The 111,886-nt window shown below is 30.7% G+C and overlaps 4 protein-coding genes and 1 long non-coding RNA gene across 8 annotated transcripts; 2 read left to right on the top strand and 3 right to left on the bottom strand.

The window, feature by feature from the left end:
* Positions 1-4,907: 4,907 nt before the first annotated feature.
* Positions 4,908-14,083, bottom strand: LOC128201552 (uncharacterized). Its single transcript, XR_008253284.1, has 3 exons — positions 13,743-14,083; positions 7,088-7,146; positions 4,908-5,241 (listed from the first exon to the last, which is right to left on the bottom strand). It is a non-coding gene; the product is annotated as an uncharacterized LOC128201552 (long non-coding RNA).
* LOC113521203 (ATP-binding cassette sub-family G member 1) lies at positions 7,750-88,191 on the top strand. The gene is made up of 10 exons (XM_026906667.3): positions 7,750-8,131; positions 55,059-55,128; positions 67,634-67,754; positions 72,247-72,504; positions 77,074-77,260; positions 78,868-78,982; positions 80,926-81,318; positions 82,476-82,640; positions 83,839-84,095; positions 84,593-88,191. Exons 2-10 carry the CDS (start codon positions 55,074-55,076, stop codon positions 84,932-84,934), a joined length of 1,893 nt encoding a protein of 630 aa, XP_026762468.1. The 5' UTR covers positions 7,750-8,131; positions 55,059-55,073; the 3' UTR covers positions 84,935-88,191.
* A 233-nt stretch (positions 88,192-88,424) lies between these two features.
* On the bottom strand, positions 88,425-91,731 carry LOC113517768 (serine/threonine-protein kinase RIO1). 2 transcript variants are annotated; one of them, XM_052898918.1, is made up of 4 exons: positions 91,536-91,731; positions 89,781-90,926; positions 89,072-89,273; positions 88,425-88,683 (listed from the first exon to the last, which is right to left on the bottom strand). In XM_052898918.1, the coding sequence occupies exons 1-4, from the start codon at positions 91,605-91,607 to the stop codon at positions 88,526-88,528; spliced, it is 1,578 nt and encodes a 525-aa protein (XP_052754878.1). In that variant the 5' UTR covers positions 91,608-91,731; the 3' UTR covers positions 88,425-88,525. The 2 variants fall into 2 exon arrangements, with proteins under 2 accessions (XP_052754878.1, XP_052754879.1); XM_052898919.1 differs by having other exon boundaries at positions 91,542-91,731.
* Positions 91,732-94,319: 2,588 nt separating this feature from the next.
* On the bottom strand, positions 94,320-98,584 carry LOC128201575 (serine/threonine-protein kinase RIO1-like). Of its 3 annotated transcripts, XM_052898975.1 has the most exons (5): positions 98,388-98,584; positions 96,923-98,068; positions 96,384-96,585; positions 95,696-95,842; positions 94,320-94,345 (listed from the first exon to the last, which is right to left on the bottom strand). In XM_052898975.1, exons 1-5 carry the CDS (start codon positions 98,457-98,459, stop codon positions 94,335-94,337), a joined length of 1,578 nt encoding a protein of 525 aa, XP_052754935.1. In that variant the 5' UTR covers positions 98,460-98,584; the 3' UTR covers positions 94,320-94,334. The 3 variants fall into 3 exon arrangements, with proteins under 3 accessions (XP_052754935.1, XP_052754936.1, XP_052754934.1); XM_052898976.1 differs by lacking the exon at positions 94,320-94,345 and having other exon boundaries at positions 95,584-95,842; positions 98,394-98,584; XM_052898974.1 differs by lacking the exon at positions 94,320-94,345 and having other exon boundaries at positions 95,584-95,842; positions 98,388-98,583.
* A 5,735-nt stretch (positions 98,585-104,319) lies between these two features.
* On the top strand, positions 104,320-111,410 carry LOC113521309 (cysteine sulfinic acid decarboxylase). Its single transcript, XM_026906813.3, has 4 exons — positions 104,320-104,743; positions 105,073-105,366; positions 108,193-108,560; positions 110,227-111,410. The coding sequence occupies exons 1-4, from the start codon at positions 104,474-104,476 to the stop codon at positions 110,828-110,830; spliced, it is 1,536 nt and encodes a 511-aa protein (XP_026762614.1). The 5' UTR covers positions 104,320-104,473; the 3' UTR covers positions 110,831-111,410.
* Positions 111,411-111,886: the final 476 nt, after the last annotated feature.

Raw genomic sequence — 111,886 nt, 5'->3', positions numbered from 1 at the left:
ATAGTACATATTAGTTCTCAGGAAAGAAGATAACAAACGAATGAAGTATGGATATGAATGGTTATAAAGTAGAAGATTCAGAAAGGGATGCATGGACAGATCATATGGCCAGAAATGAAGTGAATAGCGAGACGATTCCAAATATAAATGAATAGAAGAAGAAAATATATGACACCGACTTCAAATAAATATGGAGAAAGGATAGAAAGAAGAAGAAAATACTAGTGTTACCCGCGAAATAAAAGCATATCCTATGTCTATCAGAACATACGAGTATACCTAATATATAAAATTTTATGACGATTGGTTAAGGTGTTGAACCGTTAAGTGGCAACAAACAAACCAACTTATTTTCGCATTTTTAATATTAGTAAGAATTAGTAGAATAAGCTACCGTTTGCTCGACGTGCGACATTAACTGTCGTATACAGTTAGACAACTGCTATCTAGAGCTAATACAGCTGGAACTAATTGTTATAGATAGTCTATTTGCATTATTACGGGAAATGTTAGCCGTGGCTAGTAATTTTAACAGAAAAATATATTACTAAACTGTAAAATAACCAAATATCCCAAATAGAAGGCTTCAGTCAGGTCGACCTGAACGCGATCTCTCTGGAAACGAATTCAAGAGGAAATAATCACAATGGGCCGATTAATTTGATTTCTTCTTTACTGTTTCATATACCGCTGATACCACGTCTTTGTATATCATTAGCCTAGGCCATTCCGTTTTTATTTATTAGAAACATGACAAAGCAACTGTCTGTTGTTCTCATGGATTAATAATTATTCTACCTATTATTGTTTCACAGTTACTATGGGTAATTAACCATATAGTAAGGGGGAAAAGGGATTATTATTTACGGGAAATAACAGCCCCGATGCTAGCAATATTCCCTCCTATCAGGACGAATTCCATGTGGTTCCCTCTGGAAACCATAGTAGTTATTTTATATGGTATTCATCACGATGGGTTAGGATGGGTTAACTGACCTGCTTTCATCCGCACCTATTATCTCTTACTGGTGCACTGCCAGCGTATACTGAATCAGTATTACTGATAGCGCAGGCAAGGTTATTCTTACTTATAAAAAGAAACATACAGTAAATTTTTCAGGTCTTTGGCGTTGATATATCCAGTGACGTCCACTTTTGCGATCATCTGGAAGAAAAGGATAAAATAGCCTCCAAAAAGTAAAGAGTTCTATCCCAACCATTTGGATGAGTGGCGTTTTTCAAGAAACTTTCTTCCACGTACAACCACTTTTTGGAATCAACTTCCACCAGTAGTATTTCTGAACCGATACGATATCATAATCTTCAAGAAAAGAGCATATTCCTTTTTTAAAGGCTATCGGGGGTTTTTTTTATAGGTGATAATGAAATAGTAACCCCACCCGCGCTATCGGTATACACCGGCGAGGCACCAGTGAAGGATGATAGATGAGGATGAAACAGGTCAGTTAGCCTATCGTGACGAATTTAACGAAAATTGTTCACGATGGTTTCCAGGGAGAACCACATGGAGGTTTACCAGCAATAGTGCTGTCAAACTCCATTGTTAACAGTCCCTTCCCCCCATAGCCACCGGGTGATCATGGGCGGCGGTGCTCACCTACCAACAGATGAGCTGTATGCTCGTTTGCCCCATGTGTTATAAAAAAAGATCTATTCGGCTAAAATAAGTATATAATTTTTTTTATACAAATTAGAATGGCAAAGAAGCTGATGGCTCACCTGATGGAAAGTGGTAACCGTCGCCTATAGACATGAGCAGTACTATGGATAGAACAGAGTATACTGTTTCGCCCATGATACTCCCCATGCGTTGCCATTCCTAAGGACTCAGATGTTATTCCTCTGTACGCTGTAAATTCAGGTATTAGTTTTGGATCATGCCGCTAGTGTAAATCTAGTACAAACATCATGCGATGAAAACATTTTTAATAACTTTATCATATTCGTGTTAAGACCTTACTTACCTGCTTTATTGATAATACATACGCAAAAATATGTAATATGCGTAAACTAGAAAGCTTAGATATTATTTATAGGCCATAAATCTCTTTTCCGATTGTGTTGTTTGTTGTGTTTGTTATCGGTTTAGATTTTTATAAAAACCAACAATGTTTATCCATTTTACGGTTATCTAAATCTGTTACGTAAAAAAAGGCATGGGATAAAGATGGATAATTTGATTATGTTACACCTGTTAGTGTGTTTACTTATTTGCTACTCAAAGTTAAAACAAAAATTGAAAATTGCAATCGAGGCATTCAAGCCATCGTTTAAAAACTTGTCACGTAAAGCACCTACAATGAAATGAATGTATTTTTAATGCCCATGCTTTATTCGTCTCGACCATTTGACCCAAACTGATTGCTACTAATAAATTATATTATCCTTGGAATTCGCTCATTAGAAAATAGTCCAATATTTTATACAATAATTACTTTAGGAAACCGCTTGCGTGACGGATCAGCATTTTAAATTACTTATTGACTAATAACACAATTCTAATACAATGTAGTAATAAAATATGAATATACAAAGTATCTTTTAGTATAGTGCATTTATTGCCTCACGTAATTGCACTCTAAATTAAAAAAAAAGCCTTTGTGCCATATTGTTGTGTGATTCCAAATGCATAATGTGGTATATGTAAACATTGTGGCTTAACTAGAAACTCAATTAAATTTTATAGATCTTAAGATCTAAAAAATTTAATTGAGCACAAGCCTGATTTAAACCATCCACTAGTGGAGCCATTCCTAAAGTGAATTCCGCAGAACCTACATAGGTGTTCCGTAGAAAAGTCATCAGGGTTCCGCGAAACTGTTCATTTTGCTTTTCAAATAATAACCACAGTCGGAGTGACTGTGGTTATTATTTAAGTTAAGTACAATATATTATTTTGAAATAGCGCAAAATGAATACTCTAAATTCAATTAATTCTGAATTAATTCTAAATTTTATTTAAGATTTAGAAATCATTACAAATTTATATCTAAATTTATTTATATTTTTATTTAAATTATAGTGTCTTAGATTTATAATCATAAGATGTAGGGTTCTATAAAATGAAAGATGTTTGGTGGGTGTTTCGTTATCTTAAAAGTTTAGGAACCACTGTACTAGTGAATGTAATTCAGTAGTAATGAAAATCTTTGTACAACGCACACTTGAAAGTCTGTTTAGATTTTTAGACTAGGCTAGACTATATTATGTGATCCCACGTGTAGGGGTTCTATAACATTATACATACGCAGAAACAAAGTCGTGAGATACAGTTAGTATACAATAATTTAAGCAATATCTCATGAGAATATAATTTAACTTCAGATTAGGTTTTTTAAAATGAAGACAATAAAAATCCGATGAGTTCATGTTTTGTGAATAGACATAGGTAATTACAGCTAATGAAGTGTGTTATCTAAATATGTATTTAATTAGAAAGAAAGTAACAAAACAGAGTGAAACTGGTTTATAAGAAGTTTTACATTTTTAAGTTTTAATACGATGGTGGTTTTAAAGTTTTTTTTTTTAATATTTAATGGCTCGGGCTATTTATAATTGTACAGAGTAGACTTCTTGAGTAAAGAGTGAGAGAGAGAGAGAGAGAGAGATTTTTAGTTGAAATTATGATATCTTAAATCGATTCTAATGGAAAATTTTCAGTTACTTTCAGCAGAAAATTAATATTTTCGTTAAACACTCGTTATCAATTTTCTATGTGGTCATAGAAAAAAAGAAAAACTACAGTTTTTGTACATAGGTACAGAACAATTTTAGAATTGATTATTGTGACGATTTTAAAGAGATGTATCGTAAAAATCATCCTATTATTCTGTTAACATTACAAATGCGAATATTTGTAACGATGGATGGATGGATGGATTAATGTTTGTTACACTTTCACGCAAAAGCAATTGAATGGATTTTAATACAATTTGGTACACGGGTAGGTTATATCCTAGCGTCAGGGGTGTTCTTCTCTAGAAATCTGTCCGATTCTAGAATAAAAGCATACGGGTATGCGACCCCGGCCACCCGAGCAGCTGCAGTGTCCCAGTCTTTTTTGCAACTGCAGTGCCCCGCCCCCTTTCCTTTCCCACATCAGTCCCTTATTCCTCTCATTTACTGATTTCCTTTACGCATTTCCAACGTTCTCTTCCTTTTTTTCTCAATCCTTTCCTCCAAACCGTAGGTGGCAGAAACCACCAAAAAATGTATTCCCAAAGAGGGTTAACGTCAGGTAGGCAGCCGGTTATATAACTATAAGCCAAATCCTCTAGTAATATGGATAAAACCATATTTTGCCGACCCCAAATAATAATTGGGATAAGGGTTTTTTTTTTATTGATAGAAAATGGAATAGTAACCCCGCCTGCGCTAACGGGATAAGCTGGCGGGGCACCAGTGAAGGGTGATCGATGAGGATGAAAACAGGCCAGTTAGCCCATCATGATGAATTAATCAGGAATTAATCATGATATTTTTCAGGGAGAACCGCGAGGAGGTCAACCTGGTTGGGTATATTGCTAGCAATAGGATTCTCAATCTCCATTACTAACAATCCCTTTCCCCCATTGGGATAATGGTAGGAAGGTGTGTGGGTAGGTTTTATCCTAACTTAACATAACATAGGATACTTTATATACTAATTCACGCTTTTACCTTTTGCTTGATACTGAACCAAAAATGAAAATAGTAAATATCCTTTAATATTATTATTATTCGTTAATATTCCACGTATATAGAGATCGTCTAGATACAATGTTATTAATAATTAAATTAATTAAGCGAGAAATTTGGATACACAACTTCCCGTCATTCAAATAACAATTTAGATAATGTAAACAATTTGTTGGGAAAATAATTATTTTAGAAAATCCCTTTTTCATTTGATCTCATCTGCGTGATTATTTTATAATGAGTCTATGAGTTCATCGAAATTTCCGTCAACCATTCAAAAGACAATGTAATGCTGTACTACTAACCATCATACAATTATGTTTTAAGAAAACAAGGTCATGGTAATTTTCAGCCATCATCATCATCATGTCGGCCGTTAATTGTCCACTGCTGAAAATAGACTCCTCTTATTTAAAGGTTTTGCCAGTAGTTGCCACAATTAGAAGGCGGGTTAGAAAGTAGTTAGGGTTTGGTAATATTTAAAGAAGGATGCTGCTTCTCTTCCCTCGACCAATAAGGTCTCTTATTCTCCTCTTGCGAAACCTACGGGAAAGATAGAATAATAAATATATTAATTATATTTAATAATTAAGTTAATCTATAATTTATTTTGTATATATATTGTTAATCTTTGTAGTCTGTGGTGTTCTTTGAAGGGAACCATCAAGAGTTTAGAATCATTCATTCATTCACCAGTAGCAAGACTACATTGATATCTATAAGCTAGGAATTATCTAAGACTACAAAATTCATATAACTACTTTGCAGATATTTTTAGTTTCTGCGTAATAGAGAGAATTAAGGCGATAGATGTTGTGTAATTAGCAATAGTTATAAATAATCAATATATACATATATAAAGAATCTTTTAATGATAAAAATGGTATGGTGACTCCGCCTGCGCTATCAGTTTACGCTGATGGAGCACCAATGAAAGATGATAGGTGATAGGATAAAAACAAGTGGACGAATTCCACAAGATTTAACTACGATGGTTTTCATGGGGAACCATGAGATGATCGACTTGATATTAATAGCAATCAGATTGTTAGACCCCATTGTCTTATATATAGATCTTAAATTATACCTTGTAAATATGTAATGAGAAAATGTAGTTACTAGAGAGTTCGTCAAATACACAGGCATAGAGGGGAAAGGGATTGTTAGTAATGGAGACTGAGAATCCCATTGCTAGCAATATACCCAACCAGGTCGACCTCCTCGCGGTTCCCCCTGGAAACTATCATGGTTAATTCCTGATGAATTCATCATTATGGGCTAACTGGCCTGTTTTCATTCTCACCTCTCACCCTTCACTGGTGCTCCACCAGCGTATCCCGTTAGCGCAGGCGGGGTTCCATTCCATTTCACCCATCAAACAAAAAAAAATACACAGGCATATTACGAAAGATGGCGAATATATTCCATCTTGTATATTTCGCTCTAGATTTAATTTTGTAATATGAAAAATCACTAAACGCTATCTAATTAAATTTAAACTAGTATAATGGTAAGGAAAATCCTACGGATTTTTATTGGATACTAATTAAAATTTTAAATAATTAATAATATTCTTAGTGTTTTATCATATTAGTTGATTTTTCCAGATTAAGATTAAGTTATTTAATATCTTTTCTGTTTTTGTAAAATCCCTAAAAGTGTAAATTCCCTTCGACATATTTTATTTACTTATTTATATGATTTTCTAGATTCCATCGTAATATAGACATGAGGTTATGACATAAATATACGCAGGCGGACTTATTCCTTAAAGGGATTTCTTCCAGTCAACAAATATATATATACATATACACAAAGATAAATATATAAATAAATATAAAAATAGAATAACTGTTATAAATGTAACTAACTTAAATGCCAATTGTATTGTAAAATCTTTTTCTTTGAGCTTTGAAGCCATAAACGGTCTGTGTCGTTCTCATTCATAATTTGGGAGGTAATTCCAGTCTTTACAAGCAGCTTGCATTGTAAAGGATTCCAATGTACAATGTTTTAAACAATACACAGGGGGATCGGGGATTTTAAAAGCAAATCTTTCTCGCAGGTAATCTGGGGCTGAAGGGTTGAACAAACTCGCAAGGATAAAAGCAAGCATAGAATGTACATATTATTATGTCGGCATGTTATTGGGAGCCAGATAAAATATATATCATTATTAACTAAATTTATAATAATTTAGATTTAAATGAGTTAGAAATTTCGTTTATATTGATCCTAAGTATAAAGACTGGGAGGAAAGAATTGTTAGTAATGCGAACTACCAGTTCCATTGCTAGCAATAAACCCTGTCAGGTCGACCTCCATGTGATCCTCCCTGAAAACCATCGTGCCGAATTTCAGGTGTATTCATCATAATGGGCTAACTGACCTGCCTTTTCATTCTTACTGGAGCTTCGTCAGCGTATACCGTTAGCGAAGGCGGGGTTGCTATAAAAAAACATAAAGATTTTGCTATAATATTAAATTGACATTTTAATTTTGGAGATATTATTAGAAAAATAGTTTTCCAAAATCAATCCTATTTCTATATCTCCTTATTTAGAATTTTGAATGCATATTTTATAAGATTAACCCTAAGGTTAAACCGAAATTAATGAGGACTAGACCGAAACACAAGCACGCAAACGAAGTTAGGTTAGTTTGCCTTTCATAATAATAATCTATGGTTTCTATTATACCATGAGTTTATGCATTTTGTATCATGAGTGAATATCATTGCTATTATTTATTTACATCTTGTAATACGAATAAATTTTTGTACGAATAAATAAATACGTCAAAAGGAGAAGAGTATCTAATTTTTATTAGAATTATTAGTAGACTACTTAGTTAATTATATTAAATGTTTTCCTTATAATTACTCCATTTTCAGATTTCATTGTTTAAGTAGGTATGTCAAATATATATCTTTTTATAGAAATTTGTGCGTATCATGTGTATACACTAGATGCAACTAGGTAAATGCAGTTTATTTTGATCATCGGGAGCGCATGCGCCCTTCATGCGTCGTACTTACGCATGGGCGAAATAATTTAGTCTGGCGTGACAATTGACGGTAGCTGGGGCCGTCGCTCCGAAGCGGACTTGCCACGAACTGCCGGTTCGGTTTATTTAGTATACCAGAACGCGCCAAACAGCGCCGGGTGTGCGCGATATCGTCGGTCAAAATCTCGGCATTCGATATTCGAACGCGGCACCAATAAAAAATTATAAGCGAATGTGCCTATGAAAATTAAAAAATAATATTTATTGTCATTAAACTACGCAATTGATTTAAACAAAATTAGAGTAATAAAATTGTGGTGATTGGTGCTGCTTTTTCTTCTCGTAATTTTATCGAAACGCCGGAATTTCATTTTCTGGACTGTGTTTTGTTTGTTGTGGACAAAATTAGAGGCGGTTGAAAAGGAAGGTATGTAACTTTTTTATTTATAGTAGTTTATTTTTGTTACCTGTGCCTTTTATCGTTATAAAAAGATAATATGGGCATGCTGAGTGTTTTAACCATCGTAACGGTAATATAATTATGACAAATATCTTTAACTACCATACCTTTTTTTATCTAATAAATTGAGATAATATTTTTTTTAAATAAGTTTTTAAGTACAGGATTAGATGTATCTATAGATTTAGTTAGACATTTTTAAGCTAATGTTTTTTATAGGCGTCATGGTCTAGTAGTCATGAATCATAGGACTCGGTGACTTAATGAATACCTAAATTTAATTTCAGACTAATCTATACAGTTCCAATGAGTTGAATCTGTTTGATATAATATATATTTTTTGGAAATAAAATATCTCTTAAACTTTTTATAATTTCACGGTTGTTTTTAGATTTATATAAAGATATTATGTTAGTAATAGTCGGTTAGTCTCTGATCACCCCCATTTATTGCTACAGTCGTGATCAATTTTATTTATGACGTATTCAATTTATGTATATATCTATCTATATATATATATATATATATATATATATATATATATATATTGTTTAAATAATTATTTTATTTGAATTTATTCTAATAATTCAATGTCCGTGAGTATTTGCATGGAGATAGTTATCGTGAGAGGATTAAATAAATCAATCATCGAAATCGAGTTATAATCGAAAATGATTTATTAAATATTGTAAATTATGAATATCATAATTTTAAGCTTTTTGCCCGCTGTTACGTACGCGTTGATTTTAGTAGTAAGAAAACCAATAAATAAATAGTTCTTTTCTAGATGGCGTGTTAAGATAAAATATATACCAGATTTTAAGTTAGACCTTTAAGAATGCTACTGTGAAAACCGCATCTAATATGGTGTACTTAGTAAGTTTTGCATAATGTCGAAACAAATATATACACAGATAGACAGACGGATAAACAAAAATTCTAAAAATTATTGTTTTGGTATTTATTTGTCTTATTAAACTCCAAATATTAAATTTTATTAAATGCCTCCCATTTACAAACATCGTTTATTTACAATTTTATTATATTAGTAAAATAGTACAATATAAAAATGGCGATTTTGTATAAATTTGCTTAAATAAAGTTTATTTTGAATTTACCTATGTAAATGTTGCTAATAAAATTATTTGTTTTTCTTTTTAATATTTATTTACAAAATGGCAGTTATCAAAAGAACTAAAATTAGTTTTTTTTTTAATAAATTGTAATTAAGCAAAAATATCACTATTACTTTATTTTTGCCATTTTTTTCGCAAATACTTACACAATAAATACTTTTATTTTTTTATAATACAATTAGTGTTTATTCATCTTAATTATAAACCGTTTTATTTACAGCAATGATTATCGTTGAAACAGGTTCTAATTTGACAAAGAAATCGCAAAACATACATACAAAAAATACAGTGGAATTATTGACATTATATTTTATTAGGTACTTACAAATAACTGTTTTTATGTATGTAATGTACCTCTTGGGCATTTTGATAATGCATATTAATCATTTGTGTAATGTATATTATATTACAACAGTAATTACGATTCTCTAAAAATATATAATTAGGCATTTTTTTTTATTTATGAGTACTTTTGAAATTTATCGTCACACGGCACAGCATAGTAAGATTTTATCGTAGTGATATAAAAGTAAAGCAAAATATCTAAAATTGTATGAAGGCAATTTTAATTTTCTGTACACGTTCACGATATGTTGTCATGTTATGCACGTGTATAACTTCGCGGAAATATAAAAGCATCTCGATAATCCACAATTGCGAATATCTTGATTCCTATTATATCGTGTCGATAAAATCGAGTCGTGTCGTGCTATGCTACGGGTTCATATACATTAAATTTGACATGTTACGATTTTAGAGATAATAAAAATTATTCTATTAATAAGTTTGTAACGATGGATGAATAGATGGATGGATGTTTATTACTCTTTCACGTAAAAACTACTGAACGGATATGAATGAAATTTGAAACGCGGAATCTATGTATTTTGTCCATAGTTGCTACGTTCGACAAGCGCATTGGGTACTGTAATTAGCCTTTGTAGATGTTTTAAGAGGGACGCTGTTTCCCATCCCTCGCCATCCCTCTTACGACACCTATGAGAAAGAAAGGGGTGCCTATTCTATACCGGGACCACACAAAAAGTTATAGTAAATAAACAACATACTTTATATTTATTGATTGTATAATTTATATATTAGCTATTATCGTATCAATGGAACAGGAAAAATAGAAGTACTTATGGATTGTTGCAAAATAGAATAGAAATAACGTTAATTTAAATACATTTCATCACGGACAAGCATTTTTTAAACAGTTAATTTTTCATTATTCTATAAATTTTTTAAACTTATGTTCATTTTTTACATTACAAAACAATCGTTAAAAACGACAAAACACAGTTTCGTTAATTCCCCGTGATTTATGTATTTAGAAATTATTCTATCACTTGCATTTAAATTCTGTCATCTATTAAGAAGAACCGATTTTAATACCGAAAATATTTTAATGAAACCAATATTTGAATGACCTTGTTTGTTTTAAAAAAATAATATTATAATTAATTAAATATGTACGTATAATTAGGCAATATACAAAGGAACGTTACAGTTTAATTTTAATAAAATAATACATTACTAAATAAAAAAAAATTACATACACAAAATTGCAATAAAATAAAAAGGAATTGTGAAAATCAGTTCAGAAATGGCGATGTAAAGTAGCCATAAAAACATTCAAATGGATTAAGAATCTTTAGAAAATTTGAAAACGTTAGGCGAATAATAAATTATATATATATTACAATTATAGAAAATGTAGATAATCTATGGAACCATAACAAAGCGCGTCTAACGTGTGTCATGTTCTTGGCCGGTTTATTGTTCTACTTTTATCTTGGAATCAGTATGAGCGGACGTGTTCGGCAAATAAAAAGTTGACGCCAATCTTGATAAAATTAGTACGAAATTAATATTGCGCCTTTTCATAAAAAAGGGAATCATCAAAATTGGTTTTAAATTGACTGTCTTTCAATCTAAAACTCATTTTCATTATTATTTTATATATTACTTCTTATCACGATTATCACATAATATCATAAAAATAAATGAATTAATAACGAAGTTGACATTTCGATTTTATTTCTTCTTTTTTGAAATCAGTCGGAAATTAGTAATTATAGTTAGTAATTACACTATGGATTACCTATTGTCATGTTATATTTAGCATCTTTATAGTCTGTACTACATAGTGTTTTTTCAACCGACTTCAAAAAAGAGAAGGTTCTGTATGGGGTTAATGTTTTTAAGGTTTAAATGCTTTCTATTGAAATGTTGTCATTCGGTTTCAGTCACTTTAATTTATTTTACAAGTGCGATAGAGTGTGTTTTCATGCTCATATCTTAGATCTGAATAAAGATATCTAAATTTAGACCGTAGTCTTTAATAAAATTGGCAAGCAAGCAAATAAAAAGGCACTAGACTGGCTGATAACAATAACAGATATTACAGATACTGACAACAGATAGAAAAAAATGGCGACCTTAACTGAACTTCCAAACAGAAGCACTTTAAATGCAATTAATTTGCCAAAAAAAAATGCCAAAGTTGTAACGGATGGATGGATATTTATTACTCCTTCAAGCACAAGTTACTGAACGAATTTGAATGTAATTTTGTTCATGGATAGGTTACATCCTAACTTAGCACACAAGACATGCTATATACTGAATCTCGCTGGTGAAGCCGTGTGATACAGCTAGTAAAATATACCAGACAATTACAATCGCTTGGTTCACATGCTAGGATATTCCGTGTTATGGAAAACTGGCTAAGTAATTATCTGATGACGACTGGGAAGACCCAGACCCGAGTTAATTTATAAAGTTCATTTCCTAAATAGCACGGAGAATCAAATTCAAGAACTAAATGAGTTCTTGCATTTGATTCTCCATATAGTATAGTAACAGTATAATATGTATTACGATAAATTATAATAAAACAAAAAAATCATTGGGTGTTTATTATTATTGAGTACATAAAGGATGTTATAGGTTAGATAGCTACTATCTATTTTTAAACAATATTTAATCCAACTTAGGTATACAATACACGGAATAGTGTTTTTTACAGATACGAGATGTCAAAGCATTATCACACTATTATAGCATGTATTTATATAATTTTACAATTAATAAGATATGTATAAACATAATTTGTATAAATCGTAAATTTTTAGTGTTTTAATATAGCACGTGTCATGATAAAAATATAATTATTATATTATATAATTTCAGTATCAATCGCATACAAAAATTGTTTTCTCTGAGGTTAATTACTTACTACATAGATGAGTTAGTTACCTAAATATTAAAAATAATAATTAAAAGCCTTCTCTGGGCTACTTATTTATTTTAGCCAGATATCTGTGGGCATAAAGGTGGGAATGTAATTAGATCTATTGATCCACTACGATGAATTCACCATAAATTAACCATGATATTGTTTAGAGGGGCTGCGTGGAGGTTTTTTTGTTGGAGGTTTCCACGAACCCCCCATACTTTCAGGGGTACTCAATACTACTTACTTTTGTGGTAAAGCTCAATTACTAGCATTTTTACCCCGAGGTATAGCATTTTTATGAGGCCCCAGATTAATGATTCTTATGGTAAAGATGAGTCTATTACCGTTTTGTCTTAACAGAGGATAGTTATAGAAGATATTTAAATTGATGTACGATTTTCTTTATTACGGATCAGATAACAAATATTTCTCGTTTTGCCAGTAGTTGCCATGCTAGGCAGGTGAGTTGGCAACCGCAGTTAGGCTTTGGTAATGACTTACCTTATTTGCGGGAATCAAGTAAAAAGTTTGCAATCAGCAGACTGTAAAAATCAATCGTGTCCGGTAAGCTAGTTTCATTTAGATGGATATATTTTTATCCGTAGATATACTATACCAATCTATTAATAATATATTTCCATGTTTACAATATCTACTATTAGAGAAATCGCGTTTGAATTAAAGCTTTGCCGTGTTTCCAATAACGTCACGGTTTTTTTCAAAGTCAACAAAGTAATCAGAATGTAATTTTATCCAAATGTATATATAATACTAGGTAGAATTGACTTTAAAAATTGATGATATTTTAATGATAACGAAATGTTCTTACTTCTAATCAAGAGAAGTGAATAAGATCTTTTGATTCGATCTGATCGATTCTGATCGATTGATGATTATGTCTATGATTGGTGTCAACAAGGGTGACTTATCATATATAAAGTATATACGTCCGTAATTTTTCGATGTTAAGAACAATATTAAAGGATGTCTTAAAATTATTGTAATTTTGGTTACTGCATTTTGCAAAGAAAAGGTTTTATGTTTATGAATTTAATAATAAATCTACGAATTTTTTAAAATTTTAGAGCGATGATACCTTGATTGATTGATGAAAAAGATTTGTTGAACACGAAAAAGCTACATTGTAAAATTTTGTAGAATAAATCTATTAGTTTATTTATTTAATGGCATATAATCATACCTTCACTTGGAATTCTTCTCTTCACTTGGATCTTCAAATTAGAATACCGATACAGGTGTTATGGAAAACCAGCCAGAGAACACCTGGGGGCACAACACAATATACAGAATATTCCGACTCGATCTAATTCCGAAAAATTTGTTTTTAAATAGACCCGATTGGGAATCGAATCTGGGACCTCTTGTATGCAAAGCTACGCACCAGTAAGGTCGCCAAATTGAAAATACTAATTTCAGATGTGTGGCAAGGATCTACTAGACTATATGAAGGTTAAAGGCAAAGAACAGTGAATGTCACAATCTTCGTTTTTTCCTTCTCAATTAATTTTATTTCACAAACTAAAAATTCTAATAACTCATTATTAGTTTTAAGTAAAAGCCATAGAATACCAATACTGGATATTGGGAACTTAATTAATAACGTAATTTCATTAAATTTTCAATATTGCATAATAAAAATGGACATGAATTTTAAAAATATTATGTTTATAAGAGACTGGAATTAGTGTGATCATTTAGGTAAATTATAATTTTTTCACATCACAAAGTGTGGGTAGAAGAAATAACTTTTGCCTCGGAAGCATAAACATGTCAGCGCTACATCAGTCTGCTCGTGACCACGGCTTAATACAGATAAATTATCTTACTTACCTAAACGATCGCGTTAATTCTCGTCTTTTATAAATTATAAACCATTCACCGCATAATATTGTAAACTATAACTTTTGTGTATTTTTCTTATATTATTTAATAAATTTATTAGAACATTGTCTGTTCTTTGCTTATACCCTTCATATGGTATGTAAATTATCAAGTAGGTATTATTCTATCAAGTGCGGTCACCATTTGTTTAGTGATATGAGGTCGCTACTCGATTAACCTTTGTTTACGTTAACTATTATTAAGTCGCCATTTTAATTATCTATGCTTTGGATTACAATAGTTAATTTCTTATCAGCTAATTTTTTTATGTTTCATAGTTATAATAAACTATTTATAATAGCATATATATATATATATATATATATATATATATATATATATATATATATATATATATATATATATATATATATATATATATATATATATATATATATATATATATATATAGTAGTACGTAGAGTATAATAATATCTATTTTAATTTGTATAATTCATTGTACTTGTGACCTAACATATAATTTTTCTGTTTACCATTGATTATTTGAAGTAGGTACGTTTTATTTTTTAAGCTGGCACTTCTGATCGTTTGTACCACTTATTCTCTCACACTTCTTCGTACGTCGACATGTCTTGAAGTATGTTATTTCGTATTGTGAGTAGGTACTGTTACGTGGTTTACTTTATCTATGCTAATATTCGAAATATTAGAAAGATTTAATTGTTTGTTTGGAATGGAATTCAAAACTACTTAACGGGTTTTAAAAATCCATTCTTAATCTTTTAGAATGCTACATTATCAGCGAATAACATAGGCTAAATATTATTTTCCATCTACACGTGCAAAGCTAGTGGATAATAACACAAAAAAGTGCAATAACATGCATTTTTAATTATATATACCATATTACACATTATAACAAATATTAAATAAGAATTTTGGTAAATTTGATATCGCTTTAATTTTTCAAAAACATTAATTTACAACTACCGCTGAACCTATTACATAGTACCAACTAGTTCCAAACTAAGCAGTAAGGCAACTTAATGGTTATTTCTATAAATATTTTATTTATAAATACATACGTATTATATATAAAATACTCTAACATTGTACTATCTAATATTTATGTATACAATGATTTTTATTGTCCGGGTATGAACTTAGGACCAACGGAACTGTATGGGTTATTTTTCTGTACACTATAATAAAATTAGCAATATTCTTAATTTAATTATTGAAGGCTAGATAAGTGAATGAATTGGTTTTCAAATTTTCTTCTTTATTGTCACTAAAATTGTGAAATTTTAACAACCAATGTACTCTTTATAGTTAGACACCACTGCTCGACTTATCTGTTCGTATTATATTTATTTGTACCTAAATTCTGTTCTGAGTCATGCTATGATATTAGCTATTAGTAACACACAGTTGTTTTTATGGAAGTTTTTTATAACATTGTTCATTGTATTTTGCCTATAATGATAAGTGAGCTTGTGCGTGATAAAAATTTATTCGGCAATTTTGGAAATTTATATATAATTACCGTAATTGTATAGATCAAAGACACTAAACTGAGAGTAGGTACATTAGCGTAAAGTTAGGTAATAACATCGTCTAATGTTATTATAAAAATGTACAAGCAGATTTCGCTCCATCAATGACATAATTTAAGATGGTGGTCCACAAATCATCATTTTACCAGAGGAAGACTTCGTACAAAAGTCGATTGCTTGGGTACCTCTGTCCCATTTATGTTTCAACCGTGGAGCAGTTGTGTTTGCATGGCTGTGTTTCGGTTTGAAGGGTGGGATATGGCGTGAATTTACAGGATACAGAGGAATAACACCTGAGGCCTCAGGAATGGCAACGCATGGGGGGTATCATGGGCGAAACAGTATACTCTGTTATGTCCATGGTACTGCTTATGTCTATAGGCGACGGTTACCACATTCCATCAGGTAGGCCGTCAGCTTGTTTGCCATTCTAAGTTGTATAAAAAAAAAGAAACCCTGATTTCAGTTATTTTGATTTAAAAACTAATCTATTGATCCTATTCTATTAATACTTTTATGGGACCAATCTGTTAGTATGTTACAACCCTACTGTTGCAGGCGTCCATAAGCTACAGTAACTGTTTATCATCAGACAGGCTGTATTCTTGTTTTCCACTTTCGTGGTATAAAAAATATGTCAAATCAGGTAAAAAAGTATAGTTTTCTAAATCTATTCTTCCATCCTTAATACCCACATTGGTTTACGTTTACGGAGCACTATCACGACTTAATTAGGAATTCACCAAGTTAGTTTCCAAGAGAAATAACTCAGTTGGAATTATGATTTAGATTAGACGGCAACGTGAAGAAGTGTTTGAAAAATGTCAAATAGACTATGAACCGGAAAAACAAACGATTAAAACAAGTTAAATAAAAGTTTACAAAAAAAATCGTTTATTTGAGTCGTATTGCTTTAATTATTGTTATTGGAAAATTGAACTATACAAGTGCGTTGTTAAAGGTCAATATGAAAAAAAAAATTAAACACAGATTAAATATTATCATCTACATTTATACTATATGTACTATCTATTTTGTAGTCAAGCGGAGCTTTGAAGTCGTCTCGACATGTACGTCATATTCTTATCAATGACCTTGATATTCTACTGATTTAACATACTTTTCTGTTCGCGGGTTCGAGCCCTGCACAATATAAACATTTGTATTTATGTGTATGACTGTTTGTATTGACCTGGGTGTTTTCTATGTATAATATGTATGTATTTACAAATAAAAAAGTATTTAAGGATTTCTATTAACTGTCTAATACTCATTGCCTATAGTTCAAACTTTGTTTAGTTTAGGAATAAATGGTATTGTGTAATATGACCAATATATAACTAGTTGTATCTCGTGAATCAGTACATAAAGTATCCTATATACTAAGGTGGGATATAACTTACCTGTGTAGTAAATTTCATTCAAATCCGTTTAGTATTTTTTGCGTGAAAGCGTAACAAATATCTATACATCTTCCGTTACAAACTTTTGCATTTATTGTATAAATAGGATTTATTTATTTATACTATAAATGTGAAAGTAAAGTTGTACAAATAATAAATAAATGTGTATTTGTTTATTTGTTTGTTATCTCTTATCGTCTGAATGGTTTATCCGATTAGTACATTAAGATTACATGTAGTATTCGGCAAGGAGAAGGTCAGGCCATACACTACACTTTTTGTTGGTCACTCAATATATTTCGTAACTTTTAATTTGAGTATTCATAATAATTATTAAAATTTTAAAATCATATCAATAATTATCGTGTGATTATAAAAATTTGAATCCTATGGATTTTTTATTTAGCTTTGATTATTAAACTTTATTTATTTATTAATATTTTATGCCACATAAAGATTCAGGGTCGGACTGGGCTGGAAGGGCCCGGGTGGCTAACCACAAGCCCGGGGCCGGAGACTATATGATAGTATGAGTAGTTGCATTAGTTGGTAGTCCCTGCAAGCCAGGCCTGTGGGCCCCACGTAGGCTGGAGCCTATATATGGCCAGTCCGACGCGGTAAAGTTTACATTGTTTTACAAAATTTCTCTGGAACCGCACTGTACGTGACAATTTAGGTTCGAGCGTATGAGAATGAATTCCCTGTTGATAGCGAACGGTGCGATGATAAAACGTGGCTGTAGGCATCGTTTCAAACAATTGTTACTTTATTCCAGTCAATCAAAATATCCCAGTCATATGAATGTACTCATTGCTAAAAAATAGTCACAAATGGATGTTTGATATTCAAGAATTTTATCATTAGTGAACACAAAGCGATCGACTGCATCGGTACAATAGCTCATTATAGGAATCAATGCAATGTTTATGGGTAGCTTTATCGATGTTACTTGTACATGATTTACGACTTTACTTCCATCATGTTAGGACTCATTATTATTGGGTTAATTGAATCACTTGAAGTGTATTACTGATAGGATTATTTAGGACTAGTTTTTAACCGCGACATCATATGCGTGGATTTTGACCAATACGAGGGAAATTCTAATTAATTCTTCAAATTGATACAAAATTACATTGTATAATAATTTAAGATTTAGTATATAGTGGTATTTCGCGGCTCACTTTTGGCCACAACAGAATATCAGTGTTTTGCTCTTTTTAGGGCAAAGCAAAAAGCTGAGTTGTGGCCATTTTGTATTACTTTGGCACACGCATGAAGAAAAAAAAAATATTTTACTAATTTTATGCAATCTGATTTTGTTTTTGATTATTTTTAATCTTTTGTACATGTATCTTTTTTTATCTTTTTTCACTTTGCTTTTGTATCTTTTGCTGTTTGTGTACTGTAAGTGATGCAAATAAATTATCTATCTATCTATCTACATAAAAAAAGACTAATCGTGGTAACATAAGTTATTTTGATTTAAAAACTAAACTACTGAACTGATACTAATAAAACTTCTATAGGATTAGTCTGTAAGTATATCATTTCTGATAAAAAAAGAATTTTCCAAATCAGTTTATAATTAAATGACGGAATTATGAGATAATAAACATAAAAAAATACAACCGATATGAGAACCTGCTCCTACTTTGAAGTCGATTGAAAACATAATTATATAGTACAAAAAAAAGTGGTTATTTTTAAAAATATAGTCCATTCAACTATTGTAATTATTTACCAACGTAGAATACGTGCGGAAGTGTAAGGTGCGTAACTATGCGAAACGTGACTTGTTTACGGTTCGACGAGGTCGTGAGTTTTTGTAATTTAAATTGGGACTTTGCAAGGACTATAAAGAATAGTTACATCTTAGATCTTATATCTAGATGGAGTATTAAGTATTAAAAAACCTTCAATAAAACGTATGCCGACTGTTGGCGTCGTTTTTCCATACAAGGTGTCATGATTTATCCAGTTTCTTTCTTTTTGTGTTACATTTTTTTTTGGGTTACAACAATGTTTATGTTGTATTCATTAAAATTATGTTTATATATGAAATTTACCAACGGTATTGATATTATTAAAATGTTTTGTTATAAACCTGTCTTGTGCATGTAATAAATAAATAAAATAAATAAATGGTAGATGCATAACTGAAAATGAAACCTGGAGATGGTGCTAATGCACCACTACAATATTTACTTACAATTCCGCGCAAATAACAATAATTTTCATTTTACTTATTCCCATCGTCTTAACTACTTCATCTCTTTTAAATTATTTGACACAGTGAAATACTTTGTGTTGTCACTATATTCGAAAATAATTTTTTCGAAAAAATAATTATATTATAATTTATATTATGATAATTTTATTATAATAAATATTATTCTTTATAAAAATAATTGTCTGAGTTTACATATACACTGTCTAGTCAATGTATAGAAGTAAAATGAGGAATTATGTGATAAAAACACTAATTACAAGATTATTATAATTTTAATAATCCACCATCTTGAAAATAAAGATCCGCTTAGATATGCGAGTATCTATTTATATGGTATTTATCTAATCTTGTTATTGATCTATAAGGCAAATACTATATATGTCAGTTATTATCTTTTAAATCAACTGAAACTTATTCGTGTGTAAGAATATAATGTGTATAAAAAATGTAAAATTAAAAAAAATATATTATAAAACGAATGATATAAAAAAATATAAAATTATAATAATTGAAGATTGTAGTTAAAAAAAAACATGACTTTAGTTGTGTTTAAAACAAGTTAATAACTTGTTTGTAAAACAAGTTATTTTGATTTCAAAATTAAAGTATTTTATTTATTTATTAATTAGTACATAAATGTATACATGGCTGTGTTTCAGTTTAAAGGGTAGGATATGGCGTGAATTTACAGGGTACAGAGGTATAACACCTGAGTCCTCAGGAATGGCAACGCATGGGGGTATCATGGACGAAACAGTATATTCTGTTATGTCTATGGTATTGCTCATGTCTATTGGCGACGATTACCACTTTCCATCAGGTGGGCCATCAGCTTGTATGTCATTCTAAGTTGTATAAAAGAAATATAAAAAAAATATGGCGGACTTAATGCTAAAAGCATTTTCTTCCAGTCAACCATAGGGAAGTGTCAGAATACTCGAATGCGGTACTAGTAATCAATAATAGTAATCGGTTTCCAAATCAACACAAATTGCAGATTCTTTATTATCTTCTTACGTCGACGATATAAATTTTCCCATTCTTAATGGTAATAGAATGGCCTATGATCTGACATTGGCATTACATAAACAATATGTGTAGATAATAAACATATTGTAGCAATGTTTTTGAATTAGGTAACATATAATAGCTCATATCATGTCCTTCACATAATTGTCATAAATAACTAATTAGTTATAACATTTCACCTCTGATAATACTATGTTATTGAGGGTTTGCACAGTGAAGTCATACAATTAATTGGCCTGATTTAGTAAAACTTTAGTTTTAATTATATTAATTTAGTACTTAATTAAGTGATATAAAATGTATTCGTATAATAAAATTATCGTATACATTAAATTCCAGATACTGGTTTCTTAAAAGGAAATAACGAAACTTTTATAGTATCACGCGCATTATCCGTCGCTCTGTCACAGCGAATATGCTCCAAAACTACTAGACCGATTCAGTTGAAGCTTAGAATACATATAAGTTCGTGACTTAAATATGGACGTGTAACGTGAATAAATTAATTTTAAACATGGAACTACTTTTAGGGGGTAAATTAGGAAAAAAAAAAAGTTTTGTAAACTGTATCATGCGATATAGCAAATGACCCTTTCATGTGTGAGATCATCACCCTTTGTTGTGAGAATCTTAAATATATTTCTTTTTTTATAATTTTAAGATTAATATTAAAATAAATATTTTTATAAAGTATATATATTTCATTAAAATAAATTAGGCATTAAGGGCCGCTGTTATAAATGCAGCAGCCCAGTTGACCAAAGACATACACAAGGAGTGTGGAAGATGACCAATGGACCGAAAGAAGAGAAGCTGTTCGTAACAAATGTGGTCTAGAAAATCTTGATATAGAGGGCGACACCCTCACACATGTAGTAGATCCAATAGCGTCATTACATAAGGGTAATGTTTGTTTATATTCTGTCTAGAAATCTCTGTTTATAGTCTGAACGCTGTTTGAATGACTCGCAAGTGGTTATCTACATCTTATCTTATATAATAAAACTGTAACTAAACAATGTCTGTACATGTAAAATATTTGAAGAAAAATAATATGAAGGTCTTAAAATGGGTAATAGAAGCAAAAATAATAATTTTTAGGAATATTTGTCTGTTTGTCTGTATATTTGTTCCGCAAAATCACGTAAAAACGACGGCACCAAAATTGAATGCGGTTTTCATCGTTGAATTCTATGAATGAATGAGGATGTAACTTAAAATTTAGTGCATTTTTAATTTAAATTATAAACATTTAATATTATGTTAGTAAGAAATATTTTTATAAATAATATAATAGCAAATAATAAGACAAAATACATATATTACATAAATAAAAATAAATTCAAGAAAATGTATTTCTTTTGCGGGAATCTCTGCAATTATGCTCATCATATTTTTTATAACTTTATTTTTACGAAATCTCGGGGAAAAACTAGTTAAATAATAAAGAAAAAAATGATTTATTTCTATTCATCTTCAGAACAAATAATTGCGATTAAAATTAACAGCGATTTCGAAAATGTAACGTAATGTATGCGTACGTTCTGCAACATAAAGATGAAGTAATGATGAAACGAAAACATGAACTGTTTGTTCGTGTCAATAGAGAATTTCTAGCTATATTACGGCATATGTACTAACATTTTCCAATCAAACCATATGTTTGTAGATTTATAAGTGAATTTGAACTTTCGCATTGTGTATTAATGTCTATTTTCAGTTGTAACGTATTCGCAGCACTGCTTTAGAAGTTGTTTCTTGTTTCGCTAGGTGATTTGCTCGAGAAAGTTCAATGGCTCCGCGTTGACCGAGGCAATGATAGACAATATAAAAAGATTCGTTTGCGGTTTCGTGCTATGTTAATATCATCGTTATATCTGTAAATACAATTAAATGTTTATATATGGAAAAAACTTAAATTTTATTTGTTTATATTGTATATATATTTAAAGTTTTTAGTTTTCAGTTTGAAGTTTTAAATTGAGACTAGCTTTTACTTGCGATTTTGTCCGCGTGACCGGGATATGTTGTTGACCTGCATAAATAGTAGCCTATGTCTTCCATAACTATATGGTAATGTGTATACCAAATTTATGAAGATTGGTCAAGTCGTTAAGCCAAGAGGTAACAAACAAACAAACTCATTTTTACTTTTATAATATTAGTAAGTAGTAGTATTAGGATTTGCAATTTATGTATTTGTTACTTTATCTACACCTTCGTTATTTTTCACATTTGATATCTCTCTCCTTTTTACATTGTTACGATTCAATTACCTATTTTTTTTGGGAATAAAATCTTTAATTATTATTCTATTTTATTTGTCTAATAGTCTAAAGAAAACCTTTGAAATAAAATTATTAACAATTCACAGAAATTATTAGTACTTACGAGATATTTAGCAATAATTTGATATATTAATTAATAGTGAATTAGTAATATTAGATATACCAGATAACCGTCCAGATACATTTTAATTGCAGATAATAGTAGTAATTAAAGATAGGGATGTATCGTCAAATCACATTATGTATAAAATATAAATAATTTAAAATATATACATATATATTTTAAATTATTATAGGTATACAGTTAAAGGCGGTGATGAGGTAAGAAATGATTTCGATAAAATATGATTAACATTACTTTCGAGTAAACGGTTTTTTTTTTATATTTTATAAAAAACTTGTTTGCCGATTCTGATCAACAACAAGCTGATCCTACCTACATGTACGAGTAGTTTGTACGAATATTTTTTTTATGTATATAATTATGTATATTAACGAACAAAGGATTTAATTATGATCATCATTTCAGCCATTCAAAGTCCTCTATTAAACATGGTCCTTTCCCATAGACCATAGGGTACGGTTCAGACCGACCCGCATCCATTAACTTTGTAACACGATTCATCTAGCTGAGGGTCTGTTTAGGGTTCCGTACCAAAATGGTACAAAAGAAGACTTCTGATGCAACTTTGCCCATCAGTCTGTCATAGCACATTATTTCAGTTACTACTAATGCTGTCGACTTGAATTCTTATTAATGTAATAAAATTGTATTGAGACGATGTCTATTGAAGAAAACTTGTCTTAATAAGAGCAATAGAAGACAAAACAATAATTTTATAAATTTGCTAGTCTGCGGGGTAGGATATGGCAGTATGACATGGGGGGGGAAGTATTATAGGCGAAACAGTATACTCTGTTATGTTCATAGTATTCCTAATGTCTATAGGCGACGGTTATCACTTTTCATTATCAATTATCATACCTAATAGTCCTGTATCACTATATATAGTACTACCACTATTTTATATAAAAAAAAACATTAGTATATAATCTAATCATGTCACGGATTACCATACAATATTTTTATCTTAATTCATGCGAACGTGAAACTAATCCTGCTACTGTTTAGGTGAAAATTTATTAGGATATATGTATAGATTAACAATTGTTACTTATTAACTTAAAATCTATAATCTATACTGCAAAGTAGAATAGAATAATTGATTTATTTCAAACTGAATACAGTCTTTTTTTTATTGGATGAAAATGGTATGGTAACCCCGCCTGCGCTAACGGGATACGCTGGCGGGGCACCAGTGCAGGGTGATAGGTGAGGATGAAAACAGGCCAGTTAGCCCATCATGATGAATTCATCAGGAATTAATCATGATAGTTTCCAGGGGGAACCGCGAGGAGGTCGACCTGGTTGGGTATATTGCTAGCAATGGGATTCTCAGTCTCCATTACTAACAATCCCTTTCCCCCCAACTGAATACCGTTGTCCATATACATATATAGATCTTAAAAATAATTATCAAACTACTGGCAAAAATATTTGTAGGTATACAAAAATAAAAAAAAAAAAATAAAAACTATGCTAGTTACATTACTATTAGTTAGTAGTTAGTTTGCTTGGGCATCTCTGTCCTATTCGTGTTTCTACCGTGAAGCAGTTGTGTTTGCAGGACTGTGTTTCAGGTACAGGGTACAGAGAAATAACACCTGAGTCGTCAGAAATGACAACGAATGGGGGGGGGGGGTTTCATGGGCGAAACAGTATATTGTTATGTTTATAGGCGACGGTTACCACTTTCCATTTTAAGTTGCGCAAAAAAAGTTAAAACTTGTGTTATGGCAAGATACTGCATATAAATAAAGTTCACTAAGTATATAACAGAATCAAAATTTTGTTACACAAAACTGTTATATTCTTTTTTTTTATACAACTTAGAATGGCAAACAAGCTGACGACCCACCTGATGGAAAGTGGTAACCGTCGCCTATAGACATGAGTCGTACCATGGACATAACAGAGTATACTGTTTCGCCCATGATACCCCCCATGCGTTGCCATTCCTGAGGACTCAGGTGTTATTCTTCTGTACCCTGTAAATATATGTTAATAACATATTATTACTAGCATATGTATACCTTATTTTTCAGTATATAAATTATTATTAATTATTATAATATGTAATTCCTATATTATTCTTATATCCAAAATTACATATTTATAAAAATTGGAGTAGTTGTAAACGTATAAGAAATATGTCTTTTAAAGACTAATGCTGTTTTAGTTGAAATAAACAATTTCAGTATAGGTACTTTATTTTTTAATATTAAATATGCAAATAGAAGTAATATATGGGTAATTATTAAAATTAATAAATAGAATTCCTACCTATTATACATAATTATATTATTTTTAGGCGCTGTGTCAACATGAGAATTTAATCTGTGTAAATATAAAAGTTATCAAATCTTACTATTATTAAACTCATAGATTACTATTAAAATTTATTAAGATAAGTTGTTAGATATCTTTTTTGTAGCGCCAAGGTTATCAATTCAAAAATAAGTATTTTAGCAATTACATATGTTTATATAGTAATAAATTTCCAGTGATTTAGCATTTAAATCGCTGGATTAAAACGATTATTTATATTGATATTATCGATATATGAAAAATCCAAAGTCCACATTCTCACATAACAGCAATTAAAATAAAGTTATTTCCTCACGATATAATAGCTGAGCGAAGTATATGCAATACTAGTTGTTTCCTATTATTTTATTCGATTTATTCTTCAAAATTTTTGAATGAATTTAACTTCAGTATATTTATCAATATATCGAGTATAAAACTGCGTGCAAAACAATGGCATGCAAAATTTTAGTATTTATGGTAATTTTTCCAAATACTAACGACAAAATTATCATATTATGTATTTGCTTATAAAGTGGATTTTTTTTCTAGTCTATTACCCTTATTAGTGTCGTAGAGTGGGTACGAGAGAACTTTAAACTGTGCTAATATTGCCAATATGGGAAGTGACACCGTCTGACTATTCGATGATTACTTAACTAAACAAAAACATTGTATTACAAAGTAAGATACAATTTTATGTAAATAAAAATGTACATTTAACACTAAGTATTTTATAGTATTGCACGTAAATAATATGTACATACTAAGATCTTATTACGTATTGGTACATATAGTTATCTTCAAACCTCGTATACGTTCTCATTAGATCAGTTTTTAACTGTCCACTGCTTAACGTAAAGCTCCCCCTTGGGGGGTTTTGCATGTAGTTGCCATGCTTGACAGGCGGATTGGCAAACGCAATTAGGCTTTAGAGATGCTTTAGACCAGGTGTAGCTGCCCATCCTTTCTCCTCCCATAGTTGTCTTTTAAGACACTCACGGAAAAGAATGGGATGGCCTATTCTATACCGAGACCACACGTATATACATAATTACCATACTAGAGGAAAACTTTGTACAAAAGTCGTTTACTTGGGTACCTCTGTCCCATTCGTGTTTCAACCGTGAAGCAGTTGTGTATGCATGGTTGTGTTTCGGTTTGAAGGGTGGGCTGATATGGCAGTGAATTTATAGGGTACAGAGAAATAATACCTTAGTCCTCAGGAATGGCAACAAATGAGGGGTGTCATGGGCGAAACAGTGTACTCTGTTATGTCCATGGTACTGCTTATGTCTATAGGCGATGCTTACTACTTTCCATCAGGTGGATCGTCAGCTTGTTTGCTATTCTAAGATTCATAAAAAAAAATTACATTATCATAATATTCACATTTCATTTATTCAATAACAATTACACACTTGTATTTCAAATAGGTTACAATATTTTATAGGAGATAATAATGGAATAACAAATAAATAAATAACAATAAATTTATTATAATATTTATATATTAGAAAAACGAAATTAACTTGCTTATATATAAATAATAATGTCATAGGAAGACTTCGTACAAAAGCTATCAACATAAGTAACTCTACACCATTCATATATGTATACTGTATTTTACTGCATTCAGAATATATGTAGTTACAGGAAAAACCCGCAACAAACTCAACAGTTAAAATAATTTTATACCAGTTTGGATTATTATACAGACTATAATTACCCGTGTAGTGTTTATTTGTATTTAAAGTAAAATTTTTAATCAATCGTAAATAGTAAACATAAGTAGACTAGTCCTCACAAGCAGCGCCCGTTCACAAGTATGACGAATGTACCAACCATTATTGCGTTTAACAATTACAATCTGAACATTATAGTCGGTAGGTATAACTTGCTTCAAATTAATTGACTAGCTCATGAATATAATTACACTAGCACACAGCGTGATAATCAAAATATTCATCCATGACAAGATTTGAATTATCACATTCAGTATAATTATATGATGACGGCCTTGTGATAAATTATAATCGCCATTTCACACATTTATTGACTGATCCACAGAGTAAATAATAATCTTTAACTCCTGAGCGCGCAATATATCGTGATAATACAGTACTATTAATATAGTATCGCCGTGTGTGCCCCGGCATAGAATGGGCCACCCCTTCCTTCCCGTGGGTATCGTAAGAGGCTAAGGGAGGACGAGGGATTGGCTTCAGCGTCCCTCTTAAAAAGCCTAACTGCGGTTACCAACACGCCTGCCAAGCGTGGCAACTATTGGCAAACCTTATGTTCAGCGGTGGACAGTTAACGACTGAAATAATAATAATAAAGTATATTTCTTGTGACGGTGCTCAAAGTATGAGATTTTCTGTGATACTCTAGATACAGAAATAAACGCAGCAAGTATTTAACTTATATGACTACTGAACCTGTCACCATCCAAATCCCACTATTATGATGTTACAAAAGTTATTGATTGCCCCACTCGCACCAAACTTTTCCGAAAATAATATCTGTAAAATAGATAGAAAAACACGTTATTCGAGGCGTTAATGTCACTACTTAGTGACATAAATGCCTCGAATAAATGTCAATTAATTAGTAAATTAACAAAGTTCTTACAATTAAATAAATGAGTAACTTTATGTAATGATAATGAGTTGATATCAATTTCAAAGTTAATTACATACACAGAAATATAGTGTTAATAGACTTCACCAAAATCAAATTTAACATAATAAGATTGTTTTATATGCAATGCCATATGTTACTAAAGGAAGAGAATCTTAAAAAATAAAAAAAATAAAATTGCATTTATTATAGATTTTTCTGTATTGGGTAGGTAGAACAACGATATAATTTGTACTTCGTGCGAAACACAAAGGAATATTTTTCTACACGTAACACAAATAGTCACAGTTCAATTATATTTTTGCTTAATAAAACTATTACTTTTAGTTTTTTTTTTCAAAAAAATACTTAAAATGGAAATAATTACTATCTTTTTAGACAAATATTCTACCAATGAAAATTACCAATTGTCGATTTTTAACCCCATTTATAATTTTTAAACTTGTATAAAAACTTTGTATTGACATTTAGCATTCGAGAAGATTCTATTACACCTAATATAAGGCCTAAAATGGCACGCAAAGATTTCATTTAAATATATTTATTGTGGATGATACTATTACAATAACTTACGAGTAAAACTACCTATACTTACGTACACGACTGAAATGCAGTCGACCTATTTTTTTTAACTACAATGACACTACTTTATATACGAACTCGATTATCGCCTTATATATTTTTTATTAAGGGTACAATTAAAATGTAGGTACGTCAAAATTTCAAAATATTGAACATCTAAAATAGAGGTCAATATAATTGTGATGGGCAGCTATTGCAAACAGTTTAGGTAATGCCAAATTTCGCAAGTTTTCTGATCACTTGCAATCGACTAGTCAACATTGCGAAAATCCATTGGAGACAAATGTCTAAGCTTAAATTTAAATTACAAAAATATAACGTTAGATTTATTATCTATAATTTTTTTATGTAAAAACATTTTTTTTGTATACCTACTAATAATATAAGTTTAAAAACAAATTTTTAGAATAGTGTTTAAGAGCCATTCAAACACGTCATAGTCAATATTTGGAGTGACCTTGCTATGGTGATTATGTTAGCTTATCACAATAATTAGGTATGTAGTATGCAAACTAAACGCACCTACCTAACAATATATTTGCTTCCATTAATTTGGAAATCAAAAGACCAAATCAGAGAGATGGGTAGGTATATGTTCTTAACTAACGCATTATTAAATTATCTCTACAAAAAGCATAAAACGATAAAAGTCACCCTACATCGTCAATCAGTATACCAAATTTCATTCAATTATGTTTATCCGTTTAAGTATGGTTGAATAAACATCCAAATCTAAATATCTTAACAATTTTATAAGTGTGTAAGTACTTATAAATTAGGAGGTTACTGGAGGAGGAGGAGGAGGTACTGCAATAAGATAATGAACATTTTACGACATACATAAAGATCCAGTATTAACATAGATGAATAGAGTCAGTCATAACCTTTTTAGAAATGATACAGTTCTATCGAGAACGTAAAGGGCGTAATCATTGTGCGTCGCATGACTTCATACATTGTGATTCATGCCCGTTCCTCCAGATGGCGATGATCGGTCGTCATTGAATTGTCGTCCGTATCCCGTTGTAGGAAGTACGAAAATAAAATGTCAAATAGGCATCTATACAATTATAAAGTCTATAGACAATGCAAATAGGTCACGCTGAATACAACGGCAGCACGATTACACGCGTGGACTGAAATACACCTAGCTGTAAAACAGTAATAATAAGACAATGAATAGCAGTTAATGACAACAATTACCTGGTCAATGAACTATAGGACACCACGTACTTACTATGAGAAATTGCAATAGAAATGATTATCTAATGGTATTAAAGCCCATAATCATAAGACTTGAATAAAACAAGTTGTTTTTATTGTCTTGACCTAGATCCGAATTGAGGGCGTTACTTTGTGAAAAACCAATAAACAAAAACTGATCGAAGTTAATTGTAACGAAAGTGTATCAACAGTGATGGTTAAGTTACATTTTGTGGTTATACAATTTCTATAATATGGCTGTATAAGTGTGTCATATTTCTATTGGGAACAGTACAACATTGAAGTACAATACAGTTTTTTGATCCAATAAATATAGCTGTTGTTTGTAGAATGTTATATAATATAATGTTATTTGTTGTAAAAGTTAGTAGAACTTTTAACCGCGACTTATGCGTGACCGGAATATGTTTACTAACTGGAATAAAAAGTAGCCTATAATCTTTTCCGTCCCATATAGTGCATATATTCCAAATTTCATAGTGACTGATGAAGCCGTTAAGGCGCTATATGGCAACAAATAAAATCATTTTTACATTTATAATATTAAGTAAGGATAGCATTATATTATCTATTCCACAGACATAAACGACATCATGGACAGCACAGAATACACTGTGTACCCACTGTACTTCCCATGCGTCGCCATTTTTATGGAGTAATATGTTATGCCTATGGAGGCATGAAAGGAGGAGGAGTGAAATTATAAGGTATGGACCTTATAATTTCACTGTTGCACATAATTCACATTTCAAATCGAAATACAGCCATGTAAACACAGCTATTTTAACATTTTATAAAGTCTCTCTATCTGGTAGAAAAGTTGGAAATGAGTACTTACATACGTAATACTATAAATTAGGTATTTGCGGTAACATTGATTGATTCGATGGATTATAAATAATAAAAATAATAATATTGACCGATAACAAAGAAAATTGACTTATATTCTGACATATGATAATAAATTAAACATTTAATTGCTATATTGTAAAAAAATTGATTAATATAAGCCACTGGAATCTGTAACAATCAATCATCATTATAATTTCAGTCATTATCCGTTTACTGCTGGACATAAGCCTCTCCCATAGACTGCCAAAAAGAACTGTCCTGAGCCACCTGCATCCATTGACTCCCTGCAATGCATTTCAGGTCGTCATTCCATCTAGTGAAGGATCATTCTACTCTGCGTCCTATCCTATATTGAAAGTGATTAATATAGTCGCCGGTAACAATGACAAAATCAATGAGTTAATACATATCGACCCTAATGCAAATTTTATATAATAAATAAATCTTGAATAACAATGTTATAGTTATATCGTCTATACATATTAATTACTAGCTTATTTCCTACTTTTTCGTACGTATGAAATTCATAGGTACGAAACACTAGTGATACTTCTAGATGGCGTATCAGGATAAAATATGTACATCAGATTTTAAGTTTGACCTTTAGGAACACAACTTTGAAAACGGTATTCAGTTTTGTGATATATTGTATAATATTTAAGATATCATTATCAATATGTAAAGCTAACATTATATATGTATCAAAAACCTGATAAATAATTATAAAAAAATTTTTTTGGAGCTAGGGGACTTTAATGGGTGATAATGAAATAGTAACCTTGCCTGCGCTAACGGTATACGTTGGCGGGCCACCAGTGAGGGATGATAGGTGACGATGAAAGCAGGTTAGTTAGCTCATCGTGATGAATTGCACTGGAATTAACTACGATGGTTTCCAGGGGGAACCACGTGGAGGTCGACTTGATAGGGTGTATTACTAGCAATGGGTCAGTTAGACCCCATTACTAACACTTCCTATCCCTTTTGTAGCTAGGATAGGCAATGAAATGGTGGGATATGTATAAGATCTTAAATTCTTAATCCTCAGGAATGACAACGCGTGAAGTAACGACCATGGGCATTACAGTGTAATTTTTACAGGGCTTTTCATGTTTATAGCCAACATTCACAATCAAGTTGGTTGCCACTCCATCTTGAAATAAAAGTATGGGTAGTAATTACAGGACAAGGCATGCATAAAGTCAAATATTTCTTGTCGTCGTCGCACTTTGTAAAACTTTGTACTCGTGTATATTGATATTATTTTCACAAAAAACGTATTACAATAAATTCCTGACTGGTTTTACCGTTAAGTTAGTGGAAAAATTTACGTGTAAAAATGCCTTAAACGATGAAAATTTTATTGTGGAAGAGTACAAAAATTTTTCATTAATGTCAATCCATATTTCATGTTTGTATTTTGTCAATTACGTTTTCTTTTTATATTATTTTAAAAAAATATTTTATTACATTAAAATTTTATTAGAAAAACTTTTAATATGACTACAAATATTACTGGTTGATTAGGAATGAGTGCAAAATTTGGTTAAATACGCTTTATTTTTAGTACCATTTTTTAGTCTAGAAGTGTACTTAACCGCTCACAATCGACAGGGAATTCATCCTCACATGCTTGAACCTAAATGGTCACGTACAGTGCGGTTTCAAAGGAAGTTTTAATTAATTTGCAGCAAGATAAATGCAATTAAATAAATTTAATCAATTTAATTTATATAAGTACCATAATGATAATAAATTTCAATTTACTGTCACTGTTACTTTGTTAACAGATACCTAAACTTATCGATTTTTTATTACTCAACTCTTGTCACATCAGAGAAATAAACTATATTGAGGTATGTTACATAATTACAATACATAACAACATAGGTACAGGTATGTAATTACGCAATTATTATATATTAGTAGAGTCGAATACTGATTCCATCGATGGTATAATATAAATCTATACTAACATAACGAAGCAGCAGAGTTAGTTTGTTTGAACGCGCTTATCTCTGGAAATACTGATTTGGATTCGAAATATTCTCTTTGCCTTTCATAGCTTATTTTTTGGGAAAAGTTAAAGGTTATTCGCATCACGATACGAGCACGGGTGAAGCCGCGGGATATAACTATTATTATCTATTAATTAGTACAGTCGAGTTCATAAAAATATTAACTGATATAAATAAAATAGATTGAAAAAAAAAAGTAAATGACGTTTTAATTTGCTTGAAAGCAGTTTTTAAATAAATTTTACCAGATATATTGAATTATATTATATTTTTCAGAATTGGTATAATTTTGTAGTAGTAGATTATACAATCGTTGCCTTTAGTGTGAACGCTTTAAAGGTCATAGATAAAATAGTTTTTTTTACTTCGTCGTATCGTTGATTTTTACTTTTCCGGAACATGGACATCAGCGACGACGTGCGTGCATTGGTGTTTATCTTTTTGGTGTTATTAGTTTGTCAATATGATAAAGTTTATTTCCATATTAATCATACGTATTAAAAAAAAAAGGTAAAAAATATACATAAATTATTAAGAACCGTAACTCACGCAAGTCGCCTTAGAGACTACACTGCAAATAGTTACAAGGCTATGACAAACCACAAAACTATTACAAAATAACCACAAAATATAAAAAAAAGTTGAAGTACATCATAAAATGTCCAAATGTAACATTACTAATGATTTAGCTTATATGAAATACTGTCCCGCTTTTCAATTCATTTCTATTCATCTATGCATTACATAACGGATATAAATAGTTTGAGAGCAATGCTCGGAGTTTTGGTGCGTGATAGACAGTGCAGTGATTAACTGAAGAACCCAAGTGACTGATATATCGTAATCCAAAGTATTAGTAAATTGAAGTGACAATAGAATGTAATTTAAAGTATCGACCATAGGGATAAATAATATTATAGTCCTTATTCTTAAGGTACCTGCAATCTTTTAATAAGAAAGGTCAAAAGTATGAGCAAAAGCTTTTTTTAATAGGTGAAAATGGAATGGTAGTCCCGCCTATGCTATCGGTATATACCGGCGGGACACCAGACGAAGATAATAGATGAAAATTAATGCAGGTCAGTTAGCCCACCATGATGAATTCGACAAAAATTAACCATGATGGTTTCCAGGGAGAGCTGCATAAAGATCAACCTGAGCCCCACAGTTAGCAATATACCCTATCTTGCTAGCAGTGGGGCTATTAGATCTCATTAATAACAATTCCTTTCTCCCTATGAGCAAAGGCAGTAATACGAGTAAATTATTAGTAACAAGTTATTAAAAAATAAGGCCTATATGGGTCAACCTCTACGCGGTTCTACCTAACCATTGTGTTAAATGCATCATGGTGGGTCAAGCTTTTATCATCGTCTATCATCCTTCACTGGTATTCCGTCAGTGTAAAACGGATATCAATAGATGCGTATGACAACTGCAATGTCTTATGTTTAGTAGTAAACTTTGAATAACTGAAATAATAACATGAGAAACTTCCTTTATATGTATAATTACATTTAATTTAAATGAAAAAATTAAAAATAACTGTAAAAATCATTTTTATAATTTATTATTCTAATTGTACAATTTACATACTCATATACGAGTACATTTATATACCTGTAATTGTACATTAACTCTTATCTAAAAACTACTGTGCAATGTCGAGGTTATCACAAAAAAGTTAAGTATGTAGTCATATAACACGTGTACATCTTTATTATCTGAATGGTTGTTTTATCTTTCGTGTTATTAGACAATAATCCATAATGTTTAAATCAAGTCATCCAGATAAAGTATCTGTCTAAAACAGATACTTTATCTAGATTCCCTACAAATCATTTGATGGAAATACCAATATACGGTGCTTTTCAAATGATCGAAATATCGTAACTTGTGATTTTTATTACACAACCCGTTATCTTAATTTTTGTGTCTAATAATACTCGTAATTATCAATATTATAATTTCAGACTTATGTACATACTATAAATATTAGGAGTGGGTAATTTATAGCGATATGCTTATATTAGATACAATATCTATATATTGGCATAAGAACGGATATATTAAATGCCAGATAGCCAATATATATAATAATGAATGAAATGAATGCAACGAATAAATCGAATGAAACGAATGAAATAAATGAAGCGAATGAAACGAATGAAATGAATGAAACGAATGAAATGAATGAAACGAATGAAATAAATGAAACGAATGAAATGAATGAAGCGATTATAATAAATATAGATGTCCGATATTGAAATAGGTGACGACTTTTTTATCCATCGTTAAAAGCCATAGAAACCCAATAAATAGATATAGGAGCATTATCGGTATTACCCATTCTTAATCAATATCTCCAATATTGAACATTTGAACATGTGGTATGAAGTACGTTCTACTCTGCAAATAACAAACTTTAGTTGTAAATACACATATGCTTACGCATACAGAAATTATAGTAAATTAAAATAATACTTAACAAATTTTAAATCTTTTTTCACCTATACAAGCTTCAATATCAGCAAGTACCACAGGCAGTACATTATTTTCAAAAAAATAATTTGTTTTTATTTTATGCGATAAGTATCGAACTCTCAGCTGTTATAAAGCGTCATCATATCAATCCACCAGGAATTGTCAAAAATACTTTTGAATTGAAGTAATTCAACAATTATAGACAATGACGTACCGGGGAACTATCATTAGACATGATATTTATATCTGACTACATAATCCCATCGTATCTATCTAATCAATAGATGGCTTAAGAAGTTCACACTATTTGACAAATTATAAAATTTTTAATTTTCATTTTTCTACGCAAAATCAAACATTAAAGTTGTTGTGAGTGATTATGTTTATAAAATTATTAATTGTGCAATTAGCTATATAGGTAGAGTATAAGAATAAATCACTAGTCGAAATAATAAGTGTTACTATATCGTACTGTTGATATTATCTTACGAATATTTTATAAGTATTCTGTGTCTACTTTCGGCTTTGTTTCATAGTAAAAATATACTATAATATGTTTTAAGACTTTTCTTTTCAATGTAATTTCTTTTTAAATTTTTACCAATTTATTTATGCATAAAGACGTATAACCATTATATTATAGAGGTTGACACTGACATTTACGGTTTTAGCAATCGCGCTAATATTTTTAATGCAAAATTTATTGATTACTTAATCACGCGGTAACGTTGAGGTCTACTTTGAAAAAACAAATTTCATAGTACAACTATCGTTAATATAATAAGTCTAGTCGATAATATAATACAATGAAATTTTTTACTTCATAGTGCATTCGATTTTTGTAAATATCTAAATCTAATATATAAAATTCTCGTGTCACGGTGTTTGTTACCAAACTCCTCCGAAACGGCTTTACCGATTTTCATGAAATTTTGTGTGCATATTCGGTAGGTCTGAGAATCGGCCAACATCTATTGTTCATACCCCTCAATGATAAGGGTGATTCACACCTAAATATTTTTTTTTATTTTTTGACAAAATTTTTTATTTTTATTTTATTATGATTTAGCATTGAAAAATACATACAAATTCAAAATTTCACGCTTTTACGATCAACCCCCGTATTTTAATCGCGATTTTTATATTTCGCAATAAGTGGTAAAACAACGTTTACGGGGTCAGCTAGTATTAATATATAAATATCACTTGTCATGATATTAGTTTACGCTGATCTTCGAAACCGCTCAAATGATTTTATTGAAATTTCGTAAATGTGCATTGTTTACTTTAAGTGATAATTAGCTATACCTATGCAAAAATACTTGTAATTAAGTTTACTTGAATTAAAAACATTATTCTTAAAAAATGTCGTTTGTCCAGTTAGTTAATCTTTTCATATTCAACAATTCATGAACTTATTTCAAAATACTAAAATTTCATTGTTTTATTATTATATATTGTTGAGTTTCAATATATACTATTGCGTGATTAGCAATGACTTATATATTTCTTATATTAATATGTAATACATATACATAGTTATTTATATATGTTTTATTCGTATATGTTTGTTCATTCATGTATCATTGTTGTTACCTATCAAAATAATTATTTCATTTATGAATTGATTTTATTCAATTAGAAAGAAAGAAAACATTTATTGCCAACAATATAAAAAGTTACTTAAATTGATTTCATTAGTTCAATTACTCTTTCGGTTTAGCGTAACGGTCGATTGATTAAACGATTGATGAAAATATTTTTAGGCATTAAGTCAGAGCTGTTATATATGATATATACAAAAATATAAATTATTTAATAAAATAAAAATAATGATTTTCTTTATTATAAAATGTACAATTGTGTATGTCATATGTCATGAGTTTGACTTGTAATAATATAATGTGTCATCACATATTGAGATGGCGTGTCGAAGGTCAAAAAAGTCTAAGAGATATCAATCAACTGTCAGCTAATGCGTTCATTTCTTATATTACGTAGGTACTCTTCCCAGGATATATTTATAAAGTCTTACAATATAATATAACAAATATATATTATAGTAATCATTATTATAAAGAGGACAGATGCGATTGTTTGTTTGTAATAATAAACTCGAAAACAACTCAACCGATTTTAAAAATTGTTTCACCTATTTCTGTAGGCGTATAACTTTGTAGCTCCATTATTAGCGCGTAACATAGGCTATATATATTATCAAAAATGTTATCTACCCATGCGAAACAAGGTTAGCACTCTAGTATTTATTAATAGTCATCAAAAATCAAAGTTGTTTTTAAATTACATACTTTTTAATACATTAATACATCTTTTCTACTAAAAATTGGTACTCGAATATAAATAAAGTGACTTTTGATGAGATAAATGTTGCCATTTACAAAATTCATACTATTTTAAATGCCTAATAAGTTCCGGTAGAAGAACAGCGAGTATGAGAATGGGAGATTATGTTCAATATATCTGTATATATAATAAATATCTATATAGATATAAAAATAACAATGTAACATGTCGGTTATTTTTAAAATTGCTTAGAAATTATATGTTCAGTGAACATTACAGATTACTAAATCGTATTTTGGCCAACATCCGATTACATAAGTTTACGAACGAAATAAAACATTTGAATATGACAAAACTAGAATGTAATTGCTTTTGCTGTAAAATTAATATCAAACTAGTATTGTGGCAACTGACAATATTATACGTAGCGATGTTGCTTCATAGAATTCTTGATACTATGAGGAAATCACTTGTTTTGTATTTAAAACTTTCAAACAAAAATCAAAACAAATTTTGATAATATTTCTATGGAACTTATCTGTATTTATATTTTACCCGATAAAAAAAAAGAATTTTCCAAATCGGTTTATAAATGACTAACTTTAGAGGTAACAAATAAAAAAAAAATATAAACTAATTTAGAACCTCAACTTCTTTTTAAAGACAAATATAGTTTATCAATTACCGTAAATGATATTCACTAATAATACCTATTTCAAATTTATTACGAGTGATTTCTTTAAAAATATGAAATAATAGTATTGATAATATTAACTAATTAGGCAGTGTAGATATCTGAAATAACTATTTAATTTAATACAGCAGCAGTGAATAGGTATAATTGCGTAATTTTTTTATTACTTTTATTACTAATTAGCTGCTCGCGGGGCGGATATTCTAACCTTTGTACGAGTGTATTCATAAAGCTGTTTTTTTCTTTTTCCATACGATTTTTTAAACATTTTCTTTTATGCAAATCATATCACGATAATTACAAATATAAAAAAAAAAAACCATTTTGAAGTGATGTGTTTATGTTAATATATAATATTCGGCTATTTATATATTTTAAGATACTTTTGAAGTACATGTACATTGTATTTAGTGAAAATGTAATAAAGATACTTTATTAATTGGTCATAAACAGACTTAACCTTTCACACCATAATGTCTATGCTACGCAATCCATAAACTGCAAAATACACATTGCAGCTGTATTCTAATCAAAATTCAATTTCCTCATTATAAATAGGCAAATTAAATATAAATCTTAATAGACCTCGACATTCTTTTCTTCAAACAAGTATATATGGCTCCGCAAAAGGAAGCGATTTTAATCGTGAACGCACCGTTAAGAGCGTTTGTAACATTAACTTACCGAAGTGTGGCAACATTACAATTATCTGTCAATTTTCAAAAACAATTAATTTTTTTTTCATTATTTCCGATTGATTATTTAAAAAGTGCTCTGTTAGCGAATTAAAACGGCTACCATTCAATAATATATTTATTAATCTGTCGTCGAAAATTTAATTTTGTTGGCAAAAACTGTTTGAAAAATTTCAAAGCAGAATACGAAGTTGATAAAAATTTGTAGTAGTAGATTTATATGTAATATATTCTATGATTAACGTTTTATCTCACTATCAGAGTACTTTTTAAATAATCTATTAGAAACATTGAAAATTATTAAATTATTTTTAAAAATTGACAAGATGCGATGTTGCCACACTTGGCTATGAACGTTCTTAAACGAAACGTTAAACAACGAACGATAATATGTTTCGTAAATACCTTACATAGTAAATATTATCGGTCTTACCACAAAATATTAACATAAAACACTGCCTATCTAAATATGTGATATGTTTTATAAAATTCTGTCTTTGTGATTAAACATTTAAAATTGAGGAAATAATGTTTATTTGTAATTTTATGTACCACTCTATAAACTGCTGTAATAAAATTTATTACTTGAAATATTTTTTATTGTTACTGAAACAAAATTTTTTGTTTAGACAAACAAATCTTAGATACGCTTAACACATATTGAACACTTGTCTAGCAAGTTCAACTTATTTGTGGTAAGATAGTATGTGTTCATATACAAATTTTGCTTCACAACAAGCAATTCTATTCTAAGCTAGTACGAAAGTTCCTATATTCATTTTAAAGAGAATTATTAAAATTAGTTCAGAATTGACAAAGTAATCACGTAATTACACAGTAGGAATTTTATTCTTCTTATCAGAAGATCATGACATGACCGTATAATTTTGCTTGATATATTCGGAATCGGTATATATTAAATACTATATTGGTTTTTATATTTTTTTTTTTCAAATAATTTTAATAAGTTATAGATAACGTTTACAACTGTGTATATTATATCAATATACGTAATCTGCAACAGATTGAAAATGGTAGAAGTCAAAATTAAGTTCCTTGTTTAAAATAAACATAGAGGCCTAGAGGTACAAGGTCAGATAATTTGATGTGAACAACTTGGAAAATTTTGCGTTTAGGTATTAATTACATGCTTTGTGTAGACGTATAAAAACTTACATCGTACGCCAATATAATAATTGCTTCGCACGCCGAATGTATTAATTAAAATATATGGCGAATGTTATTTTTAACCAAATCCGTAACATATATTTGACGTAATACTTTGTTGATTTTTTTTTAGAATTTATTTACATAATTGCTAATATATTATTTTATTTATAGAAGTTGTTATATTAGGATTTTTTATTTCAAAGTTGAATGTCAAAGTAATCTCATCTTAACGTTTTTGTTTTAAACATTATTATATTTCATATTGATTTCTTATTAATTGATAATATACAAATCTTACACGTCTTGAGTTAGGAAGTGATCGTGTAATGGAAACCAGAACTAGGTAGATATTCGAATAGTAGTTATGAACTTGTTTAACTCTAGATCGAGACATTGGCCTTTGCAATTCCTATTGCGAGTCGGTTTGTTTATTTGTTACTTCTTCAACCGACTTCAAAAAGGAGGTGGTTGTCAATGTTGTGACTGTATTTTTTTTTTAATATTTAGGATATATATATATATATATATATATATATATATATATATATATAAATTTGTTATTCATTCATTAAAATTAAAAAAAAAAACAATGAGATACATAAAAATAAAATATGGTTTTTCGAATTGTTTGTCCACACGATAGAAGTTTTTTCTTTCAAAAACAAAAATATTTAAATCAATTCGTCGGTTGTTTATATCAGTCGTAGAAAGAGCATGCCAAGAGCATTCTCTGACCTATGACATCATTGTTAATTGAAAATTTATTAATAGAAAATTTAAATGTTTAAGTGATGATGAAAAGGAAGAGGTTTCCAATTTAATTAACAAAAAAAGTTATTCTTTTCCAAAAAGAATGTTCTCGACTAGTCTGTGTTTTTGGGTACTGAATTTGGTAATACTTTTACAATCAATACGAGTACTTTCTCCCGTGTTGGTTCCATCTTAATTTTGCGACAATTAAATTTAAATAAAATAAAGGCCTTTTTTTTTAAATAAAATTATAGATTCACAAGACAAACATGTTCCATAAGGTGATGGTGTTTATTTAAATATAACCAAAAAATAACGTCAATTGATCTTGTAGACTATGATATTGTAGCCTAATCAGATGACATATAGTATGTTAATTAACGTAACCCATTCCTTAAAACTGGTGTTAGAATTCATTAATACGGACAAAAAATTGGTTGGTTGTTCTTTCATTTCGAATTTTTTTTAGTTTTTGTAACTATATTTTTTTCTAGGAAATATAATATATTTTTTTTGAGAGTGGATTAATGAATACTAAGATTAGTTTAAAGAAATGGATTATGTTAATTAATTTACTGTATGATTCAAAATACTTTTAATACTTATTAGTTTAAGTCGAATACCGTTTATTCTGTTGATGTAATAAATATGAAAATGTGTGTGTGTGTGTGTGTGTGAAAGTAATATTTAGATGTTTCGATGTTTGCTACGGAAATCATACTCAAAATAATTAAATACATTAAAAAAATGGTATTACAAATTACAATATAATGGTTAACATATTAACCATTCATGCAGGTAAAATAGCGAAACACAGCTAGTTTTATTTATAAGTCGTAAGTGAAACATATTAATAAACTTGCAGGCATTTTTTTATAAGTATTTTTTTTTATTTTTTCTTTTTATTTTCTTTTGTAATATCATATAATTACAGTATTGTATTGTTTATTTGTTAGTAGGTAGTTATTATTTGAATTGTATTATAATAATATTTCTATTTACTGCCTTTTATTAATTACTGTAATTTTATTATCAATAATTGTGTAATTATTAGTCTACAGTCATATCGCTCACACTATTTCGTCACGAAATGATTGGTAAAATAAGATATACATTTGAAATTGCACGTAACTTGACATGTACTCACTCCACTGATACTGGGTGTTTTGGAAATTCTCTCAGGTTGGGAATCGATTAGATTTTTTTATGTAACTTAGAATGGCATATAAGCTGATGGTACACCTGATGTTAAATTGTAACCATCAGCAGCATGCCCAGCATTATGGAGATCACAGAATATACCACGACACTTATGACACCTATCAATGCATTATTATTCCTGAAGAATGTGACTATATATGTATTATGACTCTATAAACCGTTATTTCACTGCTATATTCTGTTTAACTCTTCAAATCAAAATAGCCTGCACAGTACTGAACGTTATTTAATTTCAGAATATTAAGTTATTAACTTGGAGGGGGCATAATTAGAATATGATTATTGTGTTGATACTTTTAGATGGTTACATAGATTCGCTTTCCAGTAACGTCAAAACAAGAGCAGTGCCAACTCTTAAATAAATTCGTGATTATTTGCTCTGTTGTAATATTCCATACGAATGATACGAGGTTAGAAAAATCTGAGCCCCACGAACTGAATCGCTAAAGTACTTGAGAAATTTATTAGTAAAACCGCACAGCTCGAGTGAAAGTCACGAAACCGGCGTCTTGGTACTGTTGTGTATCGTTCTTATCTACTTGGAGAGTATGTTGACTCTAAGAATATTAATTGACTATGATTCGAAACCAAAATATTTCTAACCAATTGCTTTTATCCTTACTTATACAGTAAATGTGAAAGTGACTTTGTTTCCTTATAACGGCTTAATGGCTTAACCAATTACTATGAAATTTGGTATATACGTACTATATAGGATAGAGCAGGATATAGGCTTATATATATTATTGTGCTTTTTATCTCTGTCAGTAAACATAACTCAACGAAAACGCGGGAAAAAGCTAGTATTATATAAAAAATCGCCTCAAGTATGTGACTCAATTTGTCTGAATATCTTGTTACAGTCACATTGTTTATTTTGAACAGTTTTTAACAATTCTTTTTACAAAAAACAGGGTTTGTTCCTGCGTTAGTTCTATGTTGTGATTTTAAAGTACCGTTTGTATTTCCGGAGCGAGAAACTATTTGTAGTGAAACAAATGAACTAACTAAACAAACGATTTCGTGTTCTGAATTGGAATATTATCAATATTATTTTAATTATTTGTGAAACATCTCGTTGTTTATTAATGTTGTTTACAATTAAAGTATTTTTCTTTGCGGCGTTAAATGTAGGTACTTGTAGATATGTAAATATATTTTAACACAATAATTATACTTTTTTTTCTGTAAAATTTGTATAACTGTCTTGTCTTGTTTTATGAAACATGCAGTCTTACTAAAATCCAGTTTCTATTTCTATTTTTAAATATTGTTTTTCATTATTATATGTGATGGTGATTATATTATAGCAGAGTATAATAATAGTGTATAAAAGTACTACTTTTTTTAAATTATGAGCTAATTTGTATCTATTATTTAAAAAATATAATTCTTAGCACTTCTCTAATATCATTAAGCTTGCCTTTTGTATCACATTTTATTGTTGAGTACAGTTAGACTGTATAAAATAAATTAATTTAAGATTAACATTCCGATATAGTACTGTAATTATACCATACAAGTAATATAATGTACTCACATACTGACTGGCTGGTAATTGAATTATAGAGACTAGATAAAATACCACGTTTACTAGTGTGCATGTCTGCCTGTGACAGTTTAGAATTTTTAAGAAATTGTTGAAGTTGAATAAAATAGTAAATATTCGTGCTTTTGCTATTTTTAGGTTTTAATTTCTATTCGTGTCCATTTAGAGTTTTATTTTCATTAAATACGATAATTTTAGGATTCTATATCAAAAAGGTTTTTGGTACAGAACTCTTTTTGAGTTTATTTGTACCTACAATGGAACTCTTATAGTGCAACTTTGTCCGTCTATCTGTTATAGCGCTATATCTCAGCAACTACTACTGATATGGGTTTAAAATTTTGGATATTTGTATATATTGGCCTACACATATTGAAATAGAAATAATAATTTTTTTTTTTTTTTTTTTTTTTTTTCTGAATGTGTTTGCTGTTGGCCGTGTGTGGCCTTTACAGCTTCACCGGACGCGAATGCAGGGGCGAGTGCTGATGGCACTCCAAGCCCGCGAGAGGGGAGCGACAGAGGTGTCGACTCTTTCTTATGGACTGCGGTGTGTGTGTGCGCCTAAGGGCGCCAGAGTGGCTCGGCCTCGGCTTAGGCCACCGCACTTCGACCCCCGTCGAGGGACGGCGAAAGGTCGGTACGTCTGAGCGGGTGGGAATACGACGCGGTTGTTGTGCGCTCGGGCGCAAACCTGATCGCGCGCGGACCGTGTGTCGCGAGGGTATAGGGGCTCTTGTCGAGGGTTCCGCGGTAGGTAGGGAGGGAGACGCGTTTGCCGTCGTAGTTGAATCATCGGGGTCCAAGAGTGCGTGCCTCGGGCGACGACGTTTTGGAGCGACGTTCTCTATGGGGGGTTTGTATTTGACCGCTCTTACTATGAGCGGATTTGAATGGGACTCGGCTGAGGCAAAGTAGCGTCGAGACGCTTGCTTCATAAATTGCCTTATAGTGGGTATTTTGAGGTCGCGGTGTAGATCCACGTTGCGCACGTACCACGGGGCGCCCGTGGCCCGTCGCAGAAATTTATTTTGCACCACCTGAAGGGGTGAAGTAATGAAGAAGGGCGTGGGCGAAGACGACACTAGCGTACGTCATCACCGGTCTTATACATGCTTTATAGAGCGTCAGCTTTGCGTTAAGCGACAATTGGCTGCGCTTGTTAATAAAGGGATGGAGGCGTCCCAGTATAAAATTGGCCAGGCCTCGGACGCGCTTAAGATGAGATGCGAAACTCAACTTGGAATCTAGTGTCACGCCTAGGTATTTGGCTTCGTTCGTCCAGGGGACGGGCGTGCCAAACAGCTGAATAGAGGCGGGAAGGGATGGTTTTCTTTTGGCCGTGAAAAGCACGGCGGCGCGTTTATCTGGGTTGACTTCGATGCGCCATTTTCTGAACCAGTAGGCCAGCTCGTCCACCGCCCGTTGAAGCCTGTTGGCTGCACAGGCGGCCGACGTGCTGTCCACATATAGGGCTGTATCATCAGCAAAGAGGGCGATTTGCACTCGGGGCTGACGCGGGATGTCGTTGGTGTACAACGAGAAGAGGGTGGGGGAGAGGACAGCGCCTTGAGGGACGCCGGCTCTAATCGGTCGTGGGAAATAATAAGAAAATATTTTTTTTTTTATACTACTTAGAATGGCAAACAAGCTGACGGTCCACCTGGTGGAAAGTGGTAACCGTCGCCTATAGACATGAGCAGTACCATGGACATAACAGAGTATACTGTTCCGCCCATGATACCCCCATGCGTTGCCATTCCTGAGGACTCAGGTGTTATTCCTCCGTACCCAGTAAATTTACGCCATATCCCACCCTTCAAACCGAAACACAGCCATGCAAACACAGCTGCTTCACGGTTGAAACACGAATGGGACAGAGGTAGCCAAGCAATCGACTTTTGTACAAAGTCTCCCTCTGGTAAATTATTATGGTTATTTGTTAAAGGGTAGGTACTTAAAAGTGGGATTTTATATGAAAGAGCTTCCTTGAAGAAACTTTAAAATTGATTTGTATTTATTTTTATGTTGTGTAATTATTTATTTATAAATTAAAATTGTGATAAAAAATACTATTCCCTCTCTTATTCCCGAAGTTTGTGAAGCAAAAATTCAATTTTTAATAGATATATGAATACTACAGGAAAAATAAGCGATGTTTCCAATTAGCTCCGTTTTTGAGAAATCATCAAAAAGCCTCAAAAAATAAATTTAGTTATGCATTTCAGTTGTTAACCGTAATTATGGCTTGAAGTAAGAAATTATGAATTATATTATGAATAATAAATAACTGTTAGTTGTCTAGTTCGTATAAAGAATATAATATTTAATCTTGTATCTATGTGCAGAACTCTCAGCGTGAGTTCAACTCACTTTTGACTAGTTTTATTTTCTATTAAATTATGTAACGGTTTTATAATTATAGAATTTAAAGAAAACTCTATGAATTTATAGTTGTATGAATGTAGAGTTGAGTGTTTAAAGCGTTAAACACTCAACTCTTTGAAAGTTTTGCGTTTTAAGACTATAATTATGCACATCACATAAGTACATTTACTTATGTCTAAAATATATGTATAATTTTACATATTTTTATTCTAATGTATGTTATCTCTAGATATTTCACACGTAACTCTATCTAACTTCGTTCTTTTAAACCTATTTATACTTGTTATCACTTGCACTGTTTATTTGAACTTCTCTCTTTATGTATCTATTTCACTTTTAAATCAAGATATTTAGACGTGAGCATACCTCATTGTATTCTTTAATTAACTTTTACTAAAATATATAAGATAAAAGGTTTTAGATATTCTATATCTTTTTATACCGCAAATATTATATATATATATATATATATATATATATATATATATATATATATATATATATATATATATATATATATATATCAAGAGGTAACAAATAAATTATTACGATAGGATATTTGTGTCGACAACGTATAAATAAAAACTTACATCTATTTCTTTTTATTATACACCGCTATAATATGTATGCGTAGTTCTGAATTAACTGTTTACATCACTTTGGGACATTGAACTAGCGAAAGTGTAAGTTAGTAAAATAGCGATGGTAATAGTGCTTTTTTTATTTAGAAAGTTTCGTTGACTATTATATATAATTCCGTCATATCTCTGCGATCAGTCCGGCTGGCCATCGTTATATCACAGACTCTAACTTATAGGAACTTAATATTTTTTTGCAATGGGTGGGCTAAATGTAAATCAAATTTGCATGTAAAATATGTATATGTAAAATATAAAGTAATATCTTTATTATGTAAAATAAATAACATCATCATTATTACAGGCATCTGAGGTCATTGCTCCATTTAGTAAGTGTTCTTTCTGTACTGCTTTTGCTTATACGGGCTACTCAAGAATCTTTATTATCCAGTGGTTATTCATTCTTTGAGACTTGTGATCAGCTCATTGTCTATAAACTATATATACACATAATAATATAAATTAGTAACCGTGTGATCCCGGTATAGAATGACCCTGCCTTTCCATTGGGTGTTGTAAGAGGTGACTAAGGAAGTCTAATGGTCGAAGGATAGGCAGCAGCGTTCCTTTTTAAGTTCCTCTTTAACATCAACAGTAACATCAATAGTCGATAGTTAACGGCTGATATGATGATGATGATGAAATAAAACATAAATTATGTAATTATATACATGTCTAAAAAAATTTTTTTTGTACGTCTCTACGGTTTATGATATGCGATATCTTTTACAGATTAGGTTTTAAGTCTCACGGAACTTCAGAGGAAACTATATAATGATATTAACGGATTTGGTCGTATAATAGAAATATTTTTTTTATATATATAAAAGTATTTTTGTATTTTTATTAATGTAAGTACTTTTGTTGTAATTTCGGTATGAATATCATTTATTTTTAATTTACTTCAAAAAGAAGGAGGTTCTCAATTCGATTGTATTTTTTTATGTTTTGTTACCTCATAAATTCGTCAGTTTTAAACTGTTTTAGAAAATTCTTTTTTATTTTGAAAGGATATGCTTACAGGTTAGACCCATGGAAATTTAATCAAAAGCTGTTAAGTAGTTTAGTTTTTAGATTAAAATAACTGGTTTTTTAAGTCGTTTTTTTTGTGTGAATCAACAATTAATTATATAAAAGACACTCCTGATGAGATACGGAGCGTAGAATGAAATCCACCAACATGATTTTTACAGATATAACTATTTTTAAACCTGCAACAGGTTATAGACATTTACAAAGATATAAACTAAACGTTTGTGCATTTCCTAAATAGGAATTGGAAGCTTTAGACCTGATAGGAAGCAACTACCTTTGAAGTAAGATTTGGAATGGCAATTGGGTAAAGTTGCAACATTTTTCATTGACCTAGTCGTGTTCAACTAGGAATTTTACTGGTACGGCTGTTATGCGTATAGTATTACGTATTTGCACATGGCTGGGCTATATTGCTTACAAGTTTTTAGCCGTAACATAATATTGAGCGACTAGGAGAAAAAGTAGTTTATCCTATTTTCATCCCAAATACAAAGTAAATTCCAAATTCCTTGAGGAATATTCGAGCTCTTAAGGTAAAGTTAATGTATACTAAAATTAAAAGAGGATTGATTTGATTTTGAGATTTAATCTTCCAACAGCAGAATCTACGTATAGATAGCGTATTAAAATCTCCAAGAAAAGACCATGTATTTTCCTAAAAGGTTGGCATCTTATTTATTTATTTATCAAACTTTAATATACTTAAATAGTTTTAATAACGGATTTAAAAACAGAAAATGTAAATGAAATGTGATGTATAATATGAAATTAAAACAGTAATAGAAAATGATGCATATTTATTTAATAATGTAATAAAAATAAATAAATAATGCCATTCAGATATAATTGAAATACTAGCATGTCAAACGGTAAAGCATTCTCGTGCTTGATAACATGAATGGCGAATTAGAAAAAAAACTAGTGTAGTGGACAGCAATCAGCAATATGAAGCAAGAAAATATATAATATGAATGAAATATTTTAACTTTAGTGTCTACTTATTATTAAAATTCTAGAAGATCGAAGACAATGGTTGATGATGTCTTGTTCTAAAAAAATTGGCAATTTGAACAGAAATAACGCGATGTTTCCCAACTCATAAAATTCGGCGTCTTTCAGCGCTAGAGTGAAAGTAAAATGTAAGTAAAGTGTAGTATTCTAAGTTGCATAGAAAAAAAATTAAGTACTTTCTGTGCAAAATGTATTTATTTAAGAGAAGAGAAATCTGAAAATCTGCGTTTTTTTTTACAACACAGGGGCCAAACAAGCATGCGGCTCACCTGATGGTAAGTGACTACCGCCGCCCATGGTCACCCAAAACACCAACGGCAAACCGACCCGGCATCTATTTTTCTTGACTCATATAATTTGAGGTCTTTTAAGGTTATAGTGATTGGGTGAACAGATAAGATTGCGTGCAACAAATTTTGATGTAACAGGAAATTTGGACATAATTATTTCGTTGTGTGTGTTTCCCATTTCATATGGTGCTCTTACAAGGCTATAGTGAATATTTAATCTGCGTGTAACATATTAATTAGACCACGTCATTACTTAACATCATGTATGACTACGGTCAAATGCGCACGGATTTTATAATAAAAAAGATAAAGTGCCATGGAGCCTTATGAATGTAATATTTTAACTTTAGTGTTTTATTTAGATTATTACTTATTTTTTATTCAACTTAGAATGGCAAACAAGCTGATGGAAATTGGTAACCGTTGCCTATAGACATGGACATAACGGAGTATACTATTTCGCCCATGAAACTCCCCATGCGTTGCCATTCCTGAGGACTCAGGTGTTATTTCTCTATACCCTGTAAATTCATTGCCATATCCCATCCTTCAAACCGAAACACAGCCATGCAAACATAATACTTCAAGGTATAAACACGAATACTTATATTATATTACAAGTAATAACTAGTTTTTTGCCCTATACTTCGTGCGCGTAGATTTTAGAAGTAGAAAAACCAATTAAATAAGCCCCTTATAGATGGTATGCCAAGATAAAACATATACAAGATTTAAAGTTAGACCTTTAAAAATACAACTGTAATTAATTCCAACAATTTTGATAACATTTCTATGTTTAGAACGTATATCCTTTCAAATAAAAAAAAGAATTTTCCGAATCTGTCTAAGTATCTTTGAGTAATCAAGGAACATATATAAAAATTTTACTCAATTTGCCCATACCTGTTTAAATATTATATCATATTATATAAAGATTCATCTTAAAAAAGTCACAATGCAGAGGAAAACAAGAATATTCTACCATTAAAACTAAATATTTTTCTAAGGAGATATCCGTGGCAACTTAGGAGAAATAAGCCCCTCCTCCCTTCTAACTTAACAGATGAATATTCCATGTTAGTATCGAAGATACGAAAGTCGTCATTTGTCTTTTTTTTTTTTAATTAAAATATTTTTGACTAGCTTTTACTTGGGACTTCGTCTGCGTGACCGGGATATATTTACTGACCGGGATAAAAAGTAGCTCATATCTTTCTTAATTCTAAATTATACGTGTATACCAAATTTCATAGAGATTAGTTAAGTCATTACGGCGCTCTAATGTAAAATGTAAACAAACTCCCTTTCACATTTATAATATTAGTAAGGATGTTTCAATATATGTAGGCTAAATAACTAAGATATAGGAAAAATAAAAATAGCGGTTTAAAAAAAAATGGAATGTACATTTAATATTATATATTTTTTTAATTGACTGTGTGACTGTTGAAGTAAAAGTCAGCCTGCTCTAAATATCGGACGAGGTGATCTCCCAAGCATACCATTGACAAGATATTAATTCAAAACCAGCAAGAAACGGGTGAAGGTCACAATGTTTTTTAAGCCAAATATTCGTAAACTATACCTATAATTTGTGCTTCTGTAACCAGCAGGTATGACTTTAAAAATAAATTAAAATTAATTTCTGTTCTAATTAATATTTATAATTAAGTTTACTATATATTATAATCTATAGTAATAATATGAGTTAATTATAAGCATTTCTGAATAGTTATCCTTTTTATAAATTTATTGACCAGTTCGATTCAAACGGCTGACGGCCCACCTGATGGAAAGTGGTAACCGTCGCCTATAGACATAAGCAGTACCATGGACATAACAGAGTATACTGTTTCGCTCATGATACCCCCCATACGTTGCCATTCCTGAGGACTTAGGTGTTATTCCTCTGTACCTAGTAAATTCACGCCATATCCCACCCTTCAAACCGAAACACAGCCATGCAAACACAACTGCTTCACGGTTGAAACACGAATGGGACAGAGGTACCCAAGCAATCGACGTTTGTACAGTCTCCCTCTGGTAAATTACTTATTATGTATAAATGTAAAAATGCTGAGAGGTAAAAAATTTACTAGTAATTCCCTTCAAATTACAAGTGTTCATGGACGATAATAACCAGTTTTGCCAAAGAGACTTTGTATAGGTAAATTTACATGCATGGGTATCTCTGTCCCACTCGTATTCCTGTTGTGAAGTAGTCATGTTAACATGATTTAATATATTTATTAGTTTAAATAATTATGTTTGGCTATGTTATGAGTTAAAGAATGGTCCCACCATTGTCCTTAGGAATGACAAAGCATGAGGAGTACCATGGGCATTATGTTGTCTATAATGCCAACGGTCCTATTCATGTCTGTAGGCGACGGTTACCACTTTTTATTAGTCTGTTAGCTTGTATGCCATTATAAGTATAATAAAAATATCTTTCTTTAGGTGGACTGTCGACCGAATAAAAAAATATTTTATGGTTTATTTTCTTTGTTTTCAATAGACTCCAAAAAGAATGAGATTTTCAGTTCAGTTGTATTTTCTTATGTATGTTACTTTGAAATTCCGTCAAATATAAATCAATTTGAAAACTTTTTTATCTGAAGGTATATATTTACAGATTGATCTCGTAAAAATTTTAATAAAACTAGTTCAGTAGTTCAGTTTTTAAATAAAAATAGCTGGTTTTGTCACAATTGAAGTCAGTTTTTTTGTGGAATACAATTTTAAATGATTTAATTCCAGATAGACTAGTTATATATATAAAAAAAAGACTTACACGTGCATCCATTTATGGACTGGTTGTTAACAGGTTTCACGAGTTTGCGCTTAGACTTTATATTGTTCGTTATCCAGGCTGGACTGAGAAGTAAATGATGATCGATATATATAAAAACGTAATATCGAACAAGTACTACGTTTGAAGTGAATTTTAAAATATTATTTATTTATTTAATTTTTTATAATTTTGTTTACACTTAAAAATGTATTTTACATTTTAATTATAATTACAAATTAGTAATTAATAATTAGTTTTACTCTGATTCCATTCGAGTACATCATCGGCGATGCACAAAGTATTTAGCATCGGCTGGATGTCACAAGTCTTTAAAAGGCCTAAAAAGTCCTTAAAAAAGCAATCATTCACTCTACTAATCACTTATCATTAGGTGAACCGTATACTCGTTTGTTGCTTTTTTATATAATAAATAAATAAATGGCTTTGAAAAAAATCATATCATAAAAGCGCTTATTTTATATTACGTTTTAAGTCGCGGCTCGTAAGTGTAGTGGATCGATGCTTTCGGTTCATTGAACCTTACCGCCTTGAACTTACGTGTACGGATGTATGTCTTGAAAGAAGAAAACTTAATTGACTATATTGGCATTCTTGCGAAGTTCAGACATAATTCAACAGTTGTTAACGTACAAATTGGTTATTAAATATCCATTATGGGGGAATATCCTGTAGATACGCATTAATGCGCCATTGAGTAAGACGATATACTTCCCATTATGTTATGTTTGATGGCTGATCACCATTAAATTTGGAACACAACTACAGCATTTTTTATATTGTACTTAGAATGGCTATTAAGCTGACGGCTCACCTGATGGAAAGTGGTAACTGTAATCTCTAGATATTAATATAATAATAATAATTAGTTTATTCATCTCCACAAATTACAATGTATAGATTATTTACTTTATACAAAATAAAAGTATCGTAATTTGTGGGAGATCTGGAGCCTAAACTAAGTCGTAACTTGTATCTTAGACACCAGAATAGCCGGGACATTGTAGAATACACTGTGATGTCTGTAGTACCACCAAAAACACGGATGGGACAAAGATACCCATGCTGACAACTTTTGTACAAAGTCTTCCTGTGAAAAGAAAATAAATTTGTAATTACTAAAGGCCGTGTGTTTAAGATCTACTTAGTTATTGATAGATCAACTAAAAAAAAATGGTTCTACTTTTTGTATTGGATATAATTTTTTTTTTACGAAGTTAAATCGTAAATTATAAAATAATTTCAAAGAATTTCTATTCAATATTTACCTTGTTTAATTACTTATTATCTTTAATAACATCAATTGTTTACGCATTGAGAGTGCCGCGATAATCGACCAATATTTTATAATGTTTATACCAATTATCAATTTCGCAATAAAAACAGGTATTATCTGGTAAATTAGATAAGTGCAATTGTTTATTTATTTTATATTAGTCGTTCTTCATTAGCTATCATATCAAATAATATAAGGCATGAGTTAAATACTATAAAATATTTTTAAAAAACTTTCAGAATGATTTTTCCAAAAATTATTAAATAATAATTTTTCTATATATTTCTTATATATAGGTATTGTATAAAAATGTATATAAGTGTATATCTGTATAGTTCTAGTTTTGTACATATATAGTATTTTTTATTTTATGAAAAAAAAAATTATTGTGAAAATCCATAGATTAAGAATAACAAATACATAGATACATATATATATATATATATATATATATATATATATATATATATATATATATATATATATATATATATATATATATATATATATATATATATATATATATATATATATATATATATATATATATATATATATATATATATATATATATATATATATATATATATATATATATAACACAGGGGGCAAACGAGCATGCGGCTCACCTGATGGTAAGTGACTACCGCCGCCCATGATCACCCACAACACCAGCGGCATTGCAGGTGTGCTGCCGGCCTTTTAAAAAGGAATATACTCTTTTCTTGAAGGTTATGTTGTCGTATCGGTTCGGAAATACTGCTGCTGGAAGTTGATTCCAAAGAATGGTTGTGCGTGGAAGAAAGTGCCTTGAAAAACGCACGGTGGAAAACCGCCACTCGTCCAGATGATTGGGATGAAACTTTAGTTTGTGGCGGGTTGTACGGTGGTGAAAATCAGCAGCAGGTATCAATCCGAACAATTCCTCAGAACACTCCCCATGATAAATTCGGTAGAAGATGCACAGAGATGCAACATCTCTGCGCAGTTTCAGTGGGTCGAGTCGGATAGTAAGGCGTTGACTATCGATAATTCGAGCCGCCCGACTTTGAATGCGGTCTAACGGAAGGAGTTGGTACTGTGGCGCTCCTGCCCACAGGTGAGAACAGTATTCCATATGCGGCCTGACTTGGGCTTTATATAATTTCAGGCGGTGTTCTGGCATGAAATATCGTCTCACCCTATTGAGCACTCCTAACTTTTTGGAAGCTATCTTAGCCTTCTCCTTCAGATGACCGCAAAACTGGACGTCGCAAGATATATCAACGCCCAGAATTCCTAGACTCGACTTTTTATCAAGGGAAGTGCCCTGAAAGTGAGGAGATACGACAAACGGCGTCTTTTTTGCGGTAAACGCGCAGACTTGTGTCTTTTTGGGGTTAAATTGGACAAGATTTTGTTCACCCCAGATCGAAACTTGATGGAGTGAAGTTTCGATTTCAGACACAAGTCTATTCCGGCACTCATCGGTATGTACCCGCGAGATCTTTGCACGACCGGTATATAATGTATATCCTGTACTGTACACATATATATATATATATATATATATATATATATATATATATATATATATATATATATATATATATATATATATGTGTGTGTGTGTGTGTGTGTGTGTGTGTAGATATGTGTATATATGTGTATGTGTATGCATATGTATTTATGTGTGTAAGTTTTTGTTTATTTATGTATTAATGTTATATTATTATTCATGTACTTTTATTATTTACATATGTAAGGTGTATAGAGCTGTTTTTATTGTATTATATATTAAATTTTTTACTGGGTATTATTTAGTTTATCTTTAATTGTACGGTTATTATCCTTATGCATTCTACAACTTTCTTTCAGCTACTCAAAGGTTGACTGTAAGAGATTCCTTTATGGGATAAGTTTGCCATTGTGTATTAAATCATTTATCAGTGTTCAATATGAATTATGTACAATAAAGATTTTACAATACAATACAATTTTTCTAAGTTTCACAGGAGGCAATGTCTATTATTGAACAATACAGTATTTATAACGTTATTATAAATAAATAAAAAAAATAATATATTTTATTTTTGTTACAGACAAATCTTGCCAAAATGGATTTGGAGTTCCGCAACTTAAAGTATACTATAAAAAGTCTCATAACAAAAGGTAAGATAATTTAATTTAATTAATAAATCGCAGTAATCTAATTAAACCTTATTTATAGCGACAGTAATTGTATAAAAACAACGCAATTTTTTATTATCGTCACGATAAAATCGTATCGTGGCGTCTTGTACGATAAGTAATTAACAGATTAATCTCAGCGATATAGTCGCTATTATAACAACGCTAGACTCGGTAGTGTCGAGCTATATAAGAGCAATTGTACGTTGAAATATCTATTAGTCAGGACAAGTTTATACAAAAATTTGCATTTCTATTTGGCATGTTAACTGACATTGTGTTCATTGATATGTATTGCGGAAAAATGTAGTAAAACATATACTAACGCAATACACGCATTGTTTTGTAGTGGCTCTTTGTCTATTTTGAAGCTATTACAAAATTGTATACTTACAGCAAGCACTTTGGTAAATTGAGACCATTTCAAGCTATTACAGAGCTCGGCTGTTATGAAATATTTTTATGCTTTTCATAAACAGAGACTAATTAGTTTAATTTGCTGTATTTAAACAAATTTACCTGGTGGTATTCGTCTGATGACGGAGTAACAATATGACGTCTCATCATTCTCATTGCTTTTTCTCATTTCAAGAATGTTGAAAGGTGACTGGTAGAATATAATGCTATAGTGCAAGAGAAGGAAATAAGGAATAAAACCTTGTACTAGGTCGTTAAGCGGAATAATAATAGTGAGCATGCAGGATACTTATGGGGAAATACTTTATTATTCCATATTTAATTAGTTGTTTTAGTAATAGTGGCTAATATAGATTTCTAGCTGTTGACGTGTAGTAAAGCAGTTTACTCGTGTGGTGTCGTGTACCTTGAAATTGAATTTTTAAAAAAAAAATCTTAGCTGATGCTTACTTTATAAAATAAACCTAGATAAGTTTTCTCTGTATGTTGATAGTCAGTCAGGCTGAACGATTTTAAGAATATTTTAAGATTGTCTATGCTCGCGCTATTTCCTCTATATAGCTGAGATATTATAATTGAACAGTATAAAATATAGTTTTTTTTTTTTTTTTTTTATAGGTGATAATGAAATAGTAACCCCACCCGCGCTATCGGTATACACCGGCGGGGCACCAGTGAAGGATGATAGATGAGGATGAAACAGGTCAGTTAGCCCATCGTGACGAATTCAACGAGAATTGTTCACGATGGTTTCCAGGGGGAACCACGTGGAGGTCGACCTGATAGGGCATATTGCTAGCAATGGGGCTGTCAAACTCCATTGCTAACAATCCCTTCCCCCTATAAAATATAGTTATACAAGCTTTTAACCACGGCTTCGTCAGCGTATAGTACGTGTATACCAATTTTCATAGTAATTGGTTAAGCTGTTAAGGCGCTAACGGTTAACAAATAAACTCTCTTTCACATTTACAATATTATAAGAAAGTATTCTACGCACGATATCAAATTTCACGATGATTAGTTAAGCTATTAAGCTTTGAAGAGGCAACTAACAAGTAAACAAATTCAATTTCACGTTAATTTTAGTAAGGATAACGTGTACATTCATTAACCTAATAGTTAGCAAAGAAATGTTTACTACATTAAACGCTGTTGTTCATCACTTGAGGCCTCTGATAAATTTCCACTAGATAATTTATCTAATTTCTTTTATGTAATGTATTTTTTTATACCACTAAGGTGGCAAACAAGCATACCCGTCTGATGGTAAACGGTTACTTTAACCTACAAACATTTGCAATACTAAAATTGTCACGTGCGCGTTACCAGTCCTGAAAAAACCATAACACACTATTTTTGAAGAATCCCATATTATAGGGAAAACCTTGGCAGGGAACTTATTTCACAGCCTGATTGTTTGCGGAAGGAAATTCCTCTGGAACCACACTGTGCGCGACCATTTGAGTTCAAGCGTGTTAGGATGAATTCCCTATCGATGGCCAGCGGTACGATGATAAAAGGTGGCTGTTGGCTTCATTTCGAATAATTTCTCAGAACGCAATCTGTTATATAAGCGGTAAAACAAAAGTTATACAAACGGCAAATATAAAACAAAGTCGCTCTCCGTATGCCTGTTTTTTCGGTTACTTCTCCTAAATCACGGATCGGATTTTGTACCGAGTTTCACTGTCAGTTAGGTATTCTTTTATGCGATGGTTGTAGGTAAAATTTTGGGGCAGGTCATCAGACCCTCATCTTTATCATCATATCAGTCGTTAACTGTCCGCTATTGGACATAGGCTTTCCCCATAAGGGGGTTTTGCTAGTAGTTGTCACGCTTGGCTAGCGGGTTGGCAACCGCAGTTAGGGTTTTGGTGACGTTTTAAGTGGGACCTTGCTGCTCCTCCCTGTACCTTCGAATATTAAGTTTTCTTAGACACTTACGGAATAGGAAGAGATGGCCCATTCTATGCCGGGACTATACGGCATCATCATTAGATCTTTTAAAACTATTATTATAAATGTGAACGTGAGTTTGATACGTCTTAGCATTTAAACAGCTCAACTGTCGTGAAATTTGACATACATGTGGTATTTGGAATGGAAAAGCCTATATGGCTACTATTGATAGAAATTAGGGTATTAGATTAAACTAGTACTTCCAAACATTAACTTTTTATAAAATTTGTATGAATCTATATTTTTTATCGCATTTACCTACCTTCTTATTCATAAAAACGTCAAACCTGTTACAAACATATTTTAGCTATTAAATTGTTTCATCCCTTTCGTTTATAATTTCAAAGTAAGGGACAAAATAGTGTAATAGTTAAAGGATATTTGTAGAACGTTTTAATTGTAATAAATAAGGGAGTTATTATTTTAATGCTAAACTTTTATTCAAGTATAAATAAACAAACATTGTTTATTTTTTATTGATTCCGGTTAGTGAACATATCTCAAGTATGCGAAAAAAATCACGGGTAAAAGTTATAACTTGAGATTTTTGCGGTGACCATGACTTTTACAACAGGATCGAAAAATCGGCGTGTTTAAACAAATAAATATATTATAATTATTTTAGGGTTCTGTTAATTATGTATATCCCTTAAATTACTCACATTAGATTTCTAAGCACTACCTACCAGAGGGAGACTTTATACAAAAGTCGATTGCTTGGGTACCTCTGTCCCATTCGTGTTTCAACCTTAAAACAGTTGTGTTTGCATGACTGTGTTTCGGTTTGAAGGGATATGGCGTAAATTTACTGGGTATGGAAGAATAACACCTGAGTCTTCAGGAATGGCGACGCATGGGGGGTATCATGGGCGAAACAGTATATTCTGTTATATCTATGTTACTGCTCATGTCTATAGACGACGGTTACCACTTTCCATCAGGTGGGCCGTCAGCTTATTTGCCATTCTCAATTGTATAAAAAAAAACCTATTTAACCAAGTCTAAAACCGCAGTAGATGTTGCAAAGACCGTGCCATTGATAAAGAAATATTCTTAACAATAGAAAGAGATCTCAACTCCGACTCAAGGTAACCTACTTTCACTAGTAACAATAAGGGCCTATTCACACCGTAAAGCAATGTATAATCATAATGGTTTACTTGTGTATAAAATATGTAAATTTATGAAAACATTATGTTTCAATTACATGTATAGATGACGTAGTGTTTGTAAATCCTATTAACATTATAAATATGAAAGTTAGTTTAAAACTTTAATACGCCTAGAAAGTATAAATGACGGACTTAACGCCATATATACCTTCGATTAATAGATAACGCCCGGCGTTATCTATTAATCGACGGTAGATAGGAATAACATATATATAATATTTTATACTCGTATTAATCTATAGTTTTTTATTCTCTTAATCACTCTTTTCAAGGCACCCTAGGAATGAAAAGGAACTTGCATTCTTACTTCATCACTTCACAGATAAAAATTACGATTAAGTCCCTAACAGATATTCAAACATATAAATATTTGAACATTTTCACGAACTAGTATGATATGCAAGTGTGAGTAATGACTCATTGTGTTCAGAATTAGAATTGTGTTAGGTCTTTGTGTCGTCGAATTGGTTAAATATTATTTTGCGTATAAGTACTGTACAAATATGTTAAATATACGAATACATTAAAGACGTATTATTTACCGTTAAGAGGTCATTAGGTTTGTTGTTTTTAGATTTAGTATATAAGTAGTTACATATTTATTTTAAAACTACAGTCATACAAAATTAGTTAAAGCTATGGAAACAGAATACATATTACAAATTAAAATGGTAATTTTAGTTAAACAGCTATTCGTATCTAATTGAAATATCACGTGTTTGTTTTTATTTTTCCTATACATTGTAATGTATAACTACTACTACGTGTGTGGCGGTGTTTGAATAAAAATATAAATATAGCAAAATCCTGTTTATACTATCGATTTCTTATACATTTAGAAGGCCTTACGTAATTATTATTTAAAAACATAATCATCAAACTATCATATTTAAATAATTAATGTACAGTTGAAAAACAATTGAAAGCAATTCTTCTTCACTTTTCGTAGTGTCTTGGGTAAGCAATAATAATTTATATGTTGTTTTATATTTGAAAAAATGTAAATAATCAAATTGTATCATTTTATTCATTAATTTACGTGTGTTAAATGGCTCAAATAAAGTGTTTATCTATCTATCTATCTATCAATAAAATATAATAATAATAAATATAAAAAAAAAACATAAAAGGTAAATGCTAACGGGTAATGGTTAAATTGCAACGAGATGGAAACTCTCTTATTCTAATATCTTGAGCAAAATATAGTACTTCGGGCATCAATCTATAAGAGTGGTAATTGATATTTCAAGAGACGAGCTACTTTGTTATATTAATGTATTTACAATTACAATATATAAATATATTTACAATTTAACGTAATCCAAAATTTTTATTACACACAAAATACCCATTGCATTTATTACTTGCATATATTATGTATGTAGATAATTTAGTAATTGGGATATTTTGTATGTAGGTGCTATGTAAATATGTCTTGCTACAATATGTAATGGTTTACATATTATAAATTTACATATTATAAACCCGATTATCATAATATAAAGATCTTTTCATACACATTGTCATAGTGTACGGTCCATATGAAAATTATAAAAAAAAAAAACATATTAAGTCACGACACGAAATATAATTATTATTCGATGTGTGAATGAGCCCTAACGGTATTGTTTTGATATGTATATTTTTTTCGCATATTAAAATATTTTCTTGTTTTATAATTTATATAAGATACTTGTTTTATTATTTATATAGCTTATTTATCTACCACTTTGTACACGCGGATTTGAGAAGTAGGATATCTAATTATCTTTTTTATTAGATTTTACTTCTTGATGTAGTATCGAAATAAAATACACCGGTTTTTAAATTAGACCTCCAAGAATACAACTGTAAAAATTACATCCAATTTGGTGCATTAGTTTTTGCGTGATGCCGGAATAAACATGCAGATAGACAGATAGATAGACAAAATTCTAAAAGAAATATTATTTTGGCATCTATTGCCTTATTAAGACTTTGCATGTAAATGTTTCTTAAATATATCTTATCTATAAACATCACTTAGTTAATATTTTATTATTTTATAAGGTATTTGAGCATTTTTACAGTATCAGTATTTACAATAAGTTTTGGTTTAGAATCGGCGTTAATACCGAGTAACACATACACACAACAAGAAAAAAAAACTCGTCTATTTGAACATCTTCCTTTTTGAAGTTGCGTAACTGGTTTCATAATTAAAACATGTATGTTTGTTTGTATTTACAATATTGTTGAATTATCTTAAGATTTGGTTAGATACAGACGTTAATGAGCTGACGTCATAAATATGTATAAATATTTTTATTACATTACAACTTTATTAGATTTTAATTATCATAGTGATTTAAATACTATTTTTCTCTTTATTGTGTACACACATTAAGAGTCGATTAACAATTTACATGAGAATTTAATTAATTGTTTCTAATAATTGTTTATATAATAAATATTTAATGACGTTGAAGTGTGAATTCAAGCCTAATATTCACTTTAAACTGTAACTTTGAATCTATGGTAATACCTAGAAATATGGTAAAGTTTAATGTTATATATATATATATATATATATATATATATATATATATATATATATATATATATATATATATATATATATATATATATATATATATATATATATATATATATATATATATATATATATAATATATAGGTAAATTAGATGTAGTTCACCGATTTGCTAAACTACAGTAAGTTTTCATCGTGTTAAGTCCTGATAGTGCATTTAAATATGTAAAGGAGACAAAAGCTTAAAATTAATTAAAACCTGTAAATTTGGGTAACACCATATATATTACACTTATTTTATATTACATGTTTGAATGAAACATGAACTGTAATAATGTTAAAGTACACATCCTGTTGATAAGGCAGTTCCCGCGATGTCGAATATATATAACATATAAATATATTAATTAGCAATTTGCAACAAAGAAAATGTTTTATCTCTTTGTTCCAAGGTTGATGAAGCATCAGTCATCGTTGTTTGGAGCAAAGTCTAAATTTTATTAATTATCTTGGAATACTAAGGTTAGTCATAAACCAAATCTTAGTTAATATTTTACGCTGATACATAAAACAGAAAGGAAAACATAAAAAAAAGAAATTTTAAATTCAATCTTGAGAAAACTAACACGGGAACAGCCATGGAGTTAACTTTTTTTAGTAGACTGCAAAAAAAATTATCAGTAGTACATTCTTTCACATTCTCCATAAAAAAAAATATCATCCCAAAAAATACATATCATGATGAACAACGAGAAGTTTCGTAGACTTAGTATTACTTTGAAAGTAGTTTTGTTAGATTATGGAATTGCTTGTCTACATTTTGATTTTGCTTCATAACAAGCAATTTTTTCTCCATAAAGAGTAACAACAGCTTTCATCATTAAAAATTAGTATGGGATTCTCAATACGGGAGTAAACTAAAGTATAATCCTATTAATATTATAAATCCGAAATGGATGTTTTTTCAGTGTCGTTTAAAAAAAGCTGTTCATGCAGCTGCCATTCCATTTTTCTTTTCGTTTTAGAGTTAGTTTTTGTCGGGGCAAATAATTTATGCATTCTCTTTCAGCCAGCTCTGTTACAAGCCATATCTTTGACGATGCCCATCCGACATTGCACCCAGTGTTTCCTTTATCTGTCCCATTTAGTTATTTCTTGGTTTTCCCTTTCTTTTTTCACTCTCTATTTTTCCTTGTCTTTAAAAATCGTCATGTTGTTTAATTTGGTCCAATATTTTTCCTCTTCTATTCTCTATTGGATTTATTAATATTATTTTTTCATTCACCCTTTTCAAGATTACTTCTTTCCTTAATTTTTCTGTCCAGCTTATCCTTTCCAGTCTCCTCCATACCCATATTTCGAATGCCTTAAGCACTTTTATTTCCTTTTGTATTATTTCCCATGTTTCACACCCATATAATGCCATTTTTATAAATTTTTACGAATTAATTTTTTGTTTCTATAGGTTTGTTTTATGATTGCTATTCCAATGTTCTATGTCACCTAGCGTCTTTTCTGATTATACTGCCTAAGTACTTAAAGTTCTTTACATTTAATAATAAGATAGGATAAGCATTGTTGTTTATATTTATTTGACTTTGGCTTTGCAATTTAATTGGCTATTTAGGAGTATTGACTTAATTAGATAATTCAATTCTTATCCATTTAAAAATAAAGTACCAGCTATTATTAAGTCGATAATCGAATGTCATTTCTCTTCAATTGGATTATTAAAGTTTACACAAAAAGTATGTACTCATTGACCTTTAGATAAATCTGAATAAAACACGAGTCATTTTGATACTATTAAAATGTATATATGAGTAAAATTAACAACTTTAAACATCATTATAAAATAATTTATGCAATCAATAACTACAATTCAACATTGACACGTTAGTTTATCAATCAGTGTTTTCAGTTTCGCCATTTGATGGTTTTATTAAGTCTTGCTTCAGCTATTTATCTGTTATAGATATTCGTATACAAGTTTTTACTCACGACTTCGTCTACGTGACTAGGACAAAAAGTAGCCCTCCTCCCAAATAGCACATGTGATCTACAATACGACGATCGGAATAACAATAAAAATAAATATTTTTTTATACCACTGAGGTGATAAACCAACATTCGGCCCATCTGATGGTAAGCGGTTACCTTAGCCTGTGAAAGCTTACAATAACAGGGGATTTACTGTTGTCGATCCTGAAGAAACCTCTTATTTATAACAAAATAATTATAATTTTTAAGAAACTTAGAGTGACAAACAAGCTGACAGTCCACCTGATGGAAAGTGGTATCCGTCGCTTATAGACATGAGCAGTACCATAGACAAATCAGAGTATACCGTTTCCCCATGATACCCCCCATACGTAGCCATTTCTGAGGACTCAGGTGTTATTCCTCTGTACACTGTATATTCAATGCCATATCCCACCCTTCAAACCAAAACAACTGCTTCATGGTAGAAACACGAATGGGACAGAGGCGCCAAAGCAAAGAACTTTTGTACAGTCTCCCTCTAGTAATTTTACTATAATATTTTTTCTGATACTTATACGACTTGTCAATAGATAAAAATGGACCTTATTGTAGTGAAACATTTATTTTGTAAGACAGTGTATATACATTATATATATACATTTGTCGGTATAATTAATTATAAGGTGATTTAATGTAAGTAAGTATACGATAATATTTATAGTTTTTGATTACACATGTGCATGATTCATCAATCGATATACAGGAGCTTATTGAAAGATTTTTATTGTCAAGTAATCTAGATTATAGTAATCATTTATGGCTTAATATTACCTATAAAATTTAATGCAGCTATGTTTTGCAATGTGTAATTTTTGATAATATTATGAATCATCAAAAGATCTGTTAGCTTATTTTTATATCTATATCCTTACTAATATTATAGATGAGAAAGTGAATTTATCAGAAGGCCTACCATGAAATGTATTCCGAAATTTTGGATCCGAATGAAACACAAAATTGATGTTAAAATTACATGATACATACCGTTTAAAAATATAAAAAATTTAAAGTATCGTTCCTTTGGACTTTTACAGTAGAATTTATGACAAACGAAATGTTAAGCTTCATTTACAGGATCGATTTCGGTACGAACAAAAACACGAAATTGAGACCAAAATTCGGTATTTTATTTCATGGTAGACCCCCTGTTTATTACTTTATAGTATCTTTATAGTACTATGTGTACGGAATGGAGAAGGATATATATAAGGATAAGGCTACTTTTATTAATATAAAATACAAACAATATTATTTTGATTATAGCCAACATATTATATATATACTATTCTTTATTTCCATATAATTAGGTATGGATAAAACGATAAATGAATGAAATGACTTCAGCCGTGGAAAAATTAGTTATTTTAATTTAAAAACTATATTATTAAACCAATTTTGATAAAAATTCTATATAATATTATTTAAAAATAAATTATTTTTAAATGACGATGTTATGAGGCAACAAACATAAAAAAATATTATGGAATACATTTATTATATGTTTCATTATAAATATATTTGAAGACGGATTTAGACTAAAAATAGTTAAGCAACGAAACTGCTTCTTAATGCTCCTTACATGTTTGAATTAAATAAAAAATAAGTAGTAGAGGAAGAAATTGAAAATATGTTTATAATAGTGTTCATTTACATATCAAACATTATTAAAATTATTTGGAATCTAGTAGGTGTTTTATTTTTATTATTATATAAATTAATAGGTATTATTATATTAATAATCAAAAAATAAAGTCAGAGATCAATATTTTTGATGAATAATCAGGATATTTTCTATTTACTACTTAAAAAAATGTTTATATTTAAACTTGTACTATGTTTATTATAAGTACAGGTAAATTTAGTAGTTCTTTTTAAAATCATTTATTAATTTAAACGGATACAATTTCTATAGAAAGATCATAAATTTGCATTGCAACTCTATTTATTAATCGTCTGTTCACTTGACACACTTTGGTCCGTAAAGTCTTGTACATGTTGAATATGATTTATCTATTTAATCGATGTACTCATTACTCAAAGCTCTATTATGTTATGATGATTTGCAAGTTCAAGACATTTAATATCAACGATATGACATATGACATAAATAAGAAGTTGACTATTCTGTAAAGTAAGCCGGTTACAACATCAGGTCAAGGTCACCGTTACTCGTTTGCCAAGGTCACCAAATTTCATATTATTCAAAGTGGATTTCTACATCGATATTCAATAAATAAATTTATATCGAACATAGTTATAACCTTTTCATCAAAACAAATTAGAGAAAAATACAGTGGAATTAACACGACTTATTTTTTATTGCGTGTTTTGATTTAAATTATTCTTTAAAAGGAAATTCTATGACATATTGATTAATCTGTATAAAATCAGACTTGTCCTGACTGACTGGTCGATCTATCAACGAACAGACTGTCTGTTTCATAAATTTTTAATACATAGTCTTCCTGTCATGAGTCTTCCTGAAGGGATTGTCGCTAATAGGAACTCTAATCCCTATTGTATATATCTTGTCAGGTCGACTTCCATACGTTACCTCTTCTTATTTGTTACATTGGGCCAATTAGCCTTACTTCGTTTTCATCTATCACCCTTTTTTGTGACGGTAGATAATGCTTTCTAAATGCTTTAATAGAATACCAGTGCAGAATGGAGTTTCCTTACCATTAAAAAAGGTCTTCAGTGGACGTGAAATTTTGTCCTCTGCTGATTTAATTATAACTATCTTAAAAAGAATGAAAGTTCTAGAAAATAAATTATTCAACGAAACACACGTTTACTTAGTAGGAGGTACTGCCATTAACATAGATTAACACATCGGTGAAGTGTCACAATGTTACTTCAACTTGGTATGTTGATATTTGGATATAAGTTATGTACATATTATGCTAATCGAGTTAAGAATAATAGATCGACAGATACTCTTTACTGTTTCCTTCTAAAGATTACAGTAGTAAACTCATCAAAATAAAAAAAAAATACAATAAAGGTCATAATACTTCTCAAGGATGCAAACGTATGAGTGGGATCATAGGCATCATGGTGTATTCAAATTATTAGATAAATATAGTAAATTTTTAAACCAACAAATCAAGCCGAATGTTACGTTCGACGTAATTGATATCTGAGATGACCAAGAGAGAGTTGTCCGTATCGAGTTAAGAAATGTAATAGCTATGTTCAACTTAAAGACAAGTGAAAAATAATTCATTGAATCAAGATTTACTGTTTACCTTTATGCCCTTCGAAAATTGATATATTGTGATAATACGAAAAATCATTGTGTAAAATTTTTTATTTAACAAATAATAACAATGTTTAAAAAGTAACTAAAGTAATCAACAACAATAATAGGATTTGTCTCATAAAAATAAAATAAATATAAAAACAGTTTATCGACTTTAAAAAGTATCAAGATTGATTCAAAGCGTGTATATGGAGGCAATAAAATATATATATACACGTATTATCTAAACTCTCTAAACTCGTTTAAAAGTACTTCCTTTAAAGATATCTTGAGATAACTAAAGATAAAATTATAGTTTAGCATTTTGACCACAGTTTACAACTTTGTGGTATATACATCTGATGAGGTGAGAAATTTAAAACCCAATCGAAGTTGATAGAAATATAATTTCAACTGTAGGAAGTAAATATAGTTCTGTGTCGAATAGAAAGTTCTTGCGACCTTAGCAGTTAGGCTTTTAGAGATCTTTTAAGAGGGAGGCTGCTGCTCATCCCTCGTTCTCTCTTAGTCGTCTCTTACGACGCCTACTGGAAAGGAAGGGTGGCCCATTCTATGCCGGGGGACATACGGCGTTTATTCATTAAATAAAAATTATTATTATTAATTTATTATTATTATTATTCATTAATTTATTAACTTTATAAAGCAAAGGCTACTTTGGATTTTGTACATATGACTTTGATTTTTTTATCAACATTATTAGATACTGTTTTTTTTTTCCCTCTACCTTCGCATGGATTTTAGAAGTAGGCAAAGCCATGAAATGCATTAAGATCTAGAAGCGAATTAAGATTAAAAAGTAATATAAGAATTTAAGTTAGACCTACAGATATATACTGTGAAAACTGTATCCAATTTGGTGTAGTAGTTTTGGTGTACTGTCAGAATAAATAAACTGATAAATAGACAGGCAGATAAAAATTCTAAAAAATATTATATTGTCATGCATTGGTCTTCTTAAGACCGTGTATATTATTTTTTCTTAAATATTTTCCACGTACAGACATCGTCTGATTATAATTTTTATATGAGTATATTAGTATTTTTTTTTTGTGTTAATAAGATATAAAAAAATGACTCGTAATATTTTTTACAGGTAAACGCAGAGAAGTCCTTAAAGGCGTCGATGGAAAATTTTTATCTGGACAGCTTGTGGCAATCATGGGTCCATCTGGTGCCGGCAAAAGTTCGCTTCTCAATGCTATATCCGGATACAGGTTTGTATTAAGTCCTTACTGTACATTAGACTTAGATAATATTTAACTTATCGCTGAACTATCGGACGTCTAAAAGATATTTGTTTTAAATAACAGTTGTGATAATCTTGGTGGTGTAGTGGTTCAATACATCAGTTCAACTTTCGATGCTCGCAGATTAGATTCTCGCACAATACAAATATTTGTATTCATGAATATGTATGTCTGTTTGTATTGGTCGGGATGTTTTTTGTATCACAATATATAGTTAAATATAATAATAAATAGTGAGACTATCTAGATCTTTTTAAATTTATTATTTTGTTAGTATTAAATATTTATAATAAATTTGGAGATATCAGGTTCAAAGTTTTAAATATGCGATATAGATAACTGTAACTTTCATGTAGGTATATACATATATGTAGATTTTTCAAAATTTATTCATAACTCATTTCCATTACAAATTTATATATATCTTTATTTTATCATGTTTTATTTAATTACAAATTCGAGAAAATAGCAAATATTCCTTATAATAAAAAATGTTTAAAAGTAATATTATTTTAACTATTGATTAAAATAATATTACTTTTATATTAATCATATATTATTTTACTTTTTATAAACCGTTCCATTAGTGGTGCAGTAGGAACATATGCCTGTATAACATTTATAAATAAGGTAGTGTATTTTACTCATTTATTTGTTTGTTTTGGTTCAAATTGGCAATAAATAAGATACTTACTTATTTAAAAGAGAATTAAAATATTTTAGCTACTGGCATAACTGGATAAATACATAACATCTTCAAACAATGAAGAAATGGATATGAAGTTAGTGGTGTCCAAAAATTGCCTTTGGTCACTTTGATAGACACTGATTGATCACCTTATTAGAGGGAGACTATATAAGAGTCGTCAGCCTGGGTACCTCTATCCTATTCGTATTCCTGCCCGTAAGCAGTTGTTTGCTGTGTTTCGCTTTGAAAGGTGAGATATAGCAATAAAATTACTGGGTACAGAGGCATTAATTCAAGTCCTTTTATGTTCAGAAACACAATGTCACAGTATTTCATATTTTGTTGTTTTTCATTGTTATTACTAATCATCATGCATATTAATTATTTATTGTCAAATATTATGATGTAAATTTACTGTCATTATTCAAATATATCGATAAAATTTATGAAATTTTAAAAGGTCGCAGCAAATTAATATATTGCTTGCTTATTTTCGTTGGGTACTTTATATTTAGGTAAGATATTTAAAATATGAATTTACTTTAATAAGTAGGTACTGCACAATTTTTTTTTATATAAGACGATAATGGAATGGAGTTCCCGCCTGCGCTAACGGTATACACTGGCGGTGTATCAGTAATGGGATTATAGGTGAGGATGAAAAGGCAGGTACATTAGCCCATCGTGATGAATTCAGTTGCAATTGAACACGATGGTTTCCAATGAGAACCGCGAGGAGATCAACCTGACAGGGTGTATTGCTAGCAATGGAGTTACTAATCCTCATTATTAACAATTTTTCTTCCCCCATTATCACATAGTTACATCGCTTAACAATTGTCTGGTGTTCAAGCTAGGATACGGATTGTTATAAGGCATCAGGCAATGAACTTCTGGGGGCACAACCAGAACACCTAGATTGGAGCCACATCAGAAAAGTTCGCTTTCTAAATTGGTACTTCCGGGAATCGACCCTGAAACTCATTTACGCAAAGCAACGCGGCCACCGCTGCGACACGGAGATCGTCTAATTTTATATTTTCATCGTGAAAGTGCCAAGTAAAAACTTAATTGTAATTATAAATGTAGGTTCCGAACTCATTAGGAGCCCTTATTCATGAGCACGGTTCACGGCTGTGTCACGAGCTATTGACTTAAGTTATAGTGTAAATAATTATAATACATTATGATTCACGATAATTATTATAAACATAACATTATTTTTATAATAATGAATTCTGTTGTTCGTGACACACAGTCCAATTAGAGGAAGTTGAATTACATTTTGTATCGAAAAAAAAAAACTATTTCAATTGTAAACACACAGACATAAATAAATTACGAGTGTGTTCCACAGGAAAAAACTGACATCAATTATGGCAAAACTTATTATTTTGATTTAAAAATTACTGAACCGATTTTGATAAATATTCTATGTGACCAATATGAAAATATATACCTTCAGATATACAATTAAAAAATGAGGTACTGAACATAAAAGAATACAACTAAATTGAAACGTTCTTTTATAGAATCGGTTATATATATTTGAATACATACCTATTTGTATTTAAATTTCGCGGAATCAATGGCGCGAATTTTAATGTTACTTAAAGAAAAAACGAGAGTCAATGTCAAAGTAATTATAAAACATTTATATGGAGTATGAGACACCGTCAATGCACCCACACTATTAGCACAGGTGAGAGTACCATTCCATCCTTATTTATTAAAAAAGAAGACAGTATTCTAGTGATTAGTAGAACAGGATATCCTAGTACCAATACCAGTCTCTTACAAAATTTGTAATATAATATGTATTTAGTTGTAACTTAATTTTAAGTGCTATACGTTTTTGTAAGATTTTTTTATTACAAATTCATTTTATTTATAAATAGTTATCTTTAATTCCTGTATTCTATTATATATATTCAAAGAATATATAAAATGTTAGTATAAAGAATCAATTATAAGGTGATATATTATATAGAGCTTAGAATTATTATATAATAAATATAGAATATTGAATTATATTTTTAACTAGCTTTTTGTTCTTTATTTCGTACGTGTGGATTTTAAATGTAGTAAAACTGTTAAAATAGACTAATTCTAGATGATGTATTAGAATAAAACACACAACTTTTTAAGTTAGACCTTTGGAAATACATGTGTAAAACCACATCTATTTTGGTACAGTATTTTTTGCGTAATACCAGAACAAACATAGACAGACAGACAGATGTAAGTTTTCTAAAAATTTTTGTATTGGCTGTTATTCTACTGCTTCCATTAAAACCTCTTATATAATTTTTTTTAATATTTTTTACATATATATAGTCCAGTTACAGTTTTATTATATTTCTTCAGGGTCGGCAACGCACGCGTAATACCTCTGGTATTGCAGGTGTTCATAGGCTACGGTAACCACTTACCATCAGGTGGGCCGTATGCTTGTTTGCCACCTCAGTGGTATAAAAAAAAATTGTAGGATTTTTCTCATGAGCTGTTGTTAACTTTGTTTTGGAAATGAAAAGAACAGGGAACACATTGTATTATTACTTGTACACTGTTGATATTATGACTTCTGTTAATGATAATGATCAAAATTATAATGAATATATATATAGAAGAATTATAATGAGGAAACACTAAAGCAGAAGATACATTATGATGACGTCTTTCTATGATTTGCGAAGAGACAAACTTTATAAATAACTTTTATGTTATAATAATTTAAATGTACTAAGAGTTTGTGGTAAGAATTACAATGATACGATTGTGTTCTACGTGATTTGAATGAGTATTTATCGCGCGGTGCATTGCTTTAGCCATATAAGCATGTTTTGTGAATTGTGGCCAGTATATGTACTGCGTATAGGTACTTGTGTACTTGTATATAAGTATCTATTGTTTGAAAGAGGTACAAAAAATTAAACTAGAATACTGATTTAGCGGAAATGAAACGATGTTTCCAAGTATAGAAAAAAACTAATTATCACCAGAGACACATTAAAATTCTTTAGCGGCATTGTTTGGATTTTATTAGGCCTTCTTTTATTCCGCTATCATTAAAGGAACGACTTTAACATATATTACTACAATACTAAAGAGAAATTTAAATTGTTGGCAACTTTTTGCTTCAAATTAGACTACAGACGAAGCAAACACTATTGGGTGAAGTCAGAATCATTAGCATCATTTCATGAAAATATTATATTAGTAGAACTGAATATTATAATAATATATGCGTGAAATTTTTATTTCTTTATGTTTATATTATACTACATTGATAAGGTATTCCCTAAAAGGATATTAATGATTTGAATATCGTCATTAATAACACTAATTACCATTTTGTGTTATAGATACATTCTTTCGAATCAATTTGAAAAAGCTCTAGTAATTGAGAAATAATTTGGATTGTTGTTTGTTTAGTACATAATTTTTTTTTATACAACCTAGAATGGCAAACAAGCTGACGGCCCACCTGATAGAAAGTGGTAACCGTCGCCTATAGACATGAGCAGTACCATGGACATAACAGAGTATACTGTTTCGCCCATGATACCCCCCATGCGTTGCCATTCCTGAGGACTTAGGTGTTATTCCTCTGTACCCAGTAAATTCACGCCATATCCCACCCTTCAAACCGAAACACAGCCATGCAAACACAACTGCTTCACGGTTGAAACACGAATGGGACCGAGGTACCCAAGCAATTGTCTTTTGTTTAGTACATAATATGTTTTCAAAGTGCAACTTTTTCTACAGGTCAGCGGGTGTTACTGGTGATCTCTTGGTGAATGGTGAGCCCAGAAACGAGCATCAGTTCCAGAGATCATCATGTTACATCACCCAAGAAGATCTGCTCCAACCCCTGCTAACTGTTCGCGAAGCAATGGACGTTGCCGCCAAATTGAAATTACCAAAAGGTGGAAAAGTGCATTCAGAGGAAATACTTCAGGAGTTGGGTTTGTTGGAGCATCAGCACACAAAGACTGATCGATTATCTGGTGGTCAAAAGAAGAGGTGAGTTTTTGGGCTTAATATATTTATTATATACTTTCTTCAATGTTATTTCAGTTATTTATTATTATCATCCACTGCTAAATATAGGATTCTCCATAAACTGCCATATAGGACGGTCCTGAGCCACCTGCACCTACCTGACTCCCTGCATTTACCTATTTTATTTTTACTGATGCAATAATATTAGGATGGTTATTGTTTCATTAATAAACAAATGACTAGAAAGGACTATTAAGCGCGATATATATACATACACATAAATACTTTTACCAGGGTAGACTTTGTATAAGTCGTTTGCTTGGGCACCTCTCTCCCATTTATGTTTCTACCGTGAAGGGTGGGATATGGCAGTGACGGTTACCATTTTCCATCAGGGGGGCCGTCAGTTTGTTTGCCAATCTATGTTCCATAAAAAACTACATATGTAGTTACAAAAATAAAAATAAAAAGAATTTGAGTATGCTAATTAGGCACAAATTAGGAATATGACAATTTGCTCAGATAGAAGTCTTCAATTTTTGTTTTAAAACTTGGCAGCTACTGTATACTTGTACAAAGAATAAAACCTTTTGAAATATACTGGTGTCTTCGGTATTTATATGAAATCGATTATTAATAATTAATCATAATGTATGGCGTATTGAAAGATATATTTAGAGCTCGATGCGCTATTATTATAAAGATCGTTTGTTTTTATAATTTACAAGTAAGATATAGTCTAGTTGAAAGTCTTGATTGTTTATTTTACATGTTTATAATTGAATTGGCAAGCCCTTATTTAATATTATAAATGTTAAAAATTGCTTGTTTGTTAAGTTTTTGGTGCATAACGGCTCAGGTATTATTATTTGTATTATTATCCTGATTTTTTTTATGGATTAGGATGGAATGATGCATCTATGCAAAAGGTGCACAATGAATACAATATGCATAATATTTGGAATAGAAAAAGTCATGCGGGCCATGTCGTGAAAAACTAGTTAATAAATTAATGCAAATTTTATTCTTTGTTTTAATTTTTCATATTTTCTTTTTTTTACATTTCAAATAGTCTTGGTCGTATTATATCTTAGGTGTTCATGTATTACAATTCTTTTCTTATCTATCCATTGTTTTTATTATAGAACCGTCATGTATACACGTGCAGTGCATATTATCGGCCATAAATATAGCGTAAATAATATATAGCCATTAATTAATACTTACTCGCTTGTCGACAGATGAACTCAGGCATTTCCTTATAGGCACTATACATACAACACATAAATTAAACTACAGTGTTAAACAAAATAAATGAGCTTAATAAGTGCAGGTGCCTTTAATGAACTTGCTCTCTCTCTCAAGTACATTCGCGAGACTGGGGAAAAAGTAATTATATAATTTTTTATCTCAAATTCTTTTAACAACTTACCATCATTTCAGTTTTTATCTGTCCACTGCTGAACATAGGTCTTCCCAATAGATTGTCATAAGAAACGGTCGTAAGCCACCTGCATCTACAGACTTCCTGCAATGCATTTTAGGTCGTTACTTCATCTGGTGGAGGGTTGTCCTACACTGCGTTTGCCTTTCTTTTTCCTTTTTTTCCATCGATTGTCAGTTCTTCGAGCTATATGACCAACCCATAGCCACTTCAGTTTATTTATCCTTCGGTCATTTTGGTTGTTTTGCATATATACTCATTTCAGATTCTGTCACGCAAAGAAACTTCGAGCATGGCTCTTTCTACAGCACGTTGAGTAATTTGATGTTTTTGCATATGAGAAACCGTGTAGGGCCATGTTACGGTTCCATACGCTATCACTGGTAATATGTACTGGTTATAGACCTTCGTCTTCAAATTCTATGTGTATACCAAATTTCATGATAATTGGTTCAGCCATTAAGGTACCAAGTTAAACGCTAAGCATTTTGTTAAGTACTCAATAGTTACTAACAAAATCTCTTTCACATTTCTGATAACAATAAGGATGAAGAAATATGATATTTAAATTCCAATATCATAGATGAAACTTGAAATTCAGGAACGGATATAACTGATTTCGCGCAAGTAATGTCGCGGGAAATAGCTAGAGTAGAATGAGGGATAAGAAATAATTATTAAAAATCATTTTTTTTTTATTTGGCCCTAAGTCACTTTTTATTAGTGTAGTAGTAGTAGTACTTATATATTCGGGCCACTTAATTTTAATGTGTGTAAATAAATGTTTTTTTTTTGTATGGCCCTCTTTTCCGCTATATCTTTGCCAATTCTGAATCAATTTCATACAAATTTTAAGACTAAAGACTTTAGTAAAATATTTAATCAACGGTGAATAGTTAACTGTTGATATGATGATGATGATGTTACTTACTATTTGTGAGTTCAAGGAATCGGATACTTCGTATGAAGGGACCTATAAAGTATCTCTTTTTATTATGCTTAGAATGGCAAATAAGGTATTAATTTCAAGTTGGTCATAGTTTTTGTTTTTATTAAGAATCAAACCAGTCTGAATGTACCTAATTTGTGCGATGCAACGAACACGTCCGCTGTACTACGTAGGTCGCCATTCATTATAATTTTAATACCTACCTACCGGATTATATTGACATAATGCGGAACAAGAGACGGTCATTGACCCAGGGCGTTGCACTCAAGTGTTTATCAATTTTATAATCTTATTCGATTCATTAAGAAAACTCGATCGATTAAAATTTGCCCTTCAGTAAGACTTCTTTAATGATTGTTTTATAAATTATCTTACCTTAAAAAGTTAAATTTGCGATAGATAGGCGTATAATATATGGTTACATGTGTTACAACATATACTACCAGGGGACTGGGATTGTTAGTAATGGAGTCTAATTGACACATTGCTAGCAATATACCCTATTAGGTCGACCTCGACGCGATTCCCCCTGGAAACTGTTGTGGTTAATTCCAGTGGAATTCGTCACGATAGCTAACTGACTTGCTTTCATTCTCACCTGTCATCCTTCACTGGTGTCCCGCCAGCGTATTCCGACAGCGCAGGCGGAGTTACCACTCCATTATCACCCATTAAAAAAAAACATATACTACCTACGATTAACTGGTGTACTACAGGAGGAATGTGGGCCTTGTTTTGAGAAAGATTGGTCAATAAAAGAAAGTCTACGTTATTAAAAATATAATGTGTTTAATGGATTAAATTTTATTATTTATCAATTACATTTTGGCAGACAAAATTACAAAATAAAACATTATTACACTGATTAAACAGTATTTAATCACTCGGACAGAGTTTTGTTGTGTTTCATTTAAATATTAGATTATGATAGATAGTATTGACGCAAATAGGAAATAGTTTTATGTATATTACTTTTATGTAAATTTTGGAGGCTCAAAAACATTACCCTTTTATGTTCAACGGACGCGTAATATCTCATTTATCATCATAATCTCAGCCAATATCTGTTCACTGCTGAACATAAGCCTTACACATAGACTGCCATAAGGAACGGTCCTTAGCCACCTGCATCCACTGACTGTCGTTCTACACTGTGTTTGCCTGTATGGAGTCACGACTCAGGAACCTGTCTTCCCCATTGGTTCTTGGTTTTTCATAATTGTAAGGTAGAAAGTTATGTAACCTACAGAATCGTGGCTTAATGATTTTTAAAGCTGGTTTAAATATGATTAATTCAATAAAGGAATAAATCAAATTTATAATCCAATTATTAATTAATCAAATTATTAATAAGAATAATAAACCCGATTGATGGCTATTGTTAATTTAAAAGAGATAAAGAGATAAAACGGTTCAATAGTGAATATAGGTTGATGAGAGGGTTGACTTTTTATGAATAAGGGGGGTTATATAGAATCTAAAGGAACCAACATTAGTGTAATCTCTTTTGATAAATAACATATATATATATATATATATATATATATATATATATATTGGTGACTACATAATAGACATAGAAACAAAATAGTCATTTTTAGAAAACGGTTTTCAAAATAAAGTATTTAAATGAAGCACTAGAAATAATTAAAATAAAATTGACAGTGATGCAATATGCACGTAAGTAGATACTGAAGTAATAAAAACAAGTACAATAGGCGACAAGCAATTTATTCTGCGATTATAAGTTGTTTGAAACAATAAGCCACAAGAAAAATTACCTGCAATGGCTAAAGATATCAGAAATCCTTGGGAAACAATGATTTGTTTCACATTAACGCGGTAGATCTAGGTTTTAATATAACTAATGTTGTTTATTTTAAATTTGCTTTTGACCGCAACTTCGTATGTGTATATTTTGAAAGTAGTAAATAATTTAAAACAAATCATTCACCAGATTTCAATTTCAACCTTTAGGAACTTTGTGATGAAAACTGTATCTAATTTGTTGCAGTAGTTTTAGAAACAAACATACAACATTTGTACAAGTTATATATATATATATATATATATATATATCTTCTGAAATATACGTCATAGCTTAAATATCACGTGACCGACTGTTATTATTTACAAAAATTGTCAAGCAGCCAAGTAGATAATGATGAAAATTAATTATAAAACAATGCCTTTACAGGTTATCAATTGCCCTGGAGCTGGTGAACAATCCGCCAGTATTTTTCCTGGACGAACCAACTAGCGGTCTGGATACAGTGACCACGGTGCAGTGTGTCAAACTGCTGAAACAGTTGGCCCGACAAGGCAGAACTGTTGTATGCACCATACACCAGCCTGCAGCATCGTTGCTAGAACTTTTCGATCAGGTAAGATAAGTTATACAGATATTTCTTCCCGGTAAAAAGTGGTAAAGGTTATCTGTGGATATGTATATCACAACAAGATATATCTGTAATGCGTCAAACATGGTATCTTGATGAGGTGTTATGTCTACTTGTAGCCATAATCATCAGAGAATTTATGCAAAAAATGCATTGAATCACTCCTTCGTTGATTGAATGAGTATATCACACAGGCATTACTAATTTAGAGCGGAAATAGGTAATGATCCTTGTCGTAGAACAGAGAAAGATACGTGCATAGATTACCATCATCAGTTAGTATTATTATAACAGACAAATAAATTTTTATATTTTTTTTTATTTGGATTGAAATATTTATATTATTATTATGAATGTATATGGTTATTATTATTATGGGACAGTAGGTAGAATCGATTATAAAAGTTGAAGTCAGTATAAACACAATACTTACCTTTGCTTCGTGACGAACGGGGTTAGTAGGGTGCGTAATTATCATTGTTTACCGTTGTTATTATTATTTGTCTATCAAAGTTAATTGGGCGCAGTTCTTGATAGGAATAGTGTACCTTAAGACCATTCATAACTTTAGCTTACTGATGTGTGGTAATGTAGCAATTATTGTTGCATATAAATCTACTACTTAAAATTGTGTACCTACTTCATATTTTGTTTTAGAACGTTGCAATTAATTTTTGCCATCAATATCCATATTGTTAATAACAACTTTATAAGAATATTATTGTATGATTATCGTTTTAGTTCGCTAAAAGAGAACTTGTTTGTCTAGTTTTATTTGTTTGAAAATTGTCACAATATTGTACACCGCTCCACCCGCAGACATTGATGCTCCTTTCTACTTTGGATGCTGAAAGAGAACTGTAAAAGAGTTAAGCTCATCTTTTTACATTTGCTTACCTTTGTCATATTTCTTAGGGCGTGCAATAAATTATTAAAGTAAAACTTTGACAATATTTAATTTGTATTTGAAAATTCACACACAATTGCGACATACGCGTAGGTACTATATAAATGCTTCTTAATTCGTATAGGACAGTAGGTACTTAACAGAAATTGGAGAGGTTTGTAAGAAATTTTGCTAGTCAAATGGACTAGATATTTCAATATAATTACAAAAAATCATTAATGTTTTCTACTGAACACATAGTGTTAGGAATTTCTTTATTTAAATTGGTATACTCTATTCTTTCAAATGCTTCTTGAGATACCCTGGAGATAAAAAGGCATATACATACTGTACTATTATCACATCTCCACAAAGACTATTGTCGGCATGTTAATTTATAAACAAATATTATAATAGATTTTATTAATGAATGAAAATGGAATGAACCTTTGCTATTGGTATACAATGGTAGGGCTCTGACAGAGGATGTATATCAGCTGACCCGTCGTGTCAAATTAGCTAAGAATTAACCAGATGTTTTTCTAGAAGAATTGCGTGGTGATCGACCTGACAGTATATCGATAATAATGGTGATTTATTAGAGAAAGTTTATTAATAACGTAGTGTCTCCATTACTAACAATCCATATCTTCCCAAAAATGACATTAAATATATTATTTTAAAGTAATAAACAATCTCCTTCTAGGTATACGTGATAGCAGACGGTCGGTGTATATATCAAGGCGATACTGCGGCTATGGTACCTTACTTACAGAGCATGGGATTGCCGTGTCCGAGGCATCATAATCCAGCTGATTTCAGTATGTATCTATTTTGTTTTTTTTTTTTTAATACTGCTCAAATTGGCAAACAGGTTGACGATCTTGCTTATTGGATAAGGTAGTCGTCGCCTATAGACGTGACTGCTACGAGTATCATAGATATTCTACTGAAAATTGCGAAAGTTTGTAAGGATGGATGGATGTTTATTACTCTTTCATGCAAAATATCTAAATGGATTTTAATTTTAATAAAATTTGGTACACATATACACTTGTATATGTGTACCAAATTTTATACATATACACTTTTGTATTGCCATTTAAAAATACGAAGGTCTTATGTAGACCTCTTTTTTTAATGAATGACAGTGAAATGGTAGCCCATCGGCGCTATCGGTATACACTGGCAGTGTACCAGTGAGAGGTGACAAATGAGGATGAAAATCGTGACAAATTCAACGATAAATTAGTCACGATAGTTTCCAGGGGAAACCGCGAGGAAGTCATCATAGCTAGCAATGGAGTTGCTAATCCCCATTACTAACAGTCCCTTCTCCCCTATGTAAACTTCATGTGCTGGTTTATATAAATCTTTGAAGATTGTATCGTTTCTTATGTTTGCGACAGAAACATTCATAATAACTGTTTTTTAAACATCGTCTGTTGTATTGGTTTACGCTATGGGGTGCAAGTGAAGGATGATAGGTGAGGATGAAGTCACATCAATTAGCCTATTGTTATTAGTAATTGACAGCGCTGTTTGTACTATATTCGTACAGCTGTCTAATCAATATCGTAAACAGAATTGTTCCAAATGATGTATTCGTTTGGCTTGTTTTGCATATTATGTACTATTGTATGCTAATCTACCATTTGTATATATATATATAATATTTTTTTAGGTACATATTCTTACTTGGTGTCTACATATACTATCTACATACTATATATTCTATCTTGCGTGTGGTCCTGGCATAGAATGGGCCACCCCTTCTTTACCCATGGGTGTTGTAAGAGGCGACTAAGGAAACTTATTGGTCGGAAAATGGACAACAGCGTCCCTTTTAAAATGTCACCATAAATTTACGGTTGCCAACCCGCTTGCCAAGCGGAGCAGTTATCAGCAATCTCCCCTTACGGGGAAGGTTTATGTTCAACAGTAGACAGTTAACGGCTGGTTTATACCATTATTGATATAATGATTCTTACTTGGGATTATATATTACTTATTTATTGGGATTTTATATCTGATTAAATATGTGTAATATTATTATTTAAATGGGTTCAGTAATTAAGTAGTGAAAACGTAAGAAACAACAAATTTACTCACTTTGTGCTATGTGCGTCAATTATACTCATATTCACGTTATTGATACTCCAAATAAATATAATTAAACTATTTCTCGTGTCTTTGCCTGCATATATTGATACATAAAGTATATATACACCGTATGTGTTAAGTTATCATTTACAAGTATTAAATATCATTCAAATCCGTTCAGCCGTTTTAGCGTGATTCAGTAACAAATATTAAAATATTAGAAGAATTAGGGTAGGTGTATTTTGTAGAGTATGAATAGGTAGGTTAAATGGTATTTATATATTATACTAGCAGTATCCCGCTGCTCCACTCGCGTAATTCAGTGCATAACGTATTCTATATGCTTTTTATAGCATTTTATATGTGAATATTTTGATTAATATAACTTTTATATTTATAAACTGATTGAAATATTAAATACTAAATATTAAGTGGAGCAAACCGCAAAGCATTAGGGAGAATCGCATTCAAATCGGTTAAGCCGTTTCTGAGATTAGCGTGTACAAACGTACATCATTGTTTTGGGTTCTATTGCGTTGATAAAGCCCCTTAAAATAGTTTTTCTTATATATCTTCTATGTACAGACAGCGATCAGTTACGATTTTATTATATATATATATTGATTGATATATAAAAATAAAAATATTTGTCTACTTCCAGTTATAGAATTAACAGAAAACCCAGAGTACATCGATATCTTGTCACATGAGATGATGAACGGGAAAATTTATAAATCAGCCAAAGTAGAGAGATCGTCGAATCAGAAAGAGCCAGCCAGTACGATAGAGTTGAAGATATGTTACCAATCAGAAGACGAAGTAGCTGAAAGGGAGATAATGCTGACAAATGAGAAATGCACATACAAAGTACCAGGTTATGTACAGAATGGTTCCATTAGCTCGTCATCGAGTCAACTCTCACAAATGAACTCGTCCATGGCTTGGATGAAGGTGCAGACATCAAACGAGTGCGGAACGTACGCGACTTCATATTGTACACAGTTCTCAATACTTCTCTGTAGAATGATGATACAAATTTTTAGGAATAAACAAGGTGAGTGGAATCCAAAAAATATACATGTAAATATATAAATAAAATATACACCAAATATTTTTAGGTAAATTTACCGACGTATCTCGTAATCATTGAAACGATGTTTCCATCACTAGAAATAATATATAGTTAATCTACTTTCGGAGACAAGCTGACGGCGTACCTAAAAGTAAATAGCAATTAGTGATGTGCCGGATCGTTAAAATGTATATTCTTCGATACGAATATAAATATGGATCATTAGTATCTAGATTTAAATCGTATCCTTGTAGATACGATTTCAGAATAGTAAATTCTACTAATTATATAATTTGTAGAATTTAATTGATGAACGATATTGCTATGCAATAAGGAACTGTCCTCGGTCCCAATGACTACCAGCCATATAATTGAATTTTAGATTGTCATTCCATCTAATGAACACAACTTTAAAAGTCTCAAGGACATTTAGGGGCTATTTCCATTTAATTTTAATTTTGACATTTAGTATTGTAATTTATATTCTATAATATTTATTTAGTCTTATTTTAGTTAATTAAAAAAATGGAAATTATTACAAAATTGTATTAAACCTTAAAACTAAATATTAAGCTAAATATAAACTAAATATTAACGCTGGCAACACCAGAATATAAAGACTTAATTTACTACTGTCATCTTGTTGTACCATATTGTAATAAATAAATGAATTACAATTGTAAAAGTAGAAGTCGTACACTATGTTTATTCCTAGCAAAGGGAAATATTATATACATCTATTCTTATATTATATGATAAATCTATCTATCCTATTTAAGAGCTGCGCTCTTGTCGGTGGAGCTCTTGCCACTCACTACGATTTACAATACATACATAATAAATAGTCTTTAATAATTTAAACTTATACAATTTTAATAACTAATATATAATAATAATAACATTAACAACTAATTATAAACAGTCTCCCAACGAACCACATCGAGGCAACGTACCCAAGTTACTGGGAGCATTGCCTCTTTGAATATCTAGTCTTAGTTAAAAGTTATCTTACTTAAGGCAAGTACTTGCAAACACTCTAAGGGGGAGGCTTACGTTCAACAGTGGACAGTTAAATGCTGATATGATGATGATTTTACTGCCTATCTATATATCTTATTGAACTGGTCTTTTATTTTCAGGACTGTGGATCCAACTGATACATCACATAATGTGCGGGATACTCATAGGCATCTGTTTTTTTAATATGGCCAACGATGGCACACAGATGTTCAACCATTTGAAGCTGTGCGTGGGGCTCATTATATTCTTCACGTACACACAAATTATGGTTCCAGTTCTCGTCTGTAAGTAGTTACCTAATATGCTATTAAATAATTGAAGGGTTTCTTGGGAAAGAGGATTGAAAACAAAGTTAATTTAAACGATTTAAAAAAAGGAGTTTCTAAGTCTTACGAATATTATAAAATTATAACTATACAACGTATAAACGTTGTATATTGGAGATATTAAAAAAGTTATTATTTATTTTTAGGATACATAGTCAAATTACATTTATAGTACGTAATTACACAATCAGTTGTTATATATGTAAAAAAATATTGTCTTAATACGACCAATATAATAATTTTAGAAATTTTGTCTAAGTATATGTTTATTTTTTCAACATGCAAAAAAGCTAGTACAAGAAATTGAATGAAGTTTACATAGTTGTAAATCTGAAAATCTTATTTATTAATTAAATTTGTGCCCCTCAAAAACCGACTTCGATTGTGATAAAACCAGCTATTTTGAAAAAAATTAAAGCACGGAACCGTTTTAATGAAATTTCTTTCGAACGAATCTGCAAGTATATCTTTTCAGATAAAATAAGAATTTTCCAAATCGGTTTAAAATTGGTTGAGTTATGAGGTAACAAATATAAAAAAAAATACAATCGATTTGAGAACCTCCTTCTTCATGAAGTCAGTTGAAAATTGATGTACTCGTATATTTAATCTCGATACGCTATCTATCAGCGGGGGACCAGTGTAGGATGATAGGTGATTATGAATCAGGTAGCCCATCGTGACGAATTCAACAAGAATTGTTCATGATGGTTTCCAGGGGGAACCACGTGGAGGTCGACCTAATAAGGCATATTGCTAGTAATGGGGCTGTCAAACTCCATTGCTAACAATTCCTTTCTCCCCGAATGAATCTGTTGTCTATTGATAATGACATATTTATACGTCATCGCTACCATGAGATAGAACGAAATAGCAATGTTTAATTATTTTTTATGCGTACGCCAAAGTAAATAAACGGGTAGTAGGGTAATTTGATTTCAACCAAAGATACCTAAGAACCATTCTAAAAACAATATGGTTCATCCGTTTGGACGATAAGATCCTATGGAGAAAATATACACAATTTTGGTAGGATGGTAGAAACTCACTGCATTTAGGTACATCATCAAACTCTGTAGACATATAAATAAAATAAGATCACATCAATAAGCTGAATAGTTTAGTTCGTTAAACTTTAGACTTTTTATAATTACAGATCCTCAAGAAGTGAAATTAGTCAAGAAAGAGCATTTTAATCATTGGTACAGTCTCACTCCGTACTACGCAGCTTTGACCGTCTCCAAGCTGCCTGTTCAAGTCACCCTGAATGTGGTCTTCAGTATCATTGTATATTTTATGACTGGAGTGCCCTTCACTGTTACGAGGTTTATGGCTTTCTGTCTCGTTGGCAACGTGGTGTCCCTGGTTGCTGAAGGCATGGGATTAGCTGTCGGTTCAGTTTTTAATGTCAGAGTAAGTACATATAAATTAATACGTAATTATATAAATTTGATCAATGAATATTCAATTGTAAACAATTAATATGTATTAATTGCCTAAGATTAATTATAAATATTGATATAATCGATAGCAATCATTGGGGTAATACTATAGACTGTATTCCATCGATTGTTTTAGATTATAAACTACTGAACTGCCTAAAACTTGATAAATTAATTGATAATGTAAATGCCGATTAAATGATCGATTATTAAGCAACACTACTTTGCAGCTACTGATTTATCGTAGTACATTTAGAAGCCACCAATGTGGAGTTACCCATATAGACTTGTATGATAGTATTTGCATGAGCAAACATAGATCCTTATCAATCACAGCAGAAACACCAGTGGGACGAAGATTAAACGATTTTTGTATAGTCTTCCTGTGATTTCTAGCAAAATTACAGGCAGCTTTACAAAATGGAATTAAGGCGTTTTTGTTTATTAAAAACTATCTTTCTTTTACAGAATGGCTGTGCCATTGGGCCGTCTTCCATTGCACCATTCCTCGGTCTGGCCATTTACGGATTCGACTTCGCCCACCGTATACCGCTTATGATGAACATCTTAATGAAGACATCATTCATCCGTTGCGGTGTAGTCGCCATGGTCTTGACCATATTCGGCTTTGGCAGAGAACCGTTGGAGTGCAAGGATGTGTATTGCCACTTCGCCAAACCGGATGTTCTGATCACGTACCTTGATTTAGAAAGAACGTCAGTTTGGCTAGAAATAATCACAATGTTAGGCATTATGTTTGTTTTCAGATCACTATGTTATATTGGGCTTAGATGGAGGTTCGCAACATGATGATACAAGGCCCATTTCTTTTGCATAGTTGCAGATAGGTCGTAATACTAGCGTAACTGTAGCGGAAAGCAAAAAGCACATACGCATGTGTCAAAGTTGGAGATTGTGCCGTGACTAGGTCATTTTATGTTTCATTGTAAATTAACATTACATTAATAAAAATTTTCGGTGGTTCTGGTTTACGTAACTATTAGGTATTATGCTACTTTTGAACGGACAATTCCGTCCGTATTTGTTAATCATATGTTTTTTAGATGTGCCTTGAGAAATTTACAATAAGATTGGTAGTACTCGTTGCATAAAGACCATATAAATACTAAGCTTAAGTTTAGAGCAACATTTGACTTTTTAGCATGCACTTGCATAGTTGTTTCTATTTGAAGGGTAGGATATGGTAGTGGAATTATAAAACAAGGGGGAATAAAATCTTAATCCTCAGAAATGGCTAATACTTTCAACAAAGCGGGTCATCATTTGCCATTCCAGGTTCATAATCCTTTACCTACGGCAACTGTTGTCAGGTAATTACTACTCAAAGTAACGTTCGAGTAAACAAAAATGAAGGTAGATTAATATGGTGTGTAATTTACAATACATAGAAAAGATTATAATTCGCCATTACGGTGCCACGCGTAAATTCAGGTTTTTACTAAAGAAATTTGTTCGTAATTTCACCCATCATCCTGATTTTTGCTGGACCAATTCTGACGCAATGTTTACGCTGCATTGCGTTTAGTAGATATGTCCTAAGTACACAGTGTTCGCTAGTACAAAATTGTAATGGCATGTGATAAAATATTTTACTTAATATACTTAGTTATTATGTTAGTAATGTTGATTGTTGGCATTTGGTGGTATTTTAAATGCATAATCATTTCTAAGAGTACATGTACTTTTCATAGATTTCAATTTGTACATATATATATATTAAATACGTGAAGATAAAATGTTATATCCGCTTATGCATAAACATATAGCACAGTATAGATTGTTAAGTCTTAAATGAATAGCATGAAGTCAGTTGACACATAGTAACGGACTTATCAGGAATGAAAAACGATGGTTTCCAGGAGGATTAGCGGCCTCATAATTCTAGAATTTCTACCGGCCTAATATTATCCAATTAGTTGTGGAGTAAGAACACTATTTGTCTGCATTATTTTATTTACAAGATGTCGTAACAGGCGATGGCAATGTGCTCTGTGGTGCAAGAGAACGAATACTTAGCCGCCTGAGTGCGATAATCTTAGTTTAATGTCTAATCTTATTTCTTCTTTTTGCAAGTCTTACATATTTGCTTTAATGGTTACTTTTATCCATAAATCTTTGTTATGTCTATTATATTATACATTCTAATTTTCACCGCTAGATGGCGTTGTTTAAAAAAATAAGCGTGACACGTTGACTGAAAAAGTTGTAAAGTACAAGTATTCTTTGAAGTGTATATGATATAGTCACAAGTGTTACTGTAGCCGTTTTTAAAAGCTACATATTATTCAATAATTGCAACTGTAATATTAATAAAAGTCTAGTGTAATATATCTGTATACAATAAAACATAAGTCCCTACATTTATCTATCAGCCAAAGATAGTTTCATGCGTACATGAAAATATTGACTGATTTATATAAAGAATTTAATATTAGTTATTATTTATTCTATATATATTATAAAAAGTAATGTGTGTAGTCTATGGCAAAGTTAGATTTTTACAAATAACCGAATACAATTATATGTTATACAGAATGTGTAAAATAATATTTTTTATAAATTGATATTTCTTGCCTTGAACAGAAGATTTATAGTAAATAGTTATATATGTATTTATATTTAAAGAGCTCTAGAAAGTGGTATAGATCTGCTAATAATTTATATACCATTAAATACATATTATATGAATCGTTCACCGTATTGTGATAATTTGATGATTAGATGTACGTGTGATGTAATATTTTTATCATGTAATTATACAAATCAAATAAATATTACTGAATTTAATAATACTATGTATTTTTTTTTTATGTTTGCTATATCTCACGATGGTTTATATTTAAGTATTCCTAGTGTAGCACCTACTTCAGAACATGTTCTATTTTTACAGGGAATTTAATTGGTGATATTGGTCTTATTTTTTTTTTTTTTATATTATTGGTGTACGTTTGTAATATTAGACGAATTGATTAGATATTTTAGTTTCGCCAATTGTATATTGTTGTTAAATAATTATTAGATTTAATTTTCTTCATTATAATAAAATAATGGCAAACCAGTGAAATATATATTTGTAAAACAAGATTTCGTTCACAGATTAATTTAACACGGTTCTGGTTGGAATATGTTTGTGACATTTTCGGTATTCATTGGTCAATGAAGTAAATAGTTTTCTTTTATAAAATTGACCTAATATTTTAAAAAAAGAATAAGGTTAGACAACAGAGCCCTTTACATAAAAAAAAAAGAAATAGAAAATTTATGAACTTTTTACTTAATTTAAAACTTATGGACATTAATGAACTTCAATATGACATCACACAATAAGCACACGGTGGATTATTTAAAAAAATTTTAAACAATGATTTTGATGATCGTGATTAGATTTAAAGTAATTGATAGTGAAACATACTCCTGATAGCTTTTCGAAAGTGCACTCAAATTCTGATATTTATATATGATTGAGTGATATTTCTGATTGCTGCCGGAAAATATGCTCAAATTTTGATGGATATTAAGAATGAGGTATATTCTTGTCAACCATTGAAAAATATACTTAATATTTTAGTAAAGAAAATCAGAGAATAGAGATATTTATTATACATACTTTTTTTATTTCTAACATCTATTGATATTTATAAAATCAGTATATAATATCAAACAAATATCAGCAGAAACAAAAAAATAAACTTCCGATAGACAGGCGAAATAAATGTTTAGACCTCTCACTAAAAAGATTGTAAGAGATCTAAACATGCTTACTCATTAGTAGTAGTAGAGTTTCGTTAAACACTGTTTAGATAGGCAGTATTTTAAATTATTTTATAATATGACCACAGTTGTTTATATGTATAAGATTGTATGTTATTTAAATAAACTATGTTTCAGCTAAGAATATCTTGTCCGTACAGTGTACAGACAAGATCATTTAACTATATGATTATTTAAAATCAAATGTAAGGTATTTTTGTATCTATATACCCACCCAATGAAACTAAAATTCATTTCAGTAATAAATAGTACAATTGGTTAGCTATAAAAAAAAATTTAAACGAATTATATAACACACATTCTAGGTCATTGTAAATACTATTAGAATTGGTTCATTTTAATAAAAAAAATAAGATTTTTATATTTACCTACAGAATACAGTACCTAACTATATTGAAAAATGCTAAAAATATATACATGTAGATTTATTGCATCGATTGAGAATCTTTATAATTATTTATGTAGACAAATATTTTTACTTTTATATGGAATGGAATAAAAAAATAAATTAGAAGAATTACAAATAGTTTTATTTATATAAATATTTACATAATTATGTATATACACATATATGTGTATTTCCTTACAGACTTAAAGGAAGAATAATATTTATTTTTTACCAAATCCTTTGTTCCGTCTTTTCTTGATGTGTTTCTTGATTTTAGTTTTTCTTTTTTCTGCTTTCTCCTCTTTCACAGCCTTTTTTCTTGCTTTTTTGCTATTTGGAGACTCGTCTCTGGGTCTTGCATGATTTTTGAATTTTGTTTCTGAAAATTAGGAGTTAATAATTATAAACAAAATCTAGGACTTTTTTTTTATGTTTGAAGAGGTTTATTCCATAGCTGTGTAGTATGTAATTCAAATGTTATCCATAAAATTAGTGGTTTAGGGAAAGGTGTATAGGTCTGGAGTAAGGAAAGAGGAGATAATAAATGAACATTAAAGCAATTAATCTCCACAAGTGCTGTTCAGAACTAAAAGCTATGGGTACCACTGAGCAGTCAGCTTGTTTATCACTTCATGTCACATAAAGAAATAAATATAAATAATATTATATAAAATACATCATCATCTTCCTACCCTTATCCAAATTATTATTGTGGGTCAACCTTATATGTGTAAATAAATAAATACATATTTTATAATAAAACTTACTATTTTGTTGGGCTTCCTCATCATTATTGTCGTCATCGGAGCTTGTGTCTGAACTACTTTCTGAGATGCTGATATCTTGTAATATCTCTGGAGTGTCAACAGTCACAGTTAGATCTTCATTGAAGCCTGCTATTTTTTTATACATTAAATCATTAGTTTCACCAACTTTTGCTTTGTTGATATCTCTTTCATAATTTATGACCTAAAACAGATGAGTGAACAACTTGTTATAAAAATAATTGCAAGAGGATGAAACAAAGGCCATCTTTGATTATTTTTTTTGTATCTTATGATTTGTATGAAAATAAAATATATGTAAATAAATATTTAGGATAATATTATAAATACTGTAATATATTTTTTTTAAAAATTTTAATTATTAGATAAATTTATTTAAACACACATCAGTAGATCTGTTTATAAAGACAGTAAAAATGCATGACACAAAAACTAATGGTCTTAATAAAATTTGAGGTGATGATAAATTGGTATTAACCCAGATATCCAAATATTATATTTATGAATACTTATTATATTATTTAAATTTATAAATATTTATATTTCAGTAAAAAGAATATTCAGTTGGAATAAAAATTAAAATAAAAAAAAATAAAGTGAGTTTCCTTAGTCCGAAAACTTCAATTATAAATACAATAATTTTCTTAAGAAAAAGTTTGCACAAACAAAACTATAGGTAAAATGTAGTTACCTCTGTCAGTCGTTTTGGAATATAAACATTTTTAAAAGCTTCCTCTTCAATCTGCTCCTGTGCAGACATTTCTTCAAAATTTCTAGACGCTGCTTTCTCTGATAACTTTTCAAGACAGTCTTCTAGGTTTGTTTCATTAATAATAGAATCCGTTATAAAATCAAAGAGCTCTTTTACAGTTAATGTAGCTACACCTCTTTTTCTAAAGAAATCTGATATATTGGTGCAGTCTTTTCTTAAAAACTCAAATGCATGTGGATGGTCATGTTCTACAGACTGTGAGACATCAATAACAACAATATTTCCTTTGTGATACAGAAGGTTAAACTCTGATAAATCAGCGTGAACTAATTTACATACATTGAACATTTTCCACATCATCATAATGCAGTCTCGGTATAATGACCGAGCTATGGATTGTGATATTTCAACATCTTTCAGTTTTGGTGAAGGCCAGCCCTTTTCTCCCATGAAAGACATAACCAAAACATGACTACGTAGAATTATTGGCTCTGGTACATTCAAGTTAGCATTGTACATTCTAACTAAATTTCTCATTTCTTTCTCTGCCCAAGTCCTAACCATTTTACGAGGGTTGGATCTACAGTAACCATTCCTGAAACGGTATTCTCCAGAAACATATTTGTCTCTATCTTTGAATACTAAAATAGATGTTTTAAAGATTTTAACTGCATAGTCACGACCCTCTTTTGAGGTGGCATGGTAGACATTTGCTTCTTTGCCTGTTGATATGCATCCATTTATTTCATTTATTATACCTCGATTTAGAAGTTTGAAGATAATCATTTTTGTACGAGGGTCCATAACTTGTTCCGCTGTAGCCCTATCATGCTTGTCTTTAACTTTGATTCGGCCATTATCAACTTTAGTGTAATTTTGATTAAGGAATTTTTGTGTATTATTGGGCATTAAAGGTTCATATTTATCAACATTGATTTTATTAATGTATTTCTTAAACAGCTTCTCTGTTGGTTGATATGTGTTGATTTTATTAGAAGGTGTTTGACAGTTTATACCCTCTTTCTTCTTTGTACTTTGTGTTGGATCATCAGAATCATAGAAGTAGTCATCCGAATATACGTCATCATTGCTACTGCCCTTGTTATAAGTAGGCAACTCTGCAAACTGTTTTTTTAATAAATGTTAATAAGGGTACAGTCAAATTTATGAATAGGAAATGTGTACATTTATTTAATTTTTTTTCTATAAATATGTAACTGTTAATGTGATGAATAATTTATAATTAGTGTGCTGTATAAAAACTAGGTAGGTATGAATACTATGTCAATAGGGGGGAAATAATAGCTTTTTCTTGCTGGAGTAGTAATCAATCAGTTACTGCTTGTCCATTACTTACAGCTAAACTCATGTTCTCGTAACACTTTCTTAATAGGCAATTCTATTATCTAATTACTTTTATTACTGAAATGATAATCGTACATACCTAATATGTAACAATTAGGCTAATATGTAACAATTAGGGGAAAGGGATTGTTAGTAATGGGATCTAGAAGTTCCATTGCTAGCAATATACCCTATCAGGTCCACCTCCACGCGGTTTCCCCTGAAAAACCCTCGTGGTTAATTCTCACGGAATTCTTCACGATGGGCTAACTGACCTGTTTTCACCCTCACCTATCATCCTTCACTGGTGCCTCGCCGGCGTATACCGATAGCGCAGGCGGGATACCATTCAATTTTCACCCATTAAAACAAAATGATAATCGTACTTACCCGTACCGATTTAACTTTGTTAATTATGTTTTCTTCATAATCACTGAACTGGCCGCTTGATACGTCAGACATTATTATTTAAATATTAATAACTTTTGCAATGAATTTTGAAAAACACAATTTCAGACATTCCACAATTAAAACAACACGAAGTGTTCTGTTTCAATACGTGAGTAACTATGATAAATAAAACACGTGTATGTTGTATACATATGAAAGCAAAACATCGATGTTGCTATACGAAAAATATGTTAGCAGAATCGATAATCAATCATCGATGTTATTCACGGCCTCACGCACGACCAATGCAACGTATGAAACAAATTACGTTTTTTATCGTTTGTTGGTAAAAAATTTATGTTGTGCGGTTGTATGCGTCGGACTATTTGAGTACTATCACGACATCAACGCCATCCAAAAGACTATTTTCAAAAGCTGGCTTTACTCTTTATCAACAAAGAAATAGATTTAAAGGTTCTTATTTATCAAAATTACTTTTCTTTTAGTCAGTTGACAAAAAGTATTCGAATATAAAATAATTTGTTCTGTTTCTTAAAAATTTGCGAACGATTTTATTGTATTTTATTGTATTGTTAATTATCAGTGCTAAAATTATCGATCTTACCCAATGTCGATGTTCAGTTTGTGATGAATATCGAACATCGATGTTGAGCTTGCGATTATGACAACATCGATGTTTTTCAAATATCGAATCTCTAGTATGTTGATATAAATGACGTTGAGTTGATTGACATTTAAACTGTCAGTCATAAACTGTAATGTCATTCCAACCTCGCACCTAAGATGAAGGAATTCCATAGGAGTGATAAAATTATCAATTCATAGCAGGCTAGTGTATAGAAAATGTTATACGGCCGTATAACCCTACCAAATTCAGATACAACCTGCTTGCATACTTTCTACATAAACTGTATCAAATATATAATCTAGTAATGTTAAATTTGTCATTGACAAATAATTGATATATATCATACATTTTTTATACACTAGCCCGCTATGAATTAAGAAAATTGACAACTGATGGTGTATCTTTTGTCCCCTTTTTACTAATTATATTTGCGTAAGAAGAAAGGAGGCAACCATATGATTTACAGTTTTTATTTTATCATTCCTTCTATGTAATTCTTTGTTTTTAGGTCACACATTCAAAACCTCTTTTTTGTGTGTGTGCGTATGTGTATAAGCCCAGTGTTACCAATTTATTTATTTATTTATTTATAGAAACACCAACAGCATATTGCATTACAACATATTGTATATTATATATCAAACATTAAATACAATATAATATTAATATACATGCTTGTTTAGGATATTCCCAGCATTCCTCTCCTCCATAAGTTTCCACGCTTGGCAGGAGAGTAAGCAACCGCAGTTAGGTATTGGTGATGTTTTAAGAGGGACGTTGCTGCCTATCCCTCAGCCATTTAGTTCCCTTAGTCGCCTCTTGCGATACCCATGGAAAAGGAAAAGGTGGCCCATTCTATGTTGGGAATACACGCATAATAATGATAGGTATTAATTATGTATAATTTTTGGTGGCAAGTTAATACTCATTTTGATTTCAATGAACGGTATCTAGGTTCGTATATAAAAAATACCCGGAACATGCTACTTACATACGTAGAAATTATTTTTTTAATAATTTTATTCAGTAATAGGGTACTCAGTATACTGAGTTTTTTAAATAGGATATTTAAAAAATATAATATAGGATATAATATTTTAAATAGGAGTCGGCTTATAAGCCGACTCCTATTTAAAATAGTTTTACATTGAACCTTCTAATACTAATTAAATAAATATTATAAATACATAGGGGACTTGATTGAGGAATTAGCCAATTTAATGTTAATTGGAAAAACGTTTGTTTATGCGGTACAATTTATTAAATAAAATTTAATATTTTAAAGGGAACGAGGTATAAATAATTAAAAGTACCTAGACATTTATATTAATTTTACAGGGCTTCAAAACAACTTGATGACTTCCAATGATCGCGGGACTACGTATAATATAAATATTAATGGCATGGTATAGTAAGTATGTCTGCCTGTATCGGTCTGGTTGTTTTCTATATATATTAAGTACCAGTCATCATCATCATTTCAGCCATTATCAGTCCTCTGCTGGACATAAGCCTCCCCCATAGACTGCCATAAAGAACGGTCCTAAGCCACCTGCATCCACTAACTCCCTGAAATGCATTTTAAGTAGTCACTCCATTTAGTGGGGGTCGTTCTACACTGCGTTTATCCATACACGGTCGCCACTCAAGAACCTTTCTTCCATCGGTTGTCAGTTATTCGAGCTATGTGATCAGCCCATTGCCACTTCAGTTTGCTTATCCTTCGGGCTATGTCGGTTATTTTGGTTCTTGTGCGGATATCCTCGTTTCGGAAATTATCACGCAAAGAGAATCTGAGCGTAGCTCTCTTCATAGTCCGCTGATTAACTTGAAGCTTTTACATACAGGTAATCGTGTAGGACTATGTTTTGGTTCCATAAGTCATCACTGGCAACACGCACTGGTTAAAGACCATCGTCTTTAAATTCTAAGGTACTTTGGATGAAAAGATGTGGCATAATTTTCCGAGCGCTGCCGAGCCGAGTTGGATTCGTCGGTGGACCTCTCGGTCGAAGTTGGACTTACCCATTCGAACATCTTATCCCAGGTATACATACTCATCGACAACTTCGAGCGTAGTGTTCTCAATTGTAACCGATATAGGTGTGACATGGACGTTATACATGATTATAGTCTTGTTCATGTTCATCTTAAGATCTACCTGTTAAGAAACACCATTGAGGTCATTAAGCATAGTATTCGGATCCTCCAGGGATTCCACTATAATTACTATGTCATCGGCAAATCGAAGGTGAGTAATGTATTCACCATTGATGTTTATACGTAATCTTTTCCAATTTAAGAGTTTGAAAACATCTTGCAATGCAGCTGTGAAGAATTTCGGGGAATGACGTCACAATGTCTTACACCTTTTTGCACTGGAATGGGTTTATGGTATTAAATATCAATACTAACTTATTATTAAAAAAAATAAGTGCTATGTTTATTAATTAGTATTTCATAAAAATTCATACCTATGGCATTTTATTATAATAATTACATTTTTATCATATGCTTAGCATAAGCACAGATAATAAATTACTATGCGTAAGGTACATATTTTTAATGAATGAATAGTAATTGAGTATGACAAAGTATATTTTATATAACACAGGGAATAAAGTAATTCAACTAATAAATATAACTGTACAGTTGTATAAGTAAGATAAGACATCTTATTGTTGAAAGCAATCTTGTTGTACAAGCTCAGCTTTGGAATTAGATGGCGCTGTGATGTGACTCCGACTATTTATTATAGGTATATCTAGTAAATAATTTTTAGGTGATCTATGAAGCTCTATTGACCCATCGCAGAGACCTTACCATGAATTATCCACGATGGTTCCATTATGAACTATGTGGTGGTCTACCTGATATATCTATGTACGTATATTGTTAGCAATGGGATTAGTAGTTGACTGTTTAGATAGGCATTATTTTAAATTATTTTATAGTATGACCACAGATGTTTATATGTATAATATTGTATTATGTTATTCCAATATACTATGTTTCAGCTAAGAATATCTTGTTCGTACAGTGTACAGACAAGATCATTTAACTACATGATTATTTAAAATCAAATGTAAGGTATTTTTGTATCTATATACCTACCCAATGAAACTAAAATTCATTTCAGTAATAAATAGTGTAATTGGTTAGTTATAAAAAAAAATTAAACTAATTATATAATACACATTTTTGGTGATTGTAAATACCAATTTTTTTTAATTTAATTAAAAAAAAAATTTATATTTACCTAAAGAATATAAGACCTAACTATATTGAAAAATAATAAAAGTATATACATGTAGATTTATTGCATCGATTGAAAATCTTAATAATTATTTATGTAAACAAATAGTTTTAATTTTATATGGAATGGAATAAAAAAATAGATTTGAAGAACTGTAAATAGTTTTATTTATATAAATATTTACATAATTATGTATATATACATATATGTCTATTTCTTCACAGACTTAAAGGAAGAATAATATTTATTTTTTACCAAATCCTTTGTCCCGTCTTTTCTTGATGTGTTTTTTGGTTTTAGTTTTTCTTTTTTCTGCTTTCTCCTCTTTTACAGCCTTTTTTCTTGCTTTTTTGCTATTTGGAGACTCGTCTCTGGGTCTTGCATGATTTTTGAATTTTGTTTCTGAAAATTAGGAGCATAAAATTAATAATTATAAACTAAATCTAAATTAAATACTTAAATCAACCAGTAGAAAGATAATGTGGTTTTAAACCTTTCTTGAAGAAACATAATAGAAGGACTGTTTTGAATGTTTGAAGAGCTTTATTCCATAGCTGTGTAGTATGCAATGCAAATGTTACCCATAAAATTAGTTCTATATCTGGGAAGTTTCAGTAACCTTGAATGGTTTAGGGAAAGGCGTATGGGTCTGGAGGGAGGAAAGAGGAGATAACAAATGAAACTGGAAATGATGGTAGACAGGAAAATTAGGATCATTAATGGCAGAAATGAATATGATGATTTAATAATCGTCGTGTGTATTCTGTGATGTCAAGGAGTGCTGTTCAAAACTAATAGCTATGGGTACCACTTAGCAGTCAGCTTGTTTGTCACATAAAGAAATAAATATAAATACATTGTCATCTTCTTACCCTTATCCAAATTATTATAATAAATATATATATAATAAATAAGTAAATACATATTTTATAATAAAACTTACTATTTTGTTGAGCTTCCTCATCATTACTATTGTCATCGGAGCTAGTATCTGAACCACTTTCTGAGATGCTGATATCTTGTAATATCTCTGGAGTGTCAACAGTTACAGTTAGATCTTCATTGAAGCCTGCTATTTTTTTATACATTAAATCATTAGTTTCACCAACTTTTGCTTTGTTGATATCTCTTTCATAATTTATGACCTAAAACAATTTGTTATAAAAATAATTGAAAGAGGATGAAACAAAGGTGGTCTTTGATAATTCTTTTTATGTACCTTATAGATTTGGTATGAAAATAAAATATATGTAAATAAATATTTAGGATAATATTATAAATATTGTAATATATTTTTTTAATTGTAATTATTAGATACATTTATTTAAACACACATCAGTAGGTCTGTCTATATAGACAGTAAAAATGCATGACACAAAAACTAATGGTCTTAATAAAATTTGAGGTAATGATAAATTAATATACAATAATTTTTTTAAGAAAAATTTTGCACAATCAAAACTATAGGTAAAATGTAGTTACCTCTGTCAGTCGTTTTGGAATATAAACATTTTTAAAAGCTTCCTCTTCAATCTGCTCCTGTGCAGACATTTCTTCAAAATTTCTAGACGCTGCTTTCTCTGATAACTTTTCAAGACAGTCTTCTAGGTTTGTTTCATTAATAGTAGAATCCGTTATAAAATCAAAGAGCTCTTTTACAGTTAATGTAGCTACACCTCTTTTTCTAAAGAAATCTGATATATTGGTGCAGTCTTTTCTTAAAAACTCAAATGCATGTGGATGGTCATGTTCTACAGACTGTGAGACATCAATAACAACAATATTTCCTTTGTGATACAGAAGGTTAAACTCTGATAAATCAGCGTGAACTAATTTACATACATTGAACATTTTCCACATCATCATAATGCAGTCTCGGTATAATGACCGAGCTATGGATTGTGATATTTCAACATCTTTCAGTTTTGGTGAAGGCCAGCCCTTTTCTCCCATGAAAGACATAACCAAAACATGACTACGTAGAATTATTGGCTCTGGTACATTCAAGTTAGCATTGTACATTCTAACTAAATTTCTCATTTCTTTCTCTGCCCAAATCCTAACCATTTTACGAGGGTTGGATCTACAGTAACCATTCCTGAAACGGTATTCTCCAGAAACATATTTATCTCTATCTTTGAATACTAAAATAGATGTTTTAAAGATTTTAACTGCATAGTCACGACCCTCTTTTGAGGTGGCATGGTAGACATTTGCTTCTTTGCCTGTTGATATGCATCCATTTATTTCATTTATTATACCTCGATTTAGGAGTTTGAAGATAATCATTTTTGTACGAGGGTCCATAACTTGTTCCGCTGTAGCCCTATCATGCTTGTCTTTAACTTTGATTCGGCCATTATCAACTTTAGTGTAATTTTGATCAAGGAATTTTTGTGTATTATTGGGCATTAAAGGTTCATATTTATCAACATTGATTTTATTAATGTATTTCTTAAACAGCTTCTCTGTTGGTTGATATGTGTTGATTTTATTAGAAGGTGTTTGACAGTTTATACCCTCTTTCTTCTTTGTACTTTGTGTTGGATCATCAGAATCATAGAAGTAGTCATCCGAATCTACGTCATCATTGCTACTGTCCTTCTTATAAGTAGGCAACTCTGCAAACTGTTTTTTTAATATATGTTAATAAGGGTATAGACAAATTTATGAATAGGAAATGTGTAATTTTATTTTAATTTTTTTTCTATAAAAATGCAACTGTAAATATGATGAATAATTTATAATTATTGTTGTATAAAAACTAGGTAGGTATGAACACTATGTAAATAGGGGGGAAAATAATAGCTTTTTCTTGCTGAAGTAGTAATAAATCAGTTACTGCTTGACCATTACTTACAGCTAAACTCATGATCTCGTAAAACTTTTTTAGTAGGCAATTCTAATATCTAATTACTTTTATTACTAAAATGATAATCGTACTTACCCGTACCGATTTAACTTTTTTAATTATGTTTTCTTCATAGTCACTGAACTGGCCGCTTGATCCGTCAGACATTATTATTTAAATATTAATAACTTTTGCAATGAAGTTTGAAAAACACAACTTCAGACATTCTACAAATAAAACAACACGAATTGTTTTCTGACACTAGGTAAGTACCTATGATAACCTAAATAAAGCACGTGTATGTTGACATAAATGACTTAGAGTTGATTGTCATTTAAACTGTCAGTCATAAAATGTAATGTCATTCCAACCTCGCACCTAAGAAGAAGGAATTACATAGAAGGAGTGATAAAATTATCAGTTCATAGCAGGCTAGTGTATAGAAAATGTTATATGGCCGTATAATCCTACCAAATTCAGATACAACCTGCTTGCATACTTTCTACATAAACTGTATCAAATATATAATCTAGTAATGTTAAATTTGTCATTGACAAATAATTGATATATCGTACATTTTCTATACACTAGCTGCCTACTAAGAAAATTGACAACTGATGGTGTATCTTTCGTCCTCTTTTTACTAATTATATTTGAATAAGAAGAAAGGAGGCAACCATATGATTTACAGTTTTTATTTTATCATTCCTTCTATGTAATTCCTTGTTTTAGGTCACACATTCAAAACCTCTTTTTTGTGTGTGTGCGTATGTGTATAAGCCCAGTGTTACCAATTTATTTATTATTTATTTATTTATTCATGGAAACACCAACAGCATATTTTTTAATAGGTGATAATGGAATGGTAACGCCGTCTGCGCTATCGGTACATATTGGCGGGGCACCAGTGAGCGATGATATGTGACGATGATAGCAGATCAGTTTGCTCATTTTGATGAATTCCACTAGAATTTACCACAATGGTTTTCAGGGGGAACCACGTGGAGGTCGACCTGATAGGCTGTATTGCTGGCAATGGGTCAGTACTAACAATCCCATTCCCTCATCAACAGCATATTGCATTACAACATATATATCAGACATTAAATATAATACAATACTAACGCATATTTATAGCATTCCTCTCCCCCATAAAGGGGGGAGGAGGTTGCCAATAGTTGCCACGCTTGGCAGGAAGGTCGGCAACCGCAGTTAGGTATTGGTGATGTTTTAAGAGGCTCGGCCCTCGGCCATTTAGTTCCCTTAGTCGCCTCTTACGACAGCCATGGATATGTCAGAAACACACGAATAATAATGATAGGTATTAATTATGTATAATTTTTGATGGCAAGTTAACACTCATTTTGATTTCAATGAACGGTCTCTTACATTACATACATACGTACATACATACAACTTACATATGTAGAAATTATTTTTTTATTAATTTTATTCAGTAGTAGAGTATTCAGTATAAACCGACTAGAAAAAGTGTTTTACTTTCAACCTTCGAATACTAATTAAATAAATATTATAAATACATAGGGGACTTGATTGAGGAATTAGCCAATTCAATGTCAATTGGAAAAACGTTTGTTTATACGGTACAATTTGTTAAATAAAATTTAATATTTCAAAGGGGACGAGGTATAATTAATTAAAAGTACCTAGACATTTATATTAATTTTACAGGGCTTCAAAACAACTTGACGACTTCCAATGATCGCGGGACTACGTATAATATAAATATTAATGGCATGGTATAGTAAGTATGTCTGCCTGTATCGGTCTGGTTGTTTTCTATATATATTAAATACCAATCATCATCATCATTTCAGCCATTATCAGTCCACTGCTGGACATAAGCCTCCCCCATAGACTGCCATAAAGAACGGTCCTAAGCCACCTGCATCCACTGACTCTCTGAAATACATTTCAGGTCGTCACTCCATCTAGTGGGGGTCGTTCTACACTGAGTTTATCCATATACGGTCGCCACTTAAGAACTTTTCTTCTATCGGTTGTCAGTTATCCGAGCTATGTCGAAGTTGGACTTACCCATTCGAACATCTTATCCCAGGTATACATACTCATCGACAACTTCGAGCGTAGTGTTCTCAATTGTAACCGGTATAGGTGTGACATGGACGTTATACATGATTATAGTCTTTTTCATGTTCGTCGTAAGACCTACCTGTTAAGAAACACCAAACACAGGATCCGAATACTATGCTCAATGACCTTGAGCATAGTATTCGGATCCTCCAGGGATTCCACCATAATTACTGTCATCGGCAAATCGAAGGTGTGAAGATGTACTCACCATTGATGTTTATACCTAATCTTTTCCAGTTTAAGAGTTTGAAAACATCTTGCAATGCAGCTGTCAAGAGTTTCGGGGATATGACGTCACCATGTCTTACACCTTTCTGCACTGGGATGAGTTTATGGTATAAAGAACCAATACTAACTTATTATTAAACAAAAAATAAGTGCTATGTTTATTCATCAGTATTTCATAAAAATTCATACCTATGGCATTTTATTATAATAATTATAATTTTTATCATATGCTTAGCATAAGCACAGATAATAAATTACTATGCGTAAGGTATAAATTTTGAATAAACTAATAATGAATGATTATGACAAAGTATATTTTATATAACACAGGGAATAAAGTAACACAACTAATAAATGTAACAGTACAATTGTGTAAGTACAATAAGACGTAAGACGGTGTAATTGCTGAAAGCAATCTTGTTGTACAAGCTCAGCTTTGGAATTAGATGGCGCTGTGATATGACTCCGACTAATTAAGTATATTTATTGTTAGAAAATAGTTTATAGATGAACACTTGTTTTAATAAATGAAAATGATCTATGAAGCTCTATTGACACATCGCGGAAAACTTACCATTAATTATCCACGATGGTTCCACTATGAACTATGTGGAGATCTACCTTACATATCTATGTACGTATATTGTTAGCAATGGGATCAGTAGTTCCCATTACTAACAATCAGTTGGTTTAATATTTAAGAGAACATTGAATTGTATAGGTAATTCCCTCAGAACCATTATTGTTCCAGTTAATAATTTGACATATTCCATGTATATCTTTAGGAAAACCGTAAGTACTACCGAATACCTAGCAATATGTAGGAAATTATCGGAATGCATTTTATGATTAATTCAAGGAAAACCATGTTGCTGTTATGATTTTTACTAAGAAAAATCATAATAGTGCACTTAAGATTCAAGAATTCTGCAGTAATAATATTTCTGTATGGAGATTTGATCGTAATTGATTTCGTGATGATATCAGAAAACTATTCCGAAAAATCATTGCATTCTAGCCTAAATATTTTTACTCATTTTTTTTATAACTAGCCAGTATGTCCTCTAGATAAAAAAAGTTTATATAGGTATTATCTACTTGGTAAGAAATTATATAATAATTGATTTATAATTTGAAATAGTATGTGTTGCTTAGACTTTTTTGAGCAGTGTATATATGTTGTCGTTTTAAAATCATTCAAAGTAATTTTTTATTATTACATTAATTAGTAACCAATACATAGGTACATATATATATATATATATATATATATATATATATATATATATATATATATATATATATATATATATATATATATATATATATATATATATATATATATATATATATATATATATATATATATATATATATATATATATATATATATATATATATTAGCAGAAGAAATAGTTCGAAATTCAAACTTATAAAATCGTCTTGGTCTGGGTGATTTTTATTCTGAATTTTAAAAAATGGCGCGTTTTCTTTTGATTTAAAGATAAAAGTCAGTCAAGTGCCAATTTATTTGACTAAACTCGATGCTCTATCTATATAGATATATCTAGAGAGAAGAATTGTAATAAAGAAAGAAAGCAAGAAAAATATTAATTCGATGGACACCAATAACAGAAACAAACAATTACAAAAATAAATTAAATAAAAAGAAAATACAAAGATAAACTTATATCTAATTAGAAATTATGTGACCAAAATGTTCACTACTCAACTAAGCGTCAAGGCGTTCATGCATAACGCCTAAACGCTGATTTTCTGTGAATCCTGTGAAACTGTGGAATTTCCTTCACATTTGTTACATTGTGTATGTGTTATATTTTATATCTATTATCTATTTTATACTTACTTTAAATATATCAAAAGTTTAGACGTTGCCAGGAAATTCAAATTTTGAAGAAAATTTAGAATCTTTTTAAATTACCGACCGACATCGGCTTGGCTCGCACTGGTAGACTGGTTGAAATTTCTTAACCTTTTTGAATATAAAAAAATATACATATACATATGTATATAAACATCAACACAAATTCATAAAATAATATAAATACTACTTACATGTATACAAAAAACTACTATACGTAAAAACTAGAAAAATGTACTTCAATTGGAGGCCCTCAAAAGACCTTAAATTAAGAGAATTGACGGAATTTAGAAAGTCAAACCGTTCCTTCAGGTAGCGAGGGGAAGAAGAGTTAACAAGGAAATTTATAATATTGCATTAGATGTGGTAAATCGCATGCATAACATTAAATATAAAAATAATAATATATGATGTGGTGGACAGATGGAGTAGTACGTTATGACGTTTTTACTATTGGTTGCAGTTGATTAATCAAGTAACAAAGGTCGGGGTTGACCTTAGTTTAGTTGTAATTAGCGTAGGCATATAAAAAGTAATTGTCAAGGTAAGGAAAAAAGGAAATGCATCTGAAACCGTTTACCCAAGTAAATGAAGATTACCACATTTTTCTACTACTACTAGAAATTTTTTATTTATTAAAGGCATATTTTTTGACAATTAAGTATTTATTACCACGATTATTTGAAAATCTGGGGTAGGATATATTGCTAGCCAATGGGTCCGTTATTAACCACGAGGCTAGCGGTATAATAAATATTACTGGGTGTTTAATGATATCGTATGTATATATATATATATATATATATATATATATATATATATATATATATATATATAAATTATTATATGTTAGTTATTAAATAATGAATACAACTGAACGAATTAGAATTAAAGTAGGTATTATCACTTGGGATACTTTTTGCCACTATTCATGTAGGGAATAGTCAAGGAACATAGCCAGTATGCTATAGCTATATTTTTATATATAATAAGAAAGATATTTTTTTTTAACATATGAATTTGATCTTGCTAATCCATTTTAAATCGGAAGTTCATTTACCTCACTTAAATAAACATACTTAGGTGAGGTATATGTTTACAGGAAATTATTTATTCTTATAATTACTTTGAACATGTGCTGTGAATAATTTTAATTTATGATATCAAAAGTAGGTGCCATTCAAATTATCTTAATGTATTTAATTTATTTCCGTATTACTAAATTATATTGAAATTTAACTTCAGATTGCAATATCATATAAATTCACACTATGATTATAGGGTCATAGGATGAGCATACGATTTGTCATTTCAAAACCCTATGTCTATTAGATAATGCACAGCAATAATTGCCGCCTATTGGTATAAGAAGCACCATACACAACACAACACAATAAATATTGTGATGTATTATAATTAAAATATTCTTATTCTAATTCTAAATTTAAAATTATACTTTAAATTATCACTTATAGGAATATTTTTGTACGAATCCAGCTATATTATTATCATAATAAAATTCGTCTAATCAAAACACAGCAACAAGCACAATAAGGTAGATAATACGTACTTTATTACAGATTTAGGTACAAAATTTTTAGCTAGATATATTGCAATATTGCAGTTTAAGTTACTTCATGGTAATAATTATCATTAAATCGTTACCGGTGCACGCATATAATCATAGCCGTCATAGAGGCATCTTCCGACGATCACTTACAAAGATAACATGCTACGGATACGTTTAGTTAAATATTACTTGAACGGACTAAAACATAACCTTATGAAGTGAATTGACGTCGTACTGAAGTATTTAAGAAGGCTACGCTTTGAGTGACGGGCCAAAACCTCGCAATAACGGCTCGCGGCCGGCCGAAACAGTTTAATAACATTCATATAACAAATGAATTGGAATTGAATCTGTTTGATTCGTGTAAAGAGAGACAAAGAAATCCAAATGCCTGCCGATTCAGACCTGATTGTACCAGGAGGAGAAGACAGGGATGTTGATAAAAGCCTGTTTAAAAGTCTCCCGGAGAGATCAAAACATGAAGACTTCATCAGGCGGGCAGTGGACTTACTGGTCGAGAGAGTAGTGTTCGGTAGAACATCGAGGACTTCTAAGGTAGTAGAGTGGACTGCGCCAGAGGATATTAAAACTGCCATTGATTTGAAACCTAGAGATGGACCTGTTTCACATGATGAACTTTTAGGAATTATGGCTGATGTAAGTTGGGTTACTTCATATGGTTGAATTCGTGTAACATATAATTAAAATATATTTATTTACAGATTACATATATATATTTTAATGAACGTAAAATAAATCCCAGTCAAAACCTCCCGCCATAATTATAATGTCAATGAAGATATTTCTGATATGGCAGGCAATTATTAAACAAATATTTAAATATGAAAAATGTCAAATTTTTGTATACATAATATTACAAACAACAAGAGTTGTTTTTGTAACTTAAGGTTCTTAAAAACTTCAATGATCTATGTTCTATTATGTTACAGAATTATTTAAATTTACGAACATATGAATTTTTTCAGGTCGCGAGATACTCGGTTAATACTGGACATCCTTACTTCGTCAATCAACTGTTCTCAACTGTTGATCCATACGGTTTAATAGGACAGTGGTTAACCGACGCATTAAATCCCAGCGTATACACTTATGAAGTAGCTCCAGTTTTTACTCTCATGGAAGAAGAGGTTCTCCGTGAGATGAGGAGTATTGTTGGATGGCCAGAAGGTCAAGGTGACGGGATTTTTTGTCCTGGTGGATCTGTTGCTAATGGCTACGCTATTAGTTGCGCTCGATTCTATTACTATCCAGAAATTAAGGTCAGTGCTTTTATATTAGCTGTAATCATTACGTAACCATTTTGTGTTAAAATAATTATGTTCAGTGTGCTCCCTATAAATGATTCGATTAATAAGGCAAGTAAATTATCGAGCTTTTAATATTTACTTATAGAAAAATTTAGTATGAGAAGAAAAATTAAGATTGAACAGTGCGCCTATTAAAAATGTGTGTCTAAAACATTTTTAAAGAAAATTATCGGTTTGTAATATAATCAAAATGCTCAACCATAGCAAAAAATAGATCAGTCTGGAAATTGGTCTCAAGATGCACTATGAATATGGCTTAACTAGTATACCTTCGTGCTTCTAGTACCTGTGTATTGGTAAAGGACTCATGCATCGTTTATAAATCTTTAGTGGTTATGGAAGCAAGGATAAATATTAGAAAAAATAAGTTACTCAAAAATTTTAACATGTAATTGGACATTTATTATTAATATAAAATTAAAATAAAACCAATTGAAACTTAGTCAATGTCCTGATTTAATTCAATTAAAGTAATATGAACATAGTATATTTTGTTGAGAGTAATATAGAACTTTGGCAAGGACGAAGGACAATTAGAAATTTTTAGTTTCTTCTTTTTTTCATTGACGATGATTCAAACTGCATCTGGGGAATTTGAATTATAATTTACAATATAGTGACTGGGCGACGAGAACGTAATTTCCTGTAACTATACAGATACGTTACGTCACCTGGAAGTAAGTGCATAGTACGTATACAGAAGTACTTTATGTCAATATGCGTATATATTGTGTAATTATTGGAATAACCCTTTAAATTTACAGAAATTACAGTAGGTACTTTCTTCCACTAATATTTTTTCTTATCTATCATTTTTATATCGATATTTCCTTTCAAAGCAATTTATTCTTATATGATAATATAGCGATACTATTACTAATTTATTATTACTATAATCATGTCAATATTTATGGTGACCACATTTTAATAGCAATTTTCTTGATTATCCACCGTCATATCAGCTTATACTATCCAATACTGGATATAGGCCTTCCCTAGTGCCTTACAATATGTCCGATCCTCGGCTTTCTGCACTAATTGCCACACGTTACTGGTCCTTTTCATAGAAGAATTTATGTCAATAAGTCACCATGCTTATTATTCGTACTTATTATTAATACCTGAGATTATTCTAAAAGAATTGTGTTTATGTTTAAGTTAGCCACAAAATTATTAATAAATTAATTGACCTTGACCTAGAAAATGGAGGACTATATTTAAATTGTATAATTTTAAATCTAATTTACATTTATTAGGCAGTCTATATAACATTATAATTAGACAAATAAATAATATTCCGACTAATTTATACACATAATAGACATAAAGTATGATAAACACTATTTAGTTTAAATATAAAATTTATATTTAATGTTTTTCGCAAGTAAACGTAACGAAGTTCATTCATGTTAATCTCTTTTCTCAAATAAATTCTTATATTTAGATTTAATAATTGAAACTTCTCAATTAATTTTAATGAAATTTTGTAGATATATTTTATTTGTTCCAACTTTACCACAAGTAAAAAATGGATCCAGTACATGACGGTAAGGGGCAACAGAACACTTGCTGGGTCAGCAGTTACTGTATAATTGTAAATTTTGTAGATTGTTTTATATTTAACTAACTTTTTGCCTGCTATTTGGTGCGCGTGGATTTTGGAAGTAGAATAACAAATGAAATAGATCACTTTTATACACTTATCAAAATGATATGTACATCAGTTTTAAAGTTAGATTTTCAGGAACATAATTGTATTCCTGAACATCTAACTTGTTAACAAACCGCATCTAATTTAATGCAGTAATTTTTTTCGTGATACCCCAACAAAGGTACAGACAGCCATAATTTCTAAAAAATATTGTTTTTGCCTCTATTGCCCTTATACAGAAATTGTTTAGTAAAATTTTTATTAGTAAGATTTCCATAACAACTGTTTCCATTTATATACTTGCAAACGGCCTTATAACAAGGTTTTGAAGTATAATAAGCAATAACAGTTTGTTGACCCAATTTCAATTACCAGTATAATGGATCTATAATTATAAGTTATTACAATTTCGCAGAAACAGATCATAGGTTGTTCTAGGTCATTCATGCTGTACTAATCGTGCTAAATTACAGTTGATAGTTTTAAAACCACAAAAAATTTAAGAGTTTCTTATTTTGAGTGCATATCTTACTAATGTAATAAAATTGTGACTAACATATATATGTAGGGACAGAGTAGGTGTGGTATATTTTTATAAGAAAACGTATATACAGTATTTTTATGTATTTTCATATTTAGTCATATGAGTATGATGTAGAATTCGAGGTTTCATACCTCCGGTCAAATTGTTTATAATTACTCTTCTCCATTCAAATGTTGCCTGGAAGAGATCGCTTTTAGCGATAAGGTCGCCCATTGTTTTCTCAGTATAATTCTTTTCTTGTAATTGTTTCTATATTTTTTTTAATAATCTTTTGGAGGACAAAGAGTACCTATCTATTCAAATTGTCAATTATATTTATTATTGTTGATATGCTAGAAATCTCATTACTCCAATTAAAGTATGAATTTAGCGATAAAGTAACATCATCTCTTTCTAAATTTAGATCAATGAATTATATTTAAGATGCTCAATTCAAAGTTAAAGCAAGATCAAGCAATTATCGGCACTAAGAAAGATTTTTGAAATTCTACGAGAATAGAAGAAAACTGATACTGTGTGGTGAAGCTCTGGACAAAAGTTGGTAAACAACTAAAATATTAATAAGTTGTATGTTACATTACAGAGTAAAGGAGTCTACGCGGTGCCAAAACTGGTTCTCTTCACTTCAGAACTTGCACATTACTCTACGAAAAAAATGGCCGCATTCATGGGTATAGGCAGCGATAACTGTGTTCTTGTGAAAACTGATAAATGTGGTAAAATTGATGTAAATGATTTGGAAATGAAGATTACTGAAGCTATAGAAGACGGTGCTACCCCATTTCTAGTAACAGCAACAGCAGGGACGACTGTCTACGGAGCATTTGACCCTTTAGTACCAATTGCTGCAGTGTGCAAAAAATACAATATTTGGCTTCATGTAGATGCAGCGTGGGGAGGTGGTGCTTTGATGTCGAAGAAGCACAGGCATCTTTTATCAGGAATTGAACTGTGAGTATTCATTAATTTATTTGTATCCTGGTATGCTGATTAATGGCTTCTTTCAATTATTTCTATTTATTTTGATTCATACAAGTTTCGACGTTAGTTATGCGGTAGTTTCTATAAAACTGTTCAAACTTGTTTTTTCATTTACTTTCGTGGTCTTTCATTATGTACTTTAGGATTTGGAGAAAAAAAAAATGTTGTTACGAATGAAATTTTATCTTAGTAAATTGGCACGTCCAATAGAATTCCTATTTTTGATGTAATTTTTATATACAATTACATAATAAATTAGGAAGTGTCCAATTAACTCTTTATGGATGGAATAGAATTGATAGAACAAATTAGTTTGTTATATCGATAGGCTTTTCTCCTGATCATGCATAGTAATATGAGTGTTTATCTCTATGTTCATATGTGTCATCAAAATGCTGTTATTGCTCGGTTAATAATTTTGTAAGCACTTATAAGTGTATTTTTTTTATTGAGTTGTTTAGTTATAATGCTTTTTTTTTATAGTATGCTACATACGAGGCTTATTTAAAATTATTTAATGAAAATAAACTACAAATATCAAGGCAAGGCCCTCAAGGATATTTTAGCTTCCATCTATAATATAATAAAAAATACGGTTTCTATAAATAAAAATATGTATATTATGTTAAATAACGTTTGAAGAAGTTATTCTTTAGCTTAGAACACAGGATCCAAACAACAAGCGGTTGAGAAATTTGTCAACTGATTGTACTCGTTTTTATTACACTGTAATGTAACTTAAAAAACATTCCGATTAATTGAAGATCAGGGTTCAAATACAGTTAGATTAAGTTTTTTTTTTTAATTATAATATAACAGAAATATAATTTTCGCTTATACCTAGTCCCTTTCGAGTGGGTGCAATGGCTATCTATTTTATATTTTAACTATATAATCTGGGCCGGATTCTCACACGTAAACATAATTTTCGAAAAGAATATTTAGATAATGTTAAAGTCGGTTTAGTTATTTTAGAAATTATCCATTACAAACCAACAATCAAACAATCAAATCTTTCATCGTTATAGCATTATATACTAATGCTATAAAGAAGAAAGGATGAAACTAGTTTTGCTATGAGACTATTCCTCTCGAAAAAATATCTAAACGACACGGGGAGAGTTTTACAGTCTTTGTAATTTTACATTTTATTAACCGTACTCACGACCTTGTTCGCGTTATCAAAATAATAAATAACTTATATCCTTTTCGATGTCAATATTTCACGTGTGCAAACTTTTATTACGATTGGTTGAGCTAAGAGGTATTAATAAACAAGTTAACTTTCACATTTATAATACAAGTAAGAATATAAAGGAATACGATATAAGTATTATCAATTGATCCTGAACTCTCCTGTTATTTTATGTGTGTAAAATGAATTCTAATATTTTACTTTCTTGTAATCTATTTGATACTAATTAAATTAATTTGGTATGTGTATGTTCGTCTTATTAACATATACTTATGTAACTATTATTATTTGTGTATTTTATTGTGTTGTTTTATTTTTATATTTTCGCATTACATATGCGTTGATTTTGATTTTCTCTTTTTATTAGCCCCCTATAGTTATAGGCATTCTTTGTCATTAGTTCGAAAATGATTACAATAAAAATGCAAATATTTCTTCCAGGGCCGACTCAGTGACGTGGAATCCTCACAAGCTCTTAGCTGCGCCTCAACAGTGCTCCACGTTTTTAATTAGGCACAAGAATGTCCTCAAGGAAGGGCACTCTTCCAACGCGAAGTATCTCTTCCAAAAAGACAAATTCTACGACACATCGTACGACACCGGGGATAAACACATTCAGTGTGGACGTCGGGCTGATGTACTAAAATTCTGGTTTATGTGGAAAGCGAAAGGTTCAGAAGGTTTCGAGAAACATATTGATACACTATTCGACAACGCTAAATATTTCTTGGAGCACATACGACAACGTGACGGGTTTCAATTGGTCGTCGAGAATCCAGAATGCACTAATGTAATGTTTTGGTACATACCCACGTGTCTCCGTGGCCGCGAAAATGAACCAGATTATAAAGAAAGGTTGAACAAGGTCGCACCAAAAATAAAAGAACGAATGATAAAGGAAGGAAGTATGATGGTCACGTATCAACCACAAGGTGACCTTGCAAATTTCTTCCGCATAGTGTTCCAAAATTCCGCTTTGGATCACAAGGATATGGTTTACTTCGCCAACGAATTCGAAAGGCTCGGCAAAGACATAGTCGTTTGATTTGTAACACGAGATAAATTAATTTACGCGCACACATATTTATTAATACGTGTATATAACGTACAAAATCTTGCATCATTGTAATCTGTGATTGTATTTTATAATTTAAGATTTTACTTTTGAATATTTTTTTCATTTTACGTACTATAGAACTTACTATTAATAATTATTTATTTTAATTTATAAATAAAAATGTATATTTTGAGTGAAATGAAATGAGAGTGGATAAATTACTATCAGATAGAATGGATATTAAAAAAAAAGATATCTTATTTTTATTTCTTTTGAAAGATTAAATTTTATATTCATTACAGTAAACTGAAGTCATGTTTGAGGTATTATTAAAAACAATATAAGTAAATTTATAATTCCAAAAATTGTACGTAAACCGACTTATTTTTCATCATGTCGTAAATATTATAGATCCTTTCGTGGAATATTCATAATTGAAAGTAATAAAATGACTGATACTGTTTTATTTGTATACCATAAAAATGCGAGAAAATTGTTAAGTGAGTAACGATGCTATACTAAAATATATAAATATAACTTCTGTCAACTAATATTTTTTTTATTAAATTATCAATTTAAGTAAAATTTCTAATATATATGTTATAATATTTTAATTTGGGAATTCTTTTTTATATGAAATGGAACGATAGCTCTGCTGACGATCCACTTGATGGATAGTGCTAATCATCCTATGTAGAGGAGGAAGGCATTGTTATTAATGCGAACTACCAGTCCCATTGCTAGCAATATACTCTGTTAGGTCTACCTCTACGTGACCCCCCTGGAAACAATCGTGCTGAATTCCAGGTGTATACATCACGATGGGCTAACTGACCTACTTTTTTATTCTCGCTTATCATTCTTCACTGGTGCCCCATCAGCGTATACTATTAACGCAGGCCCCTTCCGTCATTACTATTCTATTATCATTCATTAAAAAAGAAACTTCCTATGTATAGATAGATATTTCGCTACTCACGATGGGTCAACCTACAACTCACTTATCATCCAACGTATATTAATAGCCCAAGGCGGATTACCGTT

The sequence above is a fragment of the Galleria mellonella genome, unplaced genomic scaffold (genome assembly GCF_026898425.1).
Source record: "Galleria mellonella isolate WM207_F2 unplaced genomic scaffold, CSIRO_AGI_GalMel_v1 utg55, whole genome shotgun sequence".
NCBI lineage: Eukaryota > Metazoa > Arthropoda > Insecta > Lepidoptera > Pyralidae > Galleria > Galleria mellonella.
The sequence above is the reverse complement of the archived record's forward strand: the minus strand, read 5'-3'. Positions and strand labels throughout refer to the sequence as shown.

What these genes read in the sequence shown, in the direction of transcription:
- LOC113521203 (XM_026906667.3), top strand. Translation starts at nt 55,074, where the DNA reads ATGGATTTGGAGTTCCGCAACTTAAAGTATACTATAAAAAGTCTCATA. An exon ending in AATTTTTAGGAATAAACAAG is followed by an intron (nt 81,319 to 82,475) that starts GTGAGTGGAATC and finishes TTTTATTTTCAG; the next exon opens with GACTGTGGATCCAACTGATA. An exon ending in TATGGTTCCAGTTCTCGTCT is followed by an intron (nt 82,641 to 83,838) that starts GTAAGTAGTTAC and finishes TTATAATTACAG; the next exon opens with ATCCTCAAGAAGTGAAATTA.
- LOC113517768 (XM_052898918.1), bottom strand. Translation starts at nt 91,607, where the DNA reads ATGTCTGACGTATCAAGCGGCCAGTTCAGTGATTATGAAGAAAACATA. An exon ending in ACAAAGTTAAATCGGTACGG is followed by an intron (nt 90,927 to 91,535) that starts GTAAGTACGATT and finishes TTAAAAAAACAG; the next exon opens with TTTGCAGAGTTGCCTACTTA. An exon ending in TGAGGAAGCCCAACAAAATA is followed by an intron (nt 88,684 to 89,071) that starts GTAAGTTTTATT and finishes CCTAATTTTCAG; the next exon opens with AAACAAAATTCAAAAATCAT.
- LOC128201575 (XM_052898975.1), bottom strand. Translation starts at nt 98,459, where the DNA reads ATGTCTGACGGATCAAGCGGCCAGTTCAGTGACTATGAAGAAAACATA. An exon ending in AAAAAGTTAAATCGGTACGG is followed by an intron (nt 98,069 to 98,387) that starts GTAAGTACGATT and finishes TTAAAAAAACAG; the next exon opens with TTTGCAGAGTTGCCTACTTA. An exon ending in TGAGGAAGCTCAACAAAATA is followed by an intron (nt 95,843 to 96,383) that starts GTAAGTTTTATT and finishes CCTAATTTTCAG; the next exon opens with AAACAAAATTCAAAAATCAT.
- LOC113521309 (XM_026906813.3), top strand. Translation starts at nt 104,474, where the DNA reads ATGCCTGCCGATTCAGACCTGATTGTACCAGGAGGAGAAGACAGGGAT. An exon ending in TTTTAGGAATTATGGCTGAT is followed by an intron (nt 104,744 to 105,072) that starts GTAAGTTGGGTT and finishes GAATTTTTTCAG; the next exon opens with GTCGCGAGATACTCGGTTAA. An exon ending in CTTTTATCAGGAATTGAACT is followed by an intron (nt 108,561 to 110,226) that starts GTGAGTATTCAT and finishes TATTTCTTCCAG; the next exon opens with GGCCGACTCAGTGACGTGGA.